General features: G+C 35.2%; 1 protein-coding gene across 1 annotated transcript; it reads right to left on the bottom strand.

Annotated features, from left to right (window-relative positions):
* Window positions 1-11,702: 11,702 nt before the first annotated feature.
* Window positions 11,703-100,318, bottom strand: LOC136035556 (uncharacterized). The gene is made up of 10 exons (XM_065717424.1): window positions 100,179-100,318; window positions 72,863-72,998; window positions 63,096-63,257; window positions 51,339-51,401; window positions 42,346-42,420; window positions 38,774-39,058; window positions 33,822-35,095; window positions 31,411-31,933; window positions 18,290-18,500; window positions 11,703-12,271 (listed from the first exon to the last, which is right to left on the bottom strand). Exons 2-10 carry the CDS (start codon window positions 72,971-72,973, stop codon window positions 12,108-12,110), a joined length of 2,868 nt encoding a protein of 955 aa, XP_065573496.1. The 5' UTR covers window positions 72,974-72,998; window positions 100,179-100,318; the 3' UTR covers window positions 11,703-12,107.
* Between the last annotated feature and the right edge of the window lie 5,616 nt (window positions 100,319-105,934).

Raw genomic sequence — 105,934 nt, forward strand, 5'->3', positions numbered from 1 at the left:
TAACATGAATGATTACACATTGCCAGTTGCTGTATCCAAAGGCCCATTTCACCGAAAAATAACCCCTGTGTTGCAGTATTCGTTGTATTGTTTTACCAAGAAATTAAACTTGGCAGGGAATGTTTTCTGGAAATGTTCTTATCACCACAAGCTGAGATAACGCTACGTGTATACTATATACGTGTATAGTGATATTGCTACGTGTATACTGTGGGTACTGTGTGCCTGTATCTGCGTAAGGGATACAAGAGGTTAGCTACTCAAGTGGCACACCAGGATAGGGCTGTGGCCGGAGCCATCGAAAGGATGCTACTAATGCTGGGTAATCTGGTTCCCCCTCCGTGTAAAATTTCATTCCCCCATTAAAACCAATTTTTTGAAATTTGGTTCCAAGTACCCCTCCCCTCCCCTTTCCCACCAGAAAAGTTCCAACTGTGAAGCGTTTGAATACTTTCCAATAGCCCATACTATATGTAAACAATCGACAAAGTTCATTGCCTGCAGTTCTTACTCTGGGGACTTTGGGTAGTTTAAACATCCTCAAAGACAAAGTTAATAGATTTTTCGACTATACCAGAAAAAATTTTCTACATCAAAATTTTGATCCGGTGACTTTGGGAAAAAATAAGCGGAGAGGGGGGCTAGCTGCCCAATAATGTTTTTGGTCGCTTATAAAAAGGACACTAGAACTTTTTATTTCCGATCAAATGAGCCTTCTCCTGATCTTGTATGATTATTCGTCTGATATAAAAACCCTGGAATTAAAAAAAATAATAATAATAAAACACACATCCGTTATCCCTCATCTAGGAAAAAAAAAATACAAAATTTCACATTTTTGTGCCGAGGAGCTTGAGACCTATTCATTAGGGTTTTATGGCACACTGAATCTGATGGAGAGACTTTCGTTAAGATCACTTGATGTATTGTGGGTTTGTCCCCACTTCTTCAAGAATTTAGCAAATTTACTCTGGCAAGTAAATTTTTTATGGGTACATTTAAATTTGATAAATTTTACATAATTCAAATAAAGATCAAAATTCGATTGTTGTGTTGTATCTATTGTTATTAAAACTCTGTTTCTTAGAGTTTCGGTTACTATTGACCCACATCGCTCTGTGTTTAAAGTTTGTTACAACGAACTGTTAGATCCTGGTTATAGATTTTAAGTGGTTTTAGGTTAGTTTGGATTTTTTTTTTCTTTGTTTTAGCGTTGAAGACTCCTTTTTTATGCAGGCAAAAAAGTCATTTTCATCAATCCACCTTAAGGTCCACATTTTCAGTAAAAACCACAGAGGTTAGTCCCTTACTATTTTCTAGGAATTAGCTGAAATCGGCGTGCTAAAAAAAAAAAAAAAAAAAAAAAAAAAAAAAAAAAAAAAAAAAAAAAAAAAAAAAAAAAAACCCACAAAACCATACGAAGCGCACAAAATGTACATTTTTTTTACTGAAGCATGGGAGAGCCCGTCAAAATCATGTCAGGTTGTCAAAATTGTTCTGTTTCTCTTAGTGCAAAAAAAAAAACACTCTCTGCGAGGTCTGCTGTTAAAATCAGGGGCGAATCACCAGGATTTATATTTGGGGGAGGGTTTCATATCCAGATATTCAAGGGGCATGGGCTGTATAGTGTTTTTCTAACTTGTTGAGAGATGCAACTATCCCCCCTCCCTAATGACGCCCCTAGTTAAAAATTCACCCAAATTATATCATAAATATAACTGATCCATTGTAACGCAATTGTGTGCAAAAGGCAAGGAGTGAAACATTATCTATTGTTTATGAAAACCTGCTTATTTACTTTTTGTCGAATTTCTTTTATTGATAATATAATAGAAAAGATACATTTTTACATAAAGACTACTTAGAAGAACAGTGATCATAACCGACTTTGTCTCATTGCTTTTATTAGTTCACTGAAAAACTAAAAACTTTTTCCTCCCTTGAAATAAAACTTGGAAACTTATATAGTTGACCGTTTCTTCCAAGAAATCCTACTTAGAAAAAGTGCTATATCTTAAAAGCACCTGCCTGCTTTCTTTTATTTTAAAATACCTCAAGCACTGGCCTTTCCTTGTACGATGATTTTGAATCCAAATAATCTAATTTTGGAAAGAGCTTAATCAATGTTTACTATTTCTTCAAATTTAGAGGCTATTATCCTGAACTCACAGGCTGACATACACGCAGGGCTATTGTTATTTCCACATTCTTCTGAAGGGTCACAAAGAATGTTCTGCCAAATTAATAATTACGAGAGAATTGTAATAAGAGGGTTTCTATTGAGAGCAAAATAGTGTACCTAGGTTTAGGTTTCAAAAGTTATAACTTTGGCTGTTTGACAATGGTTTACCTTGTCATTAATAAAATTGTCAGGTTACTTAAGTGGAAGACCAAACTTCGAAGACCACGGTGCCTTTCCATGACAAAAATATAACAGTTCAAAGTAAGAATGAAACCTTTTAATTGACAGTGAAACATATATATCTTTTTTTAACTGGATATTTCGGACACATATACAGTGTCCATTATTAGCAGTAAAACATTACTGCTTTACTAGTTTCTATTTTACTGCTACAAAGGTACTAGCTTTACTGCTGAAGATGGACACTGTATTTGTGTTCGAAATATCCATTTAAAAAGATTTAAATTTGTTTCACTGTTAGTTAAAAGGTTTCATCCCCATTTTGAACTGTTAAATTTTAATTGGAAGTGTCATCCTAATTTCAATACCCTTTGTCAATGCTATGCTTTTCTATGATTTAAAATGATAAGCGAAGGAAGAACCACAAAAATTTGTTTCCAGGGCCCAGCGGTCGCTGTCTTAAGCCCTTTAGATTTAAAAGAAACAAAATAATAATAATGAAAACATTTTCCTTATTAGGCTTAGCATAGATATTAAATTGATTGTTTAAACTCTACTTAGATACATAAACATCCAATAATCTTGAACTGTTTTTAATTTGTTATAATGTAGTAATAAAAGAAGAAAAATATGTTTTGAAAGCACGTTTTCTTTTCATTAGACCACAAGTGATACTCAAGCATCTCAGAGGATACACAATACCATACTTTTGGGACAAATTTTATTAGTTTTAACTTGATACCATTTATGATTATATTGTCTATTCATTTTAATTTCCCTTGCTCTGTTCTTAGAAATATCTGCCAGGTTTAAATTTTATATTTTCAAATAAGCAATTTCTTAATCCACACTGGCTACACATGACCCAGCCAAATGAATATTTTTTTACAATTTATTTGCAAAACTTTTATAAACACTTGTAAATTTGTACTGTAATACTTAAAAATTGAAAATTATACTGATAAATTATTTACACTTCTAGATTAATACTAAATTTTTAATACCCTAATTATAAAAATACTTATTTATTGCTATATTATTGTAATTAATAGTAGGAGCTTTGTATCTAAAGCCGTGACGTGAATAATTCTAATCAGAATAGTCGTAGTAGGAACAGTTGCATTGAAAAGTCTTTCCCGGGGGTGGTGATAATGTGGTTTTCGTTTGAATAACAGGGTTATATGTGCCATAAGAAATCGTGACAATTTTTGCTTTAATGAATTTCTTAACATCATTTTTGATCATACATACATTCTTAGGTTTTGAATTTCCCAATTCGAAAACCAGCTCCTGATTTCTAATCATTAAGTCTAGAAGCCCTTCAATACAAACTGTAGCGGAAATTAGATGCCGTTTGTAGAAAATGGTGTTCTGTATTGACTTGCTTTGTAGCACTCATGACCACATTGATTTTGACCAATGTGGCTAATTCAACAATGTGGCATCATTGATTTTGATCTCTGATGTGGCTCATGCCACATGATTCTAGGCCCACATTTGTAAAATACTGCTTAAAGAGCCCTCCAATTTCCACTTTAACACAAACCAATCACATTATAGACATACATACTGACTATTTTTATTCTGGATTTCCTTATTGTAATACTATTCTTTTAACTATCGAGCTCTGAGCCCCTTAAATACATGGTATAAATTTGTAGCCATTTTTGTAAAATTTATGTCACATGTTAGGTTTTGTTTGTATGCATTTGTGATTATTGACTTTGAAACTTATTAATGCCAAGTTTGATGAAGATTAAAATTTGTTTATGGAATGTTTCTTGTCGGGTTTTATTTGAAACTTTGTGAATAAGTTATTAAGCCTTGTAATGACTGAGCTGCGAAATATTAGCTATTGTGTTTTTCACTTATACTGTAATTAAAGCCGTATTTTTGAAATTAGTGACTTCGAAACCCCCTTAAATACTTTGCCCCCTTACTTTGCTGGCAACTAAATTCTGTCTTCTGCAATTCTCTGTCACAATATTAGTTGCACATTTGTACCAGAATGTTCATAAGTTCTTAATTATCAATATTGAGGAAAAACAGCTTAAATTTGAGAAACATAAGAGCTACTTGGCATATTTGGATTTTACACTTCTGCATTCCAATATTACCCTCAAATGTGTAATCAACATGCTCAGAAATCCTTAAATGCCAACATTGGGTGAAGTCAAATACAGTTTGTCAAATTTGTAATATTTTTGTTATAGACCTCTATGTTTCAACATCAGCTTCGTATTAGCAAAAAAAAAAAATTGAAGTTCTGACATACCAACTTCGATTGATTTAAAACACTATTGGTGAAACATTTATCTCATGCCTTTTTATTTTTGATAAATAAAAAACAAGTTTTTTAAATGAAAGTAAGGAGCAACATTAAAACTTAAAACGAACAAAAATTATTCCGTATATAAAAGCGGCTTTTCCCCCTCAACGCCTCCCTCTTTACGCTAAAGTTGGACTCTTTCTCTTAACTCTATTTTTAAAACAGTAAGAAACTTTAGCGTAAAGAGCGGGGTGTTGAGGAGGAAAAGCCCCTTTCATATACGGAGTAATTACTGTTCGTTTTAACTTTTAATGTTGCTCCTTACTTTCATTTAAAAAACTAGCTTTTTTTCTTTAATTTTTGGGCGTTTTTGAACTAATGCATGTTTTGATCTTGGCTCTCCGCACATAAATAATTAAAACGAAATTTGTATATTAATATGTTGCAATTAATCGGAAAATTTCGAAAAAAAAGGCGCGAGGGAGGAGGCCTAGTTGCCCTCCAAGTTTTTGATTACTTAAAAAAGAAACTAGAACTTTTAATTTTTCACAAACGTTTTCATTGGTAAAAAATATACGTAACTTACGAATTAACTTACGTAACGAACTTCTATATTCATATGTTTTTATTCCGTATATAAGGGGGTTCAACCCTCGTCGATACCTTGCTCTTTACACTAAAGCTTAGATTTTGTCCCAATTCCTTAAGAATGACCTCTGAATCATAAAGGCCGTAAAATAAATAGTTGAAACTATTAAAAATACTTTAGCGTAGTGTGGTATAACGAGGAGGTAAATCCCTTATATGCGTAATAATTTTTGTTCGTTTGAAGTTTTAATGCTGCTCCTTACTTTCAGTAGAAAAACTTTTCATATTTAGTTTTTCATTTTTTTTTTCAAATAATGCTAGAAAATTCTGCGCCCCCTTCATTGAAATGCTCTTCTACCATTAGACATTTCTCCATGGAAATATCCTCCCTTCAACTCTTCCCCTTATCCAAAAAAATCCCTCTGAAAACGTCTGTACGCTTCCCAGTAACCATTACTATATGCAAACACAGGTCAAAGTTTGTAACTTGCTGCTCTCCAACGGGGACTGTAGGGTAGTAAGTCGTCCCTAAAGACATAGTTATTAGGTTTTTCGACTATGGTGAATAAAATGGCTATCTCAGAAATTTGATTCGGTGACTTTTGGGAAAAAATTAGCGTGGAAGGGGGCCTAGGTGCCCTCCAATTTTTTAGTCACTTAAAAAGGGCACTAGAACTTTTAATTTGCGTTAGAATGAGCCACCCTGCAACATTCTAGGACGACTCAGTCGATGCGATCATCCCTCGGAAAAAAACAAAACAAAACAAAAAAAACAAATAAACACGCATCCTTGATCCGTCTTCTAGCAAAAAAAAATGCGAAATTCCACATTTTTGTAGATATGAGCTTGAAACTTCTACAATAAGGTTCCCTGATGCGCTGAATCTGATGGTGTGATTTTCGTTAAGATTGTATGACTTTTAGGGGGTGTTTCTTCCTATTTTCTAAAATGAGGCAAATTTTCTCAGGCTCGTAACTTTTGATGGGTATAACTGATCTTGATGACATTCATATATTTAAAATCAGCATTACAATGCAATTCCTTTGACGTAACTATTGGTATCAAAATTCCATTTTTTAGAGTTTCGGTTACTATTGGGCCGGATCACTCCTTGCTACAGTTCGTTACCACGAACTGTTTGATTCCTAAATTGAAACACTAGGCTCTCCTCTGAACGTGATCCAGATGTTCCTAAGTCAAAAGAGGTAAAACAAGTTTTTACACTTAAAGTAGGGATAGGGTATAGAAGTGGACAGGGGTTCAAAAGCCCCATTTTGGGCTACCCAGTTATACAAATTGAAATGTTTGCATAGCCTTACATGACCAGAGTGAATTGAGGACTCCAAGGATGGTCACTACAAGGTCTGATTTTTTCGCCGTGACGTATTATCCATTTTTCGTTGAGAAGATAGCCTGATCTACGGAGGTCAGAGGATTGATTTTAGATATTAAAAAAAAAAGATTGTGATCTTACATATTAAAAATTTTAGATTATGTATTAGATTTCCACAAAAGAATAATGAAAGGAAAAGGAAAGGGAGATGTAGGGAAATGAGGGTATGAGAAGAAAGGAAAAAATTAATGGTTACAATATATTTGAAGTGCGTAAACAAGGCTTTCAACAAGATACAACATATTCATTTTTCTACGACGATGCTTCTCGACATTTTTCAAGACGTATCAATAATTTTATCTAGAACGAAATATTGCGTTGCAAGTGATTTTGGGGGATACATTGTTAACTTATGAAGAATGTCTTGTACTGTCAGGTCTAATAACGCTTGAAACAAGGAGGCACGAACTTCTAATGGACTTCGGACATGGCCTTCTCTCATCACAGCAGCATCGCGATATTCTACCACCGAATATTAGACAAAACAGGCACGACACCCGGCACCACAACAAGCTACAACCATACAACCCCGGAGCAACAAAGCGATACAGGAAATCGTTCCGACAATATTTTACCACTCACTTTAATTTATAGTTTTATATATTGCGATTATTTATTTTGATATTCCGCAATAAATTATTTTGTCATTGTCATTGTCAAATATATGCATTATTTGGGGTCCTTGCTCTTGGATCATGGGCAACACTTTGATATTAGCAGCCAACATTGGCAAGGATGGAACAACTTTTGAAAGTATGTGTCTGGTCTATTTTTATTCAATGGATCAAATTTGATCATTCCATACCATTGATTAACTAAAAAAAAACAAGTTTTTTTTTTAAATGAAAGTAAGGAGCAGCATTAAAACTGAAAACGAACAGAAATTACTCTGTATATGAAAGGGGCTTTTCCTCCTCAACATCCCGCTCTTTACGCTAAAGTTTGACTCTTTCTTTTAACCCTATTTCTAAAACTCTAAGAAAATTTAGCGTAAAGAGCGTGGTGTTCAGGAGGAAAAGTCAAACAGTTCGTTACCACGAACTGTTTGACTAAATAATTGATGAGCGATCAGGCACAGAATTTTGCACATACTTATAAGTGCAAAATTTGGCAGGAAGGTGACACGGGGTCCCATTACTCTACAATCATACAAATTGAAATTACTTTGATTAAACTAGACATCGACAAGGTCCAACATATACTTTTTTCTACTAAATGTACCTATGAAGCCTCTGATTAGTATGGACAATTTTCAAAATTAAGGCTATTTCCACAGGTTATCTTGTCCGGGAGCCCATTTTTCTGGAGCCCAAATCAAAGGCGATACCTTGAAGTTTTGATCCAACTTCATGTGCAACTACGCTTAGCGGTAAAAAAAAAAAAAAAAAAAAAAAAAAAAAAAAAAAAAAAAAAAAAAAAAAAAAAAAAAACACTGAAAGGGTGATTGGCCCCACTAAGATCATCTTGTGACATTAACGTCATACTAGAGCTTTTAATTTTAAAGCAAATGAGCCAACTCCCATTTTTGACAATTATTCAAATTATGAGGTGAGGAAAAAAGATGTCTATTTTTTAAGTCTCCACTAGTGTGCAGACTCTAATATTGTCTCTTGACAATATTCTAAAGACCACACTAGAACTTTAATTTTAAACCAAATGAGCCATCTCCCACTTCTGACAACTATTAAATAAAAAAAACAAGTTTTTTAAAATGAAAGTAAGGAGCGACATTAAAACTGAAAACGAACAGAAATTACTCCGTATATGAAAGGGGCTTTTCCTCCTCTACACCCCGCTCCTTGCACTAAAGTTTTTTATTGTTTTAAAAAGTAGAGTTGCGAGAAAGAATCAAACTTTAGCGCAAGGAGCGGGGTGTAGAGGAGGAAAAGCCCCTTTCATATACGGAGTAATTTCTGTTCGTTTTCAGTTTTAATGTCGCTCCTTACTTTCATTTCAAAAAACTTGTTTTTTTTTATTTAATTTCTGAAAGTTTTTGAATTAATGCATGTCTGATTTTGGCTCTCCGTACATAAATTATTAAAATGAAATTTGCATATTAATTCTTTTTTTGGCTAAATGGCTTTCTCTTAGTTTTAATCAGACGATTTTGAGAAATAAGAGGTGGGGAAGGAGGACTAGATCTTTTAATTTTTAACGAACGTTTTTATTAATAAAAAATATACGTAACTTAAGAATTAACTTACGTAACAAACTTTTATATTCTTATATTTTTGATTATATATATGAGGGGGTTGGTCCCCTCGTTAATACCTCGCTCTTCACACTAAATCTTGTTTTGTCCTAATTCTTTAAGAATGACCCCTGAATCAGAAAGGCCGTAGAATAAATAGTTGAAATTACTTAAAAATTTTTTAGCATAAAGAGCGAAGTATTTATCTCCTCCTAAATACCTCGCTCTTTATGCTAAAGTACTCTTAGAACCCCTCATATGCGTAATAATCTCTGTTCGTTTTAAGTTTTAATGCTTCTCCTTACTTTCAATTGAAAAAACTTTTTCATTTTTATATTTTCATTTTTTTTAATAGTAATGCTAGAAAATCCTGCGCCCTTTTTGAATTTCTCTTCCCCCATGAAATATTCCTCCAAGGAAAGATCCTCCCATATAGCCCCCTCCCCTGAACTCCCCACCCAAACCAAAAAAATCCCCCTGATAACGTCGGTACACTTCCCAGTAACCATTACTGTATGTAAACATTGGTCAAAGTTTGTAACTTGTAGCCCCTCCCCCAGGGACTGTGGGGGCTAAGTCATCCCCAAAGACATAGTTCTTATGGTTTTCGACTATGTGGAACAAAATGGCTAGCTCAAAATTTTGATCCGTTGACTTTGGGAAAAACATGAGCCTGGGAGGGGGCCTAGGTGTCCTCCAATTTTTTTGGTAATTTAAAAAGGGCACTAGAACTTTTCATTTCCGTTAGAACGAGCCCTCTTGCAACACCCTAGGACCACTTGGTCGATACGATGACCCCTGGGGAAAAAAACAAACAAACAAATAAATAAACACGCACCCGTGATTTGTCTTCTGGCAAAAAATACGAAATTCCACATTTTTGTAGATTGGACCTTGAAATTTTTTCTATAGGGTTTTTTTGATACGCTGAATGCGATGGTGTAATTTTCGTTAAGATCCTATGACTTTTAGGGAGTGTTACCCCCTATTTTCCAAAATAAGGCAAATTTTCTCAGGCTCGTAACTTTTGATGACAAAGACTAAATTTGATGAAACTTATATATTTAAAATCAGCATAAGAATCTGATTCTTTTGATATATCTCTTAGTATTGAAATTCCATTTTTTAGAGTTTCGTTTACTATTGAGCCGGGTCGCTCCTTACTACAGTTCGTTACCACGAACTGTTTGATTCACATTGTAAGGCGAGGAAAAAACTTGTCTATTTTTTCTAAGTCTTCACAAGAGTGTAGACTCTCATATTGTCTTTTGACAATAACATAAAACTCTAATTAAATTCTAAAATTTATAATTTTGAACACTTTTGACTACAACACATTGATTTAAATAAATAATAAATCAATGCAATAATAATCCTTATCTTACTTAGTTATAAAATAGATTAATTTTAATATTTAACACCTGATCTAAAAAAATATCTTTATCTTTATAATTGATTATTCGCTCATTAATTGATGGAATAATTTTATACCATAAAAAGTCGATCAATTTTTATAACCCTGTTAAGTCACACAAAAACCAGATAAAGTATAATTAGTTTTAATATCGAATTCAATCTAACTACAATAAATAGCTATAGAATACAAATATTTACAACACCGGAGCAAAATGGCAACTATTGCACCGCAACAGAAGAAAAAAGTAATCGGAGACCATGCCATACCCTTATCTGGATACTAAATTACCCTTATCTGTATATAGATAAAATACTCAGAATCGTACAAATTTGTTCACTAGCAATGTGGCAGAGCTGTCAAAACACTCCTGGGGGGGGCATAAGTGCCTCTTTCTTAAAATTCTGAAATATGGTGATTCATAATCGTTATAAAAATGATATAGGTCTACGTTATTTTATTCCAGGACGAACCAAGAGCTGCTTTCTTGATGAGACAGAGAGGCTAACTTTGGGCTAACACCGAAAGTTTTACTTTCGGTGTTAGCCCGGGTTTGGGCTTTCAAATACTTTTAAGTAGCCATAACTAATTTTTGTAATAATTTTTCAATCAAAAAGCCATAATATTCACAACTATACATTTTAAGCTAGCGAATTCGCCACTTTTAGCTTTCTTTTTTTTTGAAAAATGAAAGAAAATACAATTCAAACCAGGGAAAGGTAAAATATTGTGTAAAATCTAGGTCATTTTTGGGTAACATGAAAACCCTTTGGGGGGTATTCATCGATGAGTATATCCGTTTTTTGTCTATTAAGTGCTATTAATATTTTTTTTTTTTAGTTTAGTCATAAGAAAATCAAAGTTTATTCTTTTAAATTCGTCAATTAGGAGAGCCTTCCTATTGACATTTTTGTTGTTTGTTCTAATTACTTACAACTTTTAAGATATATAGATTACTAAGTTAGCAGATTAATGAAATTCGAATTCAACAACAAATAGTTAAAGAAACAAAAAAAAAATGTGCTCGCGGCTTTCACTGACAATCATAAAACCAACCACCTTACTTTAAAAATGCAATTGTGCAATTCAGAGGATTAATAAAAATAATGATGTAAGGGTAGCGAGAACATACACAGGGATCGGTTTCAAAAGGAGCTGGATATTTAAGGGGAGGGGGTCACAAACCCCAAAAATATATACACTCTTGGCGAATCGTATGAACAATAGACAAATTATAAGGAACACATCTAGAATTTCAAAATGTTACGGGGAGGGGGGGGGGGCTCAGATGCACCTACTCTGTGTATGTTCCTGAAGGACGGTGAGGAATATTTTGGTGGAAATAAATCCCAAATATACCGAACCAAAAATAATAAACATATCTGATACTATTTCTACTACTTTAAAATGAAGTGGTAACATAAGGGTTTTAGACACGCGACTTAAATTTAGACAAAGGCCTATATTCAGAAATAACTTCCAAAACATCTTCAGAAACATATATTTTAGAAAAGAACTACAAATAAATACTACTGATAAAGTCATTTAAGCTAGCCACTAGATTAAATTTCCATCAGAATTGCAAAAAAAACATCTCCTTTATTCGTTGCGACCATATTTTTAAATATAACTCGTATTAAATTGAGGTTTCAGCGGAAATTGTTTCAATAGACAATGAGTTCCAGAAAAGAAAGAAAACCCATAAAAACAAACCCAGTATATTCTGTCAGTGTCAATTAAAGCCGCAAAATTTCTTTTATAAAAAAAAGTGCAAACAAACTATTAAAGCCATAATATTTGCGTCATCACAACAACAGTGTTTCACACATTTGTACAGTTTAGTGGGTGTAGACCAATTGTCTCTCGGTGCACAAAAGAGTTGTTCAAGTTCACTGATTCACTTTAACACATCGACCTCTGAAACATAGCTCATACATAAGAGATACTTCTGTTGCTGTAGAAATACCAATTACGTTGTTCTTTGAGGATTCAGCATGAAGGTGCTCTTCTGTGTGCTCATTTGATGCCTCTGCAGAAAGGTCTATTGCACTACCTAAAAAGAATTGTGTGAATGTAGTAGAAGCTTAGGTGCACAGTATAAGTATATACCAGTAGCAAAATCTTTTTCCAAACATGACAAATTTCATAGGACGTAACTAGACTCTGAGCATATACATCAAAGCCATAGTTTTAGTTGCTACTTGATTTTCCATCGAAAACATTTGTCATTGCGCATGCGTGAAGGCAGGGTCATGAATCTTGCGTGGCTTTAGATGGGTGCCAAAAACTTTCAATGGGGAGTATTGAACTTTTCGTTACAGTATATTACCTTTACTGTGTTAAGCAGTGACACCAATTAGAGATTTGGAAGCTGCCCCTCTAGATTTTAACCCCACAAGTTTTAGAAAATACCTATTTAGGCGTATTTTTTTATTGAAATCCTTTTTTTGGAATGTTCACTGAAAAAGACATAAATCTGCTGCCTCTCCTAGACTTTTAAAATAAATTCCCCTCCCCCCCCAACCTTGCGCAACTTAGGTTTTCGCTAATTGACACAACTGTACTTAAGATGTAATTTTGATCCTAGAACTCCTTCAAACTGTAGCTAGGCTATCAATCCAAAATAAATTTTTTGGAATGAGAGGGAATTTGGAAGCCATTTGTGAATATCATAATTAAGAAGTTTTCTTACTTGACTTCTTTATAGAAATATAGGCCTATAATTTTAAACACCTTCCTCAGAAACCCTCAAATGCTAGCTTTGCTTAAAATCGAATGTTATTTAGGAAAGAAGCACCTAAGTATTTGTTAATGGACTAAATGTCACAAAATTAGCCTCAAAGGTGTTACCAACCACTTCACTGGTACTTAAACACCAGCTTTTGTGAAAATAAAACAATATTTGTGAGACATATCCTTACTGTGTTTTGATTTTGGACTTTAATACTGAAAAGTTGCCCCTCAAACTTGTGCTCAAGGACATAGTAATTCTTGAAAACCAGCATTGGTGAATATTCAACCCTATTTCCGAAACATTGTCTTTTAAACATAGCAAATTTAAATGTCTACGTTGTAATAGTAGCCTCAGATTTGTAATCAATAAGTTGACAAGATATTAAAAATCAATTTCACGGAAATCAAACACCATTTGTGAAATAAACACTAAGTTAATTTCGATATAGGAGAGTCGGACAGCAATCTTGCTAACCCTTAATGATTAGTATTTAATTCTTTTGAAGTCAAAAAAGTTAAAATGAGTCAGAGGCAGCACAATATATCTATCTGTATGGGTGAAGCTGGTGAGGTCATGAGGGGACTGGATACCAGCTCAAGGGCCCAGGCCTTGGCGTTCTAAAACAACCTAGAAATCCATGTTGACCTAATTTTTTACAGTGTACAAAACTGTCAACAACATTCTCTGTCTCAGATTAATTTAAAAGACATTTTCCACAAGACAAGTTTTCAAAACTAACTAAAGAGCTCCAATAAGCCTAGAATGAGCAAAAATAAAGTAAAAAAGATCTTCCAAGCATAAAACTACCACAAATCACTATCAATAAAAAAAAAAATGAAACTCAAAACGAACAGAAATTACAATAAATAGCCGAGTCATACTCAAACGAGCAAAAATTAAAATGAGAAGGGCTGATAACCCCTATGCCTTCTCAAGCCCAGAACACAATTTGCGCTTTACAGAAAAATAAAAAAGTAAACAAATTACCGTTGATTGTCAATTAAATTGACATATACTGACATTTCTTCATTAAGGTTTTGAAATTTTTTCCTTTATGAAAGTAAGAAAGGGGAAAACATTTCCGACGCATTTTGTTTTCAGTAAAGCGCAAATTATGTTCTGATCTTGAAAAGGCATAGGGGTTATCAGCCCTACTGATTTTTATTTTTGCTCGTTTTGAGTTTGAATCGGTTATTTATTGTATTTTCTGTTGGTTTTAAGTTTCATTTATTTATTGATAGTGATTTGTGGTAGTTTCACGCTTGGGAGATTATTGGACTTTATTTTTGCTCATTCTATGCTTAATGGAGCTTTTTACTTTTCTTTGAAAAATTAATTTCTGTTTGTTTTTCCTTGACTTGGTCTTTTTCATAGAAAAAATTGTAAATCTTTTCAGTTTTCTTCTATAAGAATCCATAGTATGGGTTGCTATTTGTATGCTGGAGAAACCTTTACAGCAATTTTTAATCCTGACACAAAGAGTACTTTTTAGTTTAATTTTATAGCTTATGAAGTTGACCTGAAAAATAAAACTTAATATCCTTTCCAAAAGATTCTATCTATGCTCTTTGACAAACTGGATATAATTACACTCTTTTTAGTATTTAAATTGTACAAGCAGAAGTAGTAATAGTAGTATCCCCAAAAGTTTCAATTCAATACCCCCAGTCGTTCTCGATATTTTGCTGAGGTGTATTATTGGCAACCATTTAACACAATGCCTTTTGATTTATTTTAATGCAACATTTAGTTTTGAAGCATAAAGGGGTAATTGCATAATTGTGGGGGGGGGTTGACATGCCGATATCCGTAATGACATAGTTGCTGACGTTTTACTATCCTGAACAAAATGGCTATCTCAAAATTTCGACTGGATGCGTTTGGAAAATGAATGGGCTTGAGAGAAGGGCTGCTTGCCCTCCAATCGCTTGTTACTCTTAAAAAGGACACCAGAATTGCGCTGTAATTAGAGTGCAAGGGGGAGGACTTCTCTCTTCATATATCTAGTAAAAAACATTGTAAAAAAGTGAAAACAAAGTGCAAACATTTTAAATGTATTTTGTTTTCTGCAAAGTGCTAATTATGTTCTGGTCTTTAGAAGGCATGGGGATTGTCAGCATTACTCATGTTCATTTTTGCTCATTTTGAGTTTGACTTGGTTATTTATTGTATGATTTAAATGAAAAAAATACGCTTAAAATGTTTTAACTTTTTAACCTTAATAAATTAATTTTCTAGAGCGCCCCTTAGAATGAACATGAGATGTTCAAACACATCCCCCTTAGATGTGTTTTGGCAATTTATTGGTTTGCTGGCTTGTTGCCCTTCAATCACTTTTAAATAACAAAAAGGGCACTAGCCCTTTATCCACCCTCCGATCACTCTGATCTTAAAAAGGGCACCAGAAATTCAGATTACCAATCCAATGAGCCCCCTCCGAAGTTTCTACGATCACCCTTCTATATAAGACATATTTGGCCCCAGGGCATACCTTACTATGCCCTGAGGGCTGTGGGGGGATGTCATCCTCAGAGACATTATTTCCGGCCCTTTAAATTACGTTGAACAAAATGGCTACCTCAAGATTTTGATTGGGTGTGTTTGAGGAAAGGGTGGGCGCGTAAAGAGGGCTAGTAGCCTTCCAATCACTTTCGCCTATTAAGAAGGGCAATGGCCCTATCAATTTCCAATCGAACGAACTGTTTTCAAAGCTTCTACGACAACAAATGGCCATCTCCAAATTAAAATCAGACGCATTTCGAGAAAATATGAGGTATGGCGGGGAGGTATCCCCCCTCCGATCACTGTGAATCTTAAAAAGAGCTCTAGAACTTCTGATTACAGATCCAATGTGCCCCCTCCAAAGGTTATACACCTTATATGCCCCGAGGGCAAGACTTACAACCCTTGCCCTGAAGGCTGTGGGGGGGGGGTTGTCATCCTAAAAGACATAATTCCTAGACCTTTCAATGACGTTGAACGAAACGGCTATCTCAAAATCTTTATTGAATGTGCTTGGACAAATGGTGGGCGTGGGAGGGGGGTTAGTTGCCTTAAAATAACTTTTGACTATTCAAAAGAGCACTAGTTCTTTCAATTTCCAAGCGAGTGAGCTGTGTTTGAAGTTTCTTTGACAACAAATAGCTATCTCAGAATTTTTATCAGATGCATTTCGGGAAAATACGAGGTGTGTGTGAGGGGGGGACATCCACCCTCCGATCACTTTGAATCTTAAAAGGGGCACTAGAACTTCTGATTACCATTCCTATGAGTCCTCTCCGAAGTTTATACGATCACACTTTCTATATTTGCCTTATATGCCCCAGTGCTCTGGGGGCGGTTGTCAACCTCAAAGACACAATTTCTGGACCTTTCAATTGCGTTGAACAAAATGGCTATCTAAAAATTTGGATTGGATGGGTTTGGGGAAATGGTGGACGTGGAAGGAGGGTTAGTTATCCTCAAATCACTTTCAACTATAAAGAGCACTAACCCTTTCAATTTCCAATCGAATGAGCTCTTTTCAAAGTTTCTAAGACAACAAATGACCATCTCAAAATTTCTATCACATGCATTCCGGGAAAATATGAGATGTGGGAGGAGGGGTATCCACCCTCCGATCACTCTAAAACTCAAAAAGGGCACTAGAAATTCTGATTACCGATTCAATTAGACCCCTCCAAAGTTTATACGATCATCCTTTCTATAGGCTTATATGCCCCCAGGTCATAACTTACAACTCTTGCCCTGAGGGATGTAGGGGGTTTGTCAAGCTCAAAGACATAATTTCCGAACCTTTAAACTACGTTGAACAAAAGGCAACAAATAGCCATTTCAAAAATTCTATCAGATGCATTTCGGGAAAATACGAGGTGTGTGTGTGGGGGGGGGGCAGGTGTGTACCCACCCTCTAATCACTCTGAATCTCAAAAAAGGCACTAAAAGTTATGATTAACAATCCATTGAGCCCTCTCCGAAGCTTATACGATCACCCTTTCAACATAAACCTTAAATACCCCCAGGGCACAACTCAAAACCCTTGCCCTGAGGGTTGTGGGGGGCTTTTCATGTTCAAAGACATGATTTCTGGAACTTTAAACTACGTTGAACATAATGGCCATCTCAAAACATTTATTGAATGTTTTTGGAGAAATGGTTGGCGTGGGAGGGGGGTTAGTCACCCCCCAATCACTTTCAACTATTAAAAAGGGCATTAGCCCTTTTAATTTCCAACCGAATGATCCGTTTTCGAAGTTTCTACAACTTCTTCGATATGAAGTGCCCTGTTCTAAACAAATAATAAATTGTGCCCACATCGCTCTTTACTTAGGCAGCGTAATTGCGCTGCCTATGATTAACAATATCGTTAACAAAATCATAGTCAAAGCGACATCATTGGCTTAATAGTGATAGTCATCCAGGGTCATAACATTGAATGGATGATTATAATAGCTGGGGGACGACTGATTTAATTACAGATTCCAAGTCTTAGCACTCTTTTCAGGGGGTCAAAGCGGGTCAGAAGGTAGCCTGGCACAAAAAAACTTTTCATTGAATTAATACATTTTTTCTTATTATTTACCACCAAGGGTAAAATATCGTTCAGAAAATTTTGCAAGTAACGATGATAAATAATTAGTTCCATTAACGTGCTGTGGTAGTATTTTCAAGAAAATGCTTCTGTTGGCGCTATTCGCCTTTTTTCGCTATAGACTTAGAAGGTAGGATCAAGCAATACTTATCACGGAGATAAATTATTTCAACATAGCCTAATTCCAAGGAGTTAATTCCAAGAAATTAAAAATCAGGAGACCTTTTTTTTATTATGCTTCTGGATATTGTATGAAATATCACAATATGATGTATTCTTGCAGAACACCTTAACGTCCGACCAGAAAACATATTACAGCCCAAAACGTTTGATTGAGGTCCGACAATGCCTACTGCTATATGTACGGATGACAAGAACCTACATGTCCTGATTTAAAGAATAGGATGATACGTATAATGTGCAATGGTATCCTCTCTGAAAATGGGGACTAGTTATCTAAGTCAACAGATATTACTAGTTTTTATCGTTTAATTTACAAACGGATATTTAATAAATATAATAATATTTATATAATATAAATTATATATTTAGGCTATTTACATAAATTATATATCATATAAATATAAATCATAAATTTTGTGATATAAAATATATAATTTTATTAATTTTTATGTAAATTGTTAAATTTTTTTAATTTATTTTAAATATCAATTATATAAACTATTTATATAAATGATATATTTATTTACTTATATAAAGGATATTTATATAAATAAAATCCTTACTAGACTCTTTCTCTCTCTTGGCTTGCATCATCTGATGAACTGTATCAACTAAGCTGGGCTCCTCACTTGCAGATTCACTTCTTGGAGTTGTATTGAGAGAAGGGGCTGATGTCAGAGGCCTCTTTTTTACTGCAACTTTGATTTTTCGCCTTTCTCCTGTTGGCTGTTTAGCTCCAAAAATGGGACCTTTATTTTCTTCCTTAGGTAGCTCCTGAAAATATAAAAAAAAGTTCATGAAAATAACCATTTTCTGTGTGTTTTTTACTGTCACTATTAATTTGTTATAGCAGAACAGAACCCTCGGAAGGCAAAATAATATCCTAAAACTGCGCAGTTTTCTTGGCTATACGAGCCCTCATCATAGTAGGTAACAGTTTGGAAGGAGCAGTGATGCTTTCGGGAAATTAAAAATGAATTTCCAAATATGAGGGAATGCTCAAGTGTTGCCTATAGTAAACAGCCATGAGACTTCAATGTTTTAATGTTTTATTTTTTCTCCAGAGCCACTTTTTATAGAAGGATTAGGCGTAGAAACTTCAAAGGGTACTCATTCCATTAGAGACAGACAGTTTTAGTGGCCTTTTGGAGCCAAAGTGATTAGAGGGCAACCAGTCCCCACCTATGGCCGTTTTAGCTTCCCTCCCTAAAAAATATCCAATCAAAATATTGAGATAGCCATTTTTTTCCAAATAGTCTAAAGGTCAAATAACCATGCCTCCGGCGATGCCTCTCAGAGTCCCTTGGTCAAGGACTAAAAGTATTGGTAGTTTTCTATTATTTACATAAAATATTTATTTTTGGAAAGGGGGGCATCTTTAATCCTGTCTCTCCAGTAAGGACTAACGAGTTATGTTTTAAACATTTTCATATAATTAGAACATTGAAAAACGAAAAAGCAGTAAAACTCTCAAGTGTTGCCTAAAGAGCCATGAGGCTTCAATGTTTTTATTATTATCATTATTATTGTTCTTCTCCAGAGCCACTTCGTATAGAAAAATTGGGCGTAGAAACCTTAGAGGGTTCTCATTCGATTGGAAATTGACATTTCTAGTGGGTTTTTCTGGAGTAAAAAGTAATCAGAAGGCAACCAGTTCCCTCCTATGGTCGTTTTAGCTTTTCTCCCTCAAAAATATACCATCAATATTTTGAGAAAGTCATTTCGTTCCAAATCGTCTAAAGGTCAAATAACTATGCCTCCAGAGATGACTCTCCACAGCCCCTAGGATAAAGACTAAAAGCTATGGAAGTTTCACATTATTTACACATAGAGTTTGTTTTTGGAAAAGGGGGGCGTGTTTAATCCTGTGTCTCGCATAAGGACTAATAAATTATATTTTAAACATTTTCTTATAATTAGAACTTAGAAAAAAAAATTTGTTAAATAAAATCTCAAAGATGCAATTTCCAGGAATTAATATAATTTTATATAAGACATTCCGCTTATTTTCATTAGCCGTGTCGAGTTATCTTGATTATTATAGTGATTTGTTTTGTTTTCGTCAATGTTTTAAAAACTAACGCACTCTGTTAAAAATAAGTATACTTCTCAATAAAACACAAATGACGCAATAGGCTTCAGAAGGTTTACTGTTAGGGAGGGGGGCAATAGACAAACTCATGTTTATAGTATGTCTGTTTTAAACTTGATCTAAGTATTCATTTGAATTTTTTCTCGTTTTAGGATTTATTTATTAAATTTATGTCTGTATCTATTTTTTTAAGGTTCAATATAATTTATTTATTTTCATTTCTGTTAATTTTGGGTTTATTATTTTTTTACAGTAATTTTTGGTCCTTTTGATTATTGTAGGACTTTATTGCTGTTCGTCTTAAAATTTAATGCTTTTCTTTCACGTTGAAAAATTTTGAACTCTTCCTAGAAATTTACTTTCCTTTGAAAATATTCTCTTGGGAGTTTTTTTTTTTTTTTTGCTTAATCAAACTAAAGAAGGAAATTTTACCTTCAATTTTTGCTTTCTTTTTAATTCATCACTTCCTCTCCTCTTGGTGGCATTACATTGAAAACTTTTTAAATGGGTATTTAAATACTACCTATTCTTAAGTCTATATTAAATATAAAATTTATTTAGATTATTGTTTTAATTTAAAATTAAAGTCAAAGAAGGGTTTTTTTATATTATAACTCTAAAAAATTGCTTTTACCTACAAAATATACCATACCGTAAAGTGAACGTCCTTCCGCCACAGGAAGTCCCCGATAGTAGGGGCTAACTTACGGTGGCCCCACCTAAGAACACCCTTAAATCTTAAAACGACCAGAAATCATCCTATATATTATCCTTTAGCTCCCATATCACTTTTTCCACTGAAGTTTTGTCTACCTAAATATAAATCTAATATATAATTATTATAATATAATTAATATAATATAATATAGTTTAAGAAAAAAAAAGTTGAATTTTACTGTAGAATGTGGAGCTTGGAAAAGGGAGGGCAAAAGTAGACATTGGCTCCGTCGGTGCAGCTACGAGAAGAGTCTAGAGAGAGCTGTAGTCCTATCCCATGAAGAGCTCCATTTTCAACATTCATAGAAATTGTATTGTTGTAATCAAATCTGAATCCCCCTTGGCAATAAGCCTATTTATTAAAATAGTATGAATTCTTTGACAGAGGTAGTGGTCTCAGTGGGTTTATTCGGTCCAGACCTTATATTTACAAGAACTTCAGCCTTCCTCTAGATTCTACAGAAAAAAGTTGCGACAATCAGCAATATTCTTTAATTTCACTGATAAACAAGTCCAAGTGTCGAAGTTTACGACACCTTGGATGTGAAGGAATATTTGTTTTGTGAAGAAGAATTGGCGACAGTACTAAACGATTAAAAAATAATAAGGCAACAGGTGTAATTAATCTGGTGAGTGAGTTTCTTAAATATAGGGGCTCTGAGGTTTAAATAAGATACTGAATAAGATGAATATGATTTTTGAAAAAGAGGAAGTACCTGTCGATTTTAGGAAAACCCTCATTTCACTTTATAAAGAAGGTGATAAGAGTGAGTGTGGTAATTATCAACGATTTAGGCTGGTCTCTGTATGTAGCAAATTACTTTGTAATATGATACATTTTAGACTGAGAGATGCTGTAGACAAAGTTATAAGAGAAGAACAGTGCGGTTTTAGACGGGTATCAGATGTGTCGACCAAATTTTCAGTCTTAATCTCATAATTGAGAAGTGCCTGAGCTATCAATACCTATAGTCCTCAGCTTTATAGATTATGAACAAACATTTGATTTTGTTGATAGAAAAGCTTTAGAGAAGGTCGTATCCTTGTATGGTATACCAGAATTATACATAACATTGTTGTGGTTAAGGTAGGAAATGAAATTAGCAGCTGGTTTCGTATTAAATCAGGAGATAAGCAGGGTTGTTTTCTATCCCCCTTATGAATCCCCTTATCCCCCTATATGGATCATTTCAATGGACATTGTCTTAAGTAGTAAAGGTAAGTTAATGGGACAGTATGGAATCAAATGGAGAGGAAAAACTTTCATGGACTAAGATTATGCTGACGATTTCATCCTAGATGAAAGTGTGAGTAAAGTAAATGAATTTTTAGAGGTTACGCGAATTTAGGGTGCTATAATATGCTTGAAAATTAATGTTCACAGGACTAAGTCGCTAAGGCTAGGAATAAGTGAAGATGAAAAGGTGACGTCGTGTAACGAAAAATTCACTTATCTTGGAGGAATTATTAGTAAAGATGGTGGGATCATTGAAGAAGTTAAAAGTAGAAAAGACAAGGCTCAGGGTCAGTGGCGCCATTTGGGGGGGGGGGGGGGCAGGGGGGAGGCCATGGCCCCCCTGATTTCTGGAGGGGCCCAATTTCAACCACGTAATTCTTTGTTTATTCGTCCTTGTTCTACTTTTTTCTCTTTTTTTTACCGTATTTCTACTGTGAATTATTACTAAATAGCAAATTCAAGATACTCGACGATTATTGCATTTCAAGAAAGTATCCTGTTTTTGCCGTTCTCCCTAATTAATTTATGGTCACCCTTTTGGCAGGGGTTTGTAAAGTCCTTTCTGGGCTCGGAGTACTTCTGTGACATTGAAGTCTCTCCACTGATTAATGAATCCCGTCAGTCGGGTATCTAGACCAGGGTGTCATTTCAGTTTTGTATTTAGTTTCTCGTTACCCTTCATCAAATAAAGAACCGTGAAACAGTGTTGAGTTGTGTTCAAGTTCAAATCGGATTATTGAAACATGAGTTCATCCGGTGCGAGTGGTGCAAAAAAAGGAAAATAAAAGCCCAAAGGAAAGAAGAAGAAATAAAGATGCAACGACGATTGGCTTCGTTTTTCAAACCGACTGTAAGTAAATCTACCACATTTTAAATTTTGTTTCGTCGACCAATCTTACTGAACGAACCAGAACAAGAGCTACGAGCTCATATGGCACTTGTTACGAGTAGGCAGTACAACAAAGGAGATGAGCCCGTCACAAACCACACCCGCCACCCCAAAAATGCGGTTCGGAGCTAGAAATAGAATATGCAGTTTCACTCAAGTCGGTGCATTTCTGGCATCGCCTCGGATCATCTGGAGCAGATGACTGTTGTAACTTCCAAGTTTCACCACAATAAACCTATTCGTTTAATCCCTAGACGTACAACACGGTTTCCGGTACCTCCTTCCAGCTGCCCCTTTCGCGGCCGAATCTGGCTCAGACACTCGTGAACGGATCATCTAGAGCATCTTGTCTCACCAACTATCAAGTTTCACTCGAATCTCAGCATTTTTCAATAAATCCTCCCCCCTCCCCGACCGTGGTCGGATCTGGTTCGGACAGTAAAATATGTCATCTAGGGCATATGCTTACTTTACATTCCAAGTCTCATTTAAATCGCTGCACTCAATTGACCCATATGCGAGCCACACAATTTCCCGGCCCCCTACTGTGGCCGAACACGACTTGAAAAAATAAAAGTCACATCTTTGACATCTCCGGTTCCCGTCCATCAAGTTCGACTGGAATCGGAGCGTACCCTATCCAATCCCTCGACTACAAGTATTTCACGAGTTTCCCGGTGGGCGCCTCCACCCCCCCCCCACAAATATCGGATCAGATCCAGACTTGACATGGAATATCTGAGACGATATTTCTTTCCACTTGCCAAGTTTCATTGAAATCCGATCACCCGTTTAAAAGTTATGAATGCCACTAGTTTCCGGATTCCCATCCCTCCACTCCCCCCACGATGGTCGGATCGGGGAAACGACTAATCTCAAGTTAGTCTGTTCGAGTCCCTGATATGCCTGCCAAGTTTCATCGTCCTATTGCATCAGGAAGTACCGATCTCGCGGAATTGCCAGAAATCCGGACCCCCCCCCCCCCAAGTCCCCCACAGTGACCCCATAGAGGAGGGGGTCTTCCCCCTCCTCTACACCCCGCTCTTCATGCTAAAGTTTTTCAGCATTTGTAAAAAAGTTACTTACTGTTTTAATAAAACGCCCTTTGTGTTTGAGGAGTCGTTTTTAAAGAATTGGGACAAAATTTAAATTTTGGGATAAAGAGCGCAGTGTTGAGGAGGAGGCAACCCCCCTCGTATATGTAATAATTCTTGTTATTTTTAAGTTTTAATAATGCTCCTTAATTTCAGTTGAAAAAACTTGTTTTTCTATTTAATTTCTGATCATTTTTTAAATAAAGCCAGGAAATCTGGCTTCACCTCCACGGAGAAATCCCCCTTGGAAACATCCTCTGAACAATACAATCCTGGTTAAAATTTACTGGGACAATTACCCTTAACACTTCCAAGCGTGAAATTGAGCCAGTAAATAGAAAGCAAGATATATAAAGAAATTTTGTATAGGAATTCTGGAAAATTTTTCCAGTACACAATTTCCCCTGAAAAGTTCATCCCCTAGAAAATTCATTTTCCATGGAAAATTCTCCCCGAGCTAAGTCCCCCAGCCAAAAAAATCGTCCTCCCCTTCCCACCCTAGAAATGTATGCATGCTTCCGAATAAGAAATACTATATGTAAACAATGGTCACATTTTTTAACTTGAAGACCTTTTCCCAAGAGCTCTGGGGTTTCATGTTATCTCCAAAGACATTATTATTAGGCCTTTCAACGATGTTGAACAAAATAGCTATCTCAGATTTTTGGTCAGGGGAATTTGGGGAAAAATGGCGTGGGAGGGGACCTAGTTGCCCTCCAATTTTTTTGGTAACTTAAAAAGGGCACTAGAACTTTTAGTTTACCTTTGAATGAGCCCTCTTGCGATATTCTAGGACAACTGGGTCAATACGATCACCCCTAGAAAAAAAAATAACACGCGTCCTTGATCTTTCTTCTGGCAAAAAAATCCAAAATTCCTCATTTTAGCAGATAGGAGCTTGAAACTCCTGCAGTAAAGTTCAGTGATGCGCTGAATTAAATGGTGAGATTTTTGTTAAGGTTATATTACTTTCAGGGGGGGGGGTGTTTTTCCCTTTTTTCGGACATAAGACAAATTTTCTCAGGCTCGTAACTTTTGATGGGTAAAACTAAATTTGATACAACTTATATATTTGAAATTAGCGTACAAATCTGATTCTTTTGATGCATCTATAGGTATCAAAATTCCGTGTTTTAGAGTTTCGGTTACTATTGAGCCGCGTCGCTTTTTACTTGAAGTTCGTTACCACGAACTAATTGATTATAGCTTCGTAGTTGAATTGATTATGTTTTTTGTTGTTGCTTGCTCTAAATTTTGTGTTGTTTTCTATGTTAATTATGTACACTGGGACATCACTTTTAATTTGTTTTTAATTAAAACTTGATTACTCTGTAGGATAGTGATGCTGGGACGTCAAGGGACAACCCATCGGCAACCGAAGTTTTACCGACAAACGAGCAGACCCTGGACGTGAGACACATTTCTGAGGAGACAAACCTGCGCGAACCACAAACGGAGGAAATGGCTTCCAGAACGATCAGTACCGATTTGTCCGTGAACCCGTATGATAACCCCTGCCAACCAGTTTTGACTGACTATCCCGCCACTACCATCGGGAATCACACACGAAAATTTAACAGCTCCTATTTCTTGGCATACCCATGGCTCGAATATTCGAAAGAACAGGACTCGGTGTTCTGTTTCAATTGCCGACATTTCAGTGGATCCTCGCTAAGATCAGGTGAAAGGTATGGAGCTAGAGCATTCATTGACGTAGGATTTAGAAAGTGGAAAGACATTTCTGAACTGATACGGCAGCACGAAAACAGCGACCGACACAAAGCATGTACCATTTCTTTGACTCAGTTTAAAGCTATTGAGACGGAGGCGGCCGAATCTGTTGCGTCATGCCTCTCCAAAGAACGCGAAAAGGAAATACTAGAGAATAGACAGTACGTAAAAGCTCTACTAAAAACTACAGCATTACTTGGACGGCAAGGTCTTGCGTTTCGTGACCATGATGAAGGGGAGTCTAGTGCCAATCAAGGCAATTTCGTAGAGACAGTACATCTTTTAACAGAAATCAACCCGGACTTGATGAAAAACTCTCGTAAGGCCTATGGCCATTACATGTCACACGAGTACCAAAACGACTACATTGAGGTCATAGGAAACGAAATCAAAAGTTCTATCGCGAAAGAAGTCAGAGAAGCAAAATATTTTGCCGTTCTTGCTGACGAGACAAAAGACCTCTCGAAAAAGGAACAACTCGCGATCTTAGTGCGCTATGTTCATGACCTGAAAATCAAAGAAAGGGCCATAGGTTGCTACCACATGCGCAAGGTTGACGCTGAGAGTTTGGCCGACTTCATTTACAACGAAATAAAGGGTATCGGCCTTGACTGGTCAAAGTGTGTTGGACAGTGCTATGACGGGGCCAGTGTAATGAGTGGACACTTTTCAGGAGTACAGGCCCGTCTCCGGGAAAAAGCACCACAAGCGGTGTACACACACTGTCATTCCCATAGACTTAACCTTGTCATTGGCGATTGTATGCAGAAAATACAAAGAATTTCATCAGTATTTTCAGTTTTGCAAACAGTTTACAGTTTCGTCTCCAACAGCAACACTCGATACCGGTTGTTCGTCGAAGCCCAGAAAACTGCCAATGTGCCTGTGCTAACGCTTGAAAGGACAGTAGTGACACGTTGGTCTTACTGGTATAGATCAGTGGCTAAGATCCTGGTTAGATATGACTGCATACTCGCAGTTCTGTCAGTAGTTCAAGAATCTTCTGACAGGGAGGCAGCGGCAGAAGCTACGGGCCTTAAGAACCAGCCAGAGTCGTTTCCCTTCATATTCAGTTTGCATGTCATTCACGAAGTTCTTGCAGTGATAAACCCTCTTTCTGAACAACTACAGGCAGCAGATCTGGTCATCTCAGAAGCTTGCACTTTAATCAGTGCAACAAAGAACGAACTGAGGAAAATGCGTGATGACGAGTATTTTCGTGTCCTATACGGCAAGTCTAAAGAGATGGCCATTAATGTCGGAGCTGATCTGTCGGAAACAAGTGCTCTCTCTTCAGCCATACCTGTTAAATCAAAACGAGTTCAGAAGATATCCGGAAGACTAAGAGACTATTTGACGACAACAACAATTGGAAAGCACAACATTGACTCCGAAAGCACAACAACGGAAGACAAAATGCGGAGAGAGTTCTACGAGGTTTTGGACAGAGTGTTAAATGAGTTTGAAGAGCGTTTTTCTGTCCAGCTGCCAGTGCTAGAAGCCACGCGTTGCCTTAACCCCAAATCCAAAGATTTTATGGACTCAGATTTACTTCTTGTGATCGCGACATACTTCGATCAGGCGGGAATCGATACTATGCAGCTGAAATGTCAAGCTTTAATAGCTCGTGCATTTGTGTCGCAGCTTCCACAGAAACCGGCAAACGCTTTAGATGTCTTCGAACGCCTCGGAGGATTGAAAGAAGCTTATTCTGAGCTTCTTAAGGTCGTCAGGGTAGTCCTCACACTCCCGCTCACAACGTGCTCAAATGAACGTTTTTTCTCTGTGTTGACGTTTGTGAAGGACTACCTCCGGACAACGATGGAAAACGAGCGACTTTCGCATTTGCTGCTTATATTCTCAGAGAAAGCTGCAGTGAAGGAGCTCAATTTTGAGAAGCTTGTCGACGACTTCGCAAAAATGAAGCAAAGGAGATGTCCATTGCTGAAGTAACTGTACGTAAGTTTCTGATTTATACAGTAAATGTTCTATTTTTGTACTGTTTTTGGTCCCTAAATAAGCTGCAAAATGCGAACACCAAAGGTAGTACGGTACCTAAAGGCATGTTCGAAAATTTTAAAATTTTTAAGGCTGGATGGGGGCCCAAAATCGATTTTTGGCCCACCCTAAGGTTTTCTGAAATGGCGCCACTGCTCAGGGTCTTTTTTCACGGTTTAAGAAAGTTTGGAAGAACAGAAAGATAAATCTGCTAGCCAAGATTAGGATATTGGAAGCTACAGTGAAGACAGTGGTCGAATATGGTTCGGAAACATGGGCGCTCCAAAAAACGGATTAAGATTTACCAGATTTTTTCCAGAGAAATTGCCCACGAATTGCTCTGGGTAACCAGCTGACTGACCGTGTTCCAAAAATAGGCTGTGCGAAAAGTGTGGTTCAATCCCACTTTCTAGGGTTATAATTAGGGAAAGGTTGAGATGGCTAAGGCACGTTCTGTGGATGAAGGATGACAGATTCCTGAATATTGTCCTTTTGGGCCAAGGTTGGGGTGGCAGAAGGTTATAAAGACAGATTTAATGGAAATGGGAATTTCCTGGGAGGGTTTAAAGAGGGAGGCTTTGAATACATCTGGATGGAGGAGGAGCTTGCGTAGCTGCTTTGGCCTCTGGGGGCTTGGTGTGCGGTGAGTAGTGAGTAGTAGTAGTAGCAGTATTGTGCTTGCATAAAAACTTCGAATAGCTTTAATGCAGTGCTTAGCTTTTCTTTTTTCTTGAAAGGAAATGACTTTTTTCTTGTTGGCTATGAAAAGTGACAAGTTACTCAATCAATGTGGTGTTTTAACGAATTAATAGACTGACAGAGCTATGGAAGCTGCTAACTACAGCAACTAAATTGGCGCAATAAGCAAATATTACTACTGTGTCAACCTAGCGCACAGCTTAGATACCAATACAGTTGTGAAAACTCCTATCTTGCCCATGAGAAGCTTTTGGTACAGAGCTCTGAACTTGGCGCCTCCTCCAAGCCTGCGATCAGACGCGTAGATCGTACTACAACACCATAGGAGGGAACGCAATTTTGTTTTGTTGCACACACAGCTTAGATACCAATATTGGTATCTAAGCTGTGCTGCCAGTTTCCTGTCTCCAGCCGTAGCATCGCTACCGCGCACCGTGTCCCAAAAATAAATCGAGTTTTCATAACTGTATTGGTATCTAATATGTGACCTAGGGTTAAAGAACTGGAATTTTAACCAACTCCCACGGACATCAAAATTTGTGTGACCTAGACCGGTCTTAAACTATTAGAGGCGTCAATTGTAGGTAAAAATAAAAGAAGTAATTAAAACTTTTCAAAGGAATAATAATACAAACTTATATTAATAAAAGATTTTGACAAGAACAAATTTTAAAATTGCATAGCCGTTCAAGCACATCTTTTATCAAACAGTTCGTGGTAACGAACTGTAATAAGGAGCGACCCGGCTCAATAGTAACCAAAACTCTAAAAAATTGAATTTTGATATCAATAGCTAGATCAAAAGAATCGCATTTTAATGCTGATTTTAAATATATAAGTTTCATCAAGTTTAGTCTTACCCATCAAAAGTTACAAGCCTTAGAAAATTTGCCTTGTTTAGGAAAATAGGGGGAAACACCCCCTAAAAGTCGTAGGATCTTAACGAAAATGACACCATCAGATTCAGCGTATCAGAGAACCCTGCTGTAGAAGTTTCAAGCTCCTATCTACAAAAATGTGGAATTTTGTATTTTTTGCCAGAAAACAAATCACGGGTGCGTGTTTATTTGTTTGTTTATTTGTTCTTTTCCCAGGGGTCATCGTATCGACCAAGTGGTCCTAGAATGTCGCAAGAGGGCTCATTCTAACGGAAATGAAAAGTTCTAGTGCCCTTTTTAAGTGACCAAAAAATTGGAGGGCATCTAGGCCCCTTCCCACGCTCATTTTTTTCCCAAAGTCAACGGATCAAAATTTTGAGATAGCCATTTTGTTCAGCATAGTCGAAAACCATAATAACTATGTCTTTGGGGATGACTTACTCCCCCACAATCCCTGGGGGAGGGGCTGCAAGTTACAAACTTTGACCAGTGTTTACATATAGTAATGGTTATTAGGAAGTGTACAGACGTTTTCAGGGGGATTTTATTTTGTTTGGGGGTGGGGCTGAGGGGGGGCTATGTTGGGGGATCTTTCCTTGGAGGAATCTGTCACGGGGGAAGAAAAATTCAATGACAAGGGCGCAGGATTCTCTAGCATTACTATAAGAAAACAATGAAAAATAAACATGGAAACATTTTTTCAAATGAAAGGAAGAAGTAGCATTGAAACTTAAAACGAACAGAGATTATTACGCATATGAGGGGTTCTAAAAATACTTTAGCATAAAGAGCGAGGTATTTAGGAGGAGATAAATACCTTGCTCTTTATGCTAAAGTATTTTTAGTAATTTCAACTATAAATAGGGTCATTCATATAGGGGTCATTCTTAAAGAATTGGGACAAAACTTACGATTTAGTGTAAAGAGCGAGGTATTAACGAGGGTACAAACCCCCTCGTATACATAATAAAAATATAAGGTTATGAAAGTTTGTTACGTAAGTTAATTCTTAAGTTACGTATATTTTTTACTAATAAAAACGTTCATTAAAAATTAAAAGTTCTAGTTGCCTTTTTAAGTAACCGAAAAATTGGAGGGCAACTAGGCCTCCTTCTCCACCCCTTATTTCTCAAAATCGTCTGATCAAAACTAAGAGAAAGCCATTTAGCCAAAAAAAGAATTAATATACAAATTTCATTTTAATAATTTATGTGCGGAGAGCCAAAACCAAACATGCATTAATTCAAAAACGTTCAGAAATTAAACAAAAAAAAATAATTTTTTTAGCTGAAAGTAAGGAGCGACATTAAAACTTAAAACGAACAGAAATTACTCCGTATATGAAATGAGTTGTCCCCTCCACAATCCCTCGCTCTTTACGCTAAAGTTTGACTCTTTGCCACAATTCTACTTTTTAAAACAATTAAAAGCTTTAGCGTAAAGAGCGAGGGATTGTGGAGGGGACAACTCATTTCATATACGGAGTAATTTCTGTTCGTTTTAAGTTTTAATGTTGCTCCTTACTTTCAACTAAAAAATTAGTTTTTTTTTATTTAATTGTAAATAAAACTAAAATTAGCAGACCCTGTAAAAACAAAATTTGGTTGAAATACAGATAAACTTCTTAAAATAAATCAACAGAAACCGTTTTTTTTAATAAAGAAAAATAAACCAAATTTCATTAATATAGAAGTTACTTATACATTTAGTTGGTCCTGTGTAACATGGACAATCCTGTCAGCACATACTATGATTACGAAAAAATTGCTATAAAAATTGCTCATATTTTTATAGTATCCTGTATGAATAGGTAATCATAAATTTTTATTTATAATATATAAGTATCATAAATTTTTATTTGTATCCGATATGACAAGGTAAGAAATATATTTTTATAGTATCCGGTATGAATAGGTAATCATAAATTGTTATTTATAATATATAAGTATCAAAAATTTTTATTTGTATCCGATATGAAAAGGTAAGAAATTCCGTAATTTCTCGTTTTAACATAAAAGTTTCCGAATCATGACTGTTCAGAACCAAGGATAGGGAAATGAAAACACCCCTGACATTAGTCAGAAGGACCTCTCTTTTTAAGTAAAGTGATAAAAAGTAACCCGGGAATATGTTTTTGTGCCCCTTCCCCTTCACTGAAAATGTTCCTCAGACCACCTTCCCACTTAAAGATTGGGTATACGCCTATAAAGTAGACTGATATTGTTCTTTTTTCATGTGTTCTTTGGAGAATACTTTGTTTCCTGGCCATAAAAAGAGTTTTCATTATTTCAAAAAATAAAAAATCAAGAAAAAAGAGTATATGGTAAAAAGTACAGAAAATTAGCTCACATTATTAGATTGGACTGCATTTTGAGATTCTTCCACATTCTGGTCTATAGGTCTAGCTGTAGTTGTAGGTTTTGTCCTTCTGTATATAACTTTGGTTCGTCTAGTTAGGAGTGATGGCAATTTTGTTGTTGATGCTGGAAGAGCATCTGTAATGCCTGTGGCCTCTGTTGTTGTTCTTGTTGGTTTAGTTCGTCTGAAGAGAGGACGGGTTACCCTCCTGGACGGGATATCAGTTGTAGAAACAACCTCCTGCTCCATCTTTTCAGGAACAACAGTACTGACTTCAGTAATTGGTATAGCTGAATTTTCAGTGTTGAAAGAATTATTTTCCTTTAGAAGTTCAATATTTGAGACCTCTGTAGGTAGGGCTACTTCGATAAGAGCCGGCTGGGTAGTAGTCGTGGACGAGATTGGTCGTCTTACGAATTTTCGAGTGACTTTTTGTGTTTCTGATAGATCAGTTGCTGGTGCCTCCGTCGTTGTAGTGGTGCGTATTCTTTTGCGGATAACAATCTTCTTACGTCTATAAAAAAAAATTAACAGTGATTTGATTAATTAGAATAATTCATCAATAGATTATATTTAATTAATTAATAATAAAAATCAACAATAATTTTCACAATTGAATTTAAAATTTAAACGTTTTTTATTATTATTCTACCTGAACGTCTATGATAATCAGCTTATTTATCTCAAACGTGTACCCTTTTACTGAAGATTGCGCCACCTTTCATTGTTCTTTCTGGCATCCGTATCTCAGATATAGGTTTATTCGTCATAAGGGATATCGAAAATGTGGGAATTATGTTGAAATTTGCTAGTTAAACAAAGACAATAAAGTTTGTAGAGCGAATCTCAAAGACTCTATATTATGTAGATTAAACTATGCTTATGACTTTTTTGTTTTAAGTAAAGGAGGTTTAGTAATTCCAAAAAACACAGGAAGCAAAATTTGAAAAATCTCAAACACCCTTGTGTAAGTTCGTTCATTTCAAAGAGTTAAATTTAAACCACGATCCTTTCCCTCAATCTTACCAATGCTTATGAATCGAATCTAAGTAGCATTCATCATGCTGTACTTGAAACAGGCATAAATAAAATATAAATAAATAAGATATATAAATAATCCATTTAACATTTAATCGCGACAGCAAAAATAAACTGAAATACCACTCCTACTACTAACAACTTACCTCAGCACCAAGCCACCTTAGGCCAACACAGCTACACACGTTCCTCCTCCATCCCAATCTATTCAAAAGCCTCCCTCTTTACACCCTCCCAGGAAGTTCCCATTTCCTTTAAATGTTTCTTTATGACATCCTCCCGCCCCAGACAAGAATGACCTGCTATCTGTTTAGCCTTAGACGGTTGGCTGAAAAGGACAATTTGACAATCTGTCATTTTTCATCTGCAGAACGTGTCCTAGCTATCTCAACATTTCTTTCATTATAGCCCTAGAAAGCAGGATTGAACCACATTTTTCGTAGAGCCTACTGTTTGAAATACGGTCAGTCAGCCCAATACTCAGAAAAATCCGTTACCTATAAATTGAAACACATGAGGCCACAGGAAGGTTTATCTAAAACATGCATGCACACTGGTTTTTTAAGTAGGGGGACACTTTCGGAGTTGGAATAAATCCGAGGAACATAAAACAGGTAAACTAGAAAAATAAATTAAAATTATGGAAATAGTATAGGGGGGAGGAGGACATGAAGATGCGCCCGACCCAAAGTACAGTCTATATAATTTAAAATTTCTAAATAATACTCAATTTTCCTATTGATTCTAATCAAAGGGATCTCGCTCTACAATGTCTGGTAGATGTCTTATAGCATCATGCAAAACATGCGGTCAAGTTCTGCTATGTCACGTCTCTTCGTGCCACGTGTGCCGCATTTCTGCCGCAAGTGGCGTGTGCCACCTGACGTTAAAAATTTTGGAATTTGACTGACCCCTAGTTCAAAATCTATCAGTCTTGTTTACTTCAGAATCCACTGAAGAATATCTAAACTGTATCGCTGAGACACTTCAAGAGCGTAGAGTTTAGTTATATGCATTTTAGCATTAGAGTAAGCTGCTTTAGACTCCAGAGTTTTGAATTGGCGACAATAAGGCACGACAGCACCGATAGTACATTGAAAGTCTGAGCAAAAAATACACACTGGCACCTTTTGCAAGATCCTACTAGGACAGTTAAAAAATTCTACTATTGAAAAAATGAGTAATTCGAAGAAAAACCAAACGCCATACTAACTGAGCTAGTGTCATCATGTTGACAAATTTGACAAGTGTTACTGATGGACGAATAAACCCCCTTTAACTAATCTTTCCCAGTCATAACTGAAAACGAAACATAATTCAGTTCCTCTCCTGAAAAAGAAGGAATTCAGAACAGAAAAATGTACCTTTTTGGTGCTTCAGATATCTTCGAAATATCCGTTGTCGCGCTTTGACCAGTAGTAGATGGGGCGGTAAACTCTTCTCTTAAAAACGTAGCTTCTGTGACTGCCTGTGTAAGTAGTTGAGTACTACTTGGCTCAACTGGTATTGCTGGAGCTGACGTGAAGAATGAGCCATCTGATTCATGCTGCAAGGCACCTGTGTCATGGTTAATTTCTGGCTGGATATTTTGATTTTCAATGTCTGTGAATATCATCGGACTGTTTTGAAATAAATTCTTCTCTTCTTTGTGGTCTTCAGTAGAGAAGTTTTCTTGGTTATCATTCAACTTGCTTTTTTGCTCTTCTTCCTGAATTTGTTTCGGTTCTTCATCCGGCAGAGAGTGCAGCATGTGAGGGTTTTGCTGCGAGTTAATCTTTTGTCCAAAAGCTGAAGAATCAAATTCAAAACTTTGACTATCTTCTTCTGATGTTTTTAAAGACTGATCAGCAAATTTATCATCAAACTCATTTTGTTCAGGCTCTGGATTGACTTCATAATCAAGATTAATGAGGCTCACCGTGGTAGTTGGTTCTTTTTCGTCTTCTTCTTCCTGAGAAAATATGTTTCCTTCAGGTACTTGTTTAGGATCTTCAAACTGGTCTGATCCAAATGAACTCACTCCAGAAGAAGGTGTCGGGCGACCAAAGAAATCGAATGATTGAGGCGGCTGAAAATTTTGTTGCCATTTTGGACTGGGTCCATCTTGAATAAGAGTCTGTGTCTGTTGAGGGAGATTCTGTTGAGGCCTCACTGGAACAAAATCTTGCTCCTGAAATGGAGCTATGGGTCTAAATAATTGTTCGTCGGTTGGAGGGATTTGGGACTGCTCGTTTCTGAAATTACTGTCTCTGCTCTGATTTTCCTCCTGGAATTGAGGCGGAGATGGTTCAAATCTATCATTATCAAATACTTCCTCATCATTTTCCTCTTCAGACTCATTTTCTTCGGTGGCTAAATCTTCATCTTCATTATCCTCTTCAGATTCAGGAAAGAATTGCTGTTGAGCAACATTAACTGGAAACGAAGGACCTTGGGATAATTCTTGAGCAGGTTTATTGGAATCAAATCGTTCTTCTGAGTTTTCGAAAGCTGGTCTTTGTGGAACTTGAGCGAAAACTCTTGGATCTTTTGGTTCTTCCCGAACATTAGATGGTACTCTGAAATTATCATCAAATACAGAGTTATCAAATGGCCGACCATTAGTGCCGCCATCTTGACGGAGCGCTTCTTCTACTGTCTAAAATGAAAAAGATAATTAAAAGATCAATTTTATTTATGCTGAACACCTAATCCCAAGTACTTAATAGCCCTGAATACGGAATACTTGACTATAACAGATTACTGGTCAGAATCCAATACATATAAATATATTGCAAAATATGAAATACCATCTATGTGTTTAGGCCAAATAGAATTTAAATTATAACGAACTACAATTTAAAGTGAATAAAGTCTAAAAGGTCCCTAAGCTAAGGAGAAAACAAGCAATTGGCAAAACAACATGAGACTGTACAATTAAAGCAAGAGAATGACACGTAACAGTTTTTTTTATAATTTCTTTTTAATATTGTTCTGAGCTTGGAAAGATCTGGATTGGTAGTTCCTTTTTTCATAAAGCAAAGATCTGTAAAATATAACTTAAACCCATCTGTAATTCTTCACGAAGTTTTATTTTAGTATATTCTTTATTTTATTTGTTCAATTCTGCGGTTGTTCTTTATTTGTTTCGTTTGTTTCATTCTGTGCTAATAAACAATTAGCGCAATAGCAAATCAAAATTTAGAATGAATAAAGTCTAAAATGTGTCGGAAGAAGGGCCAAAATGGCGAATGGGTTATCAAATTAACAGAAATAAGTAGGAAAATATAAAATTGAAACAATAAAGCAAAGCTAAAAATCTTAGGTTATCCCAAAACCTTTGGAACAATTACAGAGAAAATTTGATCTATTTATTAAATACTATTTTAGGATTTAAATTAATGACAGAAAGAAAGAACACAACAATAATATTTGTGGAGGCAGGTCATATACTGGAATTTACCTGGAGGAGGGAAGAGTAATTATAAAACACACCGAGAACAAAATTATATGAAAATACGTTCAACTGATATTTACGAACAAGTCCAGGAAGGAGGCTCATTCCTGACCAGGCACGTACAGTGAAAGTGTACCTTAATATAAAAAACCTTAATACCAAATATGGTTGTCAGGCTGCTCAAATATTCAAGATATGTTTTTTAGTAGTTTTGAGGGATTTTGGTTTACCCAATTTTGAAAGATTTTGATTGGGTTGATAGTTTAAGGGAATTATTACAATAAATCATTTACAACAAATATTACATAATAAATCATTACAATAAACCAGGAAAGCCTAGCACTTGGTCTTGTTTATCTGAGATCCTTTCAATAAAAGCAATATAAAAAATCAAGGCTTAAATTTTTGAAATCTAACCAATTTAACATATTCAGCCCAAAAATTATCCTTAGAATGTTGAGAGTCTGATTAATATGTTTTTACTCCTAAAAATTTGCGACAAGATTAAAAATGTTCTACTTAAAGATATTTAGCACCTTAGTAGTACGGATAAGACCCAGAAGAAAACTGCACACTAGTTTAAACTATGAAAACGTCAAAATCAAAACTACTACAGTGGGTTTAATGATAGCATTTAAATAGAGACTGCAAGTAATTTGCCTGGGAAAATTCCCCTTTGAATTTTATGCCATTTTTAAAGAGGAGTGAATTTTTATTAAATAATAAAATAAATATATTAAATATACACTTAAATATATATTTAAATATATATTCAAATATAAATATATTAAATCAATATAATAATTAATATTGTTAGAAAGCTAATATGGAGTAATCGAGGATATATTTTGCTCATAATTCAAGGATTCTGGGGAAACTTTTCTATACAAACTTTCTAAGGCAGTAATTTGAAATAAATATTCATGTATTTAAACCAGTTTTTCTGGCAACAATTAAGTCCGTCATGAAAGAAGCTAAAACACGCCACGATACATATGAAAGAATTTCTGACAGCATTAATGTTGCTAAAACCAAATGTTGCTTGTTACAGCTAAATGTTGTTAGCAACATTAATGTTGCTAATGTTGCAAATTATGGAGTAATTGAGGATATATTTTGCTCATAGTTCAAGAATTCTAGGGAAACTTTCCTATACAATTTCAAAGGCAGTGTATTCTTGTATTTAAACCAGTTTTTATGACAACAAACAAGCCCACAGTGAAAGAATTTAAAATACGCCACGTAAGTTTTTTTTATTTTTAAGAGTAGAATTTATAAGCTTTTTTTTGAAATGGTAAGAAATACTGTGAGCTAGTGCTTTGCCTTGGGGATAAATTTCCAATAGAGTTTCTAATAGAACCGAATAAAAATTTAAGCAAGAAGCATATGCGCCATACCAGGAATGTTCAAGGAAGTTCTGTCTGTAGCACATCTTTTTCTGGTCCTATATCTCTACATATTCAGATACTACACACTTATAGTCTCCAAGGACACAATGCAACTTTTACATGGCAATCTTTTAATGTTTATAAATATTATATGAAGTTAAACAAAAATTTATTCGAATTTAGAATAGTCTATGTGAATTTTATAGCCGATTGAGATCTAGAATATTTTCTAAGGGCTTCCTTTCGAAATTTGAAGTTTCCTCAAGGTAACCCCTCAAAGTGGTACTTTTCCCCCTATGGGTAAAAGAATCAAAGTTTCGTTTCGACCAAATACAAATTAAATAACATGCTCTTGGCTTATAAAGCTCGATTTTCCCAAATTAAATATTAAGCTATCTAAATTGTTAAATGACCATAATCTTTGATTGGATCATTTTGTAACACAGGCAAGAAAAATACAAATTATGTCTCAATTTGTAGGAAATTTAATAAGTATATTTTATACAAGTAAATATATTTACTTATAAATATATTTACTTATAAATATATTTACTTATTTATATAAGTATATTTTACTATTTATATAAGTATATTTTAATAAGTATAAAATAAGTATATTTTATATTTTAATATTGAAGCTACTCTCTGGTTTCGTCGATATGAGAATATACATCTCAATAGTATCTATACACCCTATAGGCAAGTGTGTATTCTCCTGATGAGCCCTTGTGTTGGGTTGTCGCCTCTGAATTATTTGTCTTTTTAATTGTTTTTTATATTTGGTAAATGACGACATACTTACTTACGATACGACTGCCTGTCCATGGATTATTCTTTATGGTTGATTGTGTATGGCTATGCTGTTTCACCTATGTAATTGTATGGATGAGTAGGGTTAAGACCTCATTCAAGTACTGATCTATATTAATTACTAAAGTAGGAAAACAGTCATCCTTTCTCCTTCTGTCTTTCTTTTTTGTTTACATGTTTTTGTTGTTTTTGTTTGTTTGTTTTTTTTCGTTTTTCTTTTTATGGTGTATGTTCATTTCTGTGTTTGTGCTGTTGCATTGGTGATTTCTCATGTTGTTGCATTGCATTGGTCATTACAAAAATAAAACATTAAAGATAATATATTGATTCAATACTTATCCTTTAAGATATTCGCTGCTCCAGTTGTTTTAGGTAAATCCTGCATTACATATTCTAAAATAAAAATTCCTATATATATATATATATATATATATATATATATATATATATATATATATATATATATATATATATATATATATATATATATATATATATATATATATATATATATATATATATATATATATATATATATATATGTCTGTGTGTGTGTACACATATATATGTGTATATATGTAAAATATAATTGCCTATTTGTATTGAACTATTGAAAGTGTTTATGGTTTTCCATTTCATTATCATTGGATAAAAATTTAAATAGACACTTAAATTTTCTTACCTCTACTGGCTTAGCAAGCCTGACATCCCCGTTTGGCAGAGGAGTTTCAGTTGTAGCACTTTTCAAGAAGGTGATCCCTCGAACAGGAATGGAGACACGAGTATACCCTTTTGGTAAGGGAAGCGAAGCAGGAGCAACAAATACAGCAGGAGGTTGACCACTTATCTGGTTGGTAATGTAAGGAATATCAACGGTTGAATAGCCTCGTGGAGGTGGCGCTACAGGGGGTGCTAAGAAAACTTTTTCGGCCATACCTTTCTGCAGCTCGGACAGAACATCTGGTACCTGAAATATGCAACAAACATATATTGAAATAATTCACTAAACCAGTTATCTAACATTCCACATTAGCACAGCCATCGGGAGGGGTTACAGGCTTGCGCCCCTTTTCTCATTGGGTGCTAAATATTATACAGAAGGAGTCTGGAAAATGCATTTTCCGTACCCTTCCCCTGCCCCATCCAAATGGGTTCACATTCTGTGGAATTGGAATCAGGCTCCATATAGAAAACCTACTGCTATTGTCGATTACTTCTTTTCTGTTATAGTAATGATCATCATTTTACTTAAGAGTTTAACAAAAGCCTGGGCCATATCCAGAATTTTTTCGGGGGGGGGGGGGGGTTAAAACATATTTTTCCTTTTTTGGAGGGGTGGGTTAAAAAAAAGCATAAAAAAACGCACCAGAAATTTGCTTATATTAATTTTTGTTACGTTTTTACTAGTCGGACAAACATTTCGGGGGGATTCACCCCCCCTAACTCCCCCCAAGATACGGGCTTGAAAACAGCTATCTGTTTATGGCTGTTATTGGAGATCGCTTTTATAGAGCTATTAAAGATTTTTGACACAGCTATTAATGTATAAAAATTTATAAAATTATAAAATGCTCAGAACCTTTTTTATGCGTGTTTTGTCTATAATTGAACGTTTCTGACACCAGTCGGATTAAGATTTTTTTATATATATTTTGTCAGATTCTAAAAACAAAGCGCTTAGTTGTCTCTCAACTCACACAAAAATTACGCACAAATAAGGAATATTACCAAATATAATAAAAACGATTCATTTGTCTTAGATACAAAGTAAGATGGACACATGTATTGACTTATGCATTTCGAGATTTCCCTATACATTCTAAACAGCGTTGATGTATGTAAATAAATAGAGACTCTAGCGCGGTAGAATAAAAACCAAAATAAATCTGGATTCGGAATTCTTCAACGATATTTATACAAACTTGATCGAGCTTGCCTCTAACTGGCTATGTAACGCTCGCAAAGTGATGGTAAAGGTAAAGCATATTATGCTAAAATGCTGATATATATATATATATATATATATATATATATATATATATATATATATATATATATATATATATATATATATATATATATATATATATATATATATATATATATATATATATATATATATATATATATATATATATGTTTGTTCACTCTTTTCAAGGAGGCACACTCGTGCCTCTATAAAGAGGCGACACACGACAATGTTAAGCGATCTTCGGTTCCAGTGGTCGCAGACGGATGGGGAGGGATGCATTTCGTAGCCCGAGCTCCAACTAAGAAACCTGCAAAATTTCATCCCCCTCCAACTTTTTCTTCATGGGGAAAATCTGGCCGAAAGTTTCGACCTGTCAACCCAAGCCCCCCTTTAACGTTGTCCGACCGGGCTGAAATTCACAAGTTAAGGTCCCCTAGGGCCCAGGAGCTTATCCGCGAAATTTCAGCTTGATCCGATAACTCCTTCCCTGTTTTCCAGAAACCACGCATAGCCACTTAAAATTCATTTACTTTTTTTTCCTAGACGCCTACAGGTCACATCCGACATCGGATCTGGGTGTACGAAGACTCATTCGATGCGGAATTCTCCGAGTAAGTGCCCATGAAAGTTTCGTAGGAAAATCTTAACCCCCCGAAAGTTTCGACCCTCCAACCCCCCACCCCTTTTAACGTTGTCCGATCGGGCTGAAATTCACAAGTTAAGGTCCCCTAGGCCCAGGAGCTTATCCGCGAAATTTCAGCTTGATCCGATAACTCCTTCCCTGTTTTCCAGAAACCACCCATTAGCTATTTAATTAACGGATTTAAGAGCCCATGTTAATTTGAAATTTTTAAAATCTATTGAGAAGTTATATTTACACACATGCAAGTTATTAGCACAGTTGGTAGAGCGTGAGACTTTTAACTCACGGGTCAAGGGTTCAAGTCCCTTACGGGCGGTTTTTTTTCACAACATCAAAAAAATTTTGATAACACCTGGACAGCTTATCATTTGAGAGATAACAGAATATTAGCTTCTTATGAGCAAAAGAAATATTTCGGTCATTCTATCTATTTTTTTTTCTATTTTATACAATGATTTAAAAGCAGGGGGGGGTTCCTCTCCTAATTCCTGTACGAGGAGTACAGGAATTAATAAATTACATCCACCATGGATTGTAGAAAAACGCACAGAAATAATATGAAAAAAACTTCGTTTTCTTAAAGAGTTAAAGAGGCTGCGTCCCAAAGTCGAACCTTAAAACGTACAGGAATTAGAAGAGGCAGTTGGGGGGCTGCCGCCCCCCAAACCCCCAGCTTTTAAAGACTCTTTAGTACAGGTTTTTTTTTGGGGGGGGGGGACTTCATTGTTACTAATTACTAGTTTCGGCGCAATGGTTCTCCTGTCCTCTTGTGTTTAACATTTTTCGAAGTTATTCCATTATTCATTCATTTCAATTTTTTGTTAATTAAAAGAGGGCCTTTCCGAAGCCAAGAGCTGGGGGTTAGCAAAAAAACAAAAAACCTGTACAAAAGAGTCTTTAAAAGCTGGGGGTTTGGGGGGCGGCAGCCCCCCAACTGCCTCTTCTAATTCCTGTACGTTTTAAGGTTCGACTTTGGGACGCAGCCTCTTTAACTCTTTAAGAAAACGAAGTTTTTTTCATATTATTAAAGGGTAAGAACACTCCTTACCCACCTCCTAAATAAATTTATGTTTATGTCACAGTTTTCTTGAACTCTTCTTCTTTTGTTTGTTCCTATATTGTACAGTAAATCACATAAATCATTTATATATATATATATATATATATATATATATATATATATATATATATATATATATATATATATATATATATATATATATATATATATATATATATATATATATATATATATATATATATATATATATATATATATAACCATAATAAATTTTAAGCATAATAGGAGGGTGTCTTCAGACCCAGTCTTCCGCGAAAATCCAATATTTTACTATGTCACCCATCCTTTTTGAGTAGTTCACTCTTTTTAAAAAATTAGAACGTCCCTTACTCCCCCTCCTGAATAAATTTATGTTTATGTCCCAGTTCTCTTGAACTTTTGTTCTTTTTTTTAGTTCCTACATTTTATAATAAATCACATAAAAAAAAGTCTTTTAAAATACCCGTTAGGATTATTTCTTTTAGGTCTAATATCATTAAGCCACTCATTTGTCTGCAATGGAAGTCGTTGGAAATGGCATCACTAATTGTGGGTTCATACAAACAATAGGGTACTTACCTGCTGAAATCTCTCACCAGGAACAACTAGATTCACACGATCTCCAGGCTGAACCACAAGCTGACTTCGTGGTCGCTAAAAGGAAAAAACAATTGTTAAGCCTGACCTCATAACGCTATTTTGAACTTTTTATATTCTGGCTTGCAATAATCTGGCAACGGTTCTAAGATCAAAGATTAAATTAAGTTAGCTTTTAAAAGCACTGATTGCAAAACAAATGAACTAGATTTCGAAGATACATTGTATACGAAATACTGACCGTATTTTAAATAGTAGACTGTTCGAAAAAGTGGTTCTATTCCGCATTCTAGGGTCGTAATAAGAGAAAGGTTTAAGTGGCTAGAGCACATTCTGTAGACGAAGGATGACAGGTTTCTAAAGATACTCTTTTTGGGGCCAGTTATCAAGTTCCAAACATAAGCAGGTTGTCTCCGGACATAATAGAAGGAGGTCACAAGGAGAAATTAATGAAAACTGAAACTTTTTGAGAGGGTGTAAAGAGGGAGGCTTTGAATAGGTAAAGATAGAGGAGGAGCATACGTAGCTATGTTGGCCACAGTCGGCTTGATGCTGAATTGAGTTGTCAGTAGTGGCAGTACCAGTATTCTTACATGACATTTGCTGCTAGTATACGCTATCTAGCATGATCAAGGCCCCATGGAACCACTGTAATAATTAAACTTTCATTGGAATCAGCTTCTTTCTTTGCAAGGTGTAGTTTTGTAGGTGGCTCAACTTGATTATACAAAACCTGAGAGTAAATTCAGCTTCTGGATTCGACCGAGTGCACACTAAGGTGTTAAAAGCAATTGCTTCGTCTATCATAGAGCCTCTTACTTACTTAATCAATTTGTCTCTTCAGATGGGTACTTTCGTGGAGAGGCTAAAGAAAGCAAGAATTGTTCCTTTGCACAAAAGGAGGTTCTCGAGCTGATCTTGCGAATTATAGACAATTTCCATTCTTTCTGTTTTTTAAAGGTTTTCAAAAAGCCCATGCAGCCGCAGCTGCTTCAGTTTCTAGATAAAAAAGGGTTTCTCAGTGCTCATCAGTTTGGGTTTAGACCAGGACAGTCCACCCAAGATGCACTAACGGCTTTGAGTTTGTAGATCAACAAATTTCTGGATTCTGACCTTCTACCTGCATCGGTATTGCTTGATATGAGAAAAACATTTGATAATATGTACCACCGTTTTTTCCTCGGTAAACTGGAGCACATAGGAATAAGAGGTGAAACTCTGGATTGGTTCAGATCGTACTTGAGGGACAGCAGGATTTATTTGGTTGGAGATCCAGGAAATAATGTAACGGTCAATAGTGATCATTATCAATATTCAGTATTAGGATCACTACTGTTCTTGATTCATATTAACTATCTGAGTAGCGTATTAAACCCGACACGCACTATTCTTCGCTGCTGTAAGCTACGTCACGATGAAGCTTCTTTTCAGCCTGTGGATGATGATTGGCTTGTGGCTGTTGCAGATGGTACCACAGTAGGCTGTTGTGAAAGGGATAAAACAGCGCTCATTTCCAAGCTTAGGGCTCTTCTCGAGGAGACGTATCTCCGGATGGATTCTAACCGTCTTGTGATTAACTTCGATAAATCTTGGGTTTATTTTTTTGCCGGGTAGGAAGCGTCCATCCGGAGATATGTGGTATCGAAACATCTAGAGGTTTGATCAGTCGGCAAGAAAAGCGTTTTACAAAATACCTGGGAGTCCTGCTTGATGAGAACTTGTCATTCCTGGATAATACTTAAGCAGTAGAGCTGAAGATATCCCGGGATCTTGGAATACAGCTACCCACGCTCCTCCTCCAACCTAATCTATTTAAAGCCTCCCTCTTTACACCCTCCCAGGAAGTTTCCATTTCCGCCGCACGAAACACTGGTCTTGCAATAAAATGCTCTTATCAAGCCCCATATACAGTACTGTGCAAAGATCTGGTAATCGACTTTTAAATCTCACCTGCAAAAGCTCAATTTGATTCACAAGCAAAAAGCTCAATTCACAAGCAAAAGCTCAATTTGATTCACATTTGAAATTAATTGGAAAAATGAAGAATATTTGTAAATGAAGTCACTCCATCATCAGTCATGCTTGAGCTTTGTCTTCAAGTTTCTAGCTGGTAAACTCCCGTCTGCATTAAAAAAAAATGTTCGACCAATCACGGACGAGCATAATGTAAATACCCGATCATCATCGAACCTGCGAATACCCTTTTCTCCGACTGTAAGATCGGATTTCGCTCCGAATGTAACTTGTGCAAGGTTATGAAACCTACTTCCAGAAGGACTGAGAGGTGGGAGCTCCCTCGCTTCATTTCAAAGAAGTGTAAAAAATCAGTTATTAGTATTGGAAAAGACTACTTAATTAATTTTGCTAAAATGACCTTTATGTAAAGTTAAATATAAATATATAGAAATAAAGTAATTTTTTTATTGGTATAATGATGATGCGGTTTCCCCTGAGGCAAATGCCAGGATGATAATTGGTATTTTTGTTTGATAAATTAGAGGTAAGGTGGTTTCTGAGAGTAGAAGCAGTGACCACGATGTGTGTTATGTTTATAAGGTAGCGATTGAGGATGTCGGCGTCCAGGAATGGACTGAGTATTTAAGAAAAGCTTAATTCAGTTAGTCTGTGCAATAATAGTATACATTGCCAAATGGCTCACAACACGCCTGTTTTTTAGCCAAGAAGTTAAATGAATGAACACCCGGGGAAAAAATTCTCAGTAAGACTAGTTTAAAGGAACTTCAAAGAAACATTAGGGTTTATATACTTTAATGCTCCCTAATACCCTAAAAAAATTTAATGAATGAACAATCCGGGAAGAAACTCTCAGTAAGACTATTTTTCAATGAATTGCAGAGCAACATTAGGGTTTATATACCTCGTGAACAGAGGCACACCTGCAGTATTTTTATGGGGGGCAACACGGGGCGCTATTGAAGTAGGTACTATTCAAGTAGTAGTGACGAAAAGTGAGTATTTAACAAACACGCTACTTTGGGAATTTAAAAACATTACACAAGACATTATAAACAATTAACAAACATTAAACAATCATAAATATAAGCGCTGGTGCTTGTCTTTTACTAAAATTGTCAGCAATGAGCTGCTGTAGACGACAATAGTATAGCGTAAAGAAGCTTTCATGTGGGCGAAGGTCAATGTTGCATGCACTCGGCTTTTTTCAGCCAGATTCACTACTAAAGCTGCAGTACATATTCCCCTCTACTTTCCCCAACCCCAACACCCAAAACAGAATGCTGAAGCTCATAATTAAACCAAGGTCTATTCTAATAGCCCCGCCTATCCCTCTATTCATTTCCTCATAATGTTGAAAAGATTTTGACCCTGTAAGATTTAATTTGTTACATTAAACTTTTAATGTACGTGATTTATTGAAGAATCATTTAAGATTTTTTTACTAAATTGATTTATTTGTGGGTTAACCGGTTTACATTAGTAAATAGCATTAATATAACCGGGCCACAAAAAGCCGAAACAAAATCATAGGCAGCGCGATAGCGCTGTCTACGCATAGATACAGGATAAGTCGAGTATTGCCACAGATTGTGTACCATTATATTGTGACATATTCCCCACAATTCAATATTTCAAATTTGAGATATTTCAAATTAATTATTTGAAATATCTCAAATTTGACATATTTAAATATTTCAAATTTTGAGGGACAGTATTTAAAATTTGAAAACATTCGAAAAATAAAGCTATAATTATTAACTTATCCTTTTGCCATTGTTTTACAAAGAATATCCAGAAAATCTAAACAATTGTTGGCAATGCTGGGAAAAGTGATTTTTCGACAAGCCTACAGCTGTAACTTTGACCGAAAGGTCGAGAGATTATAGGGTTATAGGATTTATTAGTTCCAGATGTATCAATTCAACAGGCCATTGCTATGTATAACTTAAGTTTCTTATTTGAGAAGGACCTGAACTTGCTGGAAAATAGGAAATATAATAAGCATGATTCCGATTGAGTAATCCCTTTGAGTTATACCTTATGTGAACGGAGTTGAATAAACGCTGTTGACCTAATATTTGTGTTTCACAGAAAGAATGACATATTTTGAGTTTCCTGTAACTTATTTCTGTAAGAGCTTTTCTTAGAAGGAAGCTTACAGCATCTACGTTTTGGGAATAAAAAAAAAACTGAAGCATATCTAAATTCATGTTTATTATATGCATTTAAAAGTCTCATTTTAAACTAGAATTCTATTTGCAAGTTTTTTGTCATCTGTACCAAGTAGTTTTTTGGTAACCCGAGAAGCGACTCGGGCCAACAATAATTAAAACTCTAAAATAAGGAATTTCGAGAACAATTAATCGATCAAAGAGTTTGACTTTTTGTGCTGATTCCAAATATATCAAATCTATTCAGTTTAACGTTACTAATCGAAAGATTTGAGCCTGAGAAAATTCGTTTCCTTTTCCAAAAGAGGGGAAAATCTCCCAGAATTACAGGAAATATAAAGCATTTCAGGAGTACTGATACCTCAAAAAATTTATGATTACGAAGAATTTTTTTTTACGGCGATTCCCTCAATAAGCATATATTATTAATTTTCTTCAAGATGGAGGTGTTTTTATCATAATAGGTAATGTTTTCTTCAGATTTCTTTGGTTGTTACGTAATATTGGATTGCATACTTATGTTAAGGATGAAGCATTCTCGCGTGACTTGTTAGAGGTCAGGGCCCGCCAGTAAAGTGGGGAATATCCGGTTGTGACTGATAACGGCACACCCATGGGTGCTAAGAATAAGGGTACACACGCGAGTGTTACTCAATGCCAGAAACATTTTAGTGTTATGCAATGGCGGTGCACACGTGGGATCTTGCGCAATGACGATGCACACGTAGGATGCTACACAATACTTCAGGAAATTTTTCCTTCAGGATTTCATTTTTCTTTCAATGCATTTTCTCTTCGAGATTTAATTTTCTTCAAGATTTTTTTCTTCCTCGAGACAATCCCTTCAAGATTTTTTTACTCAGAGAACCTTTATGTTATTAAAGCTTTTTGTCCACTTTAAGAATCGAAACAGATTTCCCCCCACGGAACTGTGTGCTGGCCAAAAAAGCAATTCCTAATATTATGATTCGGGGAATGTTTTCTAACGGGAACGTTATGAAGAACTTATGGATTACGTGTTTCCCTACTATTGTCTCCGAGCCGCGTAACTATCCGGCAAAGCTATTGGTATTCGATATATTGGACATACCTGCGAGCTACATTGTATTAATTAAAATCTTGGCATTAGCAAAACCACATTTTAAATTGCCTAAAGTATTGTGCTTTATGCAGCAAAAGTCTCATTGCTTATAATAGTAATAATAAGAAAATGACCCTTCACAATACGTTTTTTCACTAGTACAGGAAACATGCTAACGAAGAAAAAAGAGACACTTTTACTAGATAGGATAGGTTAAGTATTAAATCAGTGAGATATAACGTAGCATTGGTTTTAAATATTTCATTGGGTAAATGATTATGTATTCAATATTCATCCCGGAACAAGAAATCAAGAGTACCTTGTGCCAAGAAAAAAGTGTAAAAGGGATGCCACAAGCCAGTCATAGTGTGCTACGGTGGTGGTGTACCATGAGGAGGTGGTTTGAGAAAACACGAACCAATGGAATTAAAGCAAGATTTTTCTCACAAAAATATCTTTAAAATGTCTTAGGAATGACGAGGGTGCCAGAGGGTGTCGTGTGCTATCCACACTTTTCCACGGTGGCAAGAATTGCCATGGTGGGCATCATTTTCGGGTTGAATTGCCGAAACACAAACCAACGCATATTTAAAGAATTTAAAATTTAAAATTATAAGATTTAAAGCATATTTGTACCATGGAAATATCTGAAAAATGCCTTTGCAATAATGAGGGTGCCGTTTGTCATCCATAGTTTACCGCTCTGACGTGAAGTGCCTTGCACTAGCACGTTCTACAGCTTGAATTTCAGGTGGGATGTGTTACAAAAGATTTTGGTGGAGGGAGACTGAAATCTAACACCCAATCAAGGTAACAGACATTTCTATTAAAAGCTCTGAATGTCTTCAAATGCTACCCAAAAATAAAAATCAGAGTTATATCCTAGCCAATCAACAAGCAAAGCAACGGTCTTTTGCCTCTGTGTGTAAGACTCTTTGATATCTTTTGAATTTGATAGATTTCACTATTATTTTTTACTTTTTGAAGTCAATATTCATGTAAACCACCGAAAATCTTTTCATCTTTGACATCTCATAGACGATACATTACAAGTTTAGTGTCAGGGATTTTGACATTCCCAAAAGTTCAGTGGACCATAAGTAATTCCTCTTTTCAAAAATCTGAACTGTATCACATACATTGATTTTTTTTTTCTTCTTCTTTGTAACGTTCTCACCGGAATATTATTTAAGAACAAGAGCTAAGAGCTCATATGGCACTTGTGAAGAGGCCGGAAAAACCAAGAGCTCATACGGTATGAGCACTAGCAAAATTCTAAGAATCAATAGATTTATTTAAAAGGAAAATCAGATGCTTAATGCCGGTCGGGATTTAAAATAAGAGCTCCGAGTCACGAGGTCCTTCTAAATATCAAATTCATTAAGATCTGATCACCCACTCGTAAGTTATAAATGCCTCATTTGTTCTAAATTTTCCTGTCCCTTCAGCCCCCCAGATGGTCGAATCGGTGAAAACGACTTTATCAAGTCAATTTGTGCAGCTCCCTGACACGCCTACCAATTTTGATCGTCCTAGCACGTCCATAAGCACTGAACTCGCCAAAGCACTGAACCCCACCCCCTAACTCCCCCAAAGAGAGCGGATCCAGTACGTTTACGTCAATCACGTATCTATGACCTTTGCTTATTTTACCAACCAAGTATCATCCTGATTTCTCCACTCTAAGCGTTTCCCAAGATTTCTGGTTTCCCCCTCCAACTCCCCCAAATGTTAACAGATCCGGTTGGGATTTGAAATAAGAGCGCTGAGACATGAGTTCCTTCTAAATGTCAAATTTCATTAAGACCCGGCCACCCATTCTTAAGTTAAAAATACCTCAGTTTTTCTAGTTTTTCCAAATTAACACCTCCCAGCTCTTCCAAAGAGAACGGATCCGTTCCAATTATGTCAATCACGTATCTATAACTTGTGCTTATTCTTCCCATAAAGTTTCATCACGATTTCTCCACTCTAAGCATTTCCCAAGATTTCTATTTCCCCCTCCAACCCCCTATGTCCCCGGATCCAATTTGAATTGAAAATTGAGCATCCGAGACATAAAATCCTTCTATGTATCAAGTTTCATTAAGATCCGATCACCAATTCGTAAGATAAAGATACCTCAATTTTCACACTTTCCAAAAATTTCGGTTTCTCCCTCCAACTCCCCCCCCCAATGTCACGAGGTCTGGTCGAGATTTAAAATAAGAGCTCTAAAGCACAATATCCTTAAAAATATCAAACTTCATTAATATCTGATCACCCATTAGTAAGTTACAAATACCAAATTTTTCTAATTTTTCCGAATAACTTCCCCCCCCCCCAACTCCACAAAAGAGAGCAGATCCGGACCGGTTATGTCAGTCACGTATCTTGGATTTGTTTTTATTCTTCCCACCAAGTTTCATCCTGATCTCTCCGCTTTAAGTGTTTTCCAATATTTCCGGTTCCCCCCTCCAACACCCTCCCCCCTCAATTACGCTGGATCCAGTAGGAATTTTCAAATAAGAGATCTGAGTTACAAGGTTCTTCTAAATATTAAATTTCATTAAGATCCGATAACTCCTTCGTAAGTTAAAAATACATCATTTTTTCTAATTTCTCAGAATTAACCCTCCCCCCAACTCCCCCGAATAGAGTGAATCCGTTCCGTTATGTCAATCACGTATCTAGGACTTTTGCTTATTTTTCCCACCAAGTTTCAAACCGATCACTCCACTCTAAGCGTTTTCCAAGATTATAGGCTCCCCGAACTCCCCCATTGTCACCGAATCCGGTCGAAATTTAAATTAAGAGCTCTGAGACGCGATATCCTTCTAAAGATCAAATTTCAATAAGATCTGACCACCCGTTCGTAAGTTAAAAATACCTCATTTTTTCTAGATTTTCCTATTTAACCGGCTCCCCACTCCCCTCCCCCCAGATTGTCAAATCAGGGAAACGACAATTTCTAATTTAATTTAGTCTGGTTCTTGATATGCCTGCCAAATTTCATCGTCCTAACTTACCTGGAAGTGCCTAAACTAGCAAAACCGGGACAGACAGACCGACAGACCGATAGACAGAATTTGCCATTTTTTAAGTAAACAGGATGTTTTATGTTTTTGGGGGAAAATCTGCCAAACAGAAACAATTTCTTTTTCTTCTTTTCAGCGTTTCTGTTTCTGTTCCATTTTACAATTACTATTTCTTACTGTTTTGGTTCCGGCCAAACACAGATATAGGTACGGAACCATGTCTAAAACCTAGTTCCTCTAATCAGTAACTTTGATCAAGGCAAAGGCCATATCCAAATGGGATGAGGGGGTAGGAAGTTTGCTGCCCCTGAAATGTTTGTTCAACTCGTAAAAAAGTAACAAAAGTGTATATGAACAAATTTTTTATGCATTTTTAAGCTTTTTTAGTTAACTCCCACCCCCTACAAAAAATCGTCTGCTAATTAGTTTTGCACTTAACAAGGTGGCCACTGGCGTAACCAACATGACTAGCATCATTTTGGCAAAAGAATGGGCTCTTTAAATTATTTTGTTGTCATAATTTTAAAACAAAGAAATTTGAAGAATATCAGTTCCAATTACTGTCTTCACAGTTGACAATCACTTTCAATTTCACAGACTACCATTATCAGTTTTTATAAAGGTAGAATTAATTTACTAAATAATTATAGGGACAATGCACTCCATTTTAGATTCCAAGCTTTTGTTTGAAAGATAATGTATTGTAACGACTTCAAAGGATGGACTTACTTGATTTTCGAACTGTTCTCTCCTTCGATCTAAATCACCAAAAGGAAATCCAAAATTTGGAACCTGAAAAAAAATATACAACCTATAAAATAATATATATATATATATATATATATATATATATATATATATATATATATATATATATATATATATATATATATATATATATATATATATATATATATATATATATATATATAGGGCATGTCAGCCATTGTCTGCAAACAAGTCTGCAAGGGCCCTTGTGTGATCCTTCACTTAAGGTGGAGGGATAGTCCTGGTTATTGTCTCTCAGTGATATATAGCGACAGAAGAAGCTAGGCATTAAACCGGTGGGATTGGAGGCAGTTTCATTTTTCTCTACGCTGGATCACCTACATGAGTTATTAGTCAGGTAATTTAGTCGGTATTTACCCACAGGTAAAATTTTTGGAATATGGTTTGATTGCTTTTTTCTTATACTCGTGAAATGAATATTACGAGATGAAAACGTACTAAATTATTTTAACAATAAACATTAACAGTAACAATACAGGTACAGTAACGATAAACACGTGTATTAAACAAAGTTCAAAGGAAAATGTAAAAACTTCATTGGATATATGGGGGAATAGGCCCAGAGAAACCCAGCAAACATGTATGACCCTCTTTACAGATTAGTCTAGGTGTTTGCAGTTCTATGTGTGTGTTTTTCATCACCTCCATGTCTGAGCCTCCATGCATCAGCAAAGTTTTGTGTTTTGCATTGCCTTTTCTTTGTTTTAGCTTATTTTTCTTCTTTTTTTTGGGTTTCGTATTGTCGCTTGACTGGGATGAAGTTGTAAATTCAAATTGAATAAAAGTAATTTTTATCCCATAATAAGAACTTCCAAGTTTTGCAAACAATTTTGTTTTAAATATTATAGCAAAAGAAGAAACTAAACAATAAGTATCTAATGGAAGAAAATTATAGTGCCTCAATTAGTTATGTGGTCATTATTGTTCGTACATGTATCTCCCCTGGTTTCACAATTCGGTTTTTTCAACTGGAAAGTAATTCCTTTAGATGTATTTAAAACTCACTATTTTGGAAAAAAAGCACTGCAAATAGTAAAAAGTTATTACCTGTCCATGCCACCCTAATCTTACACTTTCTTAACCTTAGCAGAGAGCAAAAATGAGATTCATACGTGTTTTGCAGAAACAGTGTTGTGTAATATTTTATACCAAAGAAAACTATATAAAAAAAATATTAGTCTTGTATAATAATGTAGCTTCATTTTGGCATATTAAAAAGGTTCAAGGTTTTATTATTAACACCACATTAGCACCACAACACCAATTGTGTATAATTTACACAGCATATTAAATTCCCGACAGAGAGAAAATTCGACTAAGTCGGGAACAAAAAGACATAATACATAAATTTAAACAATTCTTACCTCTGCTAATATTCCACATACATAAATTTAAACCAAAGTCATTAAATTTCAATTTCGAGCTATCCTCAAAAATAAAATAGCAATAAATAACTCCCCTTTCCAGATTCCTCAACATACAAATATAACAAATTTGCAAATTTTATTACCTTTTGTTCACCTCATCAACAGGGGAAGATGGACCAACTCCCCCCAAACACGCCCCACAAAAAAGGCGTAAAGACGTATGTACAAGCCCAAACACGTATGTATACCAATATACACATACATATATGCAAACATACATATACATAAGATATTTATCATGAAACGTGTTACATTTTGGAAATATAAGCTGTAAGGCAGTTGTTCAGTTAAGTATACTAAGGTTCTTTTTGTCTCAATCTGACCGGTTTCCCTGTTCTCAATGAAGGAAGTATGTCTCTGCCACATGATAATGAAATGACAGTAAATTTATTAATCTAAAAGCCCTAATTTGCCATGGTTAATATACAAAAATCACTTAAAACTATGGACAACAAAATGTATATTAACTTCAGAATCAAAAGAAAACTACAGAGATACCTTGGGCATCATACCTGAGCAAACTAACCATCTCAAAAACTTGATCACCAAAAAATATTATTCCTTTATAAAAAATTATAAATATTAAAATCACTTTCAAGCAGCACTGGAAAATAAATCCCCCTAACGCTTTCAATTTCTGGCAAAGGCCCGAAAAAGATATAGATATTAGTTGTCTTTTCCATCAAGGCCGTATTCAGGGAAGGGTAGGGTTTGACCCCCTTCCTCACCCCAAAAATTGTCTGACTTGTTAAAATGTAAGAAAATACACATAAACAAGTTTTGATGCGCTTTTAAACTTTTTTGTATCCCAACCCCCACCCAAAAATACTCCCTGAAAAAAATTCCTGGATATGCCCCATTACTGCACATATTGAACTTTAAAAAAGGAACTGTCTTCGTCCTAACTCCTCTCAAATATTTTCTCGAGTTTCCCTAGTTTCCAAAGAGTAAAAATTTCCTCACACCAATATTACCAGTGGCGTTGATGCGGGGCGTGAGGGGAGGGGGCATTTCGTCTCCAATAATTTGAAGAAAAAATGTAATTTATTAAGTAGATTTAAAACTGATGGCCGTTTTAATTGTCAAATTTGCTCTTTATTTTGAGCATATATTTTTTTTAATTAATCTACGTTCATTCTTAACATAAGGAAAAAGAGAAAAATAGGGGTTCTGCTACACTTCATAGTATGTTCCACGTTAGTATTTTTCTCAACTATTCTGCCTTTGAAACCTTACCATCAAGTAAAAATTTGAGCCTAGTTAATCTCAAAATTTAAAAATGTTTTATGCTTTCTTTTTTTGCCACATCGGCTCAGATTAATTTTTTCCCTGATATTTAAGGTGATTTTAGCCTACTTCCTAAAATCTATCAGCTCAAGATTAGATTCTCTTATTTTAGAACTTTCAGAATTGGAAATGAATGCACCCTCACCATCTCTAAATAGGACAGAAATGGAAAAATTGAAGAAAAAGAAGGTAGATATACCGTGAATATAATTTCTTGAGTGAAAAAGAAATCATTGAAAAAGAAAATAAGACTTAGTTCTTTTTATAATGATTTTCATGCTATAGCTAGATAGGTCAAATTGATAGTAGTTTGGTCATGAAATGTGGTAGAGGCGGTCCGCTCCAGAAGTCATTTAATTATTCTAATTTTTATTTCCAGCATTTAATTGAAACTTCATTCTCTTATTTGTCATTGAATGCCTAATTAGTACTGATAAAACCCTATTTCTTATGTTTCGGATTCACATACTTGTGTTTGGAGAGAGGCTCTGAATAAATCGGAATGGAGGAGGAGCGTGCGTAGCTGTGTTAGCCGCAGGTGGCTTGGTGCTGCGGTGAGTTGTTAGTAGTAGTAGTAGTTAGTAGGGCTACACTAACCCATAAATGTAAAACTGCCTCTATATATAATACTATGTTTAATTCTGGCAATTTTTGTTTTTCTAATTATTTCTTTTAACCACCTCCAAAAAAAGAAATGACACAAATGTGCTAAGAATTATGACTGAAATTAATCCCATTTCACACAACGCCAGCGCTACGTGGGGGACACATATCTCTGCATCAGCGCCAGCATGCTGGATGGTGCATCAGCGCCGTCTGCATCAGCGTGCTGTACAAAATGTCTACTGAGAATAGAATACAGTGAATATAAACAAAATATGTGTATTTTTCTCAAATTTAGGAATTTTGTGTGAATTTATAAGTGGTACCAACCTATTCTCATTCTCAACACATTTTCTATTGTTATCAGTTTTATTATGCAGAGCTAGGAAACCGAGATTCGCTTGCGAAAGGAATTATAGAACGATATTTAGTGTAACCCCCCTCTGAAAATGTTTACCCCCCCATACCCTGATTTACACAAAAAAAATTAATAATTTTTATAGAATTCTTTTTTAAACAACGATACAAAGGGGAAGATAATTTCAAACTCTAACCGTCAATTTTCTCTTCCAACTGGCATCCCTGGTAATTATTAATTAATATAAATTTTCTGTCGCAAGGATGCTAGAAACAGCTCAGATTTTCCGGATATTCTTTGTCAAACAATGTCAAATGAATAAGGTAAAGATTCCGACTTTATTTTTTAATCTTTCAAATTAGAAATATGGTCACTATTTAAATGTGGGGAATATTCCTCGATATAATGTTACACAATCTGTGGTAATACTTTTAGTTATCCTGTATCTTTATTTAGACAGCGCTATTGCACTGCCTATGGCTTTTATTTCAACTTTATGTTGTCTGCTGTTTATCAATGCTATTTATTGATATAAATCAGGAACCCACAAACAAATCAATATAATGATAATCATAAATAACATTTCAATAAATCACGTATACCAAAAGTTTAGTACAACAAATCAAATCTTACAGAGTCAAAATCCATTCAAAATTACAAGAAATTCATAGCGCGTGATCCCAGAGCTATTGAAATAGCGCCTGGTTCAATTACGAAATTGAGCATCCTATGCTTGGCGTTTGGGTTAGGGGGAAGTGGAGGAGGGATATATACAGCAGCATTAGGGGTGAATCAGGCTGAAAACCCCAGGTGTACACAATATTCACCTTCGCTTTCTAAAAGCTTGTTTATGCTATACTACTGTCGTCTGCAGCAGCTCATTGCTGACGATTTTAGCAACACGTTCTACGGATGAAGGATGACAGATTACCGAAGACTTTCCTTTTTGGCCAACCGTCTGGGGCTACACGGAAAGCAGGTCGTCCTTGTCCGGGTTGGGAGGATGTCATAAATAAAGATTTAAAGGAAATAGGAATTTCCTGGGAGGGTGTAAAGAGGGAGGCTTTAAATAGATTAGGTTGGAGGAGGAGCTTGCGTAGCTGTGTAGGCCTCAGGTAGCTTGGTGCTGCAGTGAGTTATTAGTAGTAGTAGTAGTAGTAGTAGTAGTAGTAGTAGTAGTAGTAGTAGTAGTAGTAGTAGTAATGTTTTATGTTCACCAAGTAGCGTGTTTATTAAAGTTACGTTTCTTCACTACCACTTGAATAGGACCCCATCTTACCCCCCTTCCAAATAAAAGTACTGAGGCTACACCCCTGAATATTACACACTTAAATTTATCCTTAGTCTGCTTAATCTAAAAGTAAATTTTTCCCTCCCTATATTTCCTCAATCATAGATTACACAAAGAAGGAAAGAAACCAGGATATATTTCGTTTCCGCTCCTATATCTCGTGGTTCTATAAGATAAGCATACGTGTAAAGCTACAACACTGTATATCAGCTTCTTAATTTCCTAAACCACTTCCCTCAAAGTCAAAATTAGGGTCAGCTACCTCACTATCCCCTTAAAATAAATATAAACTAAGCGTAATTATCTGTTTTATCAGTTAAACATAATTATCTTACTTGCTTTTAACTTACTAGCCTTTTCATTTTATACCTTTTTATTTTTGTTTTCTTATGTTCACATATGTTTAAAATTTATAAATTAACAAACTAAATATTCCTTTGTAATGTGAGCACTAAGTTTTCTGAACAACTGTGAACCCTGTCTATGGGACCGCGACCCACCCACCTCCCTTCCCCTCTTCTCAGTTTGAGAAAAATGGACTACAGGGATTTTTCGATTTCCCATTTTGAAGAAAGTAGGAAATTCACCCGTTTATTTTGGATACCAGGACAAAGGATTAGGTACCCTTGGAGATTATGTTGGTTTCGTCCAGGTGGCTGAAAAAATGCAAGGATAAGTGAAGTTGTGTCTTCTTCATCGGTGCTTTTCGACTTTTCAGGCAGTTCTTCTTTCCAATGTGGCTTTTTAAGGCTTGAAGGTTGAGCTAGTTAGATTAGAAGTGGCCATTTTTGGAGAGAATCAAATCTGATGAACAAAAAACTGTTTTCACTCGGCCGACTTTGCCGGAAAAAGGCATAATTAAGACAGAGCTTCATCTTACATGTCAGATAAAAATGGTTGGTATTTTAGGAGCTCTAATTGATGTAGTAATTTAGAAGATATTAATAGTTATAATGGCTTACATACAACCGCCGCTGTCATAGCGTTTTCATGGTATCCGAATTTCAAACCATACGCTGAAAAATTATCTATTCAACTTTGAAAAATTATCTATTCAAGTTTGAAAAATTATCTGTTCGAGATTAGACTTCATATGCTATATTAATCTGGTTTCTAATATTTGATTTTGTTTTCTTTGCTTTCTCCTGATTATGCGAGATACTGATATTTTGCTGTCAATCTCACTAAAAAGGACTGTAATAATACACCTAATAAATTTACTGTGATTTTCAGTAACAGAGACTTTTACTCGAGGGATTGGTAACTCTCTGCAATCAAATATTTATAATGAAGAACCATTTTTTCTGCCACGAGCAAGATACTTCTATCTTTGCGCGCTTCCTCGCGCCATGACCTGAGCGTGTAACCTCGTGTACATTCTTCGAAAGTTGGCAACCGGTAACTTTCATCATTATGCAAAAAAAAATGCTGCTATATAATAATATAGAATATATTCATATCGTTAAATAAGGAAAGTGACTCACAATTTCCTTAGAACTATAAATCCAGAACTGAGAATTATGATTCCTAGTCTTCAGAAATCATGAAAAACTGACTTTCCCCCCTTGGGAAAAAAACAAGCAATGAAATCAACACAAATACGTGTTCGTCCTTTGCGGAAAGAGTATAAATTCCACATTTTTAGATAGGAACTTAAACCACCGCAGAATTTTTTTCTAATATACGGAATTTGAAGGTTTAATCTTCGTAAAGATTAATAAACCAACCACTTGGGACTCTATTTCCTTTTTTCAAAGAGCAGCCATATTTTCTCGTAAATTTCCATGGATATGTTTAAACGTAATGAGTAAAACGTAAGATTCATAGTAGCAGTAATAGCTGCAACCTAGTAAAGAGTGAATCACGGCCCAATAGTAACTAAAAGTTTACAGATACGTTTGAAAAAACTGTCAAGTGAAAATAAAATGGCTATTTGTGGTTGATTCATGAATGGTTATTTCCATTAATATCAAGAATAAAATAATATTTTGAAAACAAACTAGATCTCTTTGCATGGGCAACATGAGGTGTTGCGGCAACCTTTGCTCGGCTTCGCCGAGTAAAGTGTTGCGAGAGCAACACTTTGGTTTTGTTTCCTCGCTGCGACTAAACGCTGAAGTTTTTAATCTGTAAGGATGCTAAAATACATACTAGGTACACCAACTCGCAAAAGTTGCAAACTCCTCATTGCTAAAGATGATTGTAGCCTTACAGCCGATTATTATTTACAAGTCCCCTAAATGTCTTACCACTGGAACCAAATTGGTCTTACCATCAAATACAACGGAAACAAAAAATAGGTACACCAACTAGTAAGAGTTGCGAACCCCTCATTGCCGAGGATTATTATGAGCTAACAGCCGACTGTTGCTTACAACTCCCCTATATGTCTCACAATTGGTATCGGCCTATTTTTGGTTTCAGTGTGTACCTTACTACTGAAGTTGTCAACCCCTTTAAACTTTCAAACTGGTATATCTCATGAAGGAATTTTTCTACAAAAAAATGGATGACATATACTTTGATCAGCTCATCAAAAGCTGTCGACTGCCGTCGAAAAAAAAATCTATCTGTCTTAGTTCAAAAGTTGACTTTTTTGCCGTAGGCCAAGTTTCTAACGTCATCACTTAGAAAGGAGCAAAGGATAAACTCTAATTTCTTTAGCAATGAGAGAACTTTTAAAGTTTAAGAGGCACATCTGATACCATTTCTCTACCGCAATCCCAAGTGCGAAAAACCGAATGATAAACTCAGCTGAAATCACGAACAGAAATGGGTAGAAACAATAGATGGCAGCACTTTCGGACCCGTGGGAAAATGCCGCTTTTTTGCTTCTCTAAATTTTTCTATTTATCACTCAAAGAAGATATATTGGTTAAACTTATAGATTTTAGTCCGTCTTCAATTTGAAACTGGTGCCTGCCTGCTTACCTGCTAGGACGGAGTTATCCACTCAAAAGCAGAAACATGGTTTGATGAAACGAAAGCTTGGCTGCATAACTTCAGATAGTCCTCTCTGACATAGGCTATACAACTCCTCTTCACTTCACACACTATAGGCTCTGGCTCAAGGACAAGCAAAAACAATCCTTTTTGGCCCCAGGCAAGAGTTCTACGAAGCTTTCCAAAATGTAAAGTCATATTCATCAATCCAGCCTAAGGTCCACACTTTCCGTAAAAACCGCAGAGGTTAGACCCTTACCACTTTCTAGGAATAAGCTGAAATCGGGGTGCTAGGAACAAAAAAAAAAAAAAAAAAACACGACAAAACCAAAGTGTTGCTCTCGCAACACAATTTACTGGGATTTTGAAAGAGCCTGAAAACCCTTGACAGTGATATTAGATCGACACGAAAGTACACCATGGAAATCTTCATTGTCGAAAATCTTCTTCAGAAAACTTATAGCCCCTTACCATCAACATTAAAGAAAATCACTTTTTACATGGGTAGTAGCACTAGTATCCTCTTTTTTCGCTTTTTTATGTTTATCAAATTATCATCGTTGTTGTTTGTCTTTTTGTTTTATTAATTTTATTTGTTCTGCATTTACTCATCTGAAAATTTTAAAAGTTATATTTTCCATTTCTCCCCTGACGTTGAAAATGACATGACCCGAAAATGACATGTTCCACCCGGAAATTTCCATAGAAAGTCCAACAAGTACTACTCAGAAATTTCAATGGTTAGCAGTAGTTGCAGTTACAAGCTGCCTGGTACTTACAAAAATGAAAGAACCAGAAATAAAATCTAAAATATGCCGAAAACCACAGTTTTTGAGCAAAATGTGCCGAGGGAGCTTTTTCTTTTTGTTTAACTACACGACAAATGCACTGACTTTGAAGCACTAAATGTGCAACCACCTCAAAGATGTTCCAAGACAGCGCGAGTTTTCTCAATCTCGAAATCCTGATTGAAAAGTAGCTACGTAACATGGAACGTGTTTACGAAATAAGTGAAAGCTGTTGTTTCACAAACAAGATGCTGCGTTCCAGGGGTATTCTTCCACAATCTGGTTGAACTGGTTTGACTTCTTGTTAGTGATTTTGGAAAGTATAACACTGTTGATATTACTATAACAATTTCAGAATTCAGCTTTGAAGGAATGGGTAATCAGTTTTCATTATCCTACCTAGTGTTCAAATGTTTTTGGACGTTTATGCTTAAATATTTAAATGTAAAATTATTGTAAATGTAACATTAAAGTAATGCGTAAATATCTAATTAAAATATTTGAGAGTTTAAAAAGAGGTACTAATCGGTTACATAATAAACACTATAAAATTTTGACACAAGAAACTGGTCAAGTAACTTCTTTATACTGTCGATTATTTGGATGGCAAAGATCAGATGGGATAATAAACGGTTATTTTGCTTTGACTAGTGATAGAAAATAAAAGTAGTATATTTTCATCATATTTTGTTTTATTTCATTAGCTTTATCAAAAGTTTGGGCTATATATTTGCACATTAGGGGGGGGGTAAAGCATAGCATATATTAAATACAGCAATGGTTAGTTTACGCATTTAATATATGCTATGCTTTACCTCCACCCCACCCACCTAATTTGCAAATATATAGCCCAAATTTGTTTCTATATTCATCATATTTTGTTTCAACTTCTCTTCCCGAGTGTCTATTATGTAACCGACAAGCACAAAAAGATAGTAGAGAATTTTCAAAAAGATCCCTGAAAGTTTCAAGAAAAAGAATACCAACTTACTGAAATACTCAAAACGATCAAGACCTTTTTTTAAGGTGGGCATCCAGGATTTGATTCAGAGAGGATACAGAAAAAATTTAAAATTGTTAAGAAAGATCTACAATTTCGATAAATATTAAAAGGCCCAAGAGTTTTGAGGGAACCGAGCTGTGAACGTCCCTCTCCCTTCATAGAAAGAAAGAACTAAATTTGTTGTGCGTTGAATTTTTCTGAGCTGACGTTATGATAGGTCGAGATTTTCTGGATGAAACTTAGCCTAATGTGGATTTTGCAGAGGTTAGCCTAGCCTAAATTTAATACTGGATAAACTAGTCAGGTTGAGTATTATAAGCACTGCCTGCATAAGTGGCATTCAGGGGTGGATCGAGAGCAAAATCTTGGGGGTGCCAATCAGACAAGGGCACCAATTAGCACAGTCTTGGGGGGGAGGTAATGTCAAAAAGGTACCAATAATTGACCAAATTGACAAATTTATTTTAAAACAAGAGCTCAGAGCTCATATGGCACTTGTGACGAGGTCGGAAGAGCCAAGAGCTCATATGGTATGAGCTCTGGAAAAAATTCTACGAATCAATAGATTGCTTTAAAAGAAAAATAAGAAGCTTAATGCCGATAGAGATTTAAAATAAGTGCTCTGAGTAACGAGGTCCTTTTAAATATAAAAAATTCATTAAGATCCGATCACCCACTCGTAAGTTAAAAATACCTCAATTTTTCTAATTTTTCCTCTCCCTTCCACCTCCTAAATGGTCGAATGGGGGAAAACCCTGACACGCCTACCATTTTTCATCGTCCTAGCACGTCCAGAAGCACCAAACTCGCCAAAGCACTGAACCCCACCCCCTAACTCCCCCAAAGAGAGTGGATCCAGTCCGGTTACGTCAATCACGTATCTACGACATTTATAAGCGTTTTCCAAGATTTCCGGTTTTCCCCTCCAACTCCCTCCAATGTTCGGGATTCAGAGCTCTTATTTTGGGATTTGAAATAAGCTCACCGGTTCACCCGTTCTTAAATTAAAATACCTCAATTTTTCCAAATTAACAACCCCCAGCTCCCCTAAAGTGAACGGATCTGTTCCAATTATGTCAGTCACATATCTGTAACTTGTGCTTATTCTTCCCATCAAGTTTCATCCCGATCTCTCCACTCTAAGCGTTTTCCAAGATTTCTGGTTTTCCCTCGAGTAAAAGTCCAGCTCCCTCAATGTCACCAGATCTGATCGGGACTTAAAATTAGAGTTCTAAAGCACAAGATCCTTCTAAAGATTAGATCACCCGTTCGGAAGTTACAAATTCCTCATTTTTTATAATTTTTCTAAATTAATCCCCCCCCCCCAATTCCGCCAAAGAGAGCGAATCCGGTCCGGTTATATCCGTCACTTATCTTGGACTTGTTCTTATTCTTCCCACCAAATTTCATACTGATCTCTCCGCTTTAAGCGTTTTCCAAGATTCCCGGCCCCCTCCCAACTCCCCCCCAGTGTCACCGGATTCGGTCGGGATTTAAAATAAGAGATCTGGGACACGATATCCTTCTAAATATGAAATTTCATTAAGATCCGATAACTCCTTCGTAAGTTAAAAATACCTCATCTTTTCTAATTTTATAGAATTAACCTTCCCCCTCCCAACTCCCCCAAAGAGAGCGGATCCGTTCCGGTTATGTCAATCACGTGTCTAGGACTTGTGATAATTTTTTCCATCAAGTTTCATCCCGATCCCTCTACTCTAAGCGTTTTCCAAGATTTTAGGTCCCCCCCAACTCCCCGCAATGTTACCGGATCCAGTCGGAATTTAAAATAAGAGCTCTGAAACACAATATCCTTCCAAACGTAATTTTTCATTAAGATCTGATAACCCGTTCGCAAGTTAAAAATACCTCATTTTTCTAATTTTTCCGATTTAACGGACATAATTAACAGGGAAAAAGGGTACCCGAAAAAATCTTGGGGGCCCTGGGCCCCCGCCCCCTGGATTCGCCAGTAGGCATTATATATGAGACTTTACCTGTGGTTGTTGAAACTGAAATTCCAAAGTGTTATCCTGTCTTCTGCTTAACTGTGGAGTTATGGCCTCTCGCTTGAATCCAGACTTATTAGGCAGAAGAGGGAATCTCGGGAAGTTCTTCAGCCTTGGAGCCCTAAACAGGACATAGGCGGGCCTAACCTCCTGGAAAAAATGAATTTAAAAGAATATATCATGACTAGTCTTTTAAAAGCAATTAAATAAAAAAAACTAGTTTTTTTTAACTGAAAGTAAGGAGCGACATTAAAACTTAAAACGAACAGAAATTACTCCGTATATGAAATGGGTTGTCCCCTCCACAATCCGTCGCTCTTTACGCTAAAGTTTTTAATTGTCTTAAAAAGTAGAATTGCGGCAAAGAGTCAAACTTTAGCGTAAAGAGCGAGGGATTGCGGAGGGGACAACCCATTTCATATACGGAGTAATTTCTGTTTAAGTTTTAATGTCGTTCCTTACTTTCAGTTAAAAAAACTAGTTTTTTTATTTAATTTCTGAACGTTTTTGAATTAATGCATGTTTTATTTTGGCTCTCCGTACATAAATTATTAAAATGAAATGTGCATATTAATTCTGTTTTTGGATAAATGGCTTGCTCTTAGTTTTGATCAGACGATTTTGAGGAATAAGGGGTGGGGAAGGAGGCCTAGTTGCCCTCCAATTTTTCGGTTACTTAAAAAGGCAACTAGAACTTTTAATTTTTAACGAACGTTTTTATTAGTAAAAAATATACGTAACTAAAGAATTAAATTACGCAACAAACTTTTATATTCTTATATTTTTGATTATATATATGAGGGGTTTGTCCCCTCGTTAATACCTCGCTCTTCACACTAAATCTTAAGTTTTGTCCCAATTCTTTAAGAATGACCCCTGAATCAGAAAGGCCGTAGAATAAATAGTTAAAATTACTAAAAATACTTTAACTTAAAGAGCGAAGTATTTATCTCCTCCTAAATACCTCGTTCTTTATGCTAAAGTATTTTTAGAACCCCTCATATGCGTAATGATCTCTGTTACTTTTAAGTTTTAAAGCTACTCCTTACTTTCAATTGAAAAACTTTTTCATGTTTATATTTTATTGTTGTTTTTTTAATAGTATGCTAGAAAATCCTGCGCCCTTTTCATTGAATTTCTCTTCCCCCATGAAATATTCCTCCAAGGAAAGATCCTCCCACATAGCCCCCTCCCCTCAACCCCACACCCAAACCAAAAAAATCCCCCTGAAAACGTCGGTACACTTCCCAATAACCATTACTGTATGTAAACATTGGTCAAAGTTTGTAAATCGCAGTCCCCCCCCAGGGACTCTGGGGGAGTAAGTCATCCCCAAAGACATAGTTATTATGGTTTTCGACTATGCGGAACAAAATGGCTATCTCAAAATTTTGATCCGTTGACTTTGGGGAAAAAAGAGCGTGGGAGGGGGCCAATTTTTTTGATCACTTAAAAGGGCACTAGAACTTTTCATTTCCATTAGAATGAGCCCTCTTGCGACATCTAGAACCACTTGGTCGATACGATGACCCCTGGGGAAAAAACAAACAAAAACGAACAAATAAACGCACCTGTGATCTGTCTTCTGGCAAAAAAATACGAAATTCCACATTTTTGTATATTGGGCCTTGAAATTTTTTCTATAGGGTTCTCTGATACGCTCAATGCAATGGTGTGGTTTTCATGATGACTTTTAGGGAGTGTTTTCCCCTATTTTCCAAAATAAGGCAAATTTTCTCAGGCTCGTAACTTTTGATGGCAAAGACTAAATTTGATGAAACTTATATATTTGAAATCAGCATATAAATTCGATTCTTTTGATATATCCTTTAGCATTGAAGTTCCATTTTTTAGAGTTTCGTTTACTATTGAGCCGGGTCACTCCTTACTACAGTTCGTTACCACGAACTGTTTGATAAGACTAGAACCTCAACCTGGTTCCCAAAGGAAATTAAAATCAACAATGCTATGTGCTACCTGGGTATTCTAAATGTGATCATACTTCTTCTGGATTTAATTCCATTTAATTAGATAAAGCCATTTGTGTCATGAGTAAGGCTGTATCTGGGGGGGGAGGTAGGGAGTTTGACCCCTCTGGAATGTTTGTCCGGCTCGTAAAAACGTAACGGGAATCAATATAAATTGATTTTTGATACGTTTTTTTAAATTGTAACCCTCCCCCCTGTAAATAGTTTTGTAACCCCCCCCCCCTCCGAAAAAAAATCATGGATATGGCCCTAGGCATTAGTGTGTTTTGTTCTAGGATTAACGAAGCATGGGAAGAGAAACTTGATTTTAAGGTAGGGCCTAATGAAAAGAACTAAAGTAGACAATATCCGCAAGGGGAAACTTTTAACCCTTTGGTGATAGAATAAAAAATCTGGGAAGGGTGAATTCGAAGAGATTATTACTTTTGCCCAATGTGGGGGGGGGAATGAGGCGGATGATTTATTTAGTTTTGGGGTTTTTGTGAAGAATTGAAATGTCTGTGGAAGACATTTTCCGGGGTGGAATACAAAGAAGGAATGGGTGGATATTAAACTAAGCGACTGAAGTTTTATGGGGGGGGGTCAGACGTTGGGTAAGATTGTGGGTACGGGTATGATACATAGGGACCATATCCTGGAACTTATTCAAGAGCAAATGTTTGCTCGAGAATTGATAAAAAGACGAATTCCATAAATAGTACGGATCTGAATAGTGTGGTTTCATGTGTGTGTGCAGCACACAAAGCTATGTTATATAGTATTTGACCTAGAGTCAGATCACTACCAGAAAATAAATCCAAGGGGTTGTAAGCACAACTAAGATTTTTACCAGGACTTAAGAGGAGGTATTTTCAGGGGATTCATTCCTCTTGACAAATACTTGGTGGAAGCCATGGTCTATAAGGTCTAGAAGCACTGAAATAATTTTGTTCCGAGGGCATTACCCCCTGACTCCTAAGAAGTAATGCAACTTTGCCATTTCAGCCACTAGACAAAAATGTTAAAGTGGTCTTTCCTCATTTGAAAACTCTTTTTCAATAGAGGAGATGAGCCCAAGGGCTCATCTTCCATTCCTTGGCTCACACGCTTGGCACAGTCCCATAACGCTTGGCACACTCGTCATTTAATATTTTGTAAAATATTGTGGCAAACAGGTAGTCACCATGGGTTGGCACACTACCAGCTTGGTGCATCTCCTCGAACCCCTTGTGGCATACTTCTATCACGCATGACACGCGTTACACTGTATATAACTTCGAAGACTACACTGTCTTTCCATAAAAAAAATATAACAGTTTAAAATACGGATGAAGAAACAAATATAAAATTTTAACTGAAAATTTTGGACACATATACAGTGTCCATCATCAGCAGTAAAACTGCTGATTCAGTTTTACTGTTGATGATATATAGACAGTGAAACAAATATAAACTTTTACTGAATATTTCGGACACATATACAGTGTCCATCATCAGCAGTAAAACTGCTGATTCAGTTTTACTGCTGATGATATATAGACAGTGAAACAAATATAAATTTTTAACTGAATATTTCGGACACATATACAGTGTCCATCATCAGCAGTAAAACTGCTGATTCAGTTTTACTGCTGATGATATATAGACAGTGAATCAAATATAAATTTTAACTGAATATTTCGGACACATATACAGTCTCTATCATCAGCAGTAAAACTGCTGATGATGGACACTGTATATACATGTTATTAGTGAAGGAAGCCACTACTTATCACGACGTCTCTCGAAAAATAAACTGTTGACCTTCCGAAGGAAAAAATTTTACATGAAAAGAGATAATATGACTTTTTTTATTTATTTTCGAAAAATTGATGTTTCACTCATTTCAGTTTCAAATTTTTTTTTTTAGCAATGGGAAATCCCTGGGCTATGGTTGCACGGTGATAAGCTACAATGAGCTAAGAGATCTTCGAAAAGATACTGCTTATACTTGACTTAATTAAACACGACATGAAAATGTGGAGGACGTGCATAATGACAATAGGAGCTAAAACTTAAGGGCATTGGTTATTTTTACATTATACTTCGACGGGTTTTTGGCTTTGTTTTGATTATTTGCTTTAAAAAGAAATAATCCTTGCGAAATATTATTTTTATGTTAATGTTCTTTGGCCATGGGAAGTAAGATATTAGGAATAGCATCAATTTTACAGGATTGACACCCCCTTTAGGCGTACTGGAATGTAACTCCAAAACATTAAATACCAAACGAAATAAAAGTTTACATGTTAGGATCTGCATGAAAAAGAGGTTGTCGTTTGTTTCAAATTAAATAAAAAAACAAGGTTTTTCTAACTGAAAGTAAGGATCGACATTAAAACTTAAAACGAACAGAAATTATTCCGTATATGAAAGGGGCTGTCCCCTTCTCAATACATCACTCTTTACGCTAAAGTTTTTTATTGTTTTAAAAAGTGGAGTTGTGAGAAAGAGTCAAACTTTAGCGTAAAGAGCGGGGCGTTGAGGAGGGGAAAGCCTCCTCAGAAGTATAAAACGGTAACATTACATAAAATATGGTCCAGAACCCTTAACTGGAGATTTAAAAGACCCCTCCGGTATATTTCCCCTCCCAGCCCCCTTAGCAAGTCCGTTGGGAGAATTCACCATGAACTCTTTCACGCGGTCAGCCGACGTTGTGGCTCGCAAAATGATTTTTAAGATATCGAATGTTCTTAAGAGTAAAAAATTCATAGAATAGCAAATAATTGAATCTTGAAATTTGAAATGACTATTCCTTGACGTACCTCCTCCTCTCCTCCTCTTCGTAAAAATTCAGCTTCACCAGATATAGTTTAATGCTCTCACTTTTTATAATAGAAACTTGAATTAACTCAATGCTTTACAATAGAGAATTTCAAATGTATTTTCAAACAGTTCGTGGTAATGAGCTGTAGTAAGGAGCGACGCGGCTCAATAGTAACCGAAACTCTAAAAAACTTAATTTTGATACCAATAGGCTACATACATCAAAAGAATTACATTTTTATGCTGATTTTAAATACATAAGTTTCATCAAGTTTACTCTTACTCTTACCTAAAAGTTAAGAGCCTGAAAAATTTGCTTTATTTCGAAAAAAAGGGAAATACCCCCTAAAAATCATATAATCTTAATCATGAGTCATAGAATCACAGAATCATGAAATGTTTTATAGACTGTTTTTGGAACAAAATACACCCCTTACTTCAACCCTTTCCCACTTAGGGGTTGGAGAAGTGTAGGTATATGGTTCTGGAACTACTCAGAGTTGTATCTTCAAAGAAGGATTACTTATTATATTTACTTATTCATGTAATTTACTTTTTATACTGTTTAATAGACATAATAAAACAATTTGTAATGTATATAGAGAGATCATAGCCCTAAAAACCTATTTGCATTTTTCTTCGATATTTTTTTAGTTTCCAGGTTACTTTCCAACTTTTTTTATTTATTGCTTTTCCATACCTGGGAGGGAAGGAGATGATTAGTAAAATAATTTAGACATAGTAACATTTTCCCTAGGTTTTGAAAACCTTAAAAATCTCTTGAGAACAATAGTTACTCTTTCCTAACTATAGAGGCTGACCCCCTTCAAAAATCGTGTACACCATTTTGTGTATCACAGATTTCTAGACATTATTTGAAAAACGAATAGAAACTAAATAAAACAGTTTTGGTACTTCCTTTTTGTATAGAACACATGCGATAATTCAAGTTAGGCTAATCAAAATGAAATATACGTAAGTAAGATAAAAATGGAACATTCTAGAAAAAAATTGGGCTACATATTTCCAAATTGGGGGGGGGTAAAGCACAGTATATATTAAATACGTAACCTAAACAAACATATTCTAACCTAACCAAAATACCAACTAAAGATTGAATCCTAATATAGCTACAATGTATTTTCCCACCAAGCCGAAGCTAATTGTCTGGTATAAAGGCCATGAAAACCGGTTATTGTCATGTTCACGATACAATATTTCGTGTGTGTTCTATATAAAAAGGAATTACCGATGTTTTTTCAACTGAAAGTAAGGAGCGACATTAAAACTTAAAACGAACAGAAATTATTCCGTGTATGAAGGGGCTTACCCCCCCACGAAATAAAAGATTATTGTAGTGTTGCTTCTACATCAAATTTTATCAAAAATGGGCAAAGATTAATTATTAAAAAACAAAGTTATTTTAGGGAAGTAAAGAGCGAAGTTGAAACTTAAAACGAATAAAAATAATTGCTTCACAGTCTATCTAACATATATCAATAAAACTAGTACAAATAAACCAATTAATTATATTTCCCTATGTTTGTAGGATTATAGAAAACTAGCGCTTCACTGAAAACACAAAACAATATAGGATTTTGGGTACAGTAAAAGCAAACCGATTAAGGACCCTTTTTGTAGTATAAAAATAAAATATTTTAGGATTGTTGTTTAATTTTTCCTTTTAGCTTAATTTGGAAACATTTCTGCATAATGGTTCAGTCCAATGATTGGCTCTTGTTTTTGTTCTGAAAAGGACATTTCATGATTAGTTTGTAGACAAGTTCAACGTGAGATGCTCCTGATGATTTCACATATGACTGTAGACTAGCTTTAAAATTTTATCATAACTTGATATTCTCTGTTGTATAGAGAGAAATAATGGGATTTCCAGAGTTCATATTATGGCTAATTTAATCTTCATTTTGAGTAATACTGAAGCATATTTCTTACAAACCAATCCAATATTTATTTATGCTGTTCAATGACTGCGGTAAGTTAGATAGACTGTGAAGCAATATTTTTTTTTAAGTTTCAACTTCGCTCTTTACTTCCCCAAAAAAACTGTTTTTTTTTAACTAATCATAACTGTGAATTGCTGTGTTTAAGGAAAAAAGATTATGAGTGTCAAAAGGAAGGGGAAAGACGACAATCATCTATCCTGAGAAAAAGAAATATATTAAGCAAAATCGTTTAAACCCAAGCCGTCAGTTTTATCCCTCTTCCACCTTGGCAAAATTTTGGCGGGGTTCTTGCAAATGATCTCTCTTGATTTTTTTTTTTTTTGGGTCCTTGTTCTCTTAGTTGTTTTCAATATGGTCTTTATCCGACGCAAGCATTTGTACAAACACATTTATTTCATAGGAGGTAGAGAAAAACCAAAGGAGGTTGTGGGCTCGTTCCTCCTCATGTAATATCTATTTTTAAAATGTGTTCCTTAAAAATAATTTGCCTCCCCGTGGCAGATTTCTGCACGCATGCCTGAGTCAGGCCCGTAATTTAAAGTCACATATCTCCAACTTTAATTCACCTACGCTGTCTTTTTTTCACCAAATCCAACCCTCCGTGAACCGTCCCCCGTCTCAAAAAATATTTCTTAATACATACTAATCTCGGTACTTTTAACCTAAAAACTGTCTTATAACATATGAATATTACGTTGAATTAGTCAGCTTTACGTTATAATCTGGATATTTCTTGCTTTTTTTATTAATTAAAATTTTCCAGGGAATCTTATTCCCTGGAAGCTATGGTGTCCAAAGACTCCCAGAGAGGTATTCAGCCCTCCTGGGCTAGAAAACCTAAAGTACACAGAAGTACAAAGTTTCGTAGCATTGAGAGAAAAAGACATTTTTCTGGCGAAATAACTTTTTTTCAAACCTTAGCCGTCACTTCAAAAACACTTTCTCCATCTTACCCTTCACCCATAGAAAAAATTTACCGTGATATACGTGCTTTTATTTACTCTCTTGAGATACCGTCAATTGGTCTCGGGCAAGAAACATAATCTTTGGATGTGACATAAATAGTACATTTAACTAAAGAATTGGAGGTGGAATATGCCACAAATCAACCACAAACCTGTGTATGATCGTGAAAGCGAATTAATATTTTGATACTCCTGTCAAATCATAACGACCATAGCCTTAATAGGTAGTCATATCATTTCCTACCCTCAAATTGTTTCCTGTTGTTATTTCCTTGAAAGTGAAATTACTTTTCCTTTTAGAAGGTCTGACAAAAGTGGCTCATGAACAAAGAGTCATTTTTTATTCTAGCTATGAAATCTAACCAATGGGTATGTACTAAGGACTTTATTCTTTCGGGGGCCCCAATAAAAATTTTATTTGATAATTTCAGAAATACCTGGAAGTTCTGAAATTTGGGAAAGCCCTGAACCCCTCCCCCATCTCTTCTATGCACGTCCTTATTCCTGCACATCCTTCATAATTTCCGATCGAATAAGTTTTTCTAAAGGGTGACGGGAACTAAAGATGAACTTACGCGTAAGGATTCGGGACTTTTGGGATTCAAGTTAGATCCAATTCAGGGAGGTGCAAGCAGAGGAGCATAATTTGCTAAGGAAGAGAGATAAAACTGCCATCCCAGAACCTAGCTTCCCCTCCACTTTTAAAATAGTGTCTTCAGAAATGTTGTCAAAACTAAGATAAGCCCACATAATTCAAGCATCCACAGAAACAGGCCAGTTTTCTTTAGTGTATTTCTGTCGTAATGGTACTATATTGCTCATTTTTTCCTATTTCACTGTCATTTTCACTTAATTTAGATAAATCTGCTCCAACATTGCCCCTCCCTGATATTGGAAAAATTACACCACTGCGCAAGGAGGGTGGCTCGTAATTTAAAGTTTTGGAATTTAAGCTAAATATAACTTACAGGCAGATGTGAAGAAATATATATATTATATATATATATATATATATATATATATATATATATATATATATATATATATATATATATATATATATATATATATATATATATATATATATATAATACAAGTCTTAAATACAAGAGGCATCACGAGAACAAGATTTAACATTATTGATTAATTAATTAATTAACATTATTGATTCCCAAAAAACAGGGCTTCGGTCCCTGCATAAGTGAGACGGATCAGCGTTGATATAGAGTCAGAGGTTAAAGCAGTAGCTTGAAAAAAAAAACTCGTCACTAAGAGTTTTTGACTGTTCATTTGGCGAGTTCGAAGTTCGATAGCCAGTTTCTTTTTTTAGCTTCTAAATCAGTAGCATTTCAAGGGGTTCATCACATGCAATTTTCAATGTGCCTACTCAGATAGGTCACTGGTATAGCCAAGTTCATACTTTAAGATGGAGTCCTGGTCCATCTGAGAGGACTGGGGTGACGAAACGGACAGATCGGTGGAATAGTTAAAAATATATTTCAAGACAGAGATCTAGTCCTTTCTGGGTGGGGCGTGTTAAACTCTAAAATTTTGTGATTAGACAATTTGAAACAGATGTCTTAATGCAAGTTTTCAGTTTCAGGCATGTAGTGACGAAGGCCTTAAATTCCCCAAGCTATGCCCTTACAGTAGGTGCGGATACACCACCGCTAACACACATACGTTCCAGATACAAATTACAGCTAATTCAATGCTGTCGGATGAGCTCCGCGAGCGATCAGACAAGCGGTATAGCCTGCCATATGAGAATCAGGCACTGGGCGAGCACCCCACCACAAACGCCGATGATAAAGTTCTTGCAATAAAATCTTCGCACCTGGAAGGAAAATGCTTGTACATACGAGAATTGAATATGGTGTTTGAATAATACCTTCTAACCAAATCATTCAATTTCTGAAGGTAAAATATTTTGTCATCAATTTTTGTTTTCAAGAAATATAAAATTAATTACAATTCAAGCCCTCTCATACGGAAATCTAGAGAAATAAAACGCACGAATTGAACTTAGTTATATAGCCAAAATACGACAGTACCTGTGAGGAATGTGTAACAGACCATGCATGACCAGTATCTGGCTCGTCTTCGGCTAGGGCTAGTGTAAGTAACAGGACAGAGATATAAGTCCTGACTGGATGCCTTCCCATTTCTCAATCGGTTCGCAGTTCAGACCTAAAATCAGAACAATTACATAAATATCGCTGTTTAAAACTTGTAACCTATTACAGCGAATTTCAAAGTGTGGATAGCGACCCGTAACAGGTCGTAGAACATGCTAGGGATGTTCAAAAATGTTCAATTTTGTAACCTACACGAAATCTCAACCGTCACATAGCAGACGTCTTATAAAATTATACAGGAAATACAGGGGATTGATTACAAAAACTGCTTTGATTGTCGTTGTTCAAAAGAAAAAGTTTTAAAGGTTTACTTGAACTACAAGACGAAGCTTTTATTATTTACGACTGAGCTCCCCGCACCAAAAAAGACACGATTTTAGCATTGAAAAATAGAACCTACTCTCTCCAGCTGGCACGTACGCAGGGCGGGGGCCTTCGGGCCCACCCCCCCGGAAATTTTGTGAAATATTTAATTCCCCATGGTTTCTTGGGATTTCTGGCAAAAGTAGGACGTTTATTAAGAATCTAGATACACGTGTAAAGCCTTTTTTTGGGGATTTTACAGCATGCAATTATCCGGTCAAGTCACTGCCCAATTATTAACCCATTTTCTGTCTAACTTTTTACCCTCTTTGAAGATATTAGCGATTGTACTGTTATTTTTTTTTGTAAAGAGAGTTTGCTTTCCACAGCAAAATAGAATTTTCCTTGATATTATGGTGTTTATCCTCCCTTTTCAGGATAAAGTAAAGCTTTTAATGGATCAATTTTGGAAACTATCATTTTTCATTAAAATTGACGTTTTCGCAATAGAAGAACTATCCCCCACAACACCCATATTGCACTATTAACCCTAAAATTTCCCTTTCAGTGAGATATAATACATTAATCACGTACTTTTGAGGCTTCAGTCTCCTTCCCCCCATCCGCTACAATACTACGGATAAAAGTTAATCTCTATTTTCCGATATACGTGCTTTTTGCATTTATTTAATTCCTAAATCAAAAAAAGTGCTACTTTATATCTGCGTACGTGCCTGATTTCCAGTGCTTAAAACAAGCAATTAATTTTTATGACATATTTCCTACAAATAAAGTGAATTTAGATTTACCAGGCTTTGGTTTAAACATTTGCAAAGTACCAGAGAAATTTGCTTCGATATTTAAGGGGAAAATGACGCAGTGTAAACAAAGACTTTCAAAAGAAAATTTTAAACTTAAGATAAATTACACAATTCAAGGATACATCTGCAAACTGCAAGACTTTCAAGAACATCTCTACGAGCTGGTAGGGCTGTCCCCCAAATGGGGGAAATCCCCATATAACGTATATGGTCAAATCGTGCAGCCTCGTTGGATCAAATTTGGTCACCAGCCACCTGGCAAAGCTGTAACCTCTTGTACCATTCTTAAACAGTTCGTGGTAACGGACTCTAATGAAAGGAGTGACACGGCTCAATAGTAACCGAAACTCTAAAAATAAGAATCTTGGTATTAATAGATATACCTATATATATATATATATATATATACTAGCTGTTGGGGTGGCGCTTCGCGCCACCCCAACACCTAGTTGGTGGGGGCGCTTCGCGCCCCCCCCCAAGCCCCCCCGCGCGCGTAAGTCGTTACGCGCCATAATAGTTACGCGCCATTGTAGTTGTGTCCCTATGTCCCACCTGTGAATATAGATAGATATATATATATATATATATATATATATATATATATATATATATATATATATATATATATATATATATATATATGGTTTTAACTACGTAAAACTTGCGAATATACAACATTCTTTGCTGTCCCATTGTCTTTGCATATAAATAGATTGTCAGGTTTACCGACTCTTGAACATGCAACATATAATGGTCCATGGGAAAACAATCTGTATTCAGATCTATACCTCATGATTCTAATGATTGCCCTTGAGCTTTGTTGATGGTGATTGCTAATCAACCATTCCCTGTCCCGGTGTCCCGGTCGTCATTTACATCCCCCTGTTTCCCCCGGTGTCCCTGTTGTAGTTGTGTCCCTGTGTCCCGGTCGTCATTTATATTCCCTGTGTCCCGGTCGTCATTTGTATCCCGGTGTCCCGGTCTGTATATACATTCGTTTTTTAGTTTTGTTTTTCTCCTTTATTTTTTTCTTTTTTTTTCTTTTTTAGCTTATTTAGATTTTTAGATTCTTTAGTTTTTTTATTAGTTTTTAGTTTTTTTTTCTTTTTAGTTTTTTTGTCCCGGTCGTCATTTATATCCCCCTGTTTCTCCCGGTGTCCCCGTTGTAGTTGTGTCCCTGTGTCCCGGTCGCCATTTATATTCCCTGTGTCCCGGTCGTCATTTGTATCCCGGTGTACCGGTCTGTATATACATTCGTTTTTTAGTTTTGTTTTTCTCCTTTTTTTTTTCCTTTTTTTTTCTTTTTTAGTTTATTTAGATTTTTAGATTTTTTAGTTTTTTTATTAGTTTTTAGTTTTTTTTTCTTTTTAGTTTTTTTGTAGTTTTTACCTTCTTTTTAGTTTTGTTAATTTTTTTTTTTACTTATGTCCTGGTCGTCATTTATACTCCCTGTTTCCCGGTGCTTTGTTGATTGCTAATCGAACATTCCTTTTGTCCTGGTCGCTTTCTCTTTGAGTGTCGTCATTTATTTTTTTCTTTTTTAGTTCTTTTAGTTTTTAACTTTTTTAGTTTTTTTTAGTTTTTTAGATGAAAATTTTTTTTAGTTTTTTCCTTTTTTTCTTTTTAGTTTTTTATTGGTTTTTACCTTTATGTTAGCTTATTTTTCAGTTTTTTCCTTTTTTTTAGTTTTTTTTATTTTTTATTTTTTTTAGTTTTTTACCTTTTTTAGTTTTTTTAGTTTTTTTAGTTTTTTTAGTTTTTTAGCTTTTTTACTTTTTTTATTAGTTTTTAGTTTTTTTGTAGTTTTTGCCTTTTTTTTAGTTTTTTCAGTTTTTTTTTTAGTTTTTTATTGGTTTTTACCTTTATTTTAGCTTATTTTTCAGTTTTTTCCTTTTTTTTATTTTTTTTTAGTTTTTAGTTTTTTTAGTTTTTTACCTTTTTTTAGTTTTTTTAGTTTTTTTAGTTTTTTTAGTTTTTTAGCTTTTTTATTTTTTTTATGTTTTTAGTTTTTTTTGTAGTTTTTGCCTTTTTTTTAGTTTTTTTAGTTTTTTAGCTTTTTTATTAGTTTTTAGTTTTTTTTGTAGTTTTTGCCTTTTTTTAGTTTTTTTAGTTTTTTAGCTTTTTTATTTTTTTTATTCGTTTTTTTTGTAGTTTTTGCCTTTTTTTAGTTTTTTCAGTTTTGACGTCACCTGATCCAGTTTTTTCAGGTGACGTCACCTGATCCACGATCCACAGATCCACAGACAACTTATTTTTATATATATAGATAGTTTTTTTTTTTACTTATGTCCTGGTCGTCATTTATACTCCCTGTGTCCCGGTGCTTTGTTGATTGCTAATCGAACATTCCTTTTGTCCTGGTCGCTTTCTCTTTGAGTTTCGTCATTTATTTTTTTCTTTTTTAGTTCTTTTAGTTTTTACCTTTTTTAGTTTTTTTTAGTTTTTTAGATGAAAATTTTTTTTAGTTTTTTCCTTTTTTTCTTTTTAGTTTTTTATTGGTTTTTACCTTTATTTTAGCTTATTTTTCAGTTTTTTCCTTTTTTTTAGTTTTTTTTAATTTTTTATTTTTTTTAGTTTTTTACCTTTTTTTAGTTTTTTTAGTTTTTTTAGTTTTTTAGCTTTTTTACTTTTTTTATTAGTTTTTAGTTTGTTTTGTAGTTTTTGCCTTTTTTTAGTTTTTTCAGTTTTTTTTTTAGTTTTTTATTGGTTTTTACCTTTATTTTAGCTTATTTTTCAGTTTTTTCCTTTTTTTTTAGTTTTTTTTAGTTTTCAGTTTTTTTTAGTTTTTTACCTTTTTTTAGTTTTTTTAGTTTTTTTAGTTTTTTAGCTTTTTTATTTTTTTTATTAGTTTTTAGTTTTTTTTGTAGTTTTTGCCTTTTTTTAGTTTTTTTAGTTTCTTAGCTTTTTTATTAGTTTTTAGTTTTTTTTGTAGTTTTTGCCTTTTTTTAGTTTTTTTAGTTTCTTAGCTTTTTTATTAGTTTTTAGTTTTTTTTGTAGTTTTTGCCTTTTTTTAGTTTTTTTAGTTTTTTAGCTTTTTTATTTTTTTTATTAGTTTTTAGTTTTTTTTGTAGTTTTTGCCTTTTTTTAGTTTTTTCAGTTTTGACGTCACCTGATCCAGTTTTTTCAGGTGACGTCACCTGATCCATCCATCCACAGACAGACAGACAACTTATTTTTATATATATAGATATATATATATATATATATATATATATATATATATATATATATATATATATATATATATATATATATACAAATTTGCCTTATTACGCTGATTCCAAATATATAAAATTCATTATGCGAGCCTGAGAAAAATTAGCCTGATTTTCGTAAAAAAGGCGCGTCATATCCTCTAAAAGCTAGAGAACCATTATGAAAAATACGCCATTTAGCGCATTAGAGGACTCTACTGCGGAGGTATAAAGCTCCCATCTTCGGCAATGCGGATTTTTTTTTTTTTTTTTTTTTTACCAAAAGAAGATCATGGATGTGTTAATTTTTTGCGGGGGTCATCATCCGAACCAATGGTCCTAAAAACATATGGATAGGGCTCATTCAAAAGGAAATTGAAAGTTCTAGTGTTTTTTTTAAGTGACTTAAAGGATTGGAGAGCACCTCCCACACTCCTTTTTTCATAGAATTCGTTCGACCAAACCTTTGAGATAGCCTTATTGTTCATCATAACTTAATGGCCCAATAGATATGTCTATGGAGATAGCATGACCTCCCCCCACCACCCAGTCCCTGGGGAAATGCCTTTAAGTAATAAAATTCTCTTATTATTTACGTAGTCTGTAGAATTTGTAATTTGGAAGTATGCATTTATTTTTCCGTTGAGGGAGAGTGAATTTTCTGCTGGGGGAGGGATATTCCACGAATTCCTGTACAATTTTTTCTTCTACTTTCTCTGTGCCGACTCAATTTTACATATGAAGATGTTAATGGCAATTATCCGGGGTAAATTTTCACCGAGATTGAATTGTCTAGAAGATCTTTCCGTGGAGGGGAAGCCGGATTTTCTAGCTTTATATAAAAAAACGATCAGGAATTAAATAAGAAAATAAGTTTTTTTCAGCTGAAGGCAGAAGCGCCATTTGGGGGAGTCAGGGGTGGGCAAATGCCCACCCCAGATTTTCCAGGGGGGCCCAAGGTTCCACCACAAATGGCCCTTTTCCAGCCATAATTATCCATTATGTCCAACATAATCCATTCTGTTCAAAAAATTTGAACTAACTGCACGCCTATTAGCCAAAGAGCGTAATTACCTGACGACCCTTGGGGTAACTACGCTATTTGCTATTAATCATTGTAAACGTTGAAAGTAGGTTGGATTAATAATAAAAGTCTCAAGTTCTGTCAAATGCCCCATGCCCACTCCAAGATTTGGCCCAAATGGCGCCTCTGGCTGAAGGTAAGGAGCAGTATTAAAACTTAAAACGAACAGAAATTATTTAGTTTTAAGTTTTAATATTCTTCGTTACTTCAAGTTGAAAACTTATTTTTTTTTCATTTAATCACAGCCTAAGTAAAGAGCGATGAGTAATCTGAGTGTGACCACCCCCCCACCCATCATTTCTTAAACACATTCAATCAAAAATTGTAAATAGTTATTTTGTTCAACGTAGTTGAAAGTCCGGTAATTATCTCTTTGAGGATGACAACCCCCCCCCCTCACACACACACACAAACAGCCCTCAGGGCAATGGGTGTAACTTGTACTATGGGGATATATAAGCTTTTTATAGAAAGGAAGGTCGTGTAAACTTTGGATGGGGTTTTTGGATGGGGGGAAGGTAGCTACCCCTTCCCTCCACACGGCATCTTTTCCCAAAATGCAACTGATAGAAACTTTGAGATAGTCATTTATTCATTCAAAAGGGCAGCACATTGGGTTTTTTTAAGACCTGGGCACTGCGTATAGAAGGAGTTGTTGTAGAAACTTCAAAAGGGGCTCATTCGAATGGAAATTGTAAGTTTTATTGACTCTTCTAATAGTCAAAAAGCGTTTTGCCTTTTAGTGTCTTTATTTTCTTCGCTTTTTCGTAGATCTTGTACAGCCAGTTCGGTCTTTGAACTAATTTATATCAGGCTATTGCAATCTAGTTTAAATACGAGTTGAGTGTTAGTTTTTTTCTCTTTTCCTTAGACTTATTCATACCAGCTATCAAAGCGACGTCACATGATGACAACGACAAATACTTAGCAGAAAAATTACCGGAAACACATGAAAAATCTTTGGCTTAAGAGTAGCGTTTGGCATATTTTCGCTGAAATATTTGGCACCTTTTGAGAGATTTCATCTGAAACCCTGACCAGACTCTAGGTAGAAAATATAAGCTCTTGAAGAAGGTACATCATGTGATGACGTTGAGAAATATTAAAAGAAAAAAGAAAAAAAGAGTACCCGTCTTACAAGTTTTACCAGTTAATAAAACAGCCAAAAGCTATTACCAATAAAACCTAGTGACCTACTGATAGCTAGTTTCCGGTAGGCAATTAACAGGTTAATCAGAGAAAATACAGGTAGGCTGGTAAGAATAAATGCCAAAACAAACCCAGAGAAACTTGAATAATTCCAAGAATGTCAAAACATGTGTTTGGAGATACATCTGACTAATATGTAATTTTCATTTAAGCTATCATATGCACAGATTTTGTTTCGATGGGTCACAGATTTTTCTTGGAGATCTAACAGAAATTTATAGATGTAAATGACCCTTGTCCTGTGAAGGTACTCAGGTACATATGGAGATAAACTATGAATTTGGAGATACCTGTCATTTGTTTTCTTTTTCTTAACGTTCTGAGGGACGTGCATAGAATTTTGTTCGACGGGTAACTGCTTCAGCACGGAGGTATAACAATGATTTGGAGAAACATGTGACTCTTGTTATATTATGGTACTCAGGCACATATGGAGATACAATACGAACTTGGAGATACCTACCAATCTTTTTCAGTTTTTTATGGTTCTAAGGTATGATCGAAAATATTTGTTGCGAGGGGGCACAGCTTAAGCATGTACAAATAGCAGGGATGAGGAGATACGTGTGACTTTTTTTCTATTAAAGTACTCGGGAACATATGGAGATACAATATATATTTGGAGATATACGTGACCCATATTCTGATTTTTAAGGTATTGAGGTATGGGCACAGCTAAACGCGAAAAAAAATAGATGAATGATAGAACATTATGTCAATCTCATCTCAGAAACTGAAGTGTCAAATTTGCAAAGATATAGTATGTGATGACAGATGGGCTGAAACTGTCGTTACAGACGATATTGGGTATGTTCAAAATCTCTGTCAGATAAACCTGGTCATATGCAAGCCACAAACCGTAGCTACACATGCTTTAGGGAAAACTGATTAAAATAATTTTCTTTATCTCTTGCATACTAGGAATTAAACGATTCAGAACTGTATGTTACATTACTCGACCATTTTGCATTACAGAACATCGATACCGAATATCTAAATAAAACAACATTTTAGATCGATACTTGTCTGTTCGTTTTGTACCTGAAGATCAAGTACAAACTTCACTACTGACTGCTAGCCCACACTTTTGATTTCCCAATGAAATATCCCTTGAGCTAAGTAGGGGGCATACTGGAAAGTGTAGGGCATTATAGGTCAATTTCAATTTAGCCCACATTTTATGTTGATAAGATGTTCATCTATTTGTAATCATTTTGCTGCGCGTTTTCAATGGATACCACATCAATCATTCGAATCCCTGTAGTTTTTTTCGTAGATTTAGTTTTTATGGCACTGGGTATTAACCAAGTGACATATAGCAATCGCAAATTCTGTCGGTCTGTCGGTCCCGGTTTTGCTACTTTAGGCACTTCCAAGTAAGCTAGGACGATGAAATTTGGCAGGCGTATCAGGGACCGGACCAGATTAAATTAGAAATAGTCATTTTCCCGATGTGGCCATCTGGGGGGGGGGGAGTGGGGAGGCCCGTTAATTCTGAAAAATTAGAAAAAAATGAGGTATTTTTAACTTACGAACGGGTGATCGGATCTCAATGAAATTTGACATTTAGAAGGATTTCGTGTCTCAGAGCTCTTATTTTAAATCCCGACCGGATCTGGTAACATAGGGGGAGTTGGGAGGGGGAAACCTAAAACTTGGAAAACACTTCGAGTGGAGGGATCGGGATGAAACTTGGTGGGAAAAATAAACACAAGTCCTAGATACAAGATTGACATAACCGGAACGGATCCGCTCTCTTTAGGGTAGTTGGGGGGTGGGGGTTAATTCTGAAAAATTAGAAAAAATGAGGTATTTTTAACGTACGAATGGGTGATCGGATCTCAATGAAATTTGATATTTAGAAGGATATCGTGTCTCAGACCACTTATTTTAAATCCTAGTCCTAGATACATGATTGACATAACCGGAACGGATCCGCTCTCTTTGGGATAGTTGGGGGGGGGGGTTGTAATTCTGAAAAATTAGAAAAAATGAGGTATTTGTAACTTACGAACGGGTGATCGGATCCCAATGAAATTTGATATTTAGAAGGATATCGTGTCTCAAAGCTCTTATTTTAAATCCCGACCGGATCTGGTGATATTGGGGGGAATTTGGGGTGGGGGAACCTAAAATCATGGAAAACGCTTAGATTGGAGGGATCGGGATGAAAAGTGGGGAGAAAAATAAGCAGAAGTCTTAGATATGTGATTTAAATAATTGGAATGGATCCGCTCTATTGGGGGGGGGGGGGGTTAGTTCTGAAAAATAAGAAAAAATGACGTATTTTTAACTTACGAAGGAGTGATCGGATCTTCATGAAACTTCATATTTAGAAGGACCTCGTAACTCAGATCTTTCATTTTAAATCTCAAGCGGATCCAGCGTTATTGGGGGGGGGGGCAGTTGGGGGGGAGGCGGAAATCTTAGAAAATACTTAAAGCGGAAAGATCAGGATGAAACTGGATGGGAAGAATAAAAACCTGTCTAAGATACGTGACTGACATAACCGGACCAGATCTGCTCTCTTTGGGGGGGGGTGATTTTGAAAATTGAGGTATTTGTAACTTACGAAAGAGTGACCAGATCTTAATGAAATTCGATATTTAGAAGGATCTTGTGCTTTAAAGCTCTAATTTTAAATTCCGACCTACCAGATCATTTGACATTGGGGGGAGTTGGAGGGGGAAACCGGAATTCTTGGAAAACATGAAAATGGTGTATTTTTATCTTACGAATAGATGATCGGATCTTAATGAAATTTGATATTTCGAAGGAATTCATGTCTCAGAGCTCTTTTTTCAAATCCCGACCAGATCTTTTGACATGGGGGGGGGGAATTGGAGGGGGAAATCTTGGAAAACGCTTGGAGTGGAGGAATCGGGATGAAGCTTGGTGGATAGAATATGCAAATGTCCTTGATAAGTGATTGACAGAACCGTACTGGATTCACTCTCTTTGGGGGAGTTGGGGGGAGGGGTACAGTGATTTGGCGAGTTTGGTGCTTCTGGACGTGGTAGAACGATGAAGATTGGTAGGCATTTCAGGGAGCTGCACAATTTGACTTGATAAAGTCGTTTTCCCAGATTCGACCATCTGGGGGGCTAAAGGGAGAGGAAAAATTAGAAAAAATTAGGTATTTATAACTTACGAGTGGGTGATCGGATCTTAATGAATTTTGATATTTAGAAGGACATCTTGACTCAGAGCTCATATTTAAAATCCTGACCGGCATTAAGCCTCTTATTTTCCCTTTTAAATCAATCTATTGATTCCCAGAATTTTGTTAAGAGCTCATACCGTATGATCTCTTGGCTCTTAGCTCTTCTTGCCTCGTCGAAAGTGCCATATGAGCTCTTAGCTCTTGTTAAACTGCCTATTTGCTTGCCTTTCATATAACAAGACATTTCGAAATTTGAAAATCAACTTGATTCCAACTAAGAGCTAGACAGGTATCCGTTTCGTCTCAGTAAACGCCGAAACTTCCCAGCACTGGTCATAAATCTTTATAATTATAGTTTAATCTATGCTTCTGATATTACATCTCTAATTTTTATTTTACTCCCTGGCTCCACCCTTGCTATAAATTCCCCTCCTGCTTCCTACATTCCCCTTCATCCCTGACTGGCATTCTCTTGCCGCTTCTCGCCAATTCCTCCCAAAAAAGCAAAGCGTTGGTCCTAAGGGCCAACGTGACGTAGGGTGAAAATTAAGAGACAGCCAAACTTAAGTTTAGTGTTCTTGCATACAAAAAAAAGCAAAAACTTGAGATAGTAAATGATAGTTACAATACGCTCAAAGCTCCAAAAACCAGTTTTTTTTTCATTTGAGGGGCTCCAAAATCTTTTCTTTTCGTCATAGTGATTTTAATCGAAACGGTTGGAAATTAAAAAAGATACGCCTCCAGAGGCGAGATAATATTTGGATCCTCTGGCAAAAGGACCCTGAATTATACAAATAGCCCATTTTAAAACCAAAGCTTCATAGGATGAATTTTAATAGAAAGGTGGACATTATTAAACCTTGTTGAAAAAAGGATAATTCAAAGGTTCTTGTTCGGTATCATTTCAGTGCAGAGAAGCAGGACCTTGCTGCGTATTGTCCTCCCCCTCCTTCCCCTGATATCATTAATATAGAGCCATTGAATTTCTTTTGACTCGTGACTGCTCATGACCTTGGTGATCAGACCATCAGTCACACATGCTGATTAATTTCTACATCTTAACTTAATTTTTCATTTCAAAAACTCTTGGACAAAAAAACCGACAGCACAAATCTTATCATTTCTAAAGCAAAAGCCTAAATAGAACCCCCTTACAAAGCTGAAACTAAACCAACGGTAATATATAAGGACTTTTGAAGTAACTGATTACAAATATAGGGCTAAATGGAAATTTTAGCCCAATAATTGCGTACAGCCTCAAGGTCAATGGGGAGAAACTATGTAAATAACCAGTTTGAAAAAGGCTTCACAGATAAGTAGAAAGAATATCGAAAACCAGGACTATGCATATATTTTTGTTTACATAATTGGAGGTCCCGAGGGACGTTCCTTGGGTCCGACCTATTTCCTTCAACTAGACAGAAACAAATGTTACACATGTTCTACTCGTGCTCTTCGGCTTTCCAATGAAAAGTAAAGAGCAGTGCTAAAAATTAAAATGAACAGAAATTTACTCGCAAGGATTCAAACTTAAAACTAACCGAGGTTGTAATGAATGAAGAAATAAAACTCAAAACGAAAAGAAAGTACAATAAAAATTAAGAGGGATTTGAAACAAACTGTAATTACTATAAATAAGTGCAGTTAACCAACCCCGTTAACCACCCCAAGGCTAGAATGCTATTTTTGCGATGAAAAAATTAAGTTATATCCATGTTGGACCAGGAAAACTAAATTGTTATTACTGTGAATAGAATGATATTGAAAAAGAAAAGCCACCCTTGGTATTTTAGTAGCCTTTTTTCCATTTACAGTAGATAAAATAAAAGTGTTGAATTATATTTTTTTCAGTGAAGTACAAATGACTATCTAGCCTTTAAAAGATTTTAGGTTGTTCGTGACACCACACTCATTTATAGGAATTTCCGTTCCTTTTTTTATTATTACTATTTTTGTTCGTTTCTCACTTTAATTTGTGTCTATTTTTTATTTCTTCATTTATAGTTGTTCGTTTAAAGTTGACATCTTAGAAGAGAAAATTTCTGCTCGTTCAAGGATTTTTTATAATTAATGGAAAACTTAGATTTTAAACTGAAGTTTATGAAAAGACTGAATGAAGATAAAACATTAGTAAGTCCATGTTTTCACCATTCTGAAAAAAATCATCCTTAATAACTAGCACAATTTCATGCACACAACGGGAATAAAAATGCCCAATATATTTTTCAAGATGTAAACAACCGCACAGTTCGACCGAACAGTGGCTAAACACTAAACCTCTGCAACCATAGATAACTAAAAGGTAGGTACATAGGAATTGTCAGATATTTCCTAAAACAGCATAAAAAAAAATGTATTTTCTCAGAAAGTATAGTAACATATGGAACAAATTGAGAAATTTTCAATGAGGTTCCGTCTCTTACGTATGTACTTAAAACAACAGGAGTAGGAGATACCCAAAACTACAGAATGCCTACCCAATTTTTGGAGTTTTTTTTTTATCTCAAATAATAAGCCTGAGCTAAACTTTTAAATACGACCACTCCAGCTGTATTTTTTACTTATAACCAGTTAAAAAGTTATCATTAAAGTTTTCTTAGATTCAAGGCTATCTTTAAGACCTAGGTTGTAACTCAAAGCTATAGTTGAAACTATGTTCACAGATTACCACTTCACAGGACATTTCAATTAAAATGATGTTGCTTTTAGCAGAACTGAATAAGCCAAATTCGGAGAGGAATCCATACCCTAGAATATTTCTTGATTGAGGTTGCACTCTTTTATTTACTACCATTAGAATAGCTCATTCAAAAGTTTAAAATTCCAAACCATTGCTTGTAAGAAAATCCATAACTATTATCAGGGATAATTTTTTCGTCAAAATGACGATAAAATTGCTAGATTGCAGCAGATCAGATAACACTCCAAAGCATAAATAAAGTGAGTAAAACATATGAAACATAAAACACAATAAAAACATAATATGAGTAAAATCTCGACAACCTGGGTACACTGGTGTGGGCTTCGAGTAGAGCAAATAAAAAAAAAATCCAATTTGCCTATAAATATATTATTAAATTTACAAAAGATGCTTGTTATTTCCATGAATGGAAAACAAAAAATTTAGAACAAGCAGGAAATTAACTTATAAAAGACGCTGAACTTAAAATAAGTGGAATTAATTACTAAATGGAGAGATAAAATTCCAAACTTAAAATGAACACTAGTTACATAGAGGCGGTTATTGCTCCCCCTACTGAAAAGCCGCTTAGTATTGAAGGTTTCGCTTGGCAATTTGTTTAAAGTTATTTTTAGTTCATTCATTAATTAACAATTTATATTTTTAATTTATTATTTAGACTATTTTATTTTCCAAGCGTTAATAATCTTTAATTTTACTTCTTACTATTTAACTATTTATCATTTTTTGTTTTATTTAGTATTATTTGCCCCTACATTTCCCCCTAAAATAGCCCCTGTCGAAAGAGGTTCTAGCCCGTACAAGCAATTTTGGAAAAAAGAAGGGTTGTACAGGATGAGGCGAGGCCCCAAGAATTCAAATATCCACCCACACACAATCATGCAAATTGGAATTCCTTGCATGATTCTGGTTCTCAACAAGTCGTAATCCGTTGGCCCTTTGTGAAATATGTAGTCTTTTTTTTTCGGACTTATATTGCATTAATAAGCACATTCTTTGTAAAATATATAAGGTACTTAATTGAGTTTTGATTTGCACTTAGATATTGTAAAATTAGACCCAGATTTGCAATCAACCCTTCATTACTAATTTTAACAAAAACAATCAGCATTTGCGAAGCATGTTATAAGTATCTTTTGATTTAGGATTTTTAATAGATTTATGACCATTCCCTAAATAATCCCTGTTCAATTGTCAGTCAAAAGTGGGAAAATATGTTCAAATGTATGAAGCTGAGGTGCGGAGATTTTGGCGGAGCATGGGCGCTAACTCTCTCCTGCACAATTTTTTTTTTTAATTGAGTAAATGAAGAAATATGCCTTCAGCCACCCGGATTAAAAAAGAAAATACCTTTTTTGTGTCTACATTAAAAAAAAAACAGCGATAAAAACTTGCCCCCCCTCCCTACATTTTCATCTCCAGGTTTTTATCTGAAACCACGTAGGTAGGGAATCATTACATAATACAGCGAAGGGTGACATGACCGCTATTGTGAAATACATTTGGTCTGTTTAAGCTTGGACTTAATTACTTATTACTTACTAATTATTACTTTACTAATTACTTATTACTTAAAATTACTTACAATATTAATCTGAGAGCTGTACTCAACCAGCTCAGAAGTTCTCATTAACCAGGTTCGATATGTATCAAATACCGTTGGTAAGGAATTTGCTTAATGTTTTGTGATTTTGGAGTATTATATTCGGATCTTGAAGCTTTTTAATTACTAATATTTAAGTACACTCTAAATAGTCCTTAAGTGATCATGAGTTGAAATATATGCAACATGTCCAAGTACTGTTAGTGGTTTGTGTGTGGGTAGGGGGATATTGGAGGAAATTTAAAGCCAAAGATACTGCTTAATGCTTTCTAATCGTGCAGATTAAAACTTATTTTGAATCAGAATTCAAATTCAAAACAACAAGTTTTTTCAAATGAAATTAAAGGTAAACTTTGTGTCCTAATTCTTTAAGAACGACTGCTGAAACACAAAAAATGCTAATTTTGAATAAGACGTTTTTTTAGGCACTAAAAAACATCAGCATCAAAAGTGAGAGGTTGATGGGAGGCGGGAAGCTTTTCTCATATAGGGAATGATGTCTGTTCATTTTATATTTTAATATTGCTCCTTTCTTTCAGTTGAAAATTTCTTTTTATTTTATTTAATGTATATAGAATTACGTTTTGTATGGATTATTTGTAAAAATTTGGAGCACCTAATCACCTACCCCTTGGGCTTTTTTATCTAGTCACCCCTGAGGACATTTTTTTAATTTTTTTTTTAATTTGAAATAACTTTTCCAATTTCTGATATGGTGCCGTATTGGGACTCAAGAAAGCCTTAACGAACACAGGTATGTAACGTTGATGGGATGGTGAAGGGCTTTTAGATTGGCCGAAGTTCTTAAAAGGCAGCTAGATCTAAAAATTTGCAATCGAGTAAGCCCTTAATTGATTTTCTCCGATTACTATATGCTCAATATGGTGGTCCCTGGAAAAAAAAAGCAGCAAAAAGAAATATAAGCACGATAAACCTTCCTTTACTACGCGAGCACTATTGCGTTGATTATAAAGTTAATACGAAAGATACTCGAAGAAAATCATAAAATACTACATCTTAAATATCAGGTCAGCTTTTTGGTTCAGTAACAACTCTACAACTTACAAACCCTCAGGCGAGAGTTATGATAATATTTTCGTAACCGAGGTAATAACTGCCCAGAAAACAGTGGCTCTTCCAGCATTTTGGCTTTATATTCACCCTGGATTCAACTATATGGCAATCTTTACTTCTAACATAATAAAAGCACCTGTACGTACCTTAGTACCTTATTCCTCAGAATAGAAGCACATTTTTGCCCGAGTAATGCCGAAATCTCTGTAAACCTCGACAACAGTGGCGTAATTTCGTTTAAATCCTGGGAGAGGGGGCAAAGTTGGAGTCAATTTTCCCAAGTCAATTGAAAATTCCCGAATGGAAAATGAGCCATATAGTACCATAAAGGCAAAGGTATGCTAAAGAAAAATGACCTGTTTCTGTGGATGCTTGTATTATATGGGCCTATCTTAGTTTTGACAAGATAATTGAAAACATTTTATTTCAACTGGGGGGGGGGAGGCAGATTGAGATCAGGGACAGGCCCTTCCTGTCCTATAGCTTGTTAGAGCCCTGCTTGACAATAGTAAATACAAATCTGACCATGCGGAAACTGCTGTTTTAGCCGGCCCTTGTCTAAATATCATTATGTGAAAGCTACTAAGCATACAAAACATAATGAAATTCCTCATCAATTAACACTGCATTTGGCAAAAACCAATTCCAACAACACAACCACTTATGGGAGACAAGAAGTAGGACGTGAAGGACTCACGGCTTTTACATCACAATATATGGTCATATGTGAAAAGCTGTAATTATGCAAATATTTAACAGTAGTAAAATTTCCATAGTTGTGGAACCTCTACAGATAAAAGCTTAAAACGCGTTCCATTATTGTATGATGTTGAAGATCAAAGTTTACATCGGTTTTGAAAAGGATATCGATTAAGAATTATGCTCGGTATATAGAATATATTACAATATAGCCAAAGATATCTTTATATTGAACATATGATCGTAGAAAGTTACAAGGACAAATTTGATGGTATTTTTTTAGATCTACAGTTGTTTATCTGTGACAAGATGAGGGTAGGCATTTTGTCTGTCCCTATGAGAGCATATGGCATTTGGCCAAATTTCTAAATAGCCGTTTTAACGAAAACAGTAGAAACGTTTAAACGATATATCTCGTAGGGTGACAATTTTTTTTGGAGGTGGTCATGTTGCACCTAATTGAAATCAAAATCTTCCACATAAGTCTAGTTTGTATAATTAGAAGGCGCTAATTGGGACCACTGAATCTGAGCCCCCTCGCCCATTAGTTGTATGCTATAGCTCATATTATTTCCTTTAATAAATCGGTTCCAAACGGTGTGCCAAACACCTAGTGACCTCCCCCCGCCTGTGTATGTGTTATACGTAGTAACAGTGCATGCATGCATACTACTACTACTAACAACTCGCTGCAGCATCAAGCCTCCTAGGGCCACAACAGCTCCGCACACTCTTCTTCCATCACAATCTATTATGTAAATAACTTATTTTTAAGTAGAGAAGCTTAATACATACAGTTTAGTACAAAAGTGGTTAGCGACCCAGAATTCTTCCGGGTGGGGCAAGACTATATACATGGAATAGTTATACTAAATAATCTTCAGAGAAAACGATTGTCAGAGAAAAGGCGGTTTCACCCCTATTAGATCAGGACTAAGCTATAAAAAATTGCGATGCCTTTAAATCTTGAATAAAGTGGATTGAAGGTATATATTTTACAGTGCGTGGGCCTTAGACGGCTTAGCGCCATAGTATCAAACAGTTCGTGGTAACGAACTGTAGTAAGGAGCGACCCGGCTCAATAGTAACCAAAACTATATAAAACGGAATTTTGATACCAATAGTTACATCAAAAGAACTGCATTTTAATGCTGATTCTAAATATATAAGTTTCATCAAGTTTAGAATTACCCATCAAAAGTTACGAGCCTGAGAAAATCTGCCCTATTTTAAAAAATAGGGTGAAACACCCCCTAAAAGTCATAGAATCTTAATGAAAATCACACCATCAGATTCAGCGTATCAGAGAACCCTATTGTACAAGTTCCAAGATCCTATCTACAAAAATGTGGAATTTTGTATTTTTTGCCAGAAGACAAATCACGGATGCGTGTTTATTTGTTTTTTTTTTTTTTTTTGTTTGTTTTTTTTTTCTTTTTCCCAGGGGTGATCGTATCGACCCAGTGGTCCTAGAATTTTGCGAGAGGGCTCATTCGAACGGAAATGAAAAGTTCTAGTGCCCTTTTTAAGTGACCAAAAAATCGGAGGGCACCTAGGCCCCCTCCCACCCTCATTTTTTCCCAAAGTAGTCAGATCAAAATTCTGAGATAGCCATTTTATTCAACATGGTTGAAATACCTTATAAATATGTCTCTGGGGACGACTTACTCCCCCACAGTCCCCGTGGGAGGGGCTGCAAGTTGCAAATTTTGACCAGTGTTTGCATATATTATTGGTAATTGGGAAATGTAGAGATGTTTTCAGGGTTTTTTTTTTGGTTGGGAGGGGGGGTTGAGAAGAGGGAGCTATGTGGGGGAAATTTTCCATGGAGGAATTTTTCATGGGGGAAGAAGATTCCATAAAGGGGGCGCAGCATTTTCTAGCATTATTTAAAAAAACAATGAGAAAATAAATATGAAAAGGTTTTTTTCAACTGGAAGTATGGAGTAGCATTAAAACTTAAAACGAATAGAAAATATTACGCATATAAGGGGTTCACTTCCTCCTAATACCTCACTCTTTACGCTAAAGGATTCTTAGTAATTTCAACTATTTATTCTACGGCCTTTGTGATTCAGGGGACAAAATTTAAGCTTTAATGCAAAGAGTTATTGACGAGGTATTGACGAGTGGGCGAACCTTCTCATATACGTAATAAAAACATACGAACATAGAAGTTTGTTACGTAAGCTAATTCGTAAGTTACGCATATCTTTTACTAATGAAAACGTTCGTAAAAACTAAAAGTTCTAGTTGCCTTTTTAAGTACCCAAAAAATTGGAGAGCAACTGGGCTTCCTTCCCCTCCTTTTTTCGCAAAATCATTCGATCAAAACTATGGGAAAGCCGTTTATCCAAATAAATAAATATGCAAATTTCGCTTTAATTATTCATCTGCGGAGAGTCGAAATCAAAACATGGATTAACTAAAAAACGTTCAGAAATTAAATAAAAAAAAACAAGTGTTTTTAACTGAAAGTAAGGAGCGACATTAAAACTTAAAACGAACAGAGATTACCCCGTATATGAAAGGGGCTGCTCCTTCTTCAACGCCCTGCTCTTTATGCTAAAGTTTTTACAGTTTTCGAAAAGTAGAGTTGAGACAAAGAGTCAAACTTTAGCGTAAAGAGCAGGGTGTTGAAGAAGTAGCAGCCTCTTTCATATACGGGGTGATTTCTGTTCGTTTTAAGTTTTAATGTCGCTCCTTACTTTCAGTTAAAAACACTTGTTTTTTTTTTATTTAATTAGATAAAGGGAAGTACTTTCTGAAAAATGTAATTTTTTTCATTCAAACTAGTGCTTGCATGAGACAAAACATCAACATTAAAAATTATTTACATTAGAACCAATTGAAAAAAAGACATATGATAGTAAAATGTTTTCGACCTGGCGTAATTTTCAAACAGAAAACTAAGTCTAAGATGCAAATGTTATAATTAAGAAATTTGCTAAACGATTGTTTAAATTTTAACCCGGAACAAGGATACTGAAATTAATGTACATTGTTTTTTTCACACAAAACCAAACATTTCAAGGCATAAGGAAATTCTTAAAACAGCAAAATTAACAAACAAACAATTATAAAATTCAATTGACATTGAACTTTATTGTTTTTCATTACAGGAAGTAGTTCTCTTAACTGCCCTTCAGATGTCGTTCGTAATCAAAGACTGACAAGATCAAGGACATGAACAGAGGGCCATACAGGACAGAGTCTAGGCATGCATGTAGGGAGAGGGCTACAAAACTTAAATAGTCCTATAATTTAGACTATTTTCTTACAGTTCGCCTATTTATTTACACTTTTTTCAGCTGCTACTCCTTTGAAATAAATTTCTTCAGTCTCGCTTGTCCGAGACCTCTTCCTTCAAATCCATCCAGTGATACATTATCGTGCAGAGTAAGGGGCAACCCCCATCATATAAGTAATAATTTTTATTCGGCTTTAAGTTTTAATGTTGCTCCTTATTTCCAGTTAAAAAAAAAACTTTTTTCTAATTTAATTTCTAATCGTCTTGACTTCCTGACTAAATTGAAATTAATTTTTAAAGTAATGCCAGGAAATCTAGCCCCACCTCCATGGTGAAATCCCCCTCCCCATAGAAATATCCTCTTGAAAATTAATTTCCGGTGAAAATGTAACCCACGCAATTACCCTTAACGACTCCACGCGTAAAATGAGACGGAAAAGAGAAACAAAATATTTAAAAATAATTTTGAATAGGATTTCTGGCAAATTCCCCCAGTGTAGTATTTCCCCTGACAACTGGAAACAACCCCTGGAAACTTCCCTCCTCACAGAAAATTCACCAGTGTAAAAACTCTAGCAAAAAATTCACCCCCACCAGTAAATGTATACATACTTCACAATAACAGATACTATGCGTAAAAAATGGACAAATTTAATGACCTAAAGACCTTTCCCCTGGGGCTGTGGGGGTCATGTTATATTGAAAGACATATTTATCGACCTTTTAACTATGATGAGCAAAATGGCTACCGAAAAATTTTGTCCAGACGACTTTGGGAAAGATAGGGGTGGTGGAAGGGGCCAGGCTCCCCTCCAATCTTTTTATTTACTTAAAAAGTGCAGTGAGCCCTTTAACGACATTATAGGACCACTGGGTCGATACGATCACCCCTGGAAAAAAAAACAAATAAACACGCATCCATGATCTTCAGGCAAAAAAATACAAAATTCCACATTTTTGCAGACAGGAGCAAGAAACCTCTACACTAGGGTTTTTCTGATACACTGACTCTGATGGTTTGATATTTTTAAGATTCTAATATTTTTAGGGGGGTATTTCCCCCTTTTTTGGAAATCAGGCAAATTTTCTAAGGCTCGTAGCCTTTAATCGATAAGATTACAATTAATGAAACTTATATATTTAGAATCAGTATAATACGTTTTTTAGAATTTCGGTTACTATTGAGCCGGGTCAGTACTTGCTTACAGTTCATTACCACGAACTGTTCGATGGTACTCATGTCGTGATCACATTGAATCCAAAATTCAAAATATTTTGGGTGTTAAACATCCTTGTTTTTCTGTTTGTCTGAGCTTTTTTCTATGTGTGCTCCGTTCAAGGCTGTATCCAGGGTAAGGGAGGAGGATTTTTGACCCCCCCTCCTCCCGAAATGCTTGTATGACTCATAAGAGCGTAGCAAAAATGAATTTTTGATGCATTTTTTAAAATTTTTAGTAAGCCCCCAGGGAAAAATTCTTTCGTCCCCCCCCCCCGAAAAAAAATCGTGGATACGGCTCTGGCTTTGCTGTGACAGACATCGACATCCAGCAAATAGGCTAGCCTAAGTAGGATGGATTCCTAGCACATCTGTGTCAGTCTGAGCCTCAATCTCCATAAGAAAAGGATGGAAGTGTACACACTTAAAATGTATTCTGTAGTCCACTCATCCTAAGCCAATCCTTGAAATATAATCGTATATATTAATTACATATGTATATCATGAAGTAAAGGCTAGAAGATATTTTTTTAGGTGGTTTTATTCTTTGCTTCGGGGATTTTTAGGTGAAGTAATAACCCTAAACAAAATTTGATACAAAGTTGAGATTTCCAATCACGGGAACTCACTGAATATCAGCTTTCCTAACAGAGTTCATGCTACTAACCTGAAAATTTATTTGGGAAAACTCTTTTCTGACATTTTACGCAAATTATGGTATTTTATTGGTGTGGTAGAATATTCAATAAAAAAGGTGCACACACACCCAACTAGTGACGGAGTAGATGCATCGGGGGGCATATCCGCAGATTCTATCTTACTCTACCTCTAAAGTTTTAAAATCTTTTGTTTCTTTTTATTTTCATTGAAAAATACCCTTTTCTGTTTTTCCATTACAAAATAAAAAATACCACCACTTCGAAAAACAAATTTCACAATTTTTAAGTGTTTTTACGTGAAAATTTATTTGAGAAAACTCTTTTTTGACATTTTATGCAAATTATTTTATTTTATTGGTGTGGTAGCATATTCAACAAAAAAGGTGCACATACACCCAACTAGTGAGGGAGTAGGCACATCGGGGGGCATATCCGTAGATTTTATTTTACTCCACCGCTAAAGTTTGAAAATCTTTTGTTTCTTTGTATTTTCATTGAAAAACACCCTTTCCTGTTTTTCCATTGCAAAATTGAAAAACACCATCATTTAAAAAAATAAATTTCAAAATTTTTACAGTGTTTTTATGTGAAAAATTATTTGTGAAAATTTATTTGCGAAAACTCTTTCTTGACATTTTAAGCAAATTATGGTATTTTATTGATGTGGTAGAATATTCAGTAAAAAAGATGCACATACACCCAACTAGTGAGGTAGAAGGTACATCGGGGGGTATATCCGCATATTCTATTTTACTCCACCTCTAAAGTTTGAAAATTTTTGGTTTCTTTGTATTTTCACTCAAAAACACCCTTTTCTGTTTTTTCATTACAAAATCAAAAATACCACCACTTCGAAAAACAAAATTCACAATTTTTAAAGTGTCTTTATGTGAAAATTTATTTGAGAAAAATCTTTCTTGACATTTAAAGCAAATTATGGTATTTTATTGATGTGGTAGAATATTCAGTAAAAAAAAGTGCACATACACCCAACTAGTGAGGGGGTAGGTACATCAGGGGGCATATCCGTAGATTCTATTTTACTCCATCTCTAAAGTTTGAAAATTTTTTGTTTCCTTGTATTTTCGTTGAAAAACACTCTCTTCTGTTTTTTCCTTTACAAAATTAAAAAATCCACAACTTCGAAAAACAAATTTCACAATTTTTACAGTGTTTTATGTGAAAATTTATTTGAGAAAACTCTTTTTTACATTTTAAGCAAATTATGGTATTTTATTGATTTGGTAGAATATTCAGTAAAAAAGGTGCACATACACCCAACTAGTGAGGGAGTAGGTACATTGGGGGGCATATCCGTAGATTCTATTTTACTCCACCTCTGGAATGACTTCCATTACTATTAGCATTTGTTGAGGTGTGCTGTTTTTGGATTCCAGCAAATTCCATGAAGGGTCAAACGAGGCCCAATCTATCAACTTAGTATCAAAAGACATTAAGTCCATGATCTTGTTTTTTTGGAGTGGTAGAATATCACCAGCGAAAGCTCCAAACGGGCTTATTACTTATGTACAACAAATATATGAGCTGGTAAACTTATCTTACTCTATGTCACTCGGTAATGTCTTTCAGACCTAGCCAGTCACGTAAGGCATAAAATGGATAACTGAAGCTAATTTTTCCTCGGAATCGTTTCGCAAAGTCAGCTGGTATCTGATCATCACAGGGTTTGTCTCAAGGCTAAGGGATTGAGTTTAAACTTACATGAAACGTTTATTTGGATGGGAAGGGTTGAAGTGACTATTTTTGTTGTTGGGGAAATGGGGAAATATACTTTTTGCCAGGTCCTCAAAAAATTGTAGGCCTATAGGCTGTGTCACGTGTTCTTCTTTTTTTTATGCCTAGAGTCTGATAGCCTCTTTTGTTACTTGAACATAAGTAAAAGAAAATATGTGTTTACTTCCAGCGGCGTCAGTTGCATGGGGAAAGGAACCCTCTACAGCCCCCGACCGATGTTTTAAAAATACATTCTTTGGGTATTTTCATTGAAGAATGCCTTTATATACTTTATTGAAAAACTTAAAAAAATGGCAACTTTCTCCCCACCTTACCCCAGAGTAAAATAAATTTACCACCCTCTTCCTAGATTTTAGCAGAATTGACGCCACTTTTATGATCTCAGAAAGAAGAAATATTTGCTGAGATTAGGACTGAAATTAATATATCTTGGCTTCCGAGAGCTACTTGTAAAGAATTCCTCGAATTTAATACCGAATTCTCCGGACTGAATTGTGACAGGAGTGGTCGGTGAATTCTGCACTGGCTTAGAAAGCCTATTACGCTGGTTTTACATTAGGTCCGTGAGAATGAAACCTGGCTTCTGATTTGCGGATTAGTTCTAAGTGACCAACCAAAAACCATTTTACACCCTTTGGTCAAGTAGCTTATGCTATGGAATGTCAATGTGAATTCCTTATAAGAGTGATATAATTATGCTTTTTGTGGTTGATTGTAATGCCAATGGTTTATTTACGAAGTATTTGGACCAAAGTGACAAGGAGGTTAAGTTAAATGGCAATTCTTTAGACGCTACGCTCTAGTAGATAAGGTTTTCACCAGAAAGTAATTTAAGATATTAAATACTATAACCTAGTGGTTTAAATCATATTCATGTTTGCCAAAAAATGTGGTTGTTGTCATAATGGCTTCTGAAATAAACAATGAGATACAGTATGTGCTTCCACTCCGTATATTCAAAACGTTTTTTTTTTTTAATATACTGGGGCAACATTTTAAACTTTAGGTGTCTCTGTGTTAGGTTACCTGCCAATTACAGACTCGAGCATTTTAATACACACCAAAAAAAACATCGTCTATGCAATTATAACGATTGCTCATTGTTTTTTTGTTAGACCACATAAAGTATGATTTTATTCAGTTTTATATGCCACACTGTAAAACATAATTGCACTCAAGTTATAATTATCATTTAACCAAGAGATTTCAAAACTATATAATACTGTTGAACATTAAATATCACTATTATTTCAGTAAATATCAAAAACACAGTAAAAGTTCTGGGGATCAAACAATTTTTGTGTATTGAAAAAATTGCTGAAGAAGAAAACCAAATTACATTCGGTTTCAACTAGTTAAATTAGAAAGAAATTTTAATTTTTTTTTTACTCGTAAACCTTTTTATTATTATTATTGTTATTAATTATTGACGGGTGTGGCTATAGATCGGGCCTGGGTATAGGTTTTAAGGTAAAGTATGTTGTGCAAGTTTTTGGTAAAATAGAAAAAAACAAGACCGATAAATATTGATATAGTAACTAACATGTCTTAAATGACTTGCATTCCCATTTTAAAAAAAAAAAAAAAAAAAAAAAAAAAAAAAAAAAAAAAAAAATTCTACTCAACTTTTAAGGCAATTATATATTTCAAGGATCTTTGCGAATTTTGAAATTCCACTTTTCAAAAGCATTTCTATACTGTAATCCATTAAGAGAAATCCAGAAGAGAAATTTTAATTCAAAGCGGTTTATAGGATTTTCCTGAAATGTTCATTCTTATAACCCTGAAAATACATGTCAGAATCAAAATTTGGTTGATTCCTTTTGCTTCAGCTTCAAATTTTTAGTGATTGTTGGATAAATTTTTGAAACATTTAATCCTTCATGCTTTTAAGATTTCAGATTCACTTAGTTCTGAAAAGTCATGTCAGGCAATATTCACGCTTCGGGTTCTGAAGCTACCATATTGATCAAACAGTTCGTGGTAACGAAATTGTAGTAAGGAGCGACCCGGCTCAACAGTAACCGAAACTCTAAGGAAATGAAATTTTTATACCAATAGTTACACCAAAAGAATCGCATTTTTACGTCGATTCTAAATATATAAGTTTCATCAAGCTTTCATAAAGCTGAAAAAAATTGCCTTATTTTAAAAAATGGTGGGAAACATCCCTACAGTCACTGAATCTTAACAGAAATCACACCATCAGATTCAGCATATCAGAGAACCTTACTGCAGAAATTACAAGCCCCTATCTGCAAAAATGTGGAATTTTGTATTTTTTCCCAGAAGACAGATCACGCTTGCGAGTTTATTTGATTTTTTTTTTCTTCTTATCCCCGGGGTTGATCGTATCGACCCAGTGGTCCTTGAATGTTGCGAGAGGGCTCACTCTAACAGAAATTAAACGTTATAGTGCCTTTTTTAAGCGACCGAAAAAATTGGAGGGCTTCTAGCCCCCCTCACATGCTAATTGTTTTCCCGAAGTCACTGAATTACAATTTTTGAGATAGCCATTTTGTCCAGCATAGTCAAAAAACCTAATAATTATGTCTTATGGGACGACTTAATCCCCCACAGTCCCCAGGGGAGGGGCTGCTACTGGGACATGTATAGACGTTTTCAGGGAGACATTTTCACGTTAAAGGGGGGCGGGGGAGAGGGTTACGTGAGAGTATCTTTCCACGGAGGAATTTATCACGAGGGAAGAACATTTCCATGAAGGGACCGCAAGATTTTCTAGCATTATTTAAAAAGAACAATGAGGAAATAAATAAAAAAAAAATCAGGTGGAAGTAAGGAGCAGCATTAGAACCTAAAACGAACAGAAATTGTCACGTATATAAGGGGGTTCGTCTCCTCCACAATATCTCACTCTTTAAGCTAAAGAATTTTTAGTGACTTCAACAATTTATTCAACGGCCTTTGTGATTCAGGGGTCATTCTTAAAGAATTGGGACTAAATTAAAGCTTTAGTGTAAAAAGTGAGGTATTGACGAGGGAAGAACCCCCTCATATACGTAATAAAATTATACAAATAAAGAATTTCGCTACGTAAGTTAATTCGTAATTAACGTACATTTATTACAAATAAAAACGATGCTAAACAAAAGTTCTAGTTGCCTTTTTAAGTAACCAAAAATTGGACTGTAACTAGGCCTCCTCCCCCGCCCCCTTTTTTTTATCAAAATCGTCCGATCAAAACTATTAGAAAAACGTTTAGCCAAAAAAAGTTAATATGCAAATTTAGTTTTAATTATTCAAATGCGGGGAGCCAAAATCAAAACATTAATTAATCACAAGCATTAATTAAATGACTAGCCAGTTGCTAACATCCATTGCATAGCCCACAACATTTAAGCTGATAACAGCAGACCCATATTTAAAAATTAAGACTGATAAAGCAATTCGATGCATTATTGATGTATTTTGATATTGTCGATACTATTTTGCCAGTGATTATAGTAGAAATATGCATATTTTAGTAAAATTCTAGTTTAGCTACTTTTTGCAATCTTGGAAAGGGATTTGATTAGGAAGATGAAACTTCCAGCAATGAATCCAGGGCCAAAAACATACTCTAGTAAAATTTTGCCAATCTTCCATGTTAACCCTCTTCTGATATTTAAGACTTAGAAATTTTCCTGCTTAACATGTCTGTAGGCCCTACTTATTGAAATGTTAACAAAACTACATTTATCTTAATTTTCAGTTATCAGTTTCTTATTCTCTGTCTTTAGTTCTGAAAGGCGATTCCTGTTATTTGAGCAGAATTTTAAGCTATATCAATGGTTAATTTTTCTAAATTTATTAAATACATCTTCAAATCTTTGAAACCTCATAAATTGGAATTGAGCAAAGTTGTAAGGCTGAAAACAGGGTCAATGTTGGTATTACCGGAACAATTTTTTTGGGTCATGAAACTATTGTTAATAGATGCATTTTGACTTTTTGAACATCTTTTCTCTCTTGCAAAACTGCCGCACACCTAACCTAACCTAACAAAAATTGTCTCTAAAAGCCACAGAGCAATTTTTGGTCTTAAAAAGTTAGCTATTTCAAATTCCCTATCAACGAAAACGGAAATGATTGCAATTCTATATGTATAAATACAAGAATATTTGGGCCGGAATAACTCCATAACCGGTGAGTTTGCGGTAGTTTTGCAAGAGAGAAAAGATGTTCAAAAAGTCAAAATGACCAAAAACAGTTTATTGTACTTCATTCAAGACGAAGATCTATTTTGCAAGGTTTCATTTATATAACACAAATATTTTTTAAAGATCTATAAAGGTCAGGGCCCTCTAGAGGGAGAAGGAGCGGAGATAGGTACTTCAAAATACCTTCCCAGGACATACTTTTGTCATTTTCCTAACCCTTTCCAAGATAGAAAAATCGGCTAACTAGAATTTATCAATATTTTTAAGTTGTCCTTGGTACATGTACTGGCTTTCGAAACTATTGTAGCTCGTTGTTTTTATTATGTAATAAATTGATTTACCTTATCAATAAATAATTTCAAAAGTATTATTCCTTTGTCGGTGTGCCACACTAGATCAAGTCTACCGAATCACTGTTCCTTTCAAATACCCTCTTACTCTCGATAGTCTGGGTATGCTACCCGCCTGACCTAAAGACGACGCAACCATGGGAGTGTAGCTGGAAGTCTTTGGAAAAATGAGTTCCAATTACCTATTTTTAATAGGTATAATGGTATATGTTGCTTCTCATCAGCCACATTTAGTACGTATAGGTATTTCAGACAATCTTTTTAGGCGCAGTGAAATACTCAGATTTAGTTATAGGTCATAAATTCAGTTTGTATTTGACAAGACTGCTTAAATTTGATATGAATAAAACAACTTATGGACACAGATACCAGCATGTTTAGCCCCCAAGCAACAATAGGCAATGCAAGGTTGCGCTGAGTTGCCCCCTGATAAAAAAATCACTAGATTTTTAAAGAAAAATCCCTATATCAGCACATAAATCACTAGATTATTGAATAGAAGCCACTAAATCAACCAAAAAATCAATAGAATCAATATAATTTATCAATGCAATTATTAGTTAATTTGTTTCTTTACCATGTTTTATACAAGCGCACCTATAGGAAGGGGGTAAAATTACCCCCTAGATGTGGAAAAATGGCTAAAGATTGGTGTTTTGTTTTTTCTTTTGAAAAATGCCATTTTGCAGAATAGAGTAAAATCTTTGCTTCCGCCCTGTATTTTCCTGAATTTGTAACCTTTGCTTATCCTCTTGTCTGTAAAAATCGGTTATCAGTGATCTAATTGAAACCTTCACTTTTTTCTTTTCCTTTCACTTTTTTCTCATTCAAAACACAAGTTTTCCCCCGACAAATATAGAAAATATTTATTTTTTATTCTAATTGAACTAGTATTATTATCGGGACATCAGCGGCAATTTTGATAATAATCTTTTTTTCATTTTATGGAAAAAATTTGTCCCACCCTTCACAAAATCCGATAAGTATCAGTCTTATTGTTTCTTTATTAAAAAAAAAAAAATATTTTTTCGCACATTTTCGTTTGTTGGTGACAGTTGTAAATTCTATTACTAAGCTACAAAAAAGCCTGGACTCATCACCTATGCGTTTATTTTACGACGTTACTGTAAAACAACACAGTTTATATATATATATATATATATATATATATATATATATATATATATATATATATATATATATATATATATATATATGTATTTTATTTAACTCAAGTCTATTTAAGTCATTAAGTGCCACATGGTACTCTAAAAGCACAATTGCGATATTTCTGGAATGGAAAGGCTGGGAAAGACGCAAGGATATCATAAAGTGCTAAATACGGGCTCATTTATAATTTTCTATATTATTAATCTGTTTTGATAAAAATAACTTAATAAGGCTAATATAAATTGTCATTTGATATCCAAAAGTGTACTTCAGGTTGCTTTCTGGTTTTTAGATGGAAATAACAAAAAAACAGGCATTATCTAAAGAAAACAACTACTGTCGATGTTCTCCTCCGTGATAAATTTTCCCTAGAAATCATTTAATTATTTCACGCTTAACAACTTTCCCACACATCGCATTTTCAGTTTAAAAATAATTGAAAAAAAAGTTAGAAATATTTACTAACCTATTGGGTATTGTTTGGTAAAGAATATGAAACAAAACCTTGCATAAAACTTACCGGGAAAACAAATCCCCTTATCTCCAGAAAAATTGACACCTAGTTTGAAAATTACCTCCCCCTTTATATTTTGGTTAAAAAACTTAATCTAGAAATATTACACAATTTCTCTTTTGTCTTGAGTGGACCAGGGAGTTGAGGGTATACATTTTTAGAGAGAGTAGAGTACACTTAATATAATTTGATGTTTTGAATCCTCAAACCAAGCCAAGCTGAGTCTCATAGTACTGTGGTAAGAAGCGACCCGGCTCAATAATAACCAAAACTCTAAAAAATCTGAATTTTGATACCAATAGTTACATCAAAAGAGTTTTATTTTTATGCCGGTTTTAAAAATATAAGTTTCATTAAGTTTAGTCTTCCTCATCAAAAGTTACGAGCCTGAGAAAATTTGCCTTATTTTAGGAAATAGAGGGAAATGCCTCCTAAGAGTAAAAGAATCTTAATGAAAATCACACCATCAGATTCAGCGTATCAGACGATCCTGTTGTAGAAGTTTCAATCTCCTATCTACAAAAATGTGGAATTTTGTATTTTTTGCCAGAATACAGATGCAATTAACAAATTTATCAAAAATTCAACAAAAGCAACTAATATGCAAATTTTGTTTGGCCAGTGAGCCAATGAGCCTTCATGTCCGATGAGCCAAAATCAAATTGAAAAACCTTCAGAAATTAAATAAAAAACAAGTTTTATTACTTACAAGTAAGGAGCGACATTAAAATTTCAAACGAACAAAAATTATTCTATATATGAAAGGGGTTGTCCCCCTACCCTTCAAATATTTTCTCTAGTCATTTAAATCGTAAGAGGACAGGCGGTGCACCTAAATCCTAAATTAAATCTTCTCTTTACCGAATTTTATTTAATTCTGGAACACGTAAGGTTAAGATCAGGGCCGTATCCAGGATTTTTGTTCAGGAGGAGGGCTATTTGTTGGTGGGGGGCTATACAAACGTAAACTTTAAAACACACAAAAAATTTGTTTATATGCATTTCTGTCACGTTTTTATCAGTCGGAGAAACTGTTTTTGGAGAGGGGGAGTCAGACCCAGTAATCCTCCGCCCCTGGATACGGCCATGGTCACAATATAAGTAGCGCGAGTTTTTATTGTGATGTAAGACGCAAGAAATATGTCTATTGAAAAATAGAAAAGGTAAATGTCCATTATTCAGAAAACACCAAGAATTTGGTTTCTATTATCAGACAATAACCGGTTTGTCGATGTCTGATCTTGGAGAGAATTAGCTACGGTTCAGTGGAAAACTAAATTGTAGCTTTATTCTAATTAAGTATTTAGTTGGTATTTGGTTAGGTTACTTTTTGCATGCACTCCCACTATACTTCACCCTCCCCCCTAATTTGCAAACATACAGCCCAATTTACATATATCTTATCTATCTCCCACCTTGTTTTAAGCGTATCAGTTGTTTCAACCCTGTGTCTATAAATTGAATCAACTCGGGTGTTTTCTGAATAATGGACAAATACCATAGTAAGTTTTGTTAGGCAAAAGAATTGAAAATGTGTTTGCATACTTTCCGTAATTACTAGGTCATCGATGGTTCAGTGTTAGAGCGACTGCTGCATGGGTAGGAGGCTCGGGTTCGATTCCCGGTCGATGTAATTTTAAGGCGTCCTAGCTAACGTCCTATGGTGGACCTTAGTAGGGACCTTAGTAGTCAAGCAGCGTCGTTAATCCCATACAATACCTAATTACTAGGTCCTATCCTCTTTAGATCCCATGAGATATATTTTTGTTTTGAATTACGGAGCAGCGGACAAGTATCCGTTTTTGTGTAGAAATAGCCCATGTTTACAATTGTGCTAGGGGTACAAGCAATCAGGTATATAATTCTCACATCAGAGCAAAGGTCAAATACCGCTGACCGTTATGAATTTCGAAAACAAGTTTATTCAGTTTCAGGATTGACAGACGGTTTTATCATAGCATTTATATCTCGCAGTTATTGCTAATGACAGACTAAATAATAGGATTGGCTAATAAGAGATTTAATATTGCTCGTTGTTTTCGTTTCGTTTTTTTTTTTTCATAAAGGATTCATCAAGAGTTTCCAGTAAGAAAACTGTTTTCAGCGGAAAATAAATAAGGTTAAAAAAGATTTCAAACAAAAAATTACAATTGAACATCATAAGATTTTGTTGGCTGTTTTTGTTTTCTTTTGATAATTTTTAGGAGGAAAAGAACATGGGAATCAAATGAAACATAAATGAAGATTAAAGATGAATCATAAAATCTTAAAATTTTAAAAGAGTGGGCACGTGAAAATTTTGGAGGAGGTTAAGGTTGCTAAAACAAGTTTTACTTACATTGAAATATCTCAGCTCTCTACCGTATTTCTGCCCTATTTATTGTATAATTTTCAAAAAGTTTATGGTAACTAACTGTACATAACGAGGAACTTGGCCCAATGGTAAACGAAACTCTTATCTAAAGTTTGATAACAACAGATGCATTAAAAGAATGGAGTTTGATGTTGATAACATCAGGGATAACATCCCACTCTCCCCTCCACATTCCCTTGGGTAGGAGTTGTAAACTATAATTTTACTTATTGATTACGTAAGGAATTTGATATCGGGAAGAAAGAGAAGTTTTCCGGAATTTGTACAACATACTCTTTTTATTTGTTTTACTTACTCATTACTGACTCAATTTTGCATGTGTTTGTAAATTTTCCACTAGAGTAGCCTACCACTGGGGGGGGGGGGGTTGGGATTTCATCAATAATCACGGACGATAGAGGTATTCTCCCCTGAAAGGGGATCATGAAAGGGTAGCCAAATCCTCCGATATTATTTCAAAAACGAGCTAAAATTATATAAAATGTAAGTTTTTAACTACTGAAACTCTGTTTCCTATTGGTGGAAATTGTCCGGACTCGGTAATTTTTTAGACTCAGTATTTCCCTGAAAGCATTAATAAGAGAAAATGAGATATCTAAAAGGAAAACATATGTTTTTCTTTTTTTTTCAACAATTCTTCTTTTGACCTAAAACAGAGAAATAGAAGGAAAAGAAGGGAGTAATGATCTCGTAGGAATTGATAGGAAAATATCTGAAGGCTTTGGACAATGGAAGCAAGGAACCTGTTAAGATTATTGGTGGTAACTTTAGAAGTTCAGATAGGTTGAAGTTGAAGTTGATCAACTTAAACTGCACAGTTTTGTCTCCCGTGAATAGTCAAGTTTTAATTCAATTTTAATTAGTAAACAATTCTATGACCTTACTTTTGCAGTATTATAGAGCAGATTTATAAAGTTCTCTTTTTAGTGTTTTTCTTGGTTTATTTATGAAAGTAGAGTTTATTTATGAAAGCACTAGAACTTAAAATGGACAAAGGCTGTTCAATATGTTTTTTTACCCCACCCCCCCTCATCAAATATCCGCTCATTGCAGTCAATTTTGACGTTTTGTTCTAATTACATAAGATTGACAGGTAAAACATGAGGTTGAAACTGTATATGTTTTTTCTGTCATTCTGTAATTTCAACTATTTTTTGTCTTTTCTTTTTAATAAGTTTATAATTTATAAATGGTGCTTTATTTTGTAAAATTGCATAAACATTTTTATTAAAGCATGTTCAATAGATAGATACTTGTGTTTAAAATTGTTTCGTCATCATCTAAATGATCATTTTTATCTAGGCTTTCCCTACTATCAATATTACACCATAGTTGCAAAAAAACTCCCCCTTAATTGAAAACTTCGAAGACTGCTGAAATGAAAATTATGTTGCCTGCTTTATCAACACGCCTGAAGTCATGCAAAGTTGTCGTAAAGTACCAAAGTTAGGTCTTTCCCTCGAGTGCTTCTGTTCTTCTTTCGCGATAACCCACAATTCCACGGGTCCACCTGAGCCCAAATTGCTGAAAACGCCTGAAGAAACTGCATCACGGACAAGCCACATGCCTTCTTCAGGCATCAAATCAGGTTTTCATTTCGATTCTAAGATTGCAATGGCTAAACTTGATCCTAATTTAATTGCTAAGAAACGTATTGTCACGTGAAGAAGCACTGAATAGCTTCACATC

This window comes from Artemia franciscana, chromosome 14 (genome assembly GCF_032884065.1).
Source record: "Artemia franciscana chromosome 14, ASM3288406v1, whole genome shotgun sequence".
Lineage (NCBI taxonomy): Eukaryota > Metazoa > Arthropoda > Branchiopoda > Anostraca > Artemiidae > Artemia > Artemia franciscana.

What these genes read in the sequence shown, in the direction of transcription:
- LOC136035556 (XM_065717424.1), bottom strand. Translation starts at nt 72,973, where the DNA reads ATGGGAAGGCATCCAGTCAGGACTTATATCTCTGTCCTGTTACTTACA. An exon ending in TTCAGTTTCAACAACCACAG is followed by an intron (nt 51,402 to 63,095) that starts GTAAAGTCTCAT and finishes ATTTTTTTTCAG; the next exon opens with GTTCCAAATTTTGGATTTCC. An exon ending in CTGGTGAGAGATTTCAGCAG is followed by an intron (nt 39,059 to 42,345) that starts GTAAGTACCCTA and finishes TGCATATTTCAG; the next exon opens with GTACCAGATGTTCTGTCCGA.